This window comes from Bufo bufo, chromosome 3 (assembly GCF_905171765.1).
Source record: "Bufo bufo chromosome 3, aBufBuf1.1, whole genome shotgun sequence".
NCBI lineage: Eukaryota > Metazoa > Chordata > Amphibia > Anura > Bufonidae > Bufo > Bufo bufo.
This window is the reverse complement of record NC_053391.1, coordinates 313,456,525-313,600,703: the sequence shown is the minus strand read 5'-3', so window position 1 is coordinate 313,600,703 and position 144,179 is coordinate 313,456,525. Positions and strand designations below refer to the sequence as shown.

Genomic DNA, 144,179 nt, shown 5'->3' with positions numbered 1-144,179 from the left:
ATCAGCGGCACATTTACATGGGCAGATTGTCAGCAACGACGGTCATTCCTGATAATTTGGATAATTATTAGCTGGTGTAAATGCAGCTTGTCTTGACCTTGATCCATAATTATTACCAGGATTGCATAAAGTACCATAGTTTTTACATGTTCTTCAATTTTAAAGGGGTTGTTCAAGTGTTTAATACTGATGACCTATCAGGATAGGTCTGCAGTATGTGTTCACTGGGGATCGGACTTCTTGTACCCCACCGATGAGCTGTTTAAAGAGGCTGCGGCTCTCCTCTCTGTACCATGGCCTCCTCCAAAGCACAGCGCCGTCCATTGGAGAGCAGCCATGGTTGATAATGCATCTCAGCCCAATTCACTTGAATGAGTTTGACCTTCACCTCCTAGGCCATGTCACCGATGAACATGACGTTACTGGCATAGGACGAGGCAGCTGTGCTCACTGAGTGCCTCAGTCTCTTCAGACCTCTGATTGGTGGGGGTACCGATCAAATACTGATGACCTATCCTGATAGACCGTTAGTATTAAAACAATCAAACACCCCCTTTAATGCTGTCAGTCAGGGAAGAGAACCAAGTCCTCAAGGCCACGTTCTCAATTGTCAATGCAAATAGGGATGAAGAAAAGTAACATCCTGGCAAGTTCTGCAACTTGGGGAGGTCTATATTAGAACAATTCTCCAAGACTTATTAAAATTCTGGAAAAAAAAATACTGCTTCAGTTTCCCCAAATCGGATCCCTGATGTCACTTTCATTGGTCCCACATCCACAACAGCCAGTCACTGGCCTCAGCAGACTTGTCAGCACTGATGATTGACTGTACCCCACCAATGTCGCGTGACCATTTTTATAATGATAGTCTATGGTGTGGCACTGCAACATGCGACATACTGCGACGCAACAGTCGCAAAAAAGCCATTCGAGGTGGATTTTTCTGAGACTGTCGCAGCATGTCACATGTTGCATTGCGACACCATAGACTATCATTATAAAAATTGTCGCGCGACATTGGTGCGACAAAATGTCACAGTATAGTTGTGCCCTATAAGTTGCGCAACAAATGTCGTCGTGTAGACCTAGCCTAAACCTACAACTGCTATGAGCAGGTGTAGATTTGCACTACAGTTTAACCCTTTCCTGACCGGCTCCCGTAAATTTATGTCAGCTGTCGGGTACTTAAAAATGGCACCCGCTCGCCATTAAATTAGCAGGCACCCGGGACTAATGTATGCGATCGGTGATAACGGTGAGTGCATACATTTAACCCCTCAGATGCCATGTTTAACCACCTCAGCTCCCCTAGCTTAAACCCCCTTAACCACCTCAGCCCCCAGTGCTTAAACACCCTGAAAGACCAGGCCACTTTTTACACTTCTGACCTACACTACTTTCACCGTTTATTGCTCGGTCATGCAACTTACCACCCAAATGAATTTTACCTCCTTTTCTTCTCACTAATAGAGCTTTCATTTGGTGGTATTTCATTGCTGCTGACATTTTTACTTTTTTTGTTATTAATCGAAATTTAACTATTTTTTTGCAAAAAAATGACATTTTTCACTTTCAGTTGTAAAATTTTGCAAAAAAAAACGACATCCATATATAAATTTTGCTCTAAATTTATTGTTCTACATGTCTTTGATAAAAAAAAAATGTTTGGGTAAAAAAAAAATGGTTTGGGTAAAAGTTATAGCGTTTACAAACTATGGTACAAAAATGTGAATTTCCGCTTTTTGAAGCAGATCTGACTTTCTGAGCACCTGTCATGTTTCCTGAGGTTCTACAATGCCCAGACAGTACAAACACCCCACAAATGACCCCATTTCGGAAAGTACACACCCTAAGGTATTCGCTGATGGGCATAGTGAGTTCATGGAACTTTTTATTTTTTGTCACAAGTTAGTGGAAAATGATGATTTTTTATTTTTTTTTCCTTTTCTTACAAAGTCTCATATTCCACTAACTTGTGACAAAAAATAAAAACTTCTATGAACTCACTATGCCCATCATGAAATACCTTGGGGTCTCTTCTTTCCAAAATGGGGTCACTTGTGGGGTGGTTATACTGCCCTGGCATTCTAGGGGCCCAAATGTGTGGTAAGGAGTTTGAAATCAAATTCTGTAAAAAATGACCTGTGAAATCCGAAAGGTGCTCTTTGGAAAATGGGCCCCTTTGCCCACCTAGGCTGCAAAAAAGTGTCACACATCTGGTATCTCCTTACTCAGGAGAAGGTGGGGAATGTGTTTTTGGGTGTCATTTTATATATACCCATGCTGGGTGAGAGAAATATCTTGGTCAAATGCCAACTTTGTATAAAAAAATTGGAAAAGTTGTCTTTTGCCAAGATATTTCTCTCACCCAGCATGGGTATATGTAAAATGACACCCCAAAACACATTCCCCAACTTCTCCTGAGTACGGAGATACCAGATGTGTGACACTTTTTTGCAGCCTAGGTGGGCAAAGGGGCCCATATTCCAAAGAGCACCTTTCGGATTTCACAGGTCATTCTTTACAGAATTTGATTTCAAACTCCTTACCACACATTTGGGCCCCTAGAATGCCAGGGCAGTATAACTACCCCACAAGTGACCCCATTTTGGAAAGAAGACACCCCAAGGTATTCCGTGAGGGGCATGGCAAGTTCCTAGAATTTTTTATTTTTTGTCACAAGTTAGTGGAAAATGATGATTTTTTTTTTTTTTTTTTTTCATACAAAGTCTCATATTCCACTAACTTGTGACAAAAAATAAAAACTTCCATGAACTCACTATGCCCATCAGCGAATACCTTGGGGTCTCTTCTTTCCAAAATGGGGTCACTTGTGGGGTAGTTATACTGCCCTGGCATTCTAGGGGCCCAAATGTGTGGTAAGGAGTTTGAAATCAAATTCTCTAAAAAATGACCTGTGAAATCCGAAAGGTGCTCTTTGGAATATGGGCCCCTTTGCCCACCTAGACTGCAAAAAAGTGTCACACATCTGGTATCTCCGTACTCAGGAGAAGTTGAGGAATGTGTTTTGGGGTGTCTTTTTACATATACCCATGCTGGGTGAGATAAATATCTTGGTCAAATGCCAACTTTGTATAAAAAAATGGGAAAAGTTGTCTTTTGCCAAGATATTTCTCTCACCCAGCATGGGTATATGTAAAATGACACCCCAAAACACATTCCCCAACTTCTCCTGAGTACGGAGATACCAGATGTGTGACACTTTTTTGCAGCCTAGGTGGGCAAAGGGGCCCATATTCCAAAGAGCACCTTTCGGATTTCACAGGTCATTTTTTACAGAATTTGATTTCAAACTCCTTACCACACATTTGGGCCCCTAGAATGCCAGGGCAGTATAACTACCCCACAAGTGACCCCATTTTGGAAAGAAGAGACCCCAAGGTATTCGCTGATGGGCATAGTGAGTTTATGGAAGTTTTTATTTTTTGTCACAAGTTAGTGGAATATGAGACTTTGTATGAAAAAAAAAAAAAAAAAAATCAGCATTTTCCACTAACTTGTGACAAAAAATAAAAAATTCTAGGAACTCGCCATGCCCCTCACGGAATACCTTGGGGTGTCTTCTTTCCAAAATGGGGTCACTTGTGGGGTAGTTATACTGCCCTGGCATTTTCCAGGGGCCCTAATGTGTGGTAAGTAGGTAAATGACCTGTGAAATCCTAAAGGTGCTCTTTGGAATATGGGCCCCTTTGCCCACCTAGGCTGCAAAAAAGTGTCACACATGTGGTATCGCCGTATTCAGGAGAAGTTGGGGAATGTGTTTTGGGGTGTCATTTTACATATACCCTTGCTGGGTGAGAGAAATATCTTGACAAAAGACAACTTTTCCCATTTTTTTATACAAAGTTGGCATTTGACCAAGATATTTCTCTCACCCAGCATGGGTATATGTAAAATGACACCCCAAAACACATTCCCCAACTTCTCCTGAGTACGGCGATACCAGATGTGTGACACTTTTTTGCAGCCTAGATGCGCAATGGTGCCCAAATTCCTTTTAGGAGGGCATTTTTAGACATTTGGATACCAGACTTCTTCTCACGCTTTGGGGCCCCTAGAATGCCAGGGCAGTATAAATACCCCACATGTGACCCCATTTTGGAAAGAAGACACCCCAAGGTATTCAATGAGGGGCATGGCGAGTTCATAGAATTTTTTTTTTTTTGGCACAAGTTAGCGGAAATTGATATTTTTAATTTTTTTCTCACAAAGTCTCCCGTTCCGCTAACTTGGGACAAAAATTTCAATCTTTCATGGACTCAATATGCCCCTCACGGAATACCTGGGGGTGTCTTCTTTCCGAAATGGGGTCACATGTGGGGTATTTATACTGCCCTGGCATTCTAGGGGCCCTAAAGCGTGAGAAGAAGTCTGGAATATAAATGTCTAAAAAATTTTACGCATTTGGATTCCGTGAGGGGCATGGTGAGTTCATGTGAGATTTTATTTTTTGACACAAGTTAGTGGAATATGAGACTTTGTAAGAAAAAAAAAAAATAATTCCGCTAACTTGGGCCAAAAAAATGTCTGAATGGAGCCTTACAGAGGGGTGATAAATGACAGGGGGGGTGATCAATGACAGGGGGGGTGATCAATGACAGGGGGGTGATCAATGACAGGGGGGTGATCAATGACAGGGGGGTGATCAGGGAGTCTATATGGGGTGATAACCACAGTCATTGATCACGCCCGTGTAAGGCTTCATTCAGACGTCCGGATGCGTTTTGCGGATCCGATCCATCTATCAGTGGATCCGTAAAAATCATGCGGACATCTGAATGGAGCTCTACAGGGGGGTAATCAATGACAGGGGGGTGATCAGGGAGTCTATATGGGGTGATCACCACAGTCATTGATCATGCCCCTGTAAGGCTTCATTCAGACGTCCGGATGCGTTTTGCGGATCCGATCCATCTATCAGTGGATCCGTAAAAATCATGCGGACGTCTGAATGGAGCTTTACAGGGGGGTAATCAATGACAGGGGGGTGATCAGGGAGTCTATATGGGGTGATCACCACAGTCATTGATCACGCCCCTGTAAGGCTTCATTCAGACGTCCGGATGCGTTTTGCGGATCCGATCCATCTATCAGTGCATCCGTAAAAATCATGCGGACATCTGAATGGAGCTTTACAGGGGGTTGATCAATGACAGGGGGGTGATCAGGGAGTCTATATGGGGTGATCACCACAGTCATTGATCACGCCCCTGTAAGGCTTCATTCAGACGTCCGGATGCGTTTTGCGGATCCGATCCATCTATCAGTGCATCCGTAAAAATCATGCGGACATCTGAATGGAGCTTTACAGGGGGTTGATCAATGACAGGGGTGTAATCAATGACAGGGGGGTGATCAGGGAGTCTATATGGGGTGATAACCACAGTCATTGATCATGCCCCTGTAAGGCTTCATTCAGACGTCCGTATGCGTTTTGCGGATCCGATCCATCTATCAGTGCATCCGTAAAAATCATGCGGACATCTGAATGGAGCTTTACAGGGGGGTGATCAATGACAGGGGGGTAATCAATGACAGGGGGGTGATCAGGGAGTCTATATGGGGTGATCACCACAGTCATTGATCATGCCCCTGTAAGGCTTCATTCAGACGTCCGGATGCGTTTTGCGGATCCGATCCATCTATCAGTGCATCCGTAAAAATCATGCGGACATCTGAATGGAGCTTTACAGGGGGGTGATCAATGACAGGGGTGTAATCAATGACAGGGGGGTGATCAGGGAGTCTATATGGGGTGATCACCACAGTCATTGATCATGCCCCTGTAAGGCTTTATTCAGACGTCCGGATGCGTTTTGCGGATCCGATCCATCTATCAGTGCATCCGTAAAAATCATGCGGACATCTGAATGGAGCTTTACAGGGGGGTGATCAATGACAGGGGTGTAATCAATGACAGGGGGGTGATCAGGGAGTCTATATGGGGTGATCACCACAGTCATTGATCATGCCCCTGTAAGGCTTCATTCAGACGTCCGGATGCGTTTTGCGGATCCGATCCATCTATCAGTGGATCCGTAAAAATCATGCGGACGTCTGAATGGAGCTTTACAGGGGGGTGATCAATGACAGGGGGGTAATCAATGACAGGGGGGTGATCAGGGAGTCTATATGGGGTGATCAGGGGTGATCAGGGGCTAATAAGGGGTTAATAAGTGACGGGGGGGGGGGGGTAGTGTAGTGTAGTGGTGCTTGGTGCTACTTTACTGAGCTACCTGTGTCCTCTGGTGGTCGATCCAAACAAAGGGGACCACCAGAGGACCAGGTAGCAGGTATATTAGACGCTGTTATCAAAACAGCGTCTAATATACCTGTTAGGGGTTAAAAAAAACACATCTCCAGCCTGCCAGCGAACGATCGCCGCTGGCAGGCTGGAGATCAACTCTCTTACCTTCCGTTCCTGTGAGCGCGCGCGCCTGTGTGCGCGCGTTCACAGGAAATCTCGCGTCTCGCGAGAGGACGCGCCGGCGCGTCCAGGAGGAATAAATCAACCACCTCCAGGACGCGTCTGTGCGTACAGCGGTCCGGAGGTGGTTAATGACCAGACCACTTTGTACAATTCTGCACTGCACTACTTTCACGGTTTATTGCTCGGTCATGCAACTTACCACCCAAATGAATTTTACCTCCTTTTCTTCTCACTAATAGAGCTTTCATTTGGTGGTATTTCATTGCTGCTGACATTTTTACTTTTTTTATATAAATTTTTTTTATTTTCACTTTCTGTTGTAAATTTTTTCAAATAAAACTACATTTCTATATACATTTTTCTCTAAATTTATTGTTCTACATGTCTTTGATAAAAAAAAAAATGCAATAAGTGTATATTTATTGGTTTGGGTAAAAGTTATAGCGTTTACAATCTATGGTGCAAAAAAAATTTTGACTTTGACTTTCTGAGCACCTGTCATGTTTCCTGAGGTTCTACAATGCCCAGACAGTAGAAACACCCCACAAATGACCCCATTTCGGAAAGTAGACACCCTAAGGCAGCGATGGCGAACCTATGGCACGGGTGCCAGAGGCGGCACTCAGAGACCTTTCTGTGGGCACCCGCACCCTGGAAAAAGTCTATGGTGTACCATTATGCCTTGGAGTTTTCCTGCCATTCATCAGCGCAGGGCGCACTATGAACAGCACAGGCAGCGCACTGGATGTAGGCAGGCTATTATAGCTAAATGATAAAGTAGATGGAAAATATACTAGATTGGACTGTAATATTCAGGTTAAATTGCCGTGTTGGCACTTTGTGTTAAGTGGGTTTTGGATTGCACTTTGGGTACTCGGTCTCTAAAAGGTTCACCATCACTGCCCTTATTAGGCTACTTTCACATTAGCGTTTTTCTTTTCCGGCATAGAGTTCCGTCCTAGGGGCTCTATACCGGAAAAGAACTGATCAGGCATATCCCCATGCATTCTGAATGGAGAGCAATGAGAGAGAGAAAAATACCGGATCCGTTTTGCCTGATGACACCGGAAAAACTGATCCTGTATTGCAATGCATTTTTCTGACTGATCAGACATTTTTCAGACTGATCAGGATCCTGATCAGTCTGAAAAATGCCTGATCAGTCAGAAAAAATGACATCCGTTTGCATACAGTTTGCCTGATCAGGCAGTCAGTTCAGGCAACGGAACTGCCTGCCGGAATCAAACAACGCAAGTGTGAAAGTACCCTAAGGTATTTGCTTAGGTATTTTTTTTTTTTTTTCACAAGTTAGCGGAAAAAGATATATATATTTTTTTTCTTACTAAGTCTCATATTCCACTAACTTGTGACAAAAAATACAATTTTACATGAACTCGCCATGCCCCTCACGAAATACCTTGGGGTGTCTTCTTTCCTAAATGGGGTCACTTGTGGGGTATTTATACTGCCCTGGCATTTTAGGGGACCTAAAGCGTGAGAAGTAGTTTGGAATCCAAATGCGTAAAAAATGCCCTGTGAAATCGTAAAGGTACTCATTGGAATTTGGGCCCCTTTGCGCACCTTGGATGCAAAAAAGTGTCACACATGTGGTATCGCCGTACTCAGGAGAAGTAGGGCAATGTGTTTTGGGGGGTATTTTTACATATACCCATGCTGGGTGAGATAAATATCTCTGTAAAAGACAACTTTTCCCATTTTTTTATACAAAGTTGTCATTTTACAGAGATATTTCTCTCACCCAGCATAAGTTTATGTAAAAATACACCCCAAAACACATTGCCCTACTTCTCCTGAGTACGGCGATACCACATGTGTGACACTTTTTTGCAGCCTAGGTGCACAAAGGGGCCCAAATTCCAATGAGTATCTTTAGGATTTCACAGGGCATTTTTTACGCATTTAGGGCCCCTAAAATGCCAGGGCAGTATAAATACCCCACATGTGACACCATGTTGGAAAGAAGACATCCCAAGGTATTCCGTGAGGGGCATGGCGAGTTCATAGAAGATTTTTTTTTTTTGGCACAAGTTAGCGGAAATTTTTTTATTTTATTTTTTTCTCACAAAGTCTCCCTTTCCGCTAACTTGTGACAAAAAGTTCAATTTTTCATGGACTCAATATGCCCCTCAGCGAATACCTTGAGGTGTCTTCTTTCCAAAATGCGGTCATTTGTGGGGTGTTTGTACTGCCCTGGCATTTGAGGGTCTCCGCAATCATTACATGTATGGCCAGCATTAGGAGTTTCTGCTATTCTCCTTAGGCCTCATGCACACAACCGTTGTTTGGGTCCGCATCCGAGCCGCCGTTTTGGCGGCTCAGATGCGGACTTATTCATTTCAATGGGGCCACAAAAGATGCGGACAGTACTCCGCCAAAAAAATATAACATGTCCTATTCTTGTCCGCGCTTTGCGGACAAGAATAGGCATTTATATTGCCGGCACCCGTTCCGCAAATTGCGGAAGTCAACACGGGCGCCTTCCGTTTTTTGCGCATCCGCGGTTTGCGGACCGCAAAAAACGGCACAGTCGTGTGCATGAGGCCTTATATTGAGCATACGGGTAATGAGATTTTTTTTTTTCATTCAGCCTTTGGGCTGAAAGAAAAAATGAGCGGCACAGATTTCTTCATTCGCATCAATCAATGTGGATGAAAAAATCTGCAAAAAAAAAAAAGCTGCGATCGCTAATAAAGATCCAAAAAGCTCAAAAGTGATCTTTATAACGATTTTACGGTGTTTTTGCAGTGATCAGAAAAAAAAAACATTTATGTCACTGCGGTGGGCCGGACTGAAAGGGCTTCTGTCAGCCCACTAAACCGTTTTTTTTTTTTTTGTTTAATAATAATCCCTACACTGCGATATCTGCATACATAAGTAAAATAATAATTTTCGTTCAGTAGAATTTGATAAAACGCTATTTTTATAATATGTAAATTACCTTGCTACCAGCAAGTAGGGCGGTTACTTGCTGGTAGCAGCCGCATCCTCCGATCCTAATGACGCCCCCTCCGCATTGTGATTGACAGGGCCAGGGAACGGAATCGTTCTCTGCTGGCCCTGCCTGTTTTCATTCAATATCTGGCGCCTGCGCCGCGGCCGTACCTATCTTCAGTCTGCGCAGGGGCACTGAGAGGCGGCCACTCACTCGGCTGCTCCATCCTCAATGCGCCTGCGCCGATGACGTCACATCTACACCCGGCGCAGGCGCATTGAGGAGCGAGCGGCATAGTGAGTGGCCGCCTCTCAGTGCGCCTGCACAGATTGAAGATAGGTACGGCCGCGGCGCAGGCGCCAGATATTGAATGAAAACAGGCAGGGCCAGCAGAGAATGATTCCGTTCCCTGGCCCTGTCAATCACAATGCGGAGGGGGCGTCATTAGGATCGGAGGATGCGGCTGCTACCAGCAAGTAGCCGCACTACTTGCTGGTAGCAAGGTAATTTACATATTATAAAAATAGCGTTTTATCAAATTCTACTGAACGAAAATTATTATTTTACTTATGTATGCAGAGATCGCAGTGTAGGGATTATTATTAAGCAAAAAAAAAAAAAACGGTTTAGTGGGCTGACAGAAGCCCTTGAACGCAAGTGTGCGCACAAGATCAGGCCTGATCTGGCGAACACTGCGTTTTTTGTAGAGCCTAAGGTGACCCTAATGTACTGATATAGATCTGATTGCGATCAGTCTTGATCACTTACAGATACTATATAGTAATAGTGCTGATTAGCGACAGTGATGACGCTAATCAGTGACTGCAGTGCGGTGGGCGCTAACTACAAGTGGCTAACTAACTGGCGGTGATAAGAGACCCTTAGGCCCCATTCACACGTCCGCAATTCTGTTCTGCATTTTGCGGAACAGAAATGGCACGGTCGTGTGCATGAGGTCTTATATTGAGCATACGGGTAATGAGATTTTTTTTTTTTTCATTCAGCCTTTGGGCTGAAAGAAAAAATGAGCGGCACAGATTTCTTCATTCGCATCGATCAATGTGGATGAAAAAATCTCTGCCAAAAAATGTGCAAAAAAAAAAAGCTGCGATCGCTAATAAAGATCCAAAAAGCTCAAAAGTGATCTTTATAGCGCCGCAACGATTTTACTGTGTTTTTGCAGTGATCAGAAAAAAAAAACATTTCTGTCACTGCGGTGGGGCGGACTGAACGCAAGTGTGCGCACAAGATCAGGCCTGATCGGGCGAACACTGCGTTTTTTGTAGAGCCTAAGGGGACCCTAATGTACTGATATACAGTACAGACCAAAAGTTTGGAAACACCTTCTCATTCAAAGAGTTTTCTTTATTTTCATGACTATGAAGGCATCAAAACTATGAATTAACACATGTGGAATTATATACATAACAAACAAATGTGAAACAACTGAAAATATGTCATATTCTAGGTTCTTCAGAGTAGCCACCTTTTGCTTTGATTACTGCTTTGCACACTCTTGGCATTCTCTTGATGAGCTTCAAGAGGTAGTCCCCTGAAATGGTCTTCCAACAGTCTTGAAGGAGTTCCCAGAGATGCTTAGCACTTGTTGGCCCTTTTGCCTTCACTCTGCGGTCCAGCTCACCCCAAACCATCTCGATTGGGTTCAGGTCCGGTGACTGTGGAGGCCAGGTCATCTGGCTCAGCACCCCATCACTCTCCTTCATGGTCAAATGGCCCTTACTTTCAAAGTTTTCCCAATTTTTCGGCTGACTGACTGACCTTCATTTCTTAAAGTAATGATGGCCACTCGTTTTTCTTTACTTAGCTGCTTTTTTTCTTGCCATAATACAAATTCTAACAATCTATTCAGTAGGACTATCAGCTGTGTATCCACCTGACTTCTCCTCAATGCAACTGATGGTCCCAACCCCATTTATAAGGCAAGAAATCCCACTTATTAAACCTGACAGGGCACACCTGTGAAGTGAAAACCATTTCAGGGGACTACCTCTTGAAGCTCATCAAGAGAATGCCAAGAGTGTGCAAAGCAGTAATCAAAGCAAAAGGTGGCTACTTTGAAGAACCTAGAATATGACATATTTTCAGTTGTTTCACACTTGTTTGTTATGTATATAATTCCACATGTGTTAATTCATAGTTTTGATGCCTTCAGTGTGAATCTACAATTTTCATAGTCATGAAAATAAAGAAAACTCTTTGAATGAGAAGGTGTGTCCAAACTTTTGGTCTGTACTGTAGATCTGATTGCGATCAGTCTTGATCACTTACAGATACTATATAGTAATAGTGCTGATTAGCGACAGTGATGACGCTAATCAGTGACTGCGGTGCGGTGGGCGCTAACTACCTAACAAGTGGCTAACTAACTGGCGGTGATAAGGGACCCTTAGGCCCCATTCACACGTCCGCAATTCTGTTCCGCATTTTGCGGAACGGAATTGCGGACCCATTCATTTCTATGGGGACAGACTTTGTCCCGCTCGGATCCGGAATTGCGGATCTGCACTTCTGGGTCCGCACTTCCGTTCCGCAAAAATAGGCATTTTCTATATAGTTCTGGCAATGTGCGGATCCGCAAAATGCGGAAAACACATTGCCGGTGTCCGTGTTTTGCAGATCCGTGGATCCGCGGATCCGCAAAACACATACGGACGTCTGAATGGAGACTTACAGGGGGGTGATCAATGACAGGGGGGTGATCAGGGAGTCTATATGGGGTGATCAAGGGTTAATAAGGGGTTAATAAGTGACAGGGGGGGGGGGTGTAGTGTGGTTCTTGGTGCTACTTACAGAGCTGCCTGTGTCCTCTGGTGGTCGATCCAAGCGGCTCCTGCAAGAGGCTCCTGCACATTAGGCTCCTGCACATTAGTTCCTAGGGAGAGCCTGCCTGTGTCAGGGCTCCATAGGAACATAGTATAATCCCCATAGGCTGAAAAAAGCTAATCTAATGATTGCTTGTTATAGTACCCTATGGGAACTATTACAAAGTGTAAAAAATAAAGAAAAAATGTTTTTAAAAAATAAAAGAATTCAAATCACACCCTTTCCCAAAAATCGAAATAAAATACATAAACAATAAAAAAATAAACATCATGGGTGTCGTCATGTGCAAAAACGCCTGTACTATTAAAATATAAAAATATTTATCCTATATGGCAAACAGTGAAATGGAAAAAAAAAGTCAAAATGGCCGATTCCCCGTTTTTGGCCACTTCACCTCCCATTAAAAAGTGAATGAAAAGTCATACACACCTCAAAATATATCAATCAATTATGGGGGTCAGAATCTGGCGAAGCAAAGAAAAAATTAGTTTTTTCCAAAGTTTTTTTTTTTTCAGTATTAAAATGCAGGAAAAACTATACATATGTGGTATTGTTGTAATTTTACTGACCCAGAGAATGAATGTAACAGGTCAGTTTTATCACATAGGAAACACTGTAAAAACAAAACCCATAAAACTGTGGTGGAATTGTATTTATTTTTTTTATAATTCCACCCCATTTGGAATTTTTCCCCCGCTTTCCACTACATTGTACACAACCATAAATGCTGCCATTAGAAACTACTACTTGTCCCGCAAAAAACAAGCCTTCATACGGCTATGTGAATGAAAAAATAAAAAAGCTATGGCTTTGGGAAAGCCGGAAGTAAAAAATTAAAGGAAAAAAACACGCCAAAATGTGTGACAATGCAAAACTGGAGTTAATCATTTAATAAACTCATCCCCTAGAGCAGTGGTGGCGAACATATGGCATGGGTTCCAGAGGCGGTACTCGGAGCCCCCTCTGTGGGCACCCGCACCCTGGAAAAAGTCTATGGTGTACCAATATGCCTTAGACTTTTCCTGCCATTCATCAGCACAGGACGCGCTATGAACAGCACAGGCAGTGCACTGAATGTAGGCAGGCTATTATAGCTAAATGATAAAGTAAATGGAAAAAATACTATATTGCAAGGGTGGCCAACCCGCGGCTCGCGAGCCGCATGCGGCTCCTTGTAACTTCATTTGCGGCTCCTCCTCTCTGCAGCGCTCTGTCTACATATGCTAATTATTTACAAATGGCCACTAAGACCAATGATTGTCTCTTGGTTGACACGTGTTATTAGCTTTAGTAACTAAAAATTAACATTTATTGTTTATAATTAAAATTGTTTTCTAGAACTAACAAGGTTAAAACTATCTGCCTTATCTGCACTGCCGCTAATAAATTGGAATATACTGTGAGTTGGGCTAGGACTTCACTATGGACTGCCTGGCTCACTTCCTTATATCTGCACAGAATCCACCATGCTCTGTTTAGTGCACACTGTTAATATCACAGTGCGCTGCTCTCGGATTTGTGATGCCTGCCTGTCACTCACTATTCGCTAAGTAATATAGTTGCTAAACTTATGCTGTCGCAGTGCATTAGCTGGCTAAAAAGTAACATCAGTCACAGAGTGACGACAAACCACATGATTGAAGGGGAATTTGTGAAAAGTTACCTTAGTGACGCCATTGCAATCTTGTCTCCAGAAGATGAACGTTTGAAACGAATGGTATCAGATCTCCAATTGTCATGACATACAGTCAAACAGAGAATATCAGACATTAACAGTGCAGTTGAAACACAACTGTACTCTGACCTTGAGAAATGCCAATATTTCATTATTGCACTGGATGAGTCTACTGATAAGACAAGCCTCAGTTGGCCATGTTTGTATGGTCTGTATCAGACAACTGTACAATAAAAGAAAAGCTACTTGATATTGTCCCGTTACTAGACAGAACTCGTGGCATCGATATGAAAGAGACCCTGATGACTGTAGTTGAAAGGGCAAATTTGCCATTATCAAAACTCACAGCCATAACCACAGATGGAGCACCGTCTATGATAGGATCTGTGAATAGCCTTGTCGGGCTATGTAAATGTGATGACCGATTTCCAGAATTTTGTACATTTCATTGCACCATTCATCAGGAGCAGCGGGTGTCTAAAAAGCTAAATTTAGACCACGTCATGATGCCTGTTCTGGAAATTGTCAATTTCGTTCGTACTCATGCGCTTAATCACAGTTCAGAAATCTCATTGCAGATCTTCATAAGAACCTTCCAAGTGATTTGCCACTTCACTGCTCTGTAAGGTGGCTTTCAAGAGGTAAGGTGATATCTCATTTTTTGGAACTTTTGAGTCAGGTAAAGTTGTTACCCCCTTTGAGTCAGGTAAAGTTGAGGCCCCCTAGAAATGGAAGATGGGTTACTGCAGGTTCTGGTAGACTGAGAGTTGTGGATAGAAGACAAGTCCCACAGTCTGTGGCTCTCCATAATTCATTTGCAGCACTTTCAAAGTGCAAGAGCAACATGGAGGATGGCTCAGGCACAGTGGGTGAGGAACAATCATCTCCCATGCCTAAAGTATGCAAGACTGCAGCCAAAGACAAAAAGGAGAAGGTGAGGACTGATAGTAAGCAGCTGTTGGTGGGCGATTCTATCATAGGAGGTGTGAAGTTTGAGGAAAATGGTTTTGTGAGATGTCTCCCTGGTGCTACCGCTAGCAGGGATAGACGACGTATCCTTAATATTGTTAGGCAAGCAAAGCAGGAAAGGGAGGTGGATGTTATTGTCCATCTTGGGACAAATGATCTGTCTTGCAATGAGGTTTCAAAGGTGAAGGAAGCTTTTCACACACTTGGAAATGATATACGGGAGGTTGCATCAACTGTTTCATTCTCTGCAGTTTTGCCTGTGCATAACCTTCAGCATGACAGGAAGATGCGCATTAAAGGGAATCTGTCACCTCCCCTATCCCAAAATCGGATTTTAAAGCAGTCATGCAGCACAGCTTACCTTGAATCGGCTGTGCTCTTCTATCTTGTAATCCGTCCAGTAGTTTATGAGAAAAACGACTTTTATGATTATGTAAATTAGCCCTGAAGGTGCCCAGAGGGGCGTTTTATTCCCCTTAGTGTGCCCAGTAACGCCCCTCTTACAGTGCCCAAAACGCCTTCCTTCCGACTGCCTATCCGCCCACAGCCTCTCATCCCTCTCCTCCCCCTCCCTCACGGCCGAACGAACTCTCGCGCAGGCGCAGTACCCACTGAGGGCTGCGCCAGTGCGATCTGCAGGAGACTGAGGGCAGGAGCTTCATCCTCGTCACTGGGCATGCGCCGAGCCCAGTGACGTCCGATGCTCGCTCTTCCCTCAGTCGGCCTGGGAGGAAACGCAGAGGATTGCCGATCGGCTGCTGCACCCTGCGTTTTCTCCAGCCTGCCTGCCTGCCAGCGATTTCTTTCCCCACCCTCCCTCCTGGAAACAACTCATTATTACTGGACTCGGCACATGCCCAGTGACGAGGATGAAGCTCCTGCCCTCAGTCTCCTGCAGATCGCACTGGCACAGCCCTCAGTGGGTACTGCGCCTGCGCGAGAGTTCGTTCGGCCGTGGGGGAGGAGAGGGATGAGAGGCTGTGGGCGGATAGGCAGTCGGAAGGAAGGCGTTTTGGGCACTGTAAGAGGGGCGTTACTGGGCACACTAAGGGGAATAAAACGCCCCTCTGGGCACCTTCAGGGCTAATTTACATAATCATAAAAGTCGTTTTTCTCATAAACTACTGGACGGATTACAAGATAGAAGAGCACAGCCGATTCAAGGTAAGCTGTGCTGCATGACTGCTTTAAAATCCGATTTTGGGTTAGGGGAGGTGACAGATTCCCTTTAAGGAATTCAATGTATTTCTAATGTAATTATAAAAATAAAAAAAAACGAGGATGACAGGTAAATTTATAAGATTAGGCAGAGAGAGGCCAAACAAGTTATAAGAGCTTCTAAAGCACAGGCAGAAGAGAAATTAGCTCAGTCAGTGAAAAAAGGTGATAAGACATTCTTCAGATACATAAATGAAAAAAGGAAACTAAAACAAGGAATTAACAAATGAAAAACAAAAGAAGGAAGGTATATGGAAAAGGACCTCAGTTAGGAAGGAAGACTAATGCATCTTTTGATGCATGTGTCTTTACAGAGGAAGAGGTTCTAAGGCTACTTTCACACTTGTGTTAGGAGCGGATCCGTCTGGTGTCTGCACAGACGGATCCGCTCCTATAATGCAAACGCTTGCATCCGTTCAGAACGGATCCGTTTGCATAACTGTTTATTTCAGATCTGATTTTTCACTTTGGAAAACTCAGATCCGACAGTATATTATAAACACAGAAGCGTTCCCATGGTGATGGGGACGCTTCAAGTTAGAATATACTGAGAACTGTGTACATGACTGCCCCCTGCTGCCTGGAAGATGCTGCCAGGCAGCAGGGGGCAGACCCCCCCCTCCTGTATTTAACTTATTGGTGGCCAGTGCGGGCCCCCCCTCCCTCCCCAGTATTAATTGTAACCAGTGCGGCCCCCCTCCCTCTATATTCATCGGTGGCCAGTGCGGATTCCGAGTATTAAATATGACCAGTGCGGCCTCCCCCTCCCTCCCTCCCCAGTATTAAATATGACCAGTGCGGCCTCCCCCTCCCTCTTTATTCATTAGTGGCCCAGCCAGTGCGGATTCCAAGTATTGTGACCAGTGCGGCCTCCCCTCCCCCCCCCCCCCCTAAAATTAAAATCCCCCCCCCATCATTGGTGGTAGCGGAGAGTAACGATCGGAGTCCCAGTTTAAATCGCTGGGGCTCCGATCGGTTACCATGGCAGCCAAGACGCTATTGCAGTCTTGGCTGCCATGGTTACTTAGCAACAAATAGAAGCGTTATACTTACCTGAAGAGCTGCGATGTCTGTGTCCGGCCGGGAGCTCCTCCTACTGGTAAATGAAAGGTCTGTGCGGCGCATTGCGACCTTTCACTTACCAGTAGGAGGAGCTCCCGGCCAGACACAGACATCGCAGCTCTTCAGGTAAGTATAATGCTTCTATTTGTTGCTAAGTAACCATGGCAGCCAAGACTGAAATAGCGTCTTGGCTGCCATGGTAACCGATCGGAGCCCCAGCGATTTAAACTGGGACTCCGATCGGTACTCTCCGCTGCCACCAATGATGGGGGGGGGGGTGATTTTAATTAGGGGGGGGGGAGAGGGGAGGCCGCACTGGTCACAATACTTGGAATCCGCACTGGCCGGGCCACCAATGAATATAGAGGGAGGCCGCACTGGTCATATTTAATACTGGGGAGGGAGGGAGGGGGAGGCCGCACTGGTCATATTTAATACTGGGGAGGGAGGGAGGGAGGGAGGGGGAGGCCGCACTGGTCATATTTAAAGAGGACCTTTCACCTGGAAAAACTATGTGAACTAAGTATGCTAACAGGGAGAGCGGCGCCCAGGGATCTCACTGCACTTACTATTATCCCTGGGCGCCGCTCCATTCTCCCGGTAAAGACTCCGGTATCTTCACTCTGTAAGTTATAGTAGGCGGTGTCTGCCCTTGTCCTGTGGGCGTCTCCCCCTCCTAGGCTGTAGCGCTGGCCAATCGCAGCGCACAGCTCACAGCCTTGGAGAAAAAAACCTCCCAGGTTGTGAGCTGTGCGCTGCGATTGGCAAGCGCTGCAGCCTAGGAGAAGGAGACGCCCACAGAATAAGGGCAGACACCGCCTACTATAACTTACTGAGTGACGATACCAGAGTCTATACCGGGAGAACGGAGCGGCGCCCAGGGATAATAGTAAGTGCAGTGAGATCCCCGAGCGCCGCTCTCCATGGCAGCATACTTAGTTCAAAATGTTTTTCCAGGTGAAAGGTCCTCTTTAATACTGGGAATCCGCACTGGCCACCGATGAATATAGAGGGAGGGGGGCCGCACTGGTTACAATTAATACTGGGGAGGGAGGGGGGGCCCGCACTGGCCACCAATAAGTTAAATACAGGAGGGGGGGGTCTGCCCCCTGCTGCCTGGCAGCATCTGCCAGGCAGCAGGGGGCAGTCATGTACACAGTTCTCAGTATATTCTAACTTGAAGTGTCCCCATCACCATGGGAACGCTTCTGTGTTTAGAATATACTGTCGGATCTGAGTTTCACAATGTAACTCAAATCCGATGGTATATTCTAACATAGAGGCGTTCCCATGGTGATGGGGACGCTTCAAGTTAAAATATACTATCGGATTGGAGAAAACTCCGATCTGATGGTATATTAATAGGGACTCCTGACTTTACATTGAAAGTCAATGGGGGACGGATCCGTTTGAAATTGCACCATATTGTGTCAACGTCAAACGGATCCGTCCCCATTGACTTGCATTGTAAGTCTGGACGGATCCGTTTGGCTCCGCACGGCCAAGCGGACACGAAAACGCTGCAAGCTGAGTTCGGGTGTCCGCCTGCTGAGCGGAGCGGAGGCCAAACGGTGCCAAACTGATGCATTCTGAGCGGATCCGCATCCACTCAGAATGCATTGGGGCAGTACGGATCCGTTCGGGGCCGCTTGTGAGAGCCTTCAAACGGAACTCACAAGCGGAGCCCCGAACGCTAGTGTGAAAGTAGCCTAAGTCAGCTGTCTAAAATTAATACAAATAAGTCACAGGGGCCTGATGGGATACACCCAAAGCTATTAAAACAGCTTAGCGGTGAACTAGCAAAACCATTAACAAATTTATTTAACCAATCACTGGTAACAGGCATCCTCCCAGAAGATTGGAAATTAGCAAATGTTGTGCCCATTCACAAGAAAGGTAATAGGGAGGAATTGGGCAACTACAGGCCAGTAAGCCTGACATCAATAGTGGGGAAATTAATGGAAACCATACTTAAGGAGAGGATTGTGGAACATCTAAAATCCCATGGATTGAAAGATGAAAAACAGCATGGGTTTACTAAAGGGTGATCATGTCAAACTAATCTTATTGATTTTTTTGATTGGGTGACTAAAATAATAGATGGAGGAGGTGCAGTAGACATCGCTTATCTAGACTTTAGTAAGGCTTTTGATACTGTCCCACATAGAAGGCTAATCAATACATTAGAGTCTTTGGGCTTGGACTCCCATATTGTTGAATGGATTAGGCAGTGGCTGAGGGACAGACAACAGAGGGTTGTAGTCAATAGAGTATATTCCGACCATGGTCTTGTTACCAGTGGGGTACCTCAGGGATCTGTTCTGGGACCCATATTGTTTAATATCTTTATCAGCAAAATTGCAGAAGGCCTCGATGGTAAGGTGTGTCTTTTTGCTGATGACACAAAGATTTGTAACAGGGTTGATGTTCCTGGAGGGATACACCGAATGGAAAAGGATTTAGGAAAACTAGAGGAATGGTCAAAAATCTGGCAACTAAAATTTAATGTTGATAAGTGCAAGATAATACACCTGGGGCGTAAAAACCCAAGAGCAGAATATAAAATCAGTGATACAGTCCTAACCTCAGTATCTGAGGAAACGGATTTAGGGGTCATTATTTCAGAAGACTTAAAGGTAGGCAGACAATGTCATAGAGCAGCAGGAAATGCTAGCAGAATGCTTGGGTGTATAGGGAGAGGCATTACCAGTAGAAAGAGGTAGGTGCTCATGCCGCTCTATAGAGCACTAGTGAGACCTCATTTGGAGTATTGTGCTCAGTACTGGAGACCATATCTCCAGAATGATATTGATACTTTGGAGAGAGTTCAGAGAAGAGCTACTAAACTGGTACATGGATTGCAGGATAAAACTTACCAGGAAAGATTAAAGGACCTTAACATGTATAGCTTGGAAGAAAGGCGAGACAGAGGGGATATGATAGAAACTTTTAAATACATAATGGGAATCAACAAGGTAAAAGAGGAGAGAATATTTAAAAGAAGAAAAACTGCTACAAGAGGACCTAGTTTTAAATTAGAGGGGCAAAGATTTAAAAGTAATAATAGGAAGTATTACTTTACTGAGAGAGTAGTGGATGCATGGAATAGCCTTCCTGCAGAAGTGGTAGCTGCAAATACAGTGAAGGAGTTTAAGCATGCATGGGATAGACATAAGGTCATCCTTCATATAAGATAGGGCCAAGGGCTATTCATAGTATTTAGTATATTGGGCAGACTAGATGGGCCAAATGGTTCTTATCTGCCGACACATTCTAGGTTTCTATGTTTCTATGTTTCTGGAAGTAAAACACAAAGACTATCCTGTGCTCTCTGATTTCCGGTGGATTTTGGATCTGGCATTTCTGGTGGACATGCTGCACCACCTGGATAGACTCAACCTTGGGCTCCAAGGGAAATTAAAGATGCTGCCCGATCTAGTGCAAACAGTTTTTGCATTTGTTAACAAGCTCAAGCTTTTTAAAATTCATCTGAGAAAGGGAGAACAAACACATTTCCCCTCTGTGGCAAATGCAAGTGCCCAAGCTGCTGAGATCCTAAAAAGGAGAACTTCTTACTATGTAGAACTTCTTGAAAACGTACAACAGACCTTTGAGGACAGATTCCACGATCTACAACTGAAGAGGCCACAAATTACATTCCTCGTTAACCCTTTTGCTGCTGATTCAGATTGTTTGAAACCACCGCTGGTGACAGATGAAGCAATAACTCAAATTGAGATGATTGAACTTTTGGAAGATGACCGACTCAGGTCAATTCTGAGTGAGGGAACCCTGGAGCTTTGGAAAATCGTGCCTATGGAGAAGTATCCCAATGTAAAACGAACTGCACTGAAGCTTCTGTCAATGTTTGGCTCAACCTATGTTTGTGAATCAGTTTTTTCCACCCTGAAACATGTGAAATCAAAGCATAGCTCTGTTCTTACTGACACACATTAAAGAATTGCTTCGAGTAGCAACGACTGAATACCAGCCAGATTTGAAGCACATTGTGAAAAACAAAGATTGCCAGAAGTCTCACTAAAACTGTCTATACTACAGGTAGGAAAGGTGGTTTAAATACACTTTAAAATGTTTGAAAACTCAATTGCAGTAATACTGTCTTGTGCACGCATATTTGTGTAAATGTGTGGCTCCTGGCAGTCATAGTTTTTTTTTCTGGCTCTTTATGTCTGTAACGTTGGCCACCCCTGCTATATTGGTATTCAGGTTAAATTGCTGCGTTGGCACTTTGCAATAAATAGGTGGGTTTTGGGTTACAGTTTGGGCACTCGGTCTGTAAAAGGTTCACCATCACTGTATTATATCCAAAAAGTTGGAAGGTATGGATATACTATATTGGTATTCAGGTTAAATTGCCGTGTTGGCACTTTGCGATAAATAGGTGGGTTTTGGGTTGCAGCTCGGGCACTCGATCTCTAAAAGGTTCTCCATTAGAGATGAGCAAATTTCAGGTTATGAAATTCATTCACGCTTCGTTTACTGGTAAAAGATGAATTGCATTATGGATTCTGTTACCACGGACCATAACGCAATTCTATGACAGAATGCATAACGGAATGCCTTTAGAGGCATTCCGTTATTCATTCCGTCATAATAGAAGTCTACGGCCTGCATAACAGATCCGTCAGGTTTCTGTTATGCTGGAGTCCTCTCCTGCATAACGGAAACGGAACGGATCCGTTATGCAGCCCATAGACTTCTATTATGACAGAATGAATAACGGAATGGAATGAATTAACCTGAATACCAACGGCATTCCATTATGCATTCTGTCATAGAATTGCGTTATGGTACAGTAAACCAAGCGTGAACGAATTTCAAAATATGAAATTCGCTCATTTCTATTCACCATCACTGCCCTAGAGTGGGATATCGCACCTTAAAAGGGTTGTCCGCTTTCCAATACTGATGATCTATCCTCGGGATAGGTCATCAGTATCACATCGCAGCATTCTCCTCACTGTTTACCTTGTCGCTGTCTGTATTGCAGCGGCGAGCAGTGTAATTACAGCTCCTCCATCCCAAACAATTGAATAGGAGGGAGTGAATGCCGACAGTGGGCAGGTAAACAGTGAAGAGAAAGCAGCGCTCATATTCCTAATGTATGGAAGTTATATTGTCAGCTCCAAAGTGATATGAGTGACTACAATCTATGGAAAGAATTTCTGAATTTGCAGGCACTTTAAAATTTTAAGCAAAAAAATTCTTTGTATATTTTTGATATTTGTATCATTACAAAATGGAGCCATGCCCATAAAAAGCTAATAAACAGAAACAATAAAAGGGAAAGGGAAAAAGACAAAATGCAAAGAATGGCACTATATACAGTACAGACCAAAAGTTTGGACACACCTTCTCATTCAAAGAGTTTTCTTTATTTTCATGACTATGAAGGCATCAAAACTATGAATTAACATACAGTGGGATGCTAAAGTTTGGGCAACCTTGTTAATCGTCATGATTTTCCTGTATAAATCGTTGGTTGTTACGATAAAAAATGTCAGTTAAATATATCATATAGAATTGCTTCAAATAGACAAATGTTTTGCCAGACTAAAGTATCTAGTTGCTATAGAGCTCACCCATGAAAAAGGGCTTATGAGGACGTCAGTGAATATGCTATAATCATTTCCCATTTTACTGATTCCTTTCAATTGTACTGCACTACAATTGGCAAAAAAAGAATTCTGAAAATTCATAAAAACTGAAAATAAAAGTTGCCTCAAAGGATATGCCCCAGATATATGTAAACTGTTTGACTATATAGATACATACACACCCAGTCTAAAAAAAAAAATACACCGTACAGTTTACCATTTTTGAAGGCTAGCACTGCAGTCAACTACACTTCTCAATATAATAGAAAGTTAATATGGACTGATGAATAACTGCCTAAAAATACCAAAAAACTGACATTCTATTGTATATTGGTCAAATATGTCACTGATGTTGTGTAATCAGGGTTTGAGTCCACTAATTACATGATTTTGGTTAGTCTATCTATCTTCTATAGCCAAATACAAGAAAATAGAGGCAGCACTCCAGAGTAAAGTAAAATGGGTGGTGGATCCATTTACCCACCCCTTGTCAAGTAAACTAATGGAACTACCTACAGCCTATGGTCAACGAGGGATTGCATTTGACAGTGCTATATATATTCACCAGCATATGCTACATTTTATGAAATTAGTGGAGTTTATTCATATTTCTTTAATCCGTACAGAAATTAATTTATCTTAGCCGTGATTAGTGAAGCTTAATATAAAAACAATTAAAATATAAAATATTTATAAAAATATACATACAATAAAATATACACTTTAGATACTGAAAAATAATCATACATTTAAAATAGATAGATACTGCAGAATAAATATTTCAATTACTTTTAAATTAAAAACATGATTTTATATTCATAACAAACAGAAAAAAAACATTGATAACTATCATAAAGTCATACTGGTAATTCACAACCGTGGAAAAAGAAAGCATTACCTGCCCATTCTCCCATTGTTTGAAGAAAAGATGGGGGCAATACACCCCAAAGGCGTGGAAACAGGTACTTTGAAAATCCAAAACATTTCAGTATAAATTGAAAACATAAAATAAGTCCCAGCGCACTCAAAAACTGTTGAAGAAGCAGCTCCATGCCAGCAGATTCCTGAATAAATGTAGTGCACTGCCTCACTCTGGTACTTGCTCCTTAGTAACTTGCAAGAGAAGTTATGCTTAACAATTGCTAGGGAGAGGTTTAAAGTCACATGTATTCCAAGAGTCATAGTTATGTTTACTCATTCTCTCCTCCTATTTTGAGTTTTATACTAAGTTTTGATGACTTGCTATAAGGACGGGTTGTATATATTTGTTTTGTTTTCTATATCTATATCTCTTAATACATATACAGTCAATTGAAAAAAAAAAAAAAAAAAAAAAAAAAATATATCATATAGGAGACGCACACAGTGATATTTGAGAAGTGAAATGAAGTTTATTGGATTTACAGAAAGTGTGCTATAATTGTTTAAACAAAATTAGGCAGGTGCATAAATTTGGGCACTGTTGTCATTTTATTGATTCCAAAACCTTTAGAACTAATTATTGGAACTCAAATTGGCTTGGTCAGCTCAGTGACCCCTGACCTACATACACAGGTGAATCCAATTATGAGAAAGAGTATTTAAGGGGGTCAATTGTAAGTTTCCCTCCTCTTTTAATTTTCTCTAAAGAGTAGCAACATGGGGGTCTCAAAACAACTCTCAAATGACCTGAAGACAAAGATTGTTCACCGTCATGGTTTAGGGGAAGGATACAGAAAGCTGTCTCAGAGATTTCAGCTGTCTGTTTCCACAGTTAGGAACATATTGAGGAAATGGAAGACCACAGGCTCAGTTCAAGTTAAGTCTTGAAGTGGCAGACCAAGAAAAATCTCGGATAGACAGAAGCGACGAATGGTGAGAACAGTCAGAGTCAACCCACAGACCAGCACCAAAGACCTAGAACATCATCTTGCTGCAGATGGAGTCACTGTGCATCGTTCAACCATTCGGCGCACTTTACACAAGGAGATGCTGTATGTGAGAGTGATGCAGAGGAAGCCTTTTCTCCGCCCACAGCACAAAAAGTGCCGCTTGAGGTGGGCTAAAGCACATTTGGACAAGCCAGCTTCATTTTGGAATAAGGTGCTGTGGACTGATGAAACTAAAATTGAGTTATTTGGCCATAACAAGGGGCGTTATGCATGGAGGAAAAAGAAAAACAGCATTCCAAGAAAAACACCTGCTACCTACAGTAAAATATGGTGGTGGTTCCATCATGCTGTGGGGCTGTGTGGCCAGTGCAGGGACTGGGAATCTTGTCAAAGTTGAGGGACGCATGGATTCCACTCAGTATCAGCAGATTCTGGAGACCAATGTCCAGGAAACAGTGACAAAGCTGAAGCTGCTCCGGGGCTGGATCTTTCAACAAGACAACGACCCTAAACACTGCTCAAAATCCACTAAGGCATTTATGCAGAGGAACAAGTACAACGTTCTGGAATGGCCATCTCAGTCCCCAGACCTGAATATAATTGAAAATCTGTGGTGTGACTTAAAGAGAGCTGTCCATGCTCGGAAGCCATCAAACCTGAATGAACTAAAGATGTTTTGTAAAGAGGAATGGTCCAAAATACCTTCAAACAGAATCCGGACTCTCATTGGAACCTACAGGAAGCGTTTAGAGCAGGGGTGGGGAACCTCCGGCCCGAGGGCCGTATGCGGCCCACGGTATCATTTCATGTGGCCCCCGGCCCCCTGCCAGAACATAATGTGAAAATGCTTATGACCCCTTCCATTATGGAAGCGGTCATTAGCATACGGGAGGCACAGGAATGTGAGAACAGCACTGCACTTGCTGTCCTCACCTTCCCAAGTCTTCTTTCAGCCCAACACTGTGTCCTGACACATCCAGCGTCAGGACGCAGTGCACGTAGACGTGCACTATGACCTGACGCTGTGCGGTGTGAGGTGACAATATAGTGCGGCAGGAAGAAGAACAGGGAGGGTAAGTGAATCTGCCAAGAGGCAGCGCCGTACGGAGCTGGAGAGGTAAGTTTATTTGTTTATCTTAAATACAGTATCTGATCTGATGTCTGATTGGGGCTGATCTGAGGCTAAAGGAGGGTGGGGAGGGTCTGATGGGGGTCTGATCTGAGGCTTGGGAGGGTCTGATCTGAGGCTGGGGGTGTCTGATCTGAGGCTGGGGTTTGATAGGGGTCTGATCTGAGACTAGGGGGGCTGATGGGGGCTGATCTGAGGCTGGGGAGGGTCTGATGGGGGCTGATCTGAAGCTAGGGAGGGTATTATGAAGGTCTGATCTGAGGCTGGGGGGTCTTATAGGGGCTGATCTGACCCTGGGGGGTCTGATGGGGGCTGATCTGAGGCTGGGCGTCTGATCCGGGTCTGGTCTGAGGCTGGGGGTCTGATGGGAGTCTGATCTGAAGCTAGGAAGGGTCTGATTGGGGTCTAATCTGAGGCTTAGAGGTCTGATGGGAGTCTGATCTGAGGCTGATGTAGGCCTGGGGGGTCTGATAGGAGGCTGATTTCAGGCTGATGGAGGTGGGGGCAGATATTTTGCTGAGAAAGGGACAAAGGCAGGGACAGTTGCGAAGAAAGAGGCAGGGAGAGTGAAAGCTGGGTGAACCCCTCTCTGGACCCCCTGGGTTTAGCTTCCTGCCATTAATGTCAAATAAGTAACATTCTGAACTTAAAAATTAGACTGCTATGTGTGGTCAATATGGCGCCTGTATTGTATGTAATATACTGTATATATATAGTGCAGGCGCTATTTTGTGCTGCAAAAATACAGCCCTCTAGATTATTTTAATTGAAGTGCAATTTCTGTAACTTATCCCTAAGTCAATTATATGTTTGACCAAATACAGCAGTAAAAAATTTTTATTGAGAATTTTGTATGGCCCCCGAATGATGTTACAAATATCCAAATGGCCCTTGGCAGCAAAATGGTTCCCCACCGCTGGTTTAGAGGCTGTAATTTCTGCAAAAGGAGGATCTACTAAATATTGATTTTATTTCTTTTTTGTGGTGCCCAAATTTATGCACCTGCCTAAATTTGTTTAAACAATTATAGCACAATTTCTGTAAATCCAATAAACTTAATTTCACTTCTCAAATATCACTGTGTGTGTCTCCTATATGATATATTTAACTGACATTTTTTATCGTATATACAGGAAAATCATGACGATTAACAAGGTTGCCCAAACTTTCGCATCCCACTGTATGTGGAATTATATACATAACAAGCAAGTGTGAAACAACTGAAAATATGTCATATTCTAGGTTCTTCAAAGTAGCCACCTTTTGCTTTGATTACTGCTTTGCACACTCTTGGCATTCTCTTGATGAGCTTCAAGAGGTAGTCCCCTGAAATGGTCTTCCAACAGTCTTGAAGGAGTTCCCAGAGATGCTTAGCACTTGTTGGCCCTTTTGCCTTCACTCTGCGGTCCAGCTCACCCCAAACCATCTCGATCGGGTTCAGGTCCGGTGACTGTGGAGGCCAGGTCATCCTGCGCAGCACCCCATCACTCTCCTTCATGGTCAAATAGCCCTTACTTTCAAAGTTTTCCCAATTTTTTGTCTGACTGACTGACCTTCATTTCTTAAAGTAATGATGGCCACTCGTTTTTCTTTACTTAGCTGCTTTTTTCTTGCCATAATGCAAATTCTAACAGTCTATTCAGTAGGACTATCAGCTGTGTATCCACCTGACTTCTCCTCAACGCAACTGCTAGTCCCAACCCCATTTATAATGCAAGAAATCCCACTTATTAAACCTGACAGGGCACACCTGTGAAGTCAAAACCATTTCAGGGGACTACCTCTTGAAGCTCATCAAGAGACTGCCAAGAGTGTGCAAAGCAGTAATCAAAGCAAAAGGTGGCTACTTTGAAGAACCTAGAATATGACATATTTTCAGTTGTTTCACACTTGTTTGTTATGTATATAATTCCACATGTGTTAATTCATAGTTTTGATGCCTTCATAGTCATGAAAATAAAGAAAACTCTTTGAATGAGAAGGTGTGTCCAAACTTTCGTCTGTACTGTAGATAAAAATGAGTTTCTGTCTGTCTAGACGTCTGTCTATCTGTCTGGACGTTCTTTAGGCACGACCAAACGACTAGACCGATCTTCACCAGGTGTCTGGGAAGGTTTCAGCTCTCTAGGACGTACCGTTCCTGAGATATTCCCCAAAAATTACCTGCATTAGCCAATACAAGCCTGAAAGTCTTTCTCTTCAAATTAGAACTGCCATACACACAGTTTTACTCCAGGTTTCCATAACAACCCAGCCATTTTTCTTTACTGCTTAAAGGGGCAGGCACTGTGGAGGTCACTGTTTTTAAAGGGGCGGGCACAGTGGAGGTCACTGTTATTAAAGGGGCGGGTGCTATGAAGGTCCCTGTTAAAGGGGTGGGCACTGTGAAAGTCACTGTTAAAGGGGCGGTCACTGAAAGTTACTGTTAAAGGGGCGGTCACTGTGAAAGTCACTGTTAAAGGGGCAGTCACTATGAAAGTCACTGTTAAAGGGGCGGTCACTGTGAAAGTCACTGTTAAAGGGGTGGGCACTGTGAAAGTCACTGTTTAAGGGGCGGCCACTGTGAAAGTCACTGTTAAAGGGGCGGTCACTGTGAAAATCACTGTTAAAGGGCCGGTCACTGTGAAAGTCACTGTTAAAGGGGCGGTCACTGTGAAAGTTACTGTTAAAGGGGCGGTCACTGTGAAAGTCACTGTTAACCCCTTAAGGACTCAGCCCTATTTCACCTTAAGGACCTGGCCATTTTTTGCAAATCTGACCAGTGTCACTTTAAGAGCTGATAACTTTATTTCACAAATTTTTTATTTGAAAATTAGAGCATACAACATCTTCCATAGTGTTATATTACCGTACATTACAGTATTATTTGCTCATCACATTACAAGTTTTCAGGATAAAAGATATCGTATGAAAAGCCTTCATTTACAATAAAGAAGAAAACAAGGCCGTGAAAGACGACCAACAAACAAACAATAATAAACACTGCACCACAGTTAAAATCAAGCAATATAATTGAGGTATACATCTTTTATACTTGTAGATTTGGCAAAGATGGGTAATGTTTAGATATATAAGACGCCCAGTCACGCCACCTGACACTGACACTTGATAACCGGCAAAGTTGTTTTGCAATCAGTAGTTCCATGCCGTAATTATAGTGAACTTTAGCAATGATTTCTGGTATGGTTGGGATATCCCTACTCTTCCACCTTTTGGCTATCGCCACTCTTGTTACTGTTAGTATATGAAAAGCAATAGTGAGGTCCTTCAAATCTAAACATTCCAGCCCCAAGGAGAGCAGTGCTATTTCCGGGGATGCGGGAAGTGTCTTCCCTATTACAGCACCTATGAGTGACAATATGTTGGACCAGAAACGGTTGACAGCAGGGCAAGTCCACCAGATGTGCATTAAATTGCCAACTGCTGATAGGCATCGCCAGCAAACGTTTGAGGTGGTTGGATATATGATGGATAGGCGATAAGGAGTATAATACCACCTATAAAGGAGCTTCCTTGAGGCCTCTAGGTGGTCGACACACTTTGAGGTTTTAGAACTCAGGGAGAAAACAAAGGCCCAATGTGCTGGTGCAAAAGTTTTATTTAAATCTTTCTCTCATTTAGTCTGGAACGGGAATTTTGATATAGTAACTGAGAGCTGCAACCCCCTATAGGCCTCAGAAATACCTCCCTTCCGTAATCTGGGGTTTTGGAAATATGCAGTATACATAGAGGAATGAGCAGTGTGTGCAATGTTCTGGGATGCTAGGAGATGGCGTAGTTGGAGGTACTTGTAAAAATCAGACCACTGGATTTGGTACTTCTCTCTTAATTCTGTGAATGATATAAGGACCCCATTAGCTAAAATTCGGGACACTGAAAGGATTCCCTTAGATTCCCATTGTGAGAAATCAGTATCCGGCAAACAGGCGCTGAAAGCTGACAACGGAGCATCCGTAATCCTGAGTGGAAGGACTTTTGGGATAAGTGGACACTTGGTCCATAGTGACATTCCAGCTTGACTAGTGATAGATATAGATCGAGGAGGCGTTTTGGAGAGTACTCCTTGCCAAAGTAAGTGCTGCAATGAGGGTGCACGAGTTAAGCTAGTTTCCATTTGTACCCATTTCTTCGCGGTATCATTAATCCACCAGCTTTTGAGCTGGTCAAGCACAGTAGCTTGGTAATATGTAAGAAGGCATGGACATCCCAGTCCCCCCAGTTTAACAGGTTTGTATAGGATATCGGCCGCTACTCTCGCCCTTTGCTTTTTCCATATGAATTGTAATATAAGGGTTTGGAGTGAGGCAATATATCTGCGGGGTACAATAACAGGCAAGTTCCGAAATAAGTACAAGATCTTTGGCAAAAGAAACATTTTGGACGCAGCAACTCGGCCCATCCAGGAAAGAGGGTAATGCGAATAGGTCACTATATCATTTTTAATTTGAGCAGTGATAGCGTTGTAATTAACAGACTGGAGGTTACTTAGGGGGAATGTGAGGGTTATACCTAAGTAAGGAATACTTCCTTCGGCCCATTTGAAGGGGAATTTAGCTGAGATGGCCCTTTTGGTATCTAGCGAGAGCCACATTCCTAGTATAAGCGATTTATGAGAATTAATTTTATAGTAGCTCACCTGACTAAACTGATCAATGATATCTGAGACAGCTGCTAATGATGTTAAGGGGTCTTTAATTGAAATAATGACATCGTCCGCGAACAAGCCTATTTTGTGTTCTGTTTCACCAATAGTAATGCCTTTAATGACTGGGGATAATCTGATTTGATGAGCCAGAGGCTCCATCATTAGTGCAAATAGGAGGGGGGAAAGGGGGCACCCCTGTCTTGTGCCATTAGTGATCCCAAAGGATGCGGAAAGGGCTCCTGAGGAGTATACTCTGGCCGAGGGCTTGGAATATAGCACTAAAATGGAGGATAGAAGCCTTGGTGGAAAACCGAATTTGTCCAGCACCACTTCAAGGTAGCCCCAGTGGATCCGGTCGAACGCCTTCTCGGCATCCAATGATAGAAGCAGAGAAGGCGCCCGACGTTCAGCCACTACCGACATAATATTTAAAAACCTGCGGGTGCCATCCACTGTCTGTCGGTCTTTGACAAACCCGACTTGATCAGCGTCAATTAACGTTGGGAGAATTTTTGTCAAGCGGGTCGCGATCACCTTAGCATAGATTTTTAGGTCCGCGTTAAGAAGTGATATTGGCCTAAAATTAGAGGGAACATCTGGGGACTTCCCAGGCTTCGGCAGGGTGACTATTAATGCGTTTAGCATTTCTTCAGGTAGAGAGCCTGAGGATGCGGCATTATTAAATAACCTTGTTAGGTAAGGAACTAGTAGATCTTTATGGGCCTTGTAAAATTCATTGGTGAGACCATCCGGCCCGGGTGACTTGCCAGTTTTCAGGGTTTTAATTGCTGCAGAGATTTCCTCTGGAGAAAAAACAGAGGATGTGTTTAGCTTTTGACTGTCTGTCAATGAGGGTAAATTTAGGTGGTCTAAAAATGTTTGTATAGAGGGCAGAGAAGGCTGAGGCGTGGATGTGTCAGTTGAAAGATTATACAATGCCGCATAGTACTTAGCAAACTCATCAGCAATGCCCTGCGGATCAAACACCCTGGACCCATCAGCGCAAGATAAGTAAGGAATTCTATTTTTGGCACTGCGCGACTTCAATTGTTTAGAAGTGCTGATAACTTTAAAACGCTTTGACTTACCCAGGCCGTTCTGAGATTGTTTTTTCGTCACATATTGTACTTCATGACACTGCTCAAATTGGGTCAAAAAAGTGAATTTTTTTGCATAAAAAATACCAAATTTACCAAAAATTTGGAAAAATTAGCAAGTTTCAAAGTTTCAGTTTCTCTACTTCTGTAATACATAGTAATACCCCCCAAAATTGTGATGACTTTACATTCCCCATATGTCTACTTCATGTTTGTATCATTTTGGGAATAATATTTTATTTTTGGGGATGTTACATAGTTTTGAAGTTTAGAAGCAAATTTAGAAATTTTCCAAATCCCACTCTTTATGGAACAGTTCAGGTTTGAAGTCACTTTGTGAGGCTTACATAATAGAAACCATCCAAAAATGACCACATTCTAGAAACTACACCCCTCAGGGTATTCAAAACTGTTTTTACAAACTTTGTTAACCCTTTAGGTCTTCCACAAGACTTCATGGCAAATGATTTTTTAGAAAATCTTCCAATATAATCAATTTTGTTCAGGAAAAAAACAAGGGTTAACTGCCAAACAAAACTCAATATGGGTTTCCCTGATTCTGTAGTTTGCAGAAACACCCCATATGTGGTCATAAATTACTGTTTGGCCAAACGGGAGGACATAGAAGGAGGGGAACGCCATATGGTTTTTGCAAGGCAGATTTTGCAGGACTGGTTTTGTTTATACCATGTCCCATTTGAAGCCCCCCGTTGCACCCCTAGAATAGAACTTTCAAAAAAGTGACTCCATCTAAGAAAGTACACCTCTCAAGGTATTCAAAACTGGGTTTACAAACTTTGTTAACCCTTTAGGTGTTCCACAAGAGTTAATGGCAGATGGAAAAACAATTTAGAAATTTCTATTTTTTGGAAAATTTTCCATTTTAACCCTTGTGGATGACGGACACTTATGGGGAGATCTGTGGATGACGGACACACACTTATGGGGGGATCTGTGGATGACGGACACATACTTATGGGGGGATCTGTGGATGATGGACACTTATGGAGGGGATCTGTGGACACTTATGGGGGGGATCTGTGGATGACGGACACACACTTATGGGGGGATCTGTGGATGACGGACACACACTTATGGGGGGATCTGTGGATGACGGACACACACTTATGGGGGGATCTGTGGATGACGGACACTTATGCGGGATCTGTGGATGACGGACACTTATGGGGGGATCTGTGGATGACGGACACACACTTATGGGGGGATCTGTGGATGATGGACACTTATGGGGGGATCTGTGGATGACGGACACACACTTATGGGGGGATCTGTGGATGACGGACACTTATGGGGAGATCTGTGGATGACGGACACTTATGGGGAGGATCTGTGGCTGGCACTGTTACAGGGGGATCTGTGGCTGGCACTTTTATATATGTGCCATCCACAGACCCCTCCCACCCCATAACAGTGCCATCCACAGTGCCCCCCCCAGCCCATAACAGTGCCATCCACAGACCCCCCCCAGCCCATAACAGTGCCATCCACAGACCCCCCCCCCCCATAACAGTGCCATTCACAAACCCCCCCCCCCCATTGCCGCTCCTCCCCAGTTATAGAATGTGTAAAATTAATAATGATTCTATTCATGAGGCCCCCTCTGTAGTAGAACATTCAATATATCCATCCTACTCACAGGGCTGTTATCGTAATGCAGGCCGGCCGGGCAGACGAGCGGCAGCGTCACTGACTGACGTCACGTGCCTGCGCCGCCTGCTTCATTCATAAAGTATGCCGGGCAGGCACGTGACGTCAGTCAGTGACGCTGCCGCTCCTCTGCCCGGCCGGCCTGGATTACGATAACAGCCCTGTGAGTAGGATGGATATATTGAATGTTCTACTACAGAGGGGCCCTCATGAATAGAATCATTATTAATTTTACACATTCTATAACTGGGGAGGAGCGGTGGGACGGGGCTATAGTACAGTGACCGCACCGCCCCACCGCTATTGCCGGCCCCCAGCTCCAGGCCCTGAACGAGCCCCCCCTTACGGAGCCTGGCGCCCCCCCTGGGGGGCGCGCCCCACTATTTGAGAAGCACTGGGTTAAATGTTATTTTTATAGAGACAATTTTTACGGACGCGACGATGCCCAATATGTATGGCTCTCAAACTTTGGAGACACTAAGCAGGCATCCTCAAACTGCGGCCCTCCAGATGTTGTAAAACTACAATTCCCACCATGCCCTGCTGATGGCTGTAGGTTGTCTGGGCATGCTGGGAGTTATAGTTTTACAACATCTGGAGGGCCGAAGTTTGAGGATGCCTGCACTAAAACTAATATTTTTTGGGGGAAAAAAATTGTTTCCGTGTCTCTGAAGTCTGAGAGCCATAGTTTTTTATGTTCTCTAGGGGACTGTTGGGGATTATAAAAATTTAGTACTCCATGGACGTGTGATACTCCCTGAAGCAATCGATAACGCAGAGGCCCGGATGATCGGGGCAAGTGTCACATTGAGTGGTGGTGTCCGTCCGTATCCCCCTCTTGTGACACACTCTGCATCTTTTTTGGGTTCGTCCCTTCTTTCCAGTATGGGGGACCACACCTGGAAAATGTTGGCCAGGGACGATCCGGGCGCCTCCAATTCCAGAGGTACTCCGGCCTGCTCTTTCCCGGTCTGAAAAAATCAGGCCTTTGAGGACTGCCTCATAGAATTGGAGGAATGTCCCTGTGCTGCCAGTGCTTCGGGATAGTACAAAAGAGTTGTACAAGGCAACCTGTACCAAGTAGACCGCAACTTTTTTGTACCATGCCTGGGTTTTGCGCATGGCATTATATGGCTTGAGGACTTGATCAGAGAGATTAACTCCTCCCATATACCGATTGTAGTCGACGATACAATCGGGCTTGAGGACCGTTGCCGCGGTACCTCGCACAGGGACTGGGGTGGTGCTGTTACTGTGGATTGTGGACAGCATAAGGACATCCCTCTTGTCCTTATACCTGACCAGCAACAGGTTTCCACTAGTAAGGGCACGGGTCTCACCCCTGGGGATAGGTACCTGGTCCCACAAGCGAACGTGGATCTGGCGGCAAGGGACCTGAACAAGGGAATGCTAGTATAAAAGTTATCCACGTACAAGTGGTAACTTTTATCTAGCAGTGGGTACATAAGGTCCCACACGAGTTTCCCGCTAACACCCATAGTGGGGGGACATTCTGGGGGTTGAATACGGGAATCTCGCCCCTCGTACACACGAAATTTGTAAGTGTACCCTGAGGTACTCTCACAAATTTTGTATAGCTTCACGCCATACCTCGCCCGCTTAATGGGAATGTATTGGCGGATACTGAGTCTCCCCTTGAACGCAACGAGAGACTCATCAACCGCGACCTCCCTTCCAGGTACGTAGGCCTGCTCAAATTTGAGGGGGGGAACAAGTGGCAGGGGGGGTCTAGGGTCTCAAAGCAAAAAAACAATAAGTTTTAGATAATTTTTTATTTTATTTTTTCCTAACTAACTTTTCCCTTCTATCCCTGCCTAACGGTGCCTCTCCCTCACTGACCCTAACCTACCTGGAGGGTGATGGGTGCAGGAGGGTGATGGATTCCGATTAGGGGGGACTCAGGAGCGTGGTGAGGACGGTGCTGCAGGCTGCTCGTACAGAACAGGAAGAGGATGGGAGAGAGGAGCGCAGGAAGTTTGAATCTCGCGCCTCTCTCCCCTGCACCAATCAGCACCCTGGACAGTGGCCATCAGCACCATGGCCAGCACCGCCTCTCCAAATCTTCGTACTGCGATTGGTGGTGTGTAATCACGCCACCGATCGCAGTCTTTTTCCGGTTCATCGGATCACCGGAGACCCGAATGGACCGGAAACGCACCAAACCGCAGGTCTGAATTGACCTGCGGTTTTCTGCGTTCGCCGATACGGGGGGGGGGGGGGGTCACATGACCCCCCCTGGCGTTGTGACAGGATGCCGGCTGAATGATTTCAGCCGGCATCCTGTACCGATTAACCCCCACGGCGCCGCAATCGCATTTTAAAGCCATGACGTACCGGTACGTCATGGGTCCTTAAGGACTCGGGAAACATGCCATACCGGTACGTCATGCGTCCCTAAGGGGTTAAAGGGGCGGTTACTGTGAAAGTCACTGTTAAAGGGGCAGTCACTGAAAGTCACTGTTAAAGGGGCGGTCAATGTGAAAGTCACTGTTAAAGGGGCGGTCACTGTGAAAATCACAGTTAAAGGGGCGTCCACCGTTAATGTGTCGGCCACTGTGAAAGTCACTGTTAAAGGGGTGGTCATTGTTAAACGGGCGGCCACTGTGAAAGTTACTGTTAAAGCGGCGATCACTCTGAAAGTCACTGTTAAAGCGGAGTCACTGTTAAAGGGGCAGTCACTGTAAAAGTCACTGTTAAAGGGGCAGTCACTGTGAAAGTCACTGTTAAAGGGGCGGTCACTGTGAAAGTCATTTTTAAAGGGGCGGGCACTGTGGAGGTCTCTGTTAAAGGGGCGGGCACTGCGGAGGTCACTGTTAAAGGGGCAGACACTGTTAAAGGGGCTGGCACTGTGAAGGTCATTGTTAAAGGGGCGGCAACTGTGGAGGTCAATGTCAAAGGGGCGGCCACTGTGAAAGTCACTGTTAAAGGGGCGGTCACTGTGAAAGTCACTGTTAAAGGGGCAGTCACTGTTAAAGGGCAGGTCACTGTGAAAGTCACTGTTAAAGGGGGCGGCCACTGTGAAAGTCACTGTTAAAGGGGCGTCCACTGTGAAAGTCACGGTTAAAGGGGCGGTCACTGTGAAAGTCACTGTTAAAGGGGTGGTCACTGTGAAAATCACTGTTAAAGGGGCGGTCACTGTGAAAGTCACTGTTAAAGTGGCGGTCACTGTTAAAGGGACTGTCACTGTAAAAGTCACTGTTAAAGTGGCGGTCACTGTGAAAGTCACTGTTAAAGGGGCGGTCACTGTGAAAGTAATTTTTAAAGGGGCGGGCACTGTGGAAGTCTCTGTTAAAGGGGCGGGCACTGTGGAAGTCACTGTTAAAGGGGCGGGCACTGTGGAGGTCACTGTTAAAGGGGCAGGCACTGTTAAAGGGGCGGGCACTGTGAAGGTCATTGTTAAAGGGGCAGCCACTGTGGAGGTCATTGTCAAAGGGGCGGCCACTGTGGAGGTCAATTTTAAAGGGGCGGGCACTGTGGGGGTCATTGTTAAAGGGGCGGGTACTGTAGAGTTTACTGTTATGGGGGAAACTGTCGATATCTTTTTACGTCACACGGAAACATAAAATTAAATAGATGAAATATACAGTTGTGTTCAAAATTATTCAACCCCCACTAAAATTTAGTGTTTTGGTTAGTTTGACATTGATTTTGATCATTTCAGTCATCTTGTTTACAATTAAATCAAAGAGGCACTTGTAAGTCAGACAAATATAACATAACATTTATAATGAAATAACCACAAATGTCTTTTCTGTGCTCACATCATTATCAGTTTTATTTAACCCCCAAGTGACATTCAATCTTAGTACTTAGTATAATATCCTTTTCCAGTTATAACAGCTTTTAAACGTGAAGCATAGCTTGACACAAGTGTCTTGCAGCGATCTACGGGTATCTTCGCCCATTCTTCATGGGCAAAAGCCTCCAGTTCAGTCACATTCTTAGGCTTGCGCGCTGCAACTGCTTTCTTTAAGTCCCACCAGAGGTTCTCAATCGGATTTAAGTCTGGTGACTGCGATGGCCACTTCAAAATGTTCCAGCCTTTAATCTGCAACCATGCTCTAGTGGACTTGGAGGTATGCTTGGGATCATTGTCCTGTTGAAAGGTCCAACGTCTCCCAAGCCTCAGGTTTTTGACGACTGCATCACATTTTCATCCAATATCCCCTGGTACTGAAGAGAATTCATGGTACCTTGCACATGCTGAAGCTTCCCTGTACCTGTAGAAGCAAAACAGCCCCAAAGCATAATTGACCCCCCACCATGCTTCACAGTAGGCAAGGTGTTCTTTTCTTCATAGGCCTTGTTCTTCCTCCTCCAAACATAGCGTTGATCCATGGGCCCAAACAGTTCTAATTTTGTTTCATCAGTCCACAGAACACTTTTGTGGTTTGTCCACATGACTTTTGGCATACTGCAGTCGACTCTTCTTATTCTTTGGAGACAGCAAGGGGGTGCGCCTGGGAGTTCTGGCATGGAGGCCTTCATTACGCAGTGTGCGCCTTATTGTCTGAGCTCAAACTTCAGTACCCACATCTGACAAATCTTTTTTCAGCTCCTCAGCAGTCACACGGGGACTTTTCTCCACTTTGCGCTTCAGGTAGCGCACAGCAGTCGAAGTCAGCATCTTCTTTCTGCCATGACCAGGTAGCGTTTCAACAGTGCCCTTTGCCTTGAATTTGCAAATGATGCTTCCTATGGTGTCTCTTGGTATGTTTAACATCTTTGCAATCTTCTTATAGCCATTGCCCTTCCTGTGAAGAGAAATCACCTCTTCTCTTGTCTTCCTGGACCATTCTCTTGACTTCACCATGTTTGTAAACACACCAGTAAATGTCTAGAAGGAGCTGAGTATCACAGTCCTTTTAAATCTGCCTAATTGGTGCTTATTATGCTTGATTGCTGCTCCTTGACATCCACAGCTGTTTTCAATACCTGATCGAAAACACTTGAATGAACCTCTGTTCTTAAGAGTGGTAGTCTTTAAGGGGTTGAATAAATGTGTCAATGAAGAAATCACAAAAAACCCATTTAATACTGTATTACAAAAACAATTGATGTCATTTTAGTTGCATTTGGTTCTTTAAAAAGTCCTTGTAAGATTTCATTCTGAACACAATTACAAATGTACACTAAATTCCCTAAAACCCTTTACAGCATTGGGGGTTGAATAATTTTGAACACAACTGTACCCGTGCGAAGCCGAGTCCTTCTGCTAGTTTATCTATACAGTGGATATAAAAAGTCTACACACCCCTGTTAAAATGTCAGGTTTCTGTGATGTAAACAAATTAGACAAAGATAAACCATTTCAGAACTTTTTCCACCTTTAATGTGACCTATAAATTGTACAACTCGATTGAAAAACAAATCTTTTAGGTAGATGGAAGAAAAAATATAAAAACTAAAATAATATGGTTGCATAAGTGTGCACACCCTTAAACTAATACTTTGTTGAAGCACCTTTTGATTTTATTACAGCACTCAGTCTTTTTGGGTATGAGTCTATCAGCATGGCACATTTTGATTTGGCAAGATTTGGCCACACTTCTTTGCAAAAACACTCCAAATCTGTCAGATTCCAAAACGTTAATCTTCTTCTGGTGAAGTCATTCCTTTGTTGATTTGGATGTATGCTTTGGGTCGTTGTCATGCTGAAAGATGAAGTTCCTCTTCATGTTCAGCTTTCTACAGAAGCCTGAAGGTTTTGTGCCAATATTGACTGGTATTTGGAACTGTTCATAATTCCCTCTAGCTTAACTAAGGCCCCAGTTCTAGCTGAAGAAAAACAGCCCCAAAGCATGATGCTGCCACCACCATGCTTCACTGTGGGTATGGTGTTCTTTTGGTGATGTGCAGTGTTGTTTTTGCGCCAAACATATCTTTTGGAATTATGGCCAAAAAGTTCAACCTTGGTTTCATCAGACCATAACACCTTTTGGGAGACTTCAGATGTGTTTTTGCAAAATGTAGCCTGGCTTGGATGTCTTTCTTCGTAAGAAAAGGCTTTAGTTTTGACACTCTACCCAATAGCCCAGACATATGAAGAATACGGGAGATTGTTGTCACATGTACCACACAGCCAGTACTTGCCAGATATTCCTGCAGCTCCTTTAATGTTGATGTAGGTCTCTTGGTAGCCTCCCAGACCAGTTTTCTTTTCTTTTCATCAATTTTGGAGGGATGTCCAGTTCTTGGTAATGTCACTGTTGTGCCATGTTTTCTCCACTTAATGATGACTGTCTTCACTGTGTTCCATGGTATATCTAATGCCTTGGAAATTATTTTGTACCCTTCTCCTGACTGATACCTTTTAACAATGAGATCCCTCTGATGCTTTGGAAGCTCTCTGTGGACCATGGCTTTTGCTGTGGGATGCGACTAAGAAAATTTCAGGAAAGACCAACTAGAGCAGCTGTACTTTATTTAGGGTTAATCAGAGGCACTTTAAATGATGGCAGGTGTATGCTGACTCCTATTTAACATGATTTTAAATGTGATTGCTTAATTATGAACACAGCTACATCTCCAGTTATAAGCAACCACATTATTTTAGTTTTTATTTGTTTTCTTCCCTCCACCTAAAAGATTTCAGTTTATTTTTCAATTGAGTGGTACAGTTTATAGGTCACATTAAAGGTGGAAAAAGTTCTGAAATGATTTATCTTTTTCTCATTTTTTGCATAACAGAAACCTGACATTTTAACAGGGGTGTGTAGACTTTTTATATCCACTGCATATATCTCTTATATACAAACCGGATTCCAAAAAAGTTGGGACACTATACAAATCGTAAATAAAAACTGAATGCAATGATGTGGAGGTGCCAACTTCTAATATTTTATTCAGAATAGAACATAAATCACTGAACAAAAGTTTAAACTGAGAAAATGTACCATTTTAAAGGAAAAATATGTTGAATCAGAATTTCATGGTGTCAACAAATCCCCAAAAAGTTGGGACAAGGCCATTTTCACCACTGTGTGGCATCTCCCCTTCTTCTTACAACACTCAACAGACGTCTGGGGACCGAGGAGACCAGTTTCTCAAGTTTAGAAATAGGAATGCTCTCCCATTCTTGTCTAATACAGGCCTCTAACTATTCAATCATCTTGGGCCTTCTTTGTTGCACCTTCCTCTTTATGATGCGCCAAATGTTCTCTATAGGTGAAAGATCTGGACTGCAGACTGGCCATTTCAGTACCCGGTTCCTTCTCCTACGCAGCCATGATGTTGTGATTGATGCAGAATGTGGTCTGGCATTATCTTGTTGAAAAATGCAGGGTCTTCCCTGAAAGAGATGACGTCTGGATGGGAGCATATGTTGTTCTAGAACCTGAATATATTTTTCTGCATTGATGGTGCCTTTCCAGACATGCAAGCTGCTCATGCCACACGCACTCATGCAACCCCATACCATCAGAGATGCAGGCTTCTGAACTGAGCGTTGATAACAACTTGGGTTGTCATTGTCCTCTTTGGTCCGGATGACATGGCGTCCCAGATTTCCAAAAAGAACTTCGAATCGTGACTCGTCTGATCACAGAACAGTCTTCCATTTTGCCACACTCCATTTTAAATGATCCCTGGCCCAGTGAAAACGCCTGAGCTTGTGGATCTTGCTTAGAAATGGCTTCTTCTTTGCACTGTAGAGTTTCAGCTGGCAACGGCGGATGGCACGGTGGAATGTGTTCACTGACAATGGTTTCTGGAAGTATTCCTGAGCCCATTCTGTGATTTCCTTTACAGTAGCATTCCTGTTTGTGGTGCAGTGTCGTTTAAGGGCCCGGAGATCACGGGCATCCAGTATGGTTTTACGGCCTTGACCCTTACGCACAGAGATTGTTCCAGATTCTCTGAATCTTCGGATGATGCTATGCACAGTTGATGATGATAGATGCAAAGTCTTTGCAATTTTTCGCTGGGTAACACCTTTCTGATATTGCTCCACTATCTTTCTGCGCAACATTGTGGGAATTGGTGATCCTCTACCCATCTTGGCTTCTGAGAGACACTGTGTCACGGCTGAGGATGGGGAAAACCCTCAGCCGTGCGATGACAGAGGATGGTAGTCACGTCTTGGCCAGAACCACAGAACTAGGGAGCAGGTCACCTCCTATTGCCTCCCTAATCTGACCCTAACTCCTAGCGACATCACCCGACCTTGAAGGTAGGAGGACTCATGCTCTGGAACCTCGAGTCCCTACTAGCCCTCCGTCGGTCCCTACGCTAGGAGCTGGGTAGACTACCTGTTCCTCCTGGACATGGAGAAATAGGAGTCTAAAGATGGCCAAACTATAAAGACAGGGAAAACGGAAACAGGCATATGGCAATGGCAGGTAAGTGCAACTAGTACTAACACCTACCTGCCACAGAGACAGGGCCTGGGACCCAAGTATCAGTGCTGCTGTCCACAAACACAAACGACAGAGCACACACACCACACAGGACACCAGGAGACCATACGCTGCAAAGAATAGACATGACACACAAACACATCCTCATAAGATCGTGTATAAACAATACATAACAATTTGTTTATGACCACAAGGGTGGCCCCCACTGGCAGATGGAAATACCAGGAGGGTTTCTCCAGCAAAGCATGGCTGAAGAACCCCTCAGCTTCAGATCTCCAAAGAGGCTTTATAGCCCAAAGTGGCCACACCCACACAGACACACACAGAAGAGGGAATTAACCCTTCCAATACTAACAGGGAGTGAAACCACTTAAAGGGGAAGTGTCACAGTGCACACCAGACATACAAAGTGCATAACATACACACACACACCTAACAGAGAGGTTGCTAGGTGCAACCGCATGCACATTGCCGCAAGCTGCCTAGCACCAGCTCAGGCAGCTCTACTGCGACAATACCCAACTACTTGTTGCCCGCGGCAACCACAAGTGAGGCTACACACTAGCGGCCCTCACCTGTGGTTGAACAACTAAACCAGACCGCAGGCAACCGCATGCGGTAAAGGAGTCAAGACCATGACCATGGCCGTGACACACTGCCACTCTGAGAAGCTCTTTTTATACCCAATCATGTTGCCAATTGACCTAATTAGTGTTAATTGGTCTTCCAGCTCTTCGTTATGCTCAAATTTACTTTTTCCAGCCTCTTATTGCTACTTGTCCCAACTTTTTGGGGATTTGTTGACACCGTGAAATTTTGAATCAACGTATTTTTCCTTTAAAATGATACATTTACTCGGATTAAACGTTTGATCTGTCATCTACGTTCTATTACAAATAAAATATTGACATTTGCCATCTCCACATCATTGCATTCAGTTTTTATTCACAATTTGTTTAGTGTCCCAACTTTTTTGGAATCCGGTTTGTATATAAAAATGAGTTTCTGTCTGTCTAGACGTCTGTCTGGACGTTCTTTATGCACGACCAAACGACTAGACCGATCATCACCAAATTTGGCACACAGGTACATCAGGTGTCCGGGAAGGTTTTAGACTGGGTCTCAGCTCTCTAGGACTTACCGTTCCTGAGATATACCCAAAAAATGACCTGCATTAGCCAATAGAAGCCAGCAAGCCTTTCATTTAAACCCGAACTGCCATTTACACGGTCACATGTCCCTTATTTGCCAATAGAAGCTCGCAGGTCCTACTCCTAGTTGCCATAACAACTGATCACAGGTTTTAGCAGTTTGCAGGTCCTTAAAGAGTCAGTCATATGACGTATGACGGCACAACTACACTGCTACATGCATGGGGGCAGGGGCCACTATTAAACGGACGGGCACTGTGGAGGTCACTGTTAAAGGTGCAGGCACCTTGGAGGTCACTGTTAAAGGGGCGGGCACTGTGGAAGTCACTTTTAAAGGGGTGAGTACTGTGGAGATCAGTGTTAAAGGGGTGGCCACTATAAAAGTCACTGTTGAAGGGGTGGTAAATGTTAAAGGGGCGGGCACTGTGGAGGTCACTGTTAAAGGGGCAGGCATTGTGGAGGCCACTGTTAAAGGGGCGAACACTGTGGAGGTAACTATTAAAGGGACGGGCACTGTTAAAGGGGTGGGCACTGTGGAAGTCACTGTTAAAGAGGCAGACACTGTGGAGGTCACTGTTAAAGGAGCGGACACTGTGGAGGTCACTGTTAAAGGGGCAGACACTGTTAAAGGGGCGGGCAATGTGGAGGTCGCTGGTAAAGGGGCGGGCACTGTGGAGGTCATGTTAAAGGGGCAGGCAGTGCAAAATCACTGTTAAAGAGGCGGGCACTGTGGAAGTCACTGTTAAAGGGACGGGCACTGTGGAAGTCACTGTTAAAGGGGAGGGTACTGTGGAGGTCACTGCTAAAGGGGCGGCCATTATGAAGGTCACTGTTGAAGGGGTGGTAAATGTTAAAGGGGCGGGCACTGTGGAGGTCAGTGTTAAATCGGCAGACACTGTTAAAGGGGGGGAACTGTGGAGGTCACTGTTAAAGATGCGGTCAATGATAAAGGGGCGGGCACTGTGGAGGTCACTGTTAACCCCTTAAGGACATAGGACGTACCGGTACGCCCTATTTCCCGAGTCCTTAAGGACACAGGACGTACCGGTACGTCCTGACTTAAAATCGGCATTCCGGCGCCGCGGGGGTTAATCGGAACGGGATGCCGGCTGAAATCATTCAGCCGGCATTCCGTAACAATGCAGGGGGAGGTCATTTGACCCCCCCGTATCGACGATCGCAGAAAACCAATTCAGACCTGCGGTTTTCTGCGTTTCCGGTCCATTCGGGTGTCCTGTGACCCGATGAACCGGAAAAAGACTGCGATCGGTGGCGTAATTTTACACCACCTATCGCAGTCCGAGGATTTGGAGAGGCGGTGCTGGCCCTGGTGCTGATGCCTGCTGTCCAGGGTGCTGATTGGTGCAGGGGAGAGAGGCGCGATATTCAAACTTCCTGCGCTCCTCTCTCCCCTCCTCTTCCTGTCCAGCACCCTGACCGTGCAGCATCGTCCAGAACGAGCTCCTGTGTCCCCCTAATCGCCATCCATCACCCTCCTGCACCCATCGCCACCCAGGTAGGTTAGGGTCAGTGAGGGAGAGGCACCGTTAGGCAGGGAAAGAAGGGAAAAGTTAGAAAAAAATAAAAAAAAAGTTCGTTTATTTCAAAACTTTTTTGGATCCATCCATCAGACCCCAGACCCCCCCCTGCCACTTGCCCCCCCCACTAGCCCCCCACCCCGCACCAGCCCCCCACCCCCCACCAGCCCCCCTTCCCCTCACCACCACTTTTTTTTTTTTCTTTTTCTGCGTGCGCTGACTGGCCGCCACTTTTTAGCGTCCGTCCACTGTTAGCGCATCGCCCACCCCACCACCGCACCACCCCACCGACCGCTGATCAGCGTTGTACCGCTGATCAGCAAATTTGAACTTTTTTTTCCTAACACTTTCTTTTTTTGCCTTTTTTAGTACGTGAACACCCGTTGCCCCCACACACACGCACATATAATAAAGGTTTCCACACACGCACACCTACACGCACACACACCCATGGCCCGCCGGATGTTCTCGGCCGAGGAGGCATACGCCCAGATTGCCTCCGACACTGAGAGCCCCAGTGAGGATGAGGATGACCCCACATTCCTTTTATCATCCGCATCCTCCTCATCATCATCTGATGACAATGAGCCACCAAGGCGACGGAGACGCCGCCAGGCGGAGCCAGGGGCCCCACATGCTAGGGATCCTGTGGCCCACCCTAGTGCGAGCCGCCCTGGGGTTCGTACTGGTTTCCCGGCCCACCAAATAAGTCCACTGGAGCCCCCTGCCGATGAACTTAGTTGGTGTCCCCCAGTGGACTTTGAGCCTGAGATTCCGGATTTTGCTGGCAATCCTGGAATCCAGATTCCCACAGTGGGGTTTACTGAAATTGACTATTTTAGTTTTTTTTTCAGTAACCCACTGGTGAATTTGATGGTGGAGCAGACGAATCTGTACGCCCAACAGTTCGTCGCTCAAAACCCAGGCTCATTTTTGGCTAGACCCGGTGGCTGGACGCCCGTCAGTGCAGCCGAGATGAGGACATTTTGGGGCCTCGTGCTGCATATGGGTCTAGTCCAAAAACCCAGTGTCAGGCAATATTGTGGAGTGGGGACGTCCTATACCAGACCCCACTGTACAGTATGGTCATGACACGCTCCCGGTTTGAGGCCGTCCGGAAATGTCTGCATTATTCCGATAATGCAGCATGTCCACCCCGAGGTGATCCTGCCTATGACCGGCTGTATAAGATACGCCATGCGCAAAACCCGGGCATGGTACAAAAAAGTTGCGGTCTACTTGGTGCAGGTTGCCATGTACAACTCTTTTGTACTATCCCGAAGCACTGGCAGCACAGGGACATTCCTCCAATTCTATGAGGCAGTCCTCAAGGCCCTGATCTTTTCGGACCGGGAAAGAGCAGGCCGGAGTACCTCTGGAATTGGAGGCGCCCGGATCGTCCCTGGCCAACACTTTCCAGGTGTGGTCCCCCATACTGGAAAGAAGGGACGAACCCAAAAAAAAGTGCAGAGTGTGTCACAAGAGGGGGATACGGAAGGACACCACCACTCAGTGTGACACGTGCCCCGATCATCCGGGCCTCTGCATTATCGATTGCTTCAGGGAGTATCACACTTCCATGGAGTACTAAATTTTTATAATCCCCAACAGTCCACTAGAGAACATAAAAAACTATGTCTCTCAGACTTTGGAGACACAGAAACAATTTTTCTTTCCCCAAAAAATATTAGTTTTAGTGCAGGCATCCTCAAACTGCGACCCTCCAGATGTTGTAAAACTATAACTCCCAGCATGCCCAGACAACCTACAGCCATCAGCAGGGCATGGTGGGAATTGTAGTTTTACAACATCTGGAGGGCCGCAGTTTTAGGATGCCTGCTTAGTGTCTCCAAAGACTGAGAGACATACATATTGGGCATCGTCGCGTGCGTAAAAGTCGTCGCTATAAAAATTACTTTTGACCAAACGCCTCGGATGAACGGTGTTAAAAATATAAAATAAAAACGGTGCCAAAACACCCATTTTTGGGCAAAATTTCAATTTGAATCCATTTTGCCGGTAATAAAGCAAGGGTTAACAGCCAAACAAAACTAAATATTTATTGCCCCGATTCTGTAGTTTGCAGAAACACCCCATATGTGGTCGTAAATGGCTATATAGCCGCACGGCAGGGCATTGAACGAAGGGAACTCCATATGGTTTCTGGAAGGCAGATTTTGATGGACAGTTTTTTTTTTTACACCATGTCCCATTAGAAGCCCCCCCTGATGTAGCCTAGACTAGAAACTCCAAAAAAGTGACCCCATCTAAGAAACTACACCCCTCAAGGTATTCAAAAGTTACTTTTCAAACTATGTTAACCCTTTAGGTGTTCCACAAAACTAAATAGCGAATGTAGAAACAATTTTAGAATTTAATTTTTTTGTTACATTGCCTCAAAAAGAGTAATATAGAGCAACCAAAAATCAAATTTACCCCTAAAATAGTCCCAAAACAACAACCACCTTATCCCGTAGTTTCCTAGATGGGGTCACTTTTATGGAGTTTCTACTCTAGGGGTGCATCAGGGGGCTTGAAAGGGTACATGGTGTAAATAAACCAGTCCAGCAAAATCTGCCTTCCAAAAACCATATGACGTTCCCCTTCTTCTATGTCCTGCCGTTTAGCCAAATAGTAGTTTACGACCACATATGGGGTGTTTTTGCAAACTACAGAATCAGGGCAACCCATTTTGAGTGTTGTTTGGCAGTTAACTATTGTTTTACTCCTGGAAAAAATTGATTATATTGGAAAATTTTCCAAAAAATAGAAATTTCAAAATTGTTTCTCCATCTGCCATTAACTCTTGTGGAACACCTAAAGGGTTAACAAAGTTTGTAAACCCAGTTTTGAATACCTTGAGGGGTGTACTTTCTTAGATGGAGTCACTTTTTTGAAATTTCTATTGTAGGGGTGCAACAGGGGGCTTCAAATGGGACATGGTATAAACAAAACCAGTCCTGCCAAATCTGCCTTCCAAAACCCATATGGTGTTCCCCTCCTTCTATGTGCTACCGTTCGGCCAAACAGTAGTTTACGACCACATATGGGGTGTTTTTGCAAACTACAGAATCAGGGCAACCCATTTTGAGTGTTGTTTGGCAGTTAACCCTTGTTTTACTCCTGGAAAAAATTGATTATATTGGAAAATTTTCCAAAAAATAGAAATTTCAAAATTGTTTCTCCATCTGCCATTAACTCTTGTGGAACACCTAAAGGGTTAACAAAGTTTGTAAACCCAGTTTTGAATACCTTGAGGGGTGTACTTTCTTAGATGGAGTCACTTTTTTGAAATTTCTATTCTAGGGGTGCAACAGGGGGCTTCAAATGGGACATGGTATAAACAAAACCAGTCCTGCCAAATCTGCCTTCCAAAACCCATATGGTGTTCCCCTCCTTCTATGTGCTACCGTTCGGCCAAACAGTAGTTTACGACCACATATGGGGTGTTTTTGCAAACTACAGAATCAGGGCAACCCATTTTGAGTGTTGTTTGGCAGTTAACCCTTGTTTTACTCCTGGAAAAAATTGATTATATTGGAAAATTTTCCAAAAAATAGAAATTTCAAAATTGTTTCTCCATCTGCCATTAATTCTTGTGGAAGACCTAAAGGGTTAATAAAGTTTGAAAAAACAGTTTTGAATACCTTGAGGGGTGTAGTTTCTAGAATGGGGTCATTTTTGGGAGGTTTCTATTATCTAAGCCTCACAAAGTGACTTCAAACCTGAACTGGTCCATAAAAAGTGGGATTTTGAAGATTTCTGAAAATATCAAAATTTGCTTCTAAACTTCTAAGCCTTGTAACATCCCCAAAAAATAAAATATCATTCCCAAAATGCTACAAACATGAAGTAGACATATGGGGAATGTAAAGTCATCACAATTTTTTGGGGTATTACTATGTATTACAGAAGTAGAGAAACTGAAACTTTGAAATTTGCTAATTTTTCAAAAATTTTGGTAAAAATTGTATTTTTTTATGCAAAAAAATTAACTTTTGTGACCCAATTTTAGCAGTGACATGAAGTACAATATGTGACGAAAAAACAATCTCAGAACGGCCTGGGTAAGTCAAAGCGTTTAAAAGTTATGAGCACTTAAAGTGACACTGGTCAGATTTGCAAAAAATGGCCTGGTCCTTAAGGTGAAAATGAGCCCGGTCCTTAAGGGGTTAAAGGGGCAGGCACTGTGGAGGTCAATGTTAAAGGGGCGGCCACTGTGGAGGTCAATGTTAAAGGGGCGGCCACTATGGAGGTCAGTGTTAAAGGGGCGGGAACTGTGGAGATGATTGTTAAAAGGGCGGGTACTGTGGAGGTCATTATTAAAGGGGCGGGTACTGTAGAGGTCACTGTTATGGAGGAAACTGTTGATATCTTTTTACGACACACGGAAACATGAAATGAAATAGATGAAATATACCCATGCGAAGCCGGGTTCTACTGCTAGTATATTATATATATAGACATATACACTCATGAGTCAAATTACTATGACCATCAGCTAATATCTGGAGTACCCACTATATGCTGTATGAACAGCAGCTAGACGGGGGTGACTCAATAAGCTCCTGGTAGGTTGTCACAGGTATCTGGAACCATTCTGACTGTAGTGCATCCTACAGCTGCTGGAGGGTGCATGGGGAGGATCCATAGAGCGAACACAATGGTCGAGGTGGTCCCACAGAAGATCAATTTGGTTCAATTCTGGGAAATTAGGGGGCCAGGGTAGCTGTGTTATATATTGCATTGTCTAACCGGTCTTCCTCTGCCCTCTTCCCATGTACCATCAAACCGGATTTCATCCAAATTCTGGGAGTCTGGTTTGGGAAGGGAGGCACAGTCCACATGTCTTGGGAAAAACATTTAACACATATTGTGGATTACGTTTTTTTTTTTTTAATCATGCGGATTCTCATGCAGAAAAACCGTAGAGTAATACAGTACAAGCAAAGTGTAGAAGGTTAGACAAATCTCATGTACATTTCCCTTTCTCGTTCCATGAGGAAATTGACCTGCAGCATGTCAATTACATTTGCGATTTTGGTGCGGATTTTACCCTTTTTGATGGAAGAGTGAGATCTGTGGGGAAAAAAAACGCATCAGTTCCTCACCAAAAACTGCAAGTAACACATGTGGCTTTTGTGTGGGCACGCACAGAAATCTGCATGGAAATATGAGATACGGGTACCCTTAAAGTGCATTTACACAATGCAGACAAACTGCCTTTTTTGCTGAGATTTTGCAAAACTTGCAGTATGAGTACATCCCTACAACCACACATATTTCCCCAACTCTACAGGGTATCACGTAGCACTGAGCTCACCTCCACTTAGTTAAGAGGATACACATATACATCTAGTACTCTTACTGTGTACACTGATGAGCAAAAGGGTAACCATGTTTTAAACTTTTGACTTTCAGACTCTATATTTCACCATCCACTACAGCTTCGAACCTGAGACTACCATCATTTTATAGACAATCATCTTGGCTGTCTCATACATAAAATGGACCTGCTGTTATTTAGCATATGATTAGTTATGCAGATTCTTGTCATGTAACTGCATTGTTACTGTTTTGCTCTTGGTGGTGGAACAATCTTTTTCTTCTTGTATACTACAAATTGCAACCTGTTCTCACATTCCCTAATAGCTGAGTGTGTTATTAGGTTGGTTCCCAAGTGAAAGGTCACTGGTTATGACGGAGCAGCCATGAAGAAGATTTCCCAAGAAAAGAGAAACAGCATCATCCAGCTCATCGATAGTGGCATCTCGACCAAGAAAATTGCCAAACTGCTTCATGTGAGTGCCATGACAGTTGGAAAAATATGAAATGAAGTCCGTCCATCCATTCCAAAGCCAAGAGGAGAATGTCCAGGCAAAATTTTAGAGTCAACAAGTCACGAGGTCTATCAGTTCTGGTGCGACAAACATGGCGGTGGAGGTGGCTCATAGATCACAAAGGTCCATGAAAACATCGTACGAGTCGCATTGCACAAGTCAGAAATGGTGGCCCGAAAAAAGATGAAGAAGCCTTGGCTTCAATATCATCATAAAAAGCATCGGCTCAAGTCTGCAAAAAAGTATGAACAGTGGACAGTAGAAAATTGGAAACGGGTGATATGGTACAATGAGATGAAAGTCAATAGACTGGGCTCTGATGGGTGCAAATGAGTCTGGAAGAAACAAGAGAAAAGGGGGCTAATGGAAGGAACAGTCAAGTTTGGTGGAGGAAGCCTGATGATATAGAGTTGTTTCACAGCCAAAGGCATTGGATATCTGACCAGGATTAATGGTGGGCTCAATGCCAAGCTATATGTGAGTATCCTACAAGATGAGTTACTTTGTACACTTGAGTACTATGGGTATGAAAAGGATGACATTGTGTTCAAGCAGGACAACAACCTGAAGCAAATGTCGAGATTGGCGAAGAAATGCTTTGATAACAGTGAAGTAGAGGAGCTGGATTGGCCCCCAGTCCCCAGACCTCAACCCAATTGAACACTTGTGGGTAGAGTTGAAGAAAAAGATGTATTCTTACCCAAGTGAGTCTACCAGTATGCATCAACATTGGGAACATGTAAAAGAGACCTGGGAACAGATTTAGGTCGAGACATGCTTGAATCCGATTGAGAGTATGCCCACAAGGATTCAGGCAGTGTTGAAAGCCAAAGGTGGATTTACAAACTACTGCTAAAATAATTTAAATTTAGAATTTTAGGAGCAAAACAGTAATAATGCAGTTACATGACAAGAATCTACATAACTATTCATATGCTAAATATTTGCAAGTCCAATGTATGTATGAGATAGCCATCTTTTGTACAGACAATAAACAATGACACCGCTCTGTAGGACTCGGAGGGCGGTTTCCCATGATGCTTTGCTATTTTCATATCCATGAATCGTTACTAAATGCAGCAATTTTACCCATTTTACAGGTAGTAATAAGCTCACCGCCGGCGCAGTCAGGTGCACATTGGAAGCCCCAGTCGCACACACTATTGTGCTGCAGGCAGGTTTAGTTGCCATAAGTTAGACGGGGACATGGTAGAGTCTGGCCTCTAGGAGGCGGGCTGTTCAGGTAAAAAGGGCTTGTGCTATGTATGGCACATCACTGTTCCCTGCACAGGGGATGGTGGTGCGGAATCGACATCAAGAGATTTTGAAGGCATAATTTTTGTGACCAGGACTGCCTGTGATCGTTGCTCTGGGCGTCCTCACCTACCTGTTAATAACAGACAGTACAGGAGCAGTGGTTGTCTCTGCTTTCTAGAAGCATTGCTAGTACACTGCTGGGGTGACCTACCCACATTCTAGGAATGTGTGTGGCTATCTCTCCACTCACTTCTATGGGAGATCTGAAAATAGCTAAGCCAGCATGATCAGCTAGTTTCCAGAGTCCCACACAAGTGAACGGAGAGTGCACCACACGTGGGCAGCCGCCTCTACTTTCACTGCTATGGGACTGCTGCAAATGGCACTGGCTCCGCTATTTTTGGAGCTCCAACAGTGGTGAATAGAGGTGCTCTGCTTTGCTTCAGGGGGCTGTTCTGGAGATCGGAGCAGGTCCCAGAGGTGGGCCTCACACCTGTCTGATATTGGTGACATATTCTATCAATATGCCACCAAAGTCTCAGGCCTCTTTCACACTTGCGTTGTCCGGATCCGGCGTGTACTCCACTTGCCGAAATTACACGCCGGATCCGGAAAAACGCAAGTGTACTGAAAGCATTTGAAGACGGAGCCGTCTTCAAAATGCTTTCAGTGTTACTATGGCAGCCAGGACGCTATTAAAGTCCTGGTTGCCATAGTGGGAGCGGGGAGTGGTATACTTACAGTCCGTGCGGCTCCCGGGGCGCTCCAGAATGACGTCAGAGCGCCCCATGCACATGGATGACGTGTCCATGTGATCACGTGATCCATGCGCTTGGGGCGCCCTGACGTCACTCTGGAGCGCCCCGGGAGCCGCACGGACGGTAAGTATGCTGCTCCCCGCTACACTTTACCATGGCTGCCAGGACTTTAGCGTCCCGGCAGCCATGGTAACCATTCAGAAAAAGCTAAACGTCGGGTCCGGCAATGTGCCGAAACGACGTTTAGCTTAAGGCCGGATCCGGATCAATGCCTTTCAATGGGCATTAATTCCAGATCCGGCCTTGCGGCAAGTGTTCAGGATTTTTGGCCGGAGCAAAAAGCGCAGCATGCTGCGGTATTTTCTCCGGCCAAAAAACGTTACGTTCCGGAACTGAAGACATCCTGATGCATCCTGAACGGATTTCACTCCATTCAGAATGCATTAGGATAAAACTGATCAGGATTCTTCCGGCATAGAGCCCCGACGACGGAACTCTATGCCGGAAGAAAAGAACGCAGGTGTGAAAGAGCTCTCAGATGGGAATACCTCTTTAACCCATTAATCATCAGACGTTCATTTCTGATTTATTGCATGTGGGTTTAAAGGGGTGTTTAACATTGATAGGTCATCAATGTCAGATTGGCTGGGGTCCAACTCCTGGCACCCTCACTGATCAGCTGTTTGAGGGGGTCGTGGCACTCTGTTGAGTGCCTCAGCCTCCTCGCAGCTTACCATGCACACCATCCATAGCAGGGATGCCCAACCTGCGGCCCTCCAGCTGTTATAAAACTACAACTCCCAGTATGCTTGGACAGCCTACACCTATTAGGGCATGCTGGGAAATTGTAGTTTTGCAACAGCTGGAGGGCTGCAGGTTGAGCATCTCTGGTATATACAGAGGGCTGTCCTTGGTGTTGTAGCTCAGTCCCATTCGCTTGAATATGACTGAGCTGTGCTTAGGCCATGTGACTGATGAGCATGATGTTTATGGCCTAGAAAGAGGCTGCAGCACTCACCACAGCACTGCTGCCTCTTCAAATAGCTGATCAGTGGGGGTGTTGGGTGTCAGATCCTCGCTATCTGGTATTGATTACCTATCCTGATGATAGGCCATCAAAATCTAAGACAACCCCTTTAATATTGTTGACCTATTCTGTGGACTCCTCAGACCCCCCCCAATCAGCTGTTTGAAAAGGCTGTGATGCTCTGTAAGTAGCTATTGATGGCGACGAGTGAAGCGAGCTCCAGATCATAGATCCAAAGTCACTTCACTCAAAACTTCATTTGAATACTGTACTCAGATCTGTCCTCGTACAGTATTCAAATGTATGAGCTCCGGCGAGAGAGACTTTGGTGAATAACTTTGGCATTCGATATTTAAAAGTGAAAACCATTTTAAAACAGGAACAGTCTCGGCTGGTACCTCGATGCTGAAGCCGACTTCGGAACCATGCTTTAAAATGTTTTTTTAAGTTGGAAAATCAAATCCCGAAGTTATTCATCTAAGTCCCGTGAGACTTCGGTACTAATGAATTTCCCATAAGTTTTAATGTTGTATGGAGACAAATCTCTTTACGGCATTAAAACGAAGTTTGGAGTGAATTGATTTCGGATGTTGGATCCAAAGCTCGATTCGCTCATCCCTAATGGCCACTGTGGCGAAAATAACCTCGCCACTGGGTTTTGGAGGGGCTTGTTTGTCAGCCTCTTGCCTCAGCATTATGGCCCATATACTAACTTTGAAGGAGAAGACAGACCGGCCGCACAGCCTAAATCTGTGGAACTGTTTTGGGCAGGAAAGCCATGCTTGCAGTCGGCCAAATGTGACTTCCATGGAATTTGGGAACCTCTGCTCGGATCTGGGTAATTTTTGGATATGTTGTTCACCCAGATCAGAGCTATCCATGGATGTATAAATGATGGGGATATGTGGGGTTTTGAAGTGTTTTCTGTGTTTTGGGGAAAAATGTGTGTTTTCTGCCTGTGAGTGATTAAGTTAGCCCATTATGTTTGGTAATTGTATCACAGGCAGAGCCCATTGTGTTTTGGTAATTGTATTTTGTTGATTGCGTCAAAGACAATGCCTATTCTGTTATTGAGTGCGTCACAGACACACGGAAACATGAAATGAAATTGATTAAATATACCCATGCGAAGCCGGGTCCTACTGCTAGTATATTATAATCTGGAGTACCCACCATATGCTGTATGAACAGCAGCTAGACGGGAGTGACTCAATAAGCTCCTGGTAGGTTGTCACAGGTATCTGGAACCATTCTGACTGTAGTGCATCCTACAGCTGCTGGAGGGTGCATAGGGAGGATCCATAGAGCGAACACAATGGTCGAGGTGGTCCCACAGAAGATCAATTTGGTTCAATTCTGGGAAATTAGGGGGCCAGGGTAGCTGTGTTATATGTTGCATTGTCTAACCGGTCTTCCTCTGCCCTCTTCCCATGTACCATCAAACCGGATTTCATCCAAATTCTGGGAGTCTGGTTTGGGAAGGGAGGCACAGTCCACATGTCTTGGGAAAAACATTTAACACATATTGTGGATTACTTTCGTTTTTTTTAAACATGCAGATTCTCATGCAGAAAAACCGTAGAGTAATACAGTACAAGCAAAGTGTAGAAGGTTAGACAAATCTCATGTACATTTCCCTTTCTCGTTCCATGAGAAAATTGACCTGCAGCATGTCAATTGCATTTGCGATTTTGGTGCGGATTTTACCCTTTTTGATGGAAGAGTGAGATCTGTGGGGAAAAAAAACTCATCAGTTCCTCACCAAAAACTGCAAGTAACACATGTGGCTTTTGTGTGGGCACGCACAGAAATCTGCATGGAAATATGAGATACGGGTACCCTTAAAGTGCATTTACACAATGCAGACAAACTGCCTTTTTTGCTGAGATTTTGCAAAACTTGCAGTATGAGTACATCCCTACAACCACACATATTTCCCCAACTCTACAGGGTATCACGTAGCACTGAGCTACCTCCACTTAGTTAAGAGGATACAGATATACATCTAGTAATCTTACTGTGTACACTGACGAGCAAAAGGGTAACCATGTTTTAAACTTTTGACTTTCAGACTCCATATTTCACCATCCACTACAGCTTCGAACCTGAGACTACCATCATTTTATAGACAATCATCTTGGCTGTCTCATACATAAAATGGACCTGCTGTTATTTAGCATATGATTAGTTATGCAGATTCTTGCCATGTAACTGCATTGTTACTGTTTTGCTCTTGGTGGTGGAACAATCTTTTTCTTCTTGTATACTACAAATTACAACCTGTTCTCACATTCCCTAATAGCTCAGTGTGTTATTAGGTTGGTTCCCAAGTGAAAGGTCACTGGTTATGAAGGAGCAGCCATGCAGAAGATTTCCCAAGAAAAGAGAAACAGCATCATCCAGCTCATCGATAGTGGCATCTCGACCAAGAAAATTGCCAAACTGCTTCATGTGAGTGCCATGACAGTTGGAAAAATATGAAATGAAGTCCGTCCATCCATTCCAAAGCCAAGATGAGGATGTCCAGGCAAAATTTTAGAGTCAACAAGTCGGCTCATCACGAGGTCTATCAGTTCTGATGCGACAAACATGGCGGTGGAGGTGGCTCATAGATCACAAAGGTCCATGAAAACATCGTACGAGTCGCATTGCACAAGTCAGAAATGGTGGCCCAAAAAAAGATGAAGAAGCCTTGGCTTCAATAGCATCATAAGAAGCATCGGCTCAAGTTTGCAAAAAAGTATGAACAGTGGACAGTAGAAAATTGGAAACGGGTGATATGGTACAATGAGATGAAAGTCAATAGACTGGGCTCTGATGGGTGCAAATGAGTCTGGAAGAAACAAGAGAAAAGGGGGCTAATGGAAGGAACAGTCAAGTTTGGTGGAGGAAGCCTGATGATATAGAGTTGTTTCACAGCCAAAGGCATTGGATATCTGACCAGGATTAATGGTGGGCTCAATGCCAAGCTATATGTGAGTATCCTACAAGATGAGTTACTTTGTACACTTGAGTACTATGGGTATGAAAAGGATGACATTGTGTTCCAGCAGGACAACAACCTGAAGCATATGTCGAGATTGGCGAAGAAATGGTTTGATAACAGTGAAGTAGAGGAGCTGGATTGGCCCCCAGTCCCCAGACCTCAACCCAATTGAACACTTGTGGGTAGAGTTGAAGAAAAAAGCTGTATTCTTACCCAAGTGAGTCTACCAGTATGCATCAACATTGGGAACATGTAAAAGAGACCTGGGAACAGATTTAGGTCGAGACATGCTTGAATCCGATTGAGAGCATGCCCACAAGGATTCAGGCAGTGTTGAAAGCCAAAGGTGGATTTACAAACTACTGCTAAAATAATTTAAATTTAGAATTTTAGGAGCAAAACAGTAATAATGCAGTTACATGACAAGAATCTACATAACTATTCATATGCTAAATATTTGCAAGTCCAATGTATGTATGAGATAGCCATCTTTTGTACAGACAATAAACAATGACACCGCTCTGTAGGACTCGGAGGGCGGTTTCCCATGATGCTTTGCTATTTGCATATCCATGAATCGTTACTAAATGCAGCAATTTTACCCATTTTACAGGTAGTAATAAGCTCACTGCCGCCGCAGTCAGGTGCACATTGGAAGCCCCAGTCGCACACACGATTGTGCTGCAGGCAGGTTTAGTTGCCATAAGTTAGACGGGGACATGGTAGAGTCTGGCCTCTAGGAGGCGGGCTGTTCAGGTAAAAAGGGCTTGTGCTATGTATGGCACATCACTGTTCCCTGCACAGGGGATGGAGATGCGGAATCGACATCAAGAGATTTCGAAGGCATAATTTTTGTGACCAGGACTGCCTGTGATCGTTGCTCTGGGCGTCCTCACCTACCTGTTAATAACAGACAATACAGGAGCAGTGGTTGTCTCTGCTTTCTAGAAGTATTGGTGGTACACTGCTGGGGTGACCTACCCACATTCTAGGAATGTGTGTGGCTATCTCTCCACTCACTGCTATGGGAGATCTGAAAATAGCTTAGCCAGCATGATCAGCTAGTTTCCAGAGTCCCACACAAGTGAACGGAGAGTGCACCACACGTGGGCAGCCGCCTCTACCTTCACTGCTATGGGACTGCTGCAAATGGCACTGGCTCCGCTATTTTTGGAGCTCCAACAGTGGTGAATAGAGGTGCTCTGCTTTGCTTCAGGGGGCTGTTCTGGAGATCGGAGCAGGTCCCAGAGGTGGGCCTCACACCTGTCTGATATTGGTGACATATTCTATCAATATGCCACCAAAGTCTCAGATGGGAATACCTCTTTAACCCATTATTCATCAGACGTTCATTTCTGATTTATTGCATGTGGGTTTAAAGGGGTGTTTAACATTGATAGGTCATCAATGTCAGATTGGCTGGGGTCCAACTCCTGGCACCTTCACTGATCAGCTGTTTGAGGGGGTCGTGGCACTCTGTTGAGTGCCTCAGCCTCCTCGCAGCTTACCATGCACACCATCCATAGCAGGGATGCCCAACCTGCGGCCCTCCAGCTGTTATAAAACTAAAACTCCCAGTATGCTTGGACAGCCTACACCTATTAGGGCATGCTGGGAAATTGTAGTTTTGCAACAGCTGGAGGGCTGCAGGTTGAGCATCTCTGGTATATACAGAGGGCTGTCCAATTCACTAAGCTGTGCTTAGGCCATGTGACTGATGAGCATGATGTTTATGGCCTAGAAAGAGGCTGCAGCACTCACCACAGCACTGCTGCCTCTTCAAATAGCTGATCAGTGGGGGTGTTGGGTGTCAGATCCTCGCTATCTGGTATTGATTACCGATCCTGATGATAGGCCATCAGAATCTAAGACAACCCCTTTAATATTGTTGACCTATTCTGTGGACTCCTCAGACCCCCTCCCCCATCAGCTGTTTGAAAAGGCTGTGATGCTCTGTAAGTAGATATTGATGGCGACGAGTGATGAGTGAAGCGAGCTCCAGATCATAGATCCAAAGTCACTTCACTCAAAACTTCATTTGAATACTGTACTCAGATCCGTCTTCGTACAGTATTCAAATGTATGAGCTCCGGCGAGAGAGACTTTGGTGAATAACTTTGGCATTCGATTTTTAAAAGTGAAAACCATTTTAAAACAGGAACAGTCCCGGCTGGTACCTCGATACTGAAGCCGACTTCGGAACCATGTTTTAAAATGTTTTTTTAACCCCTTAAGGACCGGGCTCATTTTCACCTTAAGGACCAGGCCATTTTTTGCAAATCTGACCAGTGTCACTTTAAGTGCTCATAACTTTAAAACGCTTTGACTTATCCAGGCCATTCTGAGATTGTTTTTTCGTCACATATTGTACTTCATGACACTGGTAAAATGAAGTCAAAAAATTTTTTTTTTGCACAAAAAAATACCTAATTTACCAAAAATTTGAAAAAAATTAGCAAATTTCAAAGTTTCAGTTTCTCTACTTCTGTAATACATAGTAATACCCCAAAAAATTGTGATGACTTTACATTCCCCATATGTCTACTTCATGTTTGAATTGTTTTGAGAATGATATTTTATTTTTTGGGGATGTTATAAGGCTTAGAAGTTTAGAAGCAAATCTTGAAATTTTTCAGAAATTTACAAAAACTCAATTTTTAGCGACCAGTTCAGGTCTGAAGTCACTTTGCGAGGCTTACATAATAGAAACCACCCAAAAATGACCCCATCTAAGAAACTACACCCCTCAAGGTATTCAAAACTGATTTTTCATACATTGTTAACCCTTTAGGTGTTGCACAAGAGTTATTGGCAAATGGGGAGGAAATTTGAGAATTTCATATTTTTGTCAAATTTTTCATTTTAACCCATTTTTTCCACTAACAAAGCAAGGGTTAACAGCCAAACAAGATTGTATCTTTATTGCCCTGACTCTGCCGTTTACAGAAACACCCAATATGTGGCCATAAACTACTGTACGGCCACACAGCGGGGCGTAGAGTGAAAGGTGCGCCGTTTGGTTTTTGGAAGGCTGATTTTTATAAACTGGTTTTTTGACACCATGTCCCATTTGAAGCCCCCTGATGCACCCCTAGAGGAGAAACTCCCTAAAAGTGACCCCATCTAAGAAACTACACCCCTCAAGGTATTCAAAACTGATTTTACATACGTCGTTAACCCTTTAGGTGTTGCACAAGAGTTATTGGCAAATGGGGATGAAATTTGAGAATTTCATTTTTTTGCCTAATTTTCAATTTTAACCCATTTTTTCCACTAACAAAGCAAGGGTTAACAGCCAAACAAGATTGTATCTTTATTGCCCTGACTCTGCCATTTACAGAAACACCCCATATGTGGCCGTAAACTACTGTACGGCCACACAGCGGGGCGTAGAGTGAAAGGTGCGCCGTTTGGTTTTTGGAAGCCAGATTTTGCTGGACTGGTTTTTTGACACCATGTCCCATTTGAAGCCCCCCTGATGCACCCCTAGAGTAGAAACTCCATAAAAGTGACCCCATCTAAGAAACTACACCCCTCAAGGTATTCAAAACTGATTTTACAAACTTTGTTAACCCTTTAGGTGTTGCACAAGATTTAATGGAAAATAGAGACACAATTTCAAAATTTCACATTTTTGGCAGATTTTCCATTTTAATTTTTTTTTCCAGTTACAAAGCAAGGGTTAACAGCCAAACAAAACTCAATATTTATGGCCCTTATTCTGTAGTTTACAGAAACACCCCATATGTGGTCGTAAACCGCTGTACGGGCACACGGCAGGGTGCAGAAGGAAAGGAATGCCATACGGTTTCTGGAAGGCAGATTTTGCTGGACTGTTTTTTTTGACACCATGTCCCATTTGAAGACCCCCTGATGCACCCCTAGAGTAGAAACTCCAAAAAAGTGACTCCATTTTAGAAACTACGGGATAGGGTGGCAGTATTCTTGGTACTAGTTTAGGGTACATATGATTTTTGGTTGCTCTATATTACACTTTTTGTGCAGCAAGGTAACAAGAAATAGCTTTTTTGGCACGTTTTTTTTTTTTTGTTATTTACAACATTCATCTGACAGGTTAGATCATGGGGTAATTTTATAGAGCAGGTTGTCACGGACGCGGCGATACCTAATATGTATACATTATTTTTTATTTATGTAAGTTTTATACAATAACTTCATTTTTAAAACCAAAAAAATGTTTTAGTGTCTCCATATTCTAAGAGCCATAGTTTTTTCAGTTTTTGGGCGATTATCTTGAGTAGGGTCTCATTTTTTGCGGGATGAGATGACGGTTTGATTGGCACTATTTTGGGGTGCATATGACTTTTTGATCGCTTGCTATTACACTTTTTGTGACGTAAGATGGCAAAAAATGGCTTTTTTTAGACTGTTTTTATTTTTATTTTTTTACGGTGGTCATCTGAGGGGTTAGGTCATGTGATATTTTTATAGAGCCGGTCGATACGGACGCGGCGATACCTAATATGTATACTTTTTTTTTATTTATGTAAGTTTTACAGAATGAGTTCATTTTTGAAAAAAAAAAAATCATGTTTTAGTGTCTCCATAGTCTAAGAGCCATAGTTTTTTCAGCTTTTGGGCGATTATCTTGAGTAGGGTCTCATTTTTTGCGGGATGAGATGACGGTTTGATTGGTACTATTTTGGCGTACATGCGACTTTTTTGATCACTTTTATTACCTTTTTTGGAAAGTAAGGTGGGCAAAATTTCAATTTTCTCATAGTTTTTATTTTTTTATTTTTATGGCGTTCACCGTGCGGGGAAAGTAACATGACCATTTTATAGATCAGGTCGTTACGGACGCGGCGATACCTAATATGTGTAGTTTATTTTATTTTTTTAATTTTTATTCAGTGATAAATGTTTTTTTTTTATCTTAACTTTTTTCACTTTTTTTTACATTTTTTTGACCCAGACCCACTTGGTTCTTGAAGATCCAGTGGGTCTGGTGTCTGTATAATACAGTACAGAACAATATATATTGTTCTGTACTGTATTTTACTTACACTGAACAGATCTATGCTTTCAGCACAGATCTGTTCAGCACCATGGACAGCAGGACGCCTGAGCAGGCGTCCTGTTGCCATGGGAACCCTCCCCGTCTGCTCAGAACTTCGCAGACGGGGAAGGGTAAGCACAGGGCTGAGGGGGGCTCTCTGGGGGCTCTCTCCCTCTCCATCGGGGGGCTGCAAAGGCACAGCAGCCCCCCGATGGAGAGGGAGGGAGCTCCCTGACCGATGACAGTTAACTTTTTCCATACAGCGGTCCGTACGGACCGCGGTATGGAAAGGGTTAAACGGCTGACATCTTCACACATGTCAGCCGTTTATACCAGGGTGCCAGCAATGTGCTGGCACCCTGGTACAACCACTAGAAGCCAACGATCGTTCATGGGGAGGCGGGCGGGGGATCGCGATCCCGCCTGCCGCACCGCCCGCCTCCCGCACCGCCCCCACCGCATGCGACACCCCCCCCCCCGCACCACCCTCCGGCATAAAATCGTGCAGGGGTGCAGGGGGGGGTGAAAAATATTTATTTTAGCCACGCTAAAGTTTCTGATCGCCGCGGTCAGGGACCGCGGCGATCAGAAACTGCAAAAAGCGCAGCAAACCGCAGGTCTGAATTGACCTGCGGTTTGCTGCGATCGCCGATACGGGGGGGTCAAATGACCCCCCCTGGCGTTGTCACAGGATGCCGGCTGAAGGATTTCAGCCGAAATCCCGTTCCAATTAACCCCTGGGGCGCCGGAATACAGATTTTAAGTCAGGACGTACCGGTACGTCCTGGGTCCTTAAGGACTCGGGAAATAGGGCGTACCGGTACGTCCTAGGTCCTTAAGGGGTTAAGTTGGAAAATCAAATCCCGAAGTTATTTATCTAAGTCCCGTGAGACTTCGGTACTAATGAATTTTCCATAAGTTTTAATGTTGTATGGAGACAAATCTCTTTACGGCATTAAAACGAAGTTTGGAGTGAATTGATTTCAGATGTTGGATCCAAAGCTCGATTCGCTCATCCCTAATGGCCACTGTGGCGAAAATAACCTCGCCACTGGGTTTTGGAGGGGCTTGTTTGTCAGCCTCTTGCCTCAGGATTATGGCCCATATACTAACTTTGAAGGAGAAGACAGACCGGCCGCACAGCCTAAATCTGTGGAACTGTTTTGGGCAGGAAAGCCATGCTTGCAGTCGGCCAAATGTGACTTCCATGGAATTTGGGAACCCCTGCTCGGATCTGGGTAATTTTTGGATATGTTGTTCACCCAGATCAGAGCTATCCATGGATGTATAAATGATGGGGATATGTGGGGTTTTGAAGTGTTTTCTGTGTTTTGGGGAAAAATGTGTGTTTTCTGCCTGTGAGTGATTAAGTTAGCCCATTATGTTTGGTAATTGTATCACAGGCAGAGCCCATTGTGTTTTGGTAATTGTATTTTGTTGATTGCGTCAAAGACAATGCCTATTCTGTTATTGAGTGCGTCACAGACAATGCCATTGTGTTTGTTGAATGTATAGTTTTGGATTGGCTGCTATGTTATGTCCTCAGTTCCCAACCAGGTCCACGAGGGTGGTACCCTTGTTGGAAAATGTGTATATAAGTCAATGCTGGTGTGTTCAATAAAGAGTTCCTGTTTTACCCTTCATCATGTTGAGGCTGGTGTTTGGGTAACTGATCGACACTGGGGATTGCTATACGCTGTAGATTTGCTATACTCCTCTGGCTATAACTACTATCTCTTGTAAGAGAGTTACTCCTCCTGAGGACGCAGAACGGCGAAACGTACGTCGAGGAGCTCACACACACCTGACTCTTACTGGTATGACTTGAATTTATCTCTGGCTACTCCTTTGGGATATTTGTATGTACCTCACTCTGTCATTGTGCATGTTAATTGAGGAAAAGGGTAGATACTGACTCCATGCTGAGCAATTCATAGTGAGCGCTTGGCTCTCATCAGGCTCAGCATATTACAAGTTATCAGTACCCTTCCCCCCTCTTGGCAGAGTGTTTTACCACTGATGTTTTACTCCTTGCTAGAGTTACATTGACATTGAGTATAGGTGGTGTTTTGTATTGGATACACTCACTATATGCTTATTTATTATCATGATGTACAATATGTTATATGTGTCTTATTATGTCTAAACTGTGATTATTTTGAATAAAGGATATAACAATTTTTTTTAAAAAATTCAAGGGACGTGTAGTTACTCATTCAATGTGGTTAAGATCTGTTCTTGTTCATCGTTCCTGCTCTCTGGATTTAGGAGAGGTTCACCCACTGGAAGCTGAAGCCCGGTCTTGGGTCCAGCGTGGGTGGAGGACGGTGAGACCCCAACCAAGCTGCGGCGGTTCGTGGGGTCTGTGGTGGTTCTGGTGTCAAGTTGAGTGCTTGGAGCCCTCGGGAAGCACTAGGAGCATCCATCAACGGAGGGGTGCCAGGAGAACCGTTACAGCAACCATAGAGGTACAGCTTCTGGGGGGGGGGGGGGGGTTGTGCTGCAGGGACGTTATTCTGTGCTGCATTATGGTATTGCCCCACCTTCTGTCAGTGTGTGCTAAGCTGCCAGGAGGCTGAGCCACCAGCTGATCAGTGAGGGTGCCAGGAGTTGGACCCCAACCAATCTGACATTGATGACCTATCAATGTTAAACACCCCTTTAAACCCACATGCAATAAATCAGAAATGAACGTCTGATAATTAATGGGTTAAAGAGGTATTCCCATCTGAGACTTTGGTGGCATATTGATAGAATATGTCACCAATATCAGACAGGTGTGAGGCCCACCTCTGGGACCTGCTCCGATCTCCAGAACAGCCCCCTGAAGCAAAGCAGAGCACCTCTATTCACCACTGTTGGAGCTCCAAAAATAGCGGAGCCAGTGCCATTTGCAGCAGTCCCATAGCAGTGACGGTAGAGGCGGCTGCCCACGTGTGGTGCACTCTCCGTTCACTTGTGTGGGACTCTGGAAACTAGCTGATCATGCTGGCTTAGCTATTTTCAGATCTCCCATAGAAGTGAGTGGAGAGATAGCCACACACATTCCTAGAATGTGGGTAGGTCACCCCAGCAGTGTACTAGCAATGCTTCTAGAAAGCAGAGACAACCACTGCTCCTGTACTGTCTGTTATTAACAGGTAGGTGAGGACGCCCAGAGCAACGATCACAGGCAGTCCTGGTCACAAAAATTATGCTTTCGAAATCTCTTGATGTCGATTCCGCACCACCATCCCCTATGCAGGGAACAGTGATGTGCCATACATAGCACAAGCCCTTTTTACCTGAACAGCCCGCCTCCTAGAGGCCAGACTCTACCATGTCCCCGTCTAACTTATGGCAACTAAACCTGCCTGCAGCACAATAGTGTGTGCGACTGGGGCTTCCAATGTGCACCTGACTGCGCCGGCGGTGAGCTTATTACTACCTGTAAAATGGGTAAAATTGCTGCATTTAGTAACGATTCATGGATATGCAAATAGCAAAGCATCATGGGAAACCGCCCTCCGAGTCCTACAGAGCGGTGTCATTGTTTATTGCCTGTACAACAAATGGCTGTACGTGCATCTGGCGTCCTCACCGCAGGACGACGGCAGGAACGTGAACATGTTATATGCAGATTACGTGTATCGGGCTTGTGTGCGTCCAAATGATTCAAAGTGCATATAAAGTTATCGGAGGGAGAAAAAAAAAAAAAAAAGGGCGGGTTCTCATTTAGTAAACAACACGCATGTGCGGAGAGGCGACTCGAGCGCGTGACGTACTTCCGGTCGGTGAGAAAGCGGAGGAGGTGAGAATGCGGTTTCTGTACTGTGTTTATGTGTCACGAATCCCTGTGATAATTCGCGCTTCTCACTAGTAGCCCGCTCGCTCTGATAGTTTACAGCAGCGCAGTACGTGGTGGATGCTGAGGGTAGTGGTCCCGCTGCGCTGTGTTACATAAGTACCGCTGGACGGTGAGATATTGGTGGCCCCAGCGACGTTTGTGAAAGGAATAAAGTTGCTGTTCTGAGAGAAAATGGCGCCTGTGGTCCTGTAGTTTAGAGCTCCATATGCCGCTGCGGTAGCGGGCAGCAAAGTAAAGCTGGAATCCCATGTCCTGTTCTCAGCCAGGGCAGACGTAATGCTCGGTTATAGGACCCCAGCACATAACCTGGAGATGGCGTGATGTTCGTGTCAGTCACTAAAGAGTGGAGATCAGCGGCGGACGTGCTCCTAGTATAACGCTCACAACTTGTGTTATTGTCCACAGGAGGCCGGTGACCATGACCTGTGTGCTCAGCGGTCCCACCGCCGTGTGCGATGTCATTACAGAGCTAGAGGCTCAGCTGGCCGTAAGTAAGACGCGTGTGAGCATGAGCCCTGTGTAGTGATACCTGGTATCTCTATGCTAAAGCCTTATTAACTACCGCAGTGCCGTCCTGTGTGGTTACTAAACATGGTGTCATGAGACGTACCTACCTCAAGCCTCACGCACACGACCGTCTTTTGGGGCCGCATCACACACAAGGTGGGGGCACATGGTGTCATGAGACGTAACTTCCCCAGGCCTCACGCACACGACCGTGGTTTGGGGCCGCATCCGAGCCGTATTATGTTTCCTGCCCGCATCACACACAAGATGGGGGCACATGGTGTCATGAGACGTACCTACCTCAGGCCTCACACACACGACCGTGGTTTGGGGCCGTATTATGTTTCCTGCCCGTATCACACACAAGGTGGGGGCACATGGTGTCATGAGACGTACCTTCCCCAGGCCTCACGCACACGACCGTGGTTTGGGGCCGCATCCGAGCCGTATTATGTTTCCTGCCCGCATCACACACAAGGTGGGGGCACATGGTGTCATGAGACGTACCTTCCCCAGGCCTCACGCACACGACCGTTGTTTGGGGCCGCATCCGAGCCGTATTATGTTTCCTGCCCGCATCACACACAAGGTTGGGGCACATGGTCATGAGATGTACCTACCTCAGGCCTCACGCACACGACCGTGGTTTGGGGCCGCATCACACACAAGGTGGGGGCACATGGTGTCATGAGACGTACCTACCTCAGGCCTCACGCACACGACCGTGGTTTGGGGCCGCATCCGTGATGGACAAGGATAGGACTGCTGTATTGAGGGATGTACGGTCCGTTCCTGATGCTGTGTGGACCTCATTGGTTCTGGTACGGGGTAGCCTTCATCTCAATCCTATGACTGTACTGTAGGTGGACGTATCGTACATGGACATCCACCGGAGCCCATATAAAACAGACATCATGTTGGATAGAATGTGGCTTTGTTCACACTGGAAGGTCCGCTCTGTCAGTTGAATCATAATCTTCCTGCCTTGAAGCTGATAAATCAGTGACCTGATGGATCCCACTATGAGACAGTGGGATCAGTTACATAATGGATCCTTAGGGTCACCTGGGGCTGCGCTGCTCAGAAAACGTAGGTCACATTTCATCATTTGTTGGAAAATCTTTCAGACTCGGAGTGATTTTTATGGAGGATAAGACTACTTTCACACTCGTGTTTTGGGCTGATCCGTCATGGATCTGCAAAAACGGATCAGTTGTAATAATGCAACTGCATACATCCGTCATAAACATAGCTGTAACATAGACAAGATTGATCTGTCCCCATTGACTTACATTGTGTGTCAGGGCGGATCCGTCTTACTCCGCATCCCTGGACGGACAGAAAAACACTGCAAGCAGCGTTTTGGTGTCCGCCTCCAGAGCGGATTGGAGGCAAACATGCATTCTGAGCGATCCGCTTTTCCATACAGAATGCATTAAGGCAAAACTGATTCGTTTTGGACTGCTTGTGAGAGCCCTGAACGGATCTCACAAACAAACCAAAACGCCAGTGTGAAAGTAGCCTACGCCAGACGTTTGTACGCCTCTGTCCCAAAGAGTTGAGTGGAGTAGCACCACACAGGCCGGTCCGCTGTCCACATTCAAATGATTGGCAGGGGCACCAGTGGTCGGATCCCCGTCGATCAGACACTTATCTTCTTTGGATAGGGGATACGTTTTTGCAGTTATACCATGAGCTAGAGCTTACATCTTGGACTCATGTTTGAGATGATATTCATTGGTTTAGGGCTCATGCACATGACCGTATGTATTTTGCGGTCCGCAAACGGATCCTCAAAAAACACAGATGACGTCCGTGTACATTCCGTATTTTGCGGAACGGAACAGCTGGTCCCTAATAGAACAGTCTTATCCTTGTCCATAATGCGGACAATAATAGGACATGTTCTATTTTTTGGCAGAACAGACATATGGAAATGGAATGCACACAAAGTAACTTCTGGGTTGTTGTTTTTTTTATCTTTTGCGGACTCACTGAAATGAATGGTTCTGTATACGGTCCGCAAAAAGCCAGAATGGACACGGAAAGAAAACACCTTTGTGTGCATGAGCCCTCGGGACGCAGCGCTTGTTTGCAGTTGTGTAGCAGCACGACCGATTCTCCATCCTTTGCTTTGTATGTGAAGATCCGTACATGTAGACATTAGTGGTATGTATGAACCTTGACCTGCTTTCACATACAGCAGATTTTGTCGCAGAAATTTCCGTACCTGAAAATGGCTCCCAATCATCTGAGTGGTGTGGGTTTGGCAGGAAGCACATGGATTTCTGTAAGTCCTATTAAGATGAATGGAACTGGTTTTCACTTGCCGCAAAATCTGCCGTGTGTGAAGACCCCTTTATGTGCCTCAGGTGCCGCTTGGCCCATACTTCTAGCCACATACATGACTCTCATACTTGTTTTACAAGGCAGTGTATGTAAGGGCCAGGTGTCTACTTTCAAGAAATGTATGGGTACCCATACAAGAGTATCTGTTATTTTACACTTTCCCAGTAGGTAAGATTCTGAAGGACAGCTAACCCTTTATTAGCCAGAGGGTTGAACTGCTGCATAAGGCCCAATCTGAGCCTGGTAGCGGTCACAGGCCCTTTGTGGTGCCTTTTCACATGAGCTATGAGCTCTCATTCCTAAAAGGAAACCTGATTAGTGTTGAGCGAACTTGGGTTTTAAGTTCAGGCGTCTAAAGTTTGGGTTATCGAAGTATCCCGTTATGGATTCTGCTACCATGGACCATAACGGAATTTAGAATCCATAACGCAATTCTTCGATAACCCAAACTTTAGACGCTGAACTTAAAGCACACGTTCGCTCAACACTAATTATGATGTTACATTACCCTAGGAAATTGCTGATGATTTTCTAAATATGTAGTAAATTCAAAAAAAGGGATCCGCTCACCTCTATTCTCTCAGGATAGGTGCTCCAAACCAAAATTTGAGTCACCCCTCAAAATTTGAAATGTATAGTAAAAAGAAGATGGAATGGTCACTCTTAAATGGAAATATAGGACACTTTATTGAGCATATATCATGGAATTGTGTGCAATAAAATTACAATAAAATGTTAAAACTATGTTTTGATCAATAATATGTTACAAGATGAAACAAAAAGCAGTGTTGAATGAGTGCTGGTGGCTCCAAATAAGCCCCTCTCTATCATTCGCATTCAGACTTGTTAAGTCCCAGGTGCGATAGTTCTATCTAATTTGCAGAGGTAGGTTGGTGCAAACAGCATTCACTCAGCTAAAAATCCATATAATAGCAAAATACATCAGATATAAAAATACATCAGATATAAAAATCATCAGGTATATAATCCTATAAACAATTAAAAAGAAATATCACACTCTTTGGGATCCGTAAATGTCTAGATTTTTGTTATTCACTTGTGTTTGAACACAATCTATTGAAACGTCTGTATCAAAAGGCTGCTACAAACTGGTTAAATAATGTCAGTTTTCCTGCTGCTGTCTGTTGCAATCTGCTGTTTGTTTGGCTTGATTGTAGCAGAAAATCCTTACTTGAATAACCAGCAGTGGTTCATTTAATTATTTATGGTACTTCTTAGTGTGATACCCACTACTGTGGGCTTACCTTCACCCGCGCCGTCGGTCAAAAAGGGACTTACTGTTGAGCTCTTACTCCGTTGAATCTGCCGGCGTCCCGGCTATGGAGCTGCTCGCGTCCCACGTGTCTCTCACAGGTGATGTTAGAATCCAGTCCAAAGTGAGGATCACAGACCTTTCTTTGCCGGCGCTATTGGATGACGTATCGCAGTCTTTTAAGATAGATGGATTTCTTTTCTTTGTAGTGCATATATATATATTTATTGTTTTAAATGGATTTTATTTTGTTTTTAAATGTATTGTACAAATAAATGATAATGGCAAATATGGGAAGAATGAGAACCCACACTGAATATTATAAGTATTATAGGCAATATATATCAGGATAAGACCCATTGAAACCAGAATGAAAATACTGGAATGGAATTTAAAAACTCCAGACCACCTTTTGAAAATATAATTCCAAATCCAGCTCGGATCTTTTGAAGAACCATCATCGGGTATAAATTACCTTGATTTAAGGAATGGGGGTATGCCACTGAGGAAGGGGAAGCGTCTCCCCGAAACGCGTCTGGCGTCAAGCAAACTTGGTTTAAGATCCCCACTTTCCGATTCAACCCAGTGCACTACAAAGAAAAGAAATCCATCTATCTTAAAAGACTGCGATACGTCATCCAATAGCGCCGGCAAAGAAAGGTCTGTGATCCTCACTTTGGACTGGATTCTAACATCACCTGTGAGAGACACGTGGGACGCGAGCAGCTCCATAGCCGGGACGCCGGCAGATTCAACGGAGTAAGAGCTCAACAGTAAGTCCCTTTTTGACCGACGGCGCGGGTGAAGGTAAGCCCACAGTAGTGGGTATCACACTAAGAAGTACCATAAATAATTAAATGAACCACTGCTGGTTATTCAAGTAAGGATTTTCTGCTACAATCAAGCCAAACAAACAGCAGATTGCAACAGACAGCAGCAGGAAAACTGACATTATTTAACCAGTTTGTAGCAGCCTTTTGATACAGACGTTTCAATAGATTGTGTTCAAACACAAGTGAATAACAAAAATCTAGACATTTACGGATCCCAAAGAGTGTGATATTTCTTTTTAATTGTTTATAGGATTATATACCTGATGATTTTTATATCTGATGTATTTTTATATCTGATGTATTTTGCTATTATATGGATTTTTAGCTGAGTGAATGCTGTTTGCACCAACCTACCTCTGCAAATTAGATAGAACTATCGCACCTGGGACTTAACAAGTCTGAATGCGAATGATAGAGAGGGGCTTATTTGGAGTCACCAGCACTCATTCAACACTGCTTTTTGTTTCATCTTGTAACATATTATTGATCAAAACATAGTTTTAACATTTTATTGTAATTTTATTGCACACAATTCCATGATATATGCTCAATAAAGTGTCCTATATTTCCATATAAGAATGACCATTCCATCTTCTTTTTACTACTGATTTTCTAAATATAATCAGTTTTTCTCCGGTCTTTCAAGTTCTTTCCTGTAATCCCTAATACATTAGAAACTGTATAAAATAGTTTCTTTTTCTCACTGGGTGTAGATTAAGGATCTGTATGATGAAGGCATGTTTCGCCAGGCATCAGCACCATATTGGGTGAACATTGGGGCAGCGCTGGGGTTCTAGGTTTCGAATCTGACCAAGGACAACATCTGCATGGAGTTTGTATGTCCTCCCTGGGTTTCCTCCAGGTACTCCGGTTTCCTCCCACACTTCACAGACATACTGATAGGGCCTTAAATTGTGAGCTTCTCTGAGGACAGCAAGTAAGCGCTGCAGAATATGTGGAGTCATGCAGGCCCCAAGCTACCTTCTGTTTGTGTATAACAATGTTCACCCCTTTTAATTACATCACAGCTTCTTGGGCCTGGGCCCCATACACCAAAGCAGCGTGCAGACGTATCCCGGCTGGGTGAGTTAAGAGGGAAGGCGCTCCAGATTATGAACCAATTCGGAGCACCGACGCTCATCAACCTGTCCAGCTTTTCCTCTCCCACCACCATGTCTGCCCCTGCCACTGTGAAGCAGGAACCAGTCATGGCCAACAGTACTCCAAGCAACAAAGTACCTGGAGCAGCGGCAGGAGGAGGACGTGCAAGTCCAGATGCTAACCAGGTGAGGCTGGAATCCTCGGCTATTCTTTACATATTATTTTATGTAATAACTGTGCTGCTGCCTTTATCTGGATAGTGTGTGGGTTTATTGAGCTCCAGTTTAACCTCCTAACAGCCACAATAAAATTGGAAAAACCCTCTTAAAATTTTTATTGTAGATTTTTATATATATTTCTGAAGTAAATATTGTTGGGACACAATTGCATTTTTAACCCCTTAGTGGCACGACTAATTTTAGAATTATGGACCAGTAATAATTCCCCCCTCTGTGTTCCAGCAGTGATAACTTTTAAATTTTTTCTTCTAAAAATGTTTCTTGATTTTGCATGATGAGTTGTAGTTTTTTTAAGGAAGTCTTTTGGGGTACATATAGTTTATTAAGTAACTTAAATTTTTTTTACGAGGAAAAGATAAAAAAAAACAGCAATTTTAACCAGGGTGGATAAAAATCAATGATTTAAAAAAAAGAAAAGATTTTTTTTGATTAAAAATTATTATTTTTTTTATATAAAATGCTTTTTGAGGAAAATACAGTACAGACCAAAAGTTTGGACACACCTTCTCATTCAAAGAGTTTTCTTTATTTTCATGACTATGAAGGCATCAAAACTATGAATTAACACATGTGGAATTATATACATAACAAACAAGTGTGAAACAACTGAAAATATGTCATATTCTAGGTTCTTCAAAGTAGCCACCTTTTGCTTTGATTACTGCTTTGCACACTCTTGGCATTCTCTTGATGAGCTTCAAGAGTTAGTCCCCTGAAATGGTCTTCCAACTGTCTTGAAGGAGTTTCCAGAGATGCTTAGCACTTGTTGGCTATTTTGCCTTCACTTTGCGGTCCAGCTCACCCCAAACCATCTCGATTGGGTTCAGGTCCGGTGACTGTGGAGGCCAGGTCATCTGGCGCAGCACCCAATCACTCTCCTTCATGGTCAAATAGTCCTTACTTTCAAAGTTTTCCCAATTTTTCGGCTGACTGACTGACCTTCATTTCTTAAAGTAATGATGGCCACTCGTTTTTCTTTACTTAGCTGCTTTTTTCTTGCCATAATACAAATTCTAACAGTCTATTCAGTAGGACTATCAGCTGTGTATCCACCTGACTTCTCCTCAATGCAACTGATGGTCCCAACGCCATTTATAAGGCAAGAAATCCCACTTATTAAACCTGACAGGGCACACCTGTGAAGTGAAAACCATTTCAGGGGACTACCTCTTGAAGCTCATCAAGAGAATGCCAAGAGTGTGCAAAGCAGTAATCAAAGCAAAAGGTGGCTACTTTGAAGAACCTAGAATATGACATATTTTCAGTTGTTTCACACTTGTTTGTTATGTATATAATTCCACATGTGTTAATTCATAGTTTTGATGCCTTAAGTGTGAATCTACAATTTTCATAGTCATGAAAATAAAGAAAAATCTTTGAAAGAGAAGGTGTGTCCAAACCCTGATTTTAACATTATTTTGTGGAATTTATTTACAATGTTTACTGTGTGGTATAAGTAACATGATAACTTTTTATTCTTTGGGTCAGTACAAATATGATAATGCCAAATATCTATCTATCTCTTTTAGGGCTCATGCACACGAACGTATTTTCTTTCAGTGTCTGTTCCGTGTTTTTTTTTTTGTGGACCGTATGCGGAACTATTCACTTAAACAGGTCTGCAAAAAAAAAAACAGAAGTTACTCCTTGTGCATTCCATTTCCGCATGTCCGTATTTTCGTTCTGAAAAAAAGAAATACATGTCCTATTATTGTCCGCTATACGGACAAGGATAGTACTGTTCTGTGAAGGGCCAGCTGTTTTGTTCCGCAAAATACGGAATGCAAACGGATGTCATCCATGTTTTTTGCGAATCGCAAAATACATACGGTCGTGTGCATGAGCCCTTATATGTCCTCCTGCAGGCTGTAAGTTTCCCAATTGCACCCCTCCCCCTTCAGACTGAAGGGGAGAAGAGAATGCTTAAGCTTCTGACATCTCTGGATTGATAGCAGCTAGAGATATGGGTATTCCAAACTCTCATTCAAGACCAGAATCACAGCTGTTCTCCACTACATGGGAAGATATCGCTGTTAGAAATGGGATGGCAGTGAACGCAGCTGAAAGTGAAAGTAAAAGCAGGTTTCATGGCTCTCATTCCTGAGTTGATTTCTAACAGCTATATCTCCTGATGTAGTGAAGATAATGCTGTGATACTGGTCTTAAAGCACTGTTAAGTGTTTTTTTTTTTTTTACCCAAAAATGCTTTGTGTGCAGAATTATTTGTCTTTTTAAGTGTTTTCGTGTGTTTGAGTACAAGTCCTTTTTTTTTTTTTTGCATGCTTTGCGTTCTTATTCAGGAAAGTATGCACTCCCTCTAGTAGCAGTATGCAACACACATTGGCAGTTAAATTTTTTTCAAGCTGTGCAGAAAAAGAAAAAAAAAACATAGGATGTTTATGGCACCGAAAGTCTGAAAATGAGGCAACAAAAATGCCACAGTCAGAGCGTGCTGTGATTTAAAAAAAATGCCATTGACTAAAAAAAATGCCACCACAAAAAAAATTATAAGATTACATTTGTGCTGAATTTAATATTATATTATTTAATATACCATGTAACATCTGGAGCTGGTGTGTTTTGCCTAAAATGCAGCAAAAAAATAAGTCAAAAGACGACCCTTATAAGCAGTAGTTGCTCGGCTGCATGGCCACTAATACTCCATACACTACAGCTGGCAAACGGGACAGTAGATGCAGGTCTCGTAGATGGGACCCGCATCTATTGGACTTTTATAGTATATCCAGTGGATGTGCCATAAAGTCCAAGATGGACATACCCCTTTCAGAGTATGTTCACAAGGCAAAACACACAGTGTATTTTGATTCATAAGAAGCAAATTTTATGCACTGTAATACACTCCAAAACCACTTGGAAACAGCTTCCTGTTGTTTTCAATGATAAATATGCATCATGGTTCACACAGGCAGATATTTTTGTGTTATTTCATGTCAGTTCTTTTTAAAGTGTTTTAGACGCTAAGTTTTCTGAAATACACTTAAATATGCTTGTTTCTACTATAAAATGTCAAAAAATATTAAAATAAGGCCTCCTGCACACGACCGTTGTGTGCACCCGTGGCCGTTGTGCCGTTTTCCGTTTTTTTTCGCGGACCCATTGACTTTCAATGGGTCCGTGGAAAAAACGGAAAATGCACCGTTTTGCAGCCGCATCCGTGATCCGTGTTTCATGGCCGTGAAAAAAATATGACCTGTCCTATTTTTTTCACGGCCAACGGTTCACGGACCCATTCAAGTCAATGGGTCCGTGAAAGAACACGGATGCACACAAGATTGGCATCCGTGTCCGTAGGTTACTTTTTATACAGACGGATCCGAAGATCCGTCTGCATAAAGCTTTTTCAAAGCTGAGTTTTCACTTCGTGAAAACTCAGAACCGACAGTATATTCTAACACAGAAGCGTTCCCATGGTGATGGGGACGCTTCTAGTTAGAATACACTACAAACTGTGTACAAGACTGCCCCCTGCTGCCTGGCAGCACCCGATCTCTTACAGGGGGCCGTGATCAGCACAATTAACCCCTTCAGGTGCGGCACCTGAAAGGGTAAATTGTACTATCTTTTCCCCTTGTCAGAGATCAGGGCTGCCAGGCAGCAGGGGGCAGACCCCCCCCCCCTCCCCAGTTTGAATATCATTGATGGCCAGTGCGGCCCCCCCCCCCCCCCCCCTCTATTGTAATTATTCGTTGGTGGCACAGTGTGCGCCCCCCCCCCCCCCCTCCCTCCCTCTATTGTAATAATTCGTTGGTGGCACAGTGTGCGCCCCCCATCGGCCCCCCCTCCCTCTATAGCATTAACAACATTGGTGGCCAGTGTGCGGCCTCCCATCTCCCCCTTCCCCCCATCATCATTGGTGGCAGCGGAGTTCCGATCGGAGTCCCAGTTTAATCGCTGGGGCTCCGATCGGTAACCATGGCAACCAGGACGCTACTACAGTCCTGGTTGCCATGGTTACATAGCAATAGTACAGTAGTAGAAGATTCATACTTACCGGCTGCTGCGATGTTCGTGTCCGGCCGGGAGCTCCACCTACTGGTAAGTGACAGCCTCAGGTCTGTGCGGCGCATTGCTAAATGAACTGTCACTTACCAGTAGGAGGAGCTCCCGGCCGGACACGAACATCGCCTCTCCCAGGTAAGTATGAATCTTTGCTAGTGACCCGCTGCCACCAATGATCGGGGGGGGGAGATGGGAGGCCGCACACTGGCCACCAATGTTGTTAATGCTATAGAGGGAGGGAGGGGGGGCGATGGGGGGGCGCACACTGTGCCACCAACGATTTATTACAATAGAGGGAGGAAGGGGGGGCGGGGGGGCGCACACTGTGCCACCAACGATTTATTACAATAGAGGGAGGAAGGGGGGGGGGCCGCACACTGTGCCACCAACGATTTATTACAATAGATATTCAAACTGGGGAGGGTGGGGGGGGCTGCCCCCTGCTGCCTGGCAGCCCTGATCTCTTGCAGGGGGATATGATAGTACAATTAACCCCTTCAGGTGCGGCACTTGAGGGGTTAATTGTGCTGATCACGGCCCCCTGTAACAGATCGGATGCTGCTAGGCAGCAGGGGGCAGTCATGTACACAGTTTGTAGTATATTCTAACTAGAAGCGTCCCCATCACCATGGGAACGCCTCTGTGTTAGAATATACTGTCGGAAATGAGGTTTCACGATCTAATTCATATCCGACAGTATATTCTAACATAGGGGCGTTCCCATGGTGATGGGGACGCTTCAAGTTAAAATATACCATCGGATTGGAGAAAACTCCGATCCGATGGTATAAAAGGGACTCCAGACTTTACATTGAAAGTCAATAGGGACGGATCCGTTTGAAATGGCACCATATTGTGTCAACGTCAAACGGATCCGTCCCCATTGACTTGCATTGTAATTCAGGACGGATCCGTTTGGCTCCGCACAGCCAGGCGGACACCAAAACGACTTTTTTTTCATGTCCGTGGACCCTCCAAAAATCAAGGAAGACCCACGGACGAAAAAACGGTCACGGAAAAACGGGACCCGTTTTTGCGGACCGCAAAAAAATACGTTTGTGTGCAGGAGGCCTAAGGGTGAGTTGTCATCACCATTTAGTTTTCCAGATTTCTGAGTCGTCAGAATACAAAAAACAGATCCTTTATTTTGAGCATCAGTTATGCTTTGTTATAAGTTTGTGTCACTTCTGTCATGCCGTACTTTTTCTCTTGACAAAATGCATCAGTTTGTGTCACTTCAGTTAATCTAAAGAACAGAAAGCTAAACAGTGATGTGAACTCAGCCTAAGTCATGCTCATACCCTTTCTTCTCTGCGCGCTAGTCCTCCTCACTAGTGTTTGTTTTCCTGGCTGCAGCGGTGAAGTCACCGCTGCAGACAATCAGCCGTATGCAGGACGTGACCGCTGAGGTCAGTGATTGGCTGCACGGTAACCTGACATAGACAGAACGTCATCGCTGTAGTTCTTTGGTATTGTATTATATGGTTTGGATGTTTTATACGTAGGAACCAGTGCTGCTTTATTTTATTCATTGCTGTAGCCAAGTAGATGATACCATATGGCGCATGGCATTGGAATCTCTTGCTGTGTGAACATAGCCTAACTATTCCTAAGCCAGAGGTTGAATGATTGGTTAGGCCTCATTCACATTTGTGTATTGAGGTGGAAATCTTTTCAATATTTTCTCTGTGTGTGTTCCATTTAGACTTTGAAATACTGAATACAATACTGCAGTGTGGAAGTGACCCTATCCAGTCTACCCATTAGAGCAGGGATGGCCAACCTGAGGCTCTCCAGCTGTTGCAAAACTACAACTCCCACCATGCAATGCTGTAGGCTAATAGCTGTAGGCAGTGTTGGCATGCTGGGAGTTTTAGTTTTGCAACAGCTGGAGAGCCTCATGTTGGCCATCCCTGCATTAGAGCCACTGAAATGACACATTTGTGAGAGATGTCACAAGCCAAATAATCATTGTAAAAGTAGATCCTGGGACATGGGGTTGTATATGTTTTATATATCAAATACAGGGGGTAAAACAACATCGCTCAGGATACTCCATAACAGTGGAGAGCAGACTTCTACAGGATGAGTGAGCTGGAACAGATTTCATATGAAAGGATTGTCTAGATTTTCTAAAATTTCTTTGTTATATGTTAGGTTCTTACCAAAAAGAAGCTTCATGATCTGGTGAGAGAAGTGGATCCAAATGAGCAGTTAGATGAGGATGTGGAAGAGGTGAGGAAAAGCATACATGAATACAGAAAATATGGCTAAACCTCCTTCATTACACTTTGTGTTATAAGACCATATCTGTTGCTACAGATGCTCCTTCAGATCGCAGATGATTTCATTGAAAGCGTGGTATCCGCAGCCTGCCAGCTGGCCCGACACAGGAAATCCAACACACTTGAAGTTAAAGATGTTCAGCTGCATTTAGGTAAGTCTCCCTTATTCTAAAGGTCCTCTTACATGGACCAGTATTTCAGGCAAGTATCTAGAATGAACCAAACATTCCTGATAATTGCCTGTCCATAATTGAAGATGAGGGCTGCATTTTTCTGCAGAAATCACTTCCACTGAATGGGGACAAGCGATCGCTACAGTGATCTCTTGTCCCCATAGAAAATCATTGTTCCCAGGCAGCAGGTCACTGTTTAGACATCTGCTGCCCAGAAATTACTATTTTAGGTACACAAAGCTATTATTGGGAATGCGCTTTTAAAAGGACCTTTACATTCCAACTTTTTATTTTATTTGAACTTCTATCTACTTCTACCAAGCAAAAAGATAGTCATACTTTACATGAAATGGAAGGAAGATGAGATCTTCGTACTTTTCATGGTAATCATTCTAAGTGCACTTGCTCTCAGATGCAAGGTTACAGGCACATTTTTGGCAATTGCTTATTCCACTTTTTTGGAGTTTCTACTCTAGGGGTGCATCAGGGAGGCTTCAAATGGGACATGGTGTCAAAAAAAAAAGTCCAGCAAAATCTGGCTTCCAAAAACCATACGGCGCACTTTTCCCTCTACGCCCTACTGTGTTACCGTACAGTAGTTTACGGCCACATATGGGGTTTTTCTGCAAACTACAGAATCGGGGCAATAAATATATCATTTTGTTTGGCTGTTAACCCTTGCTTTGTTACTGGAAAAAATGGATTAAAATGTAAAATTTGCCCAAAAAATCTACATTCTGAAATTTTATCACCATTTGCCATTAACTCTTGTGGAACACCTAAAGGGTTAACGACGTTTGTAAAATCAGTTTTGAATACCTTGAGGGGTGTAGTTTCTAGAATGGGGTCATTTGTGGGTGGTTTCTATTATGTGAGCCTCACAAAGTGACTTCAGACCTGAACTGGTCCCTAAAAAGTTTTTTTTTTTTTTTTTTAAACTTCTAAGCCTTGTAACATCCCCAAAAAATAAAATGGCATTCCCAAATTGATCCAAACATGAAGTAGACATATGGGGAATGTAAAGTAATAACTATTTTTGTAGGTATTACTATGTATTATAGAAGTAGAGAAATTGAAACTTGGAAATTTGCAATTTTTTTACAAATTTTTGGTAAATTTTGGTATTTTTTTTATAAATAAAAATGAATTTTTTTTACTTCATTTTACCAGTGTCATGAAGTACAATATGTGACGAAAAAACTATCTCTGAATGGCCTGGATAAGTAAAAGCGTTTTAAAGTTATCACCACTTAGAGTGACACTGGTCAGATTTGCAAAAAATGGCCTGGTCCTTAAGGTGAAATAAGGCTGTGTCCTTAAGGGGTTAAGGGAGCAATGGAAAGGGACAGAGGACATTAATGAAAGCTGTAAGGGTCCATTAACACATCCGCAATTTTTTCCCAGAACCGTTCCAGATTTTCCAGCCCCATTCATTTTCAATGGGGCCGGAAAGGATGCTATGTGCTGTCCGCATCCGCATTTCCGAATCCGCACTTCCGGATCTGCAATTCCGTTCCCGGAAAAAAATAGAACATGTCCTATTCTTGTCCGCAATTGCGGACAGGAAAAGGCATTTTCTATTATAGTGCCGGCAATGTGCGGTCCGCGAAATGCGGAACGCACATTGCTGGTGTCGCGATTTGCGGACCGCAAAACCATTACGGACGTGTGAATGGACCCTTATTATAAGTTAATTACAGATCTTTTGACAATCATTGACAGACTAACTCAGGTATACATGCCTAGCTCTAATAAACTAGCAAATAAAAAAAATATGACAGTTATACTTTAAGTACAGTGAGCGTAGGCAGTGGGATCACACCAAGGCAAAACGGTAAGTCTAAAATACATGTACCACATTGATATAGTATACAATATACTTAGATAGCTAAGTATAGTATCAAGAAAACGACACCCCTGGATAAGTAAGATAGAATAGACACACGTTAGTACTTGCTCATACTCAGTGACAGGAATGGAGTTCATCAGGGGCTCAGGGTGATATTGATGGGGTACAATCAAAAACCTGATATAGCAGATGCCACAACAATGATATATTGATATCCTGACAGAACAACAATAAACTGTGGATGATCTAAACCAAAGATGTCTTTATCATTGATTATATTTTTTGGAAATTAATGTGTTCAATTGTTCAAAAAACACAATAGCATTCAAAATTTCTAAATTAATTTATCTGAAGAAGCCAAGATGAAGGTAGATATTGTGGAGCTGCCCCTGCATGGTGGTGGACGCAGACCCTCTGTGTGGCGTCCGGTCACAACTAGGTGGCATGGTAGGAGCGTAAGAATCATAGTTGTGATCTACAAGCAGCATCGCAAGTGTAACTGGCAATGTCTTTTGTGCATTTTTTTTATTTTTATTGTAATTTGGTGGAATAGAACTATATTTGGTAACTCATTTATGCAATAAGTGACAATAACAATGTCCCTTCTATCCCAGAGAGACAATGGAATATGTGGATTCCTGGATTTGGATCAGAAGAAATCAGGCCCTATAAAAAGGCGTGTACAACTGAGGCTCACAAACAGGTAAAGTAACTGACCTGCCATCATTCTGAACTTCTTCTTTTCTATGGCATTCTTTAGATTTCTATCTTTAATGGGGAAGGTTCACCCTTAACGCATAATGCCGTACATGTACGGCATTATGCGCAGGGAACTGTATGGAGAGGGCTGCTCCATACGTGGAGGGTGCTGGCTGAATAATACAGTAGACACCTGGCACAGAGATCGAGAACGGCTATGATGACTTAAGTAATAAGCCAAAATAAACGATACAAATTTTTTATCACCGTAATCCTATTGAGCTGCAGAATGAGGATGTCATGTCATTTTTAGCTTACAGAGTGCCATAATGTGAACACCAAAAAAAAAAAAAACACTGCAGAATTTATTTTATTTTTTTCAGTTTTACTCCACAAGACATGGTAAATTAAATGGTGCCATTAAAAATGCGTCTTGTCCCGCAAAAAAATAATTGGACTGCCTGGTCATTTAGTCCATGTGGCATTGAAGTCTTTTGTTCAACTAGCGCATCGCATCCGCACGGAATACTCGCCCGTGTGAAAGGGGCCTAAAGGGGCTGCACCTTCATTCACAGGATCAGCTGGTGCCCTAGAGGTTGTAATCTTATTAGAAAGTGATGACATGCCATCACTACATGAAATGGGAACCCCCTTTAAAAGAAATTTTCCAGTAATAATTACTTTTTATCTAACGCCTGCAGCCTGCCTCAGTAAACATAAGATTCATACTTGCCTGCTCTCAACCGCTCCAGTCCTCTGCGTTGCCTCCACTGTGTCCATTTTCGGGTTCCCATAGTGTTAACATCTGGTGCAGCATGGAGAGATCACATGATCCACTGAAGTCAATCACTGGCTTCAGCGTTGACGTGCTGCTTGTCGCTGAATCTAGTTATTTGAAACGCGGACACAGAGGAGAATTGGAGCAGGTAAGCATGAATCTTCTGTTTACGGAGACTGTGGGCATTAGATAAAAAGTAATTATTTCCACATTACCCTTTTTAGCGTTCTTTGTAGGGGGTCATAAGTTAGAAAAACATGGCTTTCTTCCAGGAACACAGGCAACTTGTTTGTAACACATGCTGCCAGCAGATTGCACTGCATTTTCATGATGACCGTTTCCCTTTTCATATCAGAAACAGCCCATGGACAAGATGTGAATATATTGTTAAACTACTATTGGCCGTTCAGTACGTTAATCCATGTTTTCCTTGTCTCCTGCAGAGAATGGCTTTAATAAAGAAAACACAGAAGAAATAGACCTCCCGGCTGCTATACCCACACTCCTTGTTTGACTCGTCCATCCTGCAGGAACTAGTGCAGGCACCACCTCTTCAGAGAAGAGCCTAATTTTGGAGATGAATCCCCACACCTAGTGATGTGGACTTGGCTTTATATTAGTCCTGCATTATAAAACCCTCTGGCAGGGAACGTTAAACTGTCATTACCTTTTGTATATATAAAAGACAGGAACTTGTTTGATTAAAGATTATTAATGTTATTCTGACAGGTCTTTGTCTTGCTTTAGTATGGAAGAAGATCTTGAGGTGTTTTGTGTTTCTCACTTGTTGTTCAGCATGTACATCCATTTTTTTTCTGTGGCATCTCCTCCACTACTGAGCAGCCGTGCTCCTCCGCAGCTTGTTTCTCCTGCCTCACAGCTCCCAATAGTTCTCTGCACAGCAGTGAGAGAGCCGCAGAAACATTGCTGCCAGTTCGTGCAGAAGTCTCTAAGTATGGTGTTTTTATGGAGTGGGCTAAACTCTGTGCCTCTTCCTGGGATACATTTCTCTGCTCACGCATATCGCTCTTAGTTCCAAGTAGTAAGAAGAGAAGGGGTTGAGGCTGAGCTCGCTCGGTTACCTCCATGTGCCAGTTTTTGATGCTCTCAAAAGTTTTATGTGCAGTGAGGTCAAACAGAAGAATAACACAAGCAGCATTTCTGTAATAAGAACGCGTCACTGCCCTAGGAACAAGAAACAGAAAGATTACTGGAGAGCACAGAGCAGGGACATATACTGTGGTATGGCTGTTTGAGTATAGTGCCTGCTAGTCCTGACAATAGGCCACAACCTCTCATTTGGAGTAGTGTATTAGGGTGCTGCATGTTGCAAATCCTTTTCTTTGCAATACAGAACTGCATATATACTTTCCCAGATAGAATTATTTTTCATGAACCCCAGTTTTGGCACTTTAGGAATTAATGTGTTACAGCAGAAAGCCACACTGCAAAAACTGCACGTAAAAAGAGTGTAGATACAGGAGGATTTCCTTTGTCATTTGCAATTCGCTACTAATGTATTTCCTGGAATTGCTTCAATGGGAAACCATTCTACAGCTTCCCCAGTTCAAGTAATTGGGGAAGAAAGTGGGATTACAGGTGTCCATAGACATAAAAGCAGAGTCAGCCAAACCTGAGGATTTTGGTGGGCTTTCTTACGTTTATTGTGTTGTCCCATTTTCAATATCATGTGATTCTTTTGTTTGTAAGGCCTCCTGCACACGACCGTTGTGTGCACCCGTGGCCGTTGTGCCGTTTTCCTTTTTTTTTCGCGGACCCATTGACTTTCAATGGGTCCGTGGAAAAAAACGGAAAATGCACCGTTTTGCAGCCGCATCCGTGATCCGTGTTTCCTGGCCGTGAAAAAAATATGACCTGTCCTATTTTTTTCACGGCCAACGGTTCACGGACCCATTCAAGTCAATGGGTCCGTGAAAGAACACGGATGCACACAAGATTGGCATCCGTGTCCGTGATCCGTGGCCGTAGGTTAGTTTTTATACAGACGGATCCGAAGATCCGTCTGCATAAAGCTTTTTCAAAGCTGAGTTTTCACTTCGTGAAAACTCAGAACCGACAGTATATTCTAACACAGAAGCGTTCCCATGGTGATGGGGACGCTTCTAGTTAGAATACACTACAAACTGTGTACAAGACTGCTGCCTGGCAGCACCCGATCTCTTACAGGGGGCCGTGATCAGCACAATTAACCCCTTCAGGTGCGGCCCCTGAAAGGGTTAATTGTACTATCATATCCCCCTGTAAGAGATCAGGGCTGCCAGGCAGCAGACCCCCCCCCCCCCCTCCCCAGTTTGAATATCATTGATGGCCAGTGCGGCCTCCCCCCCCCCCCCTCTATTGTAATAATAGGTTGGTGGCACAGTGTGCGCTCCCTCCCTCTATTGTAATAATTCGTTGGTGGCACAGTGTGCGCCCCCCATCGGCCCCCCCTCCCTCTATAGCATTAACAACATTGGTGGCCAGTGTGCGGCCTCCCATCTTCCCCCCCCCCCCCATCATTGGTGGCAGCGGAGTTCCGATCGGAGTCCCAGTTTAATCGCTGGGGCTCCGATCGGTAACCATGGCAACCAGGACGCTACTACAGTCCTGGTTGCCATGGTTACTTAGCAATAGTACAATAGTAGAAGATTCATACTTACCTGCTGCTGCGATTTTAGTGTCCGGCCGGGAGCTCCTCCTACTGGTAAGTGACAGCCTCAGGTCTGTGCGGCGCATTGCTAAATGAACTGTCACTTACCAGTAGGAGGAGCTCCCGGCCGGACACGAACATCGCAGCTCCCAGGTAAGTATGAATCTCTTACTATTGTACTATTGCTAGTAACCCGCTGCCACCAATGATCGGGGGGGGGGAGATGGGAGGCCGCACACTGGCCACCAATGTTGTTAATGCTATAGAGGGAGGGGGGGCCGATGGGGGGCGCACACTGTGCCACCAACGATTTATTACAATAGAGGGAGGAAGGGGGGGGGGGGGCGCACACTGTGCCACCAACGATTTATTACAATAGAGGGAGGAAGGGGGGGGGGGGCGCACACTGTGCCACCAACGATTTATTACAATAGAGGGAGGAAGGGGGGGGGGGCCACACTGTGCCACCAACGATTTATTACAATAGAGGGAGGAAGGGGGGGGGCGCACCCTGTGCCACCAACGATTTATTACAATAGAGGGAGGAAGGGGGGGGGGGGCCACACTGGCCACCAATGATATTCAAACTGGGGAGGGGGGGGGGGTCTGCCCCCTGCTGCCTGGCAGCCCTGATCTCTTACAGGGGGATATGATAGTACAATTAACCCCTTCAGGTGCGGCACTTGAGGGGTTAATTGTGCTGATCACGGCCCCCTGTAAGAGATCGGATGCTGCTAGGCAGCAGGGGGCAGTCTTGTACACAGTTTGTAGTATATTCTAACTAGAAGCGTCCCCATCACCATGGGAACGCCTCTGTGTTAGAATATACTGTCGGAAATGAGGTTTCACGATCTAACTCATATCCGACAGTATATTCTAACATAGAGGCGTTCCCATGGTGATGGGGACGCTTCAAGTTAAAATATACCATCGGATTGGAGAAAACTCCCATCCTATGGTATATTAACTCCTGACTTTACATTGAAAGTCAATGGGGACGGATCCGTTTGAAATGGCACCATATTGTGTCAACGTCAAACGGATCCGTCCCCATTGACTTGCATTGTAATTCAGGACGGATCCGTTTGGCTCCACACGGCCAGGCGGACACCAAAACTACTTTTTTTTTCATGTCCGTGGATCCTCCAAAAATCAAGGAAGACCCACGGACGAAAAAACGGTCACAGATCACGGAAAAACGGGACCCGTTTTTGCAGACCGCAAAAAAATACGTTCGTGTGCAGGAGGCCTTAGGGAGATAAGCCGGTGCCAAGCAGTGGCTTCCCTCCCTTGGCCTATTAAAGGGGTTGCTCAGGGTTAGAAAGACATGGCTGCTTTCTTCCAAAAACAGCACCTCAACTGTCCACAGGTTGTGTGTTATTGCAGCAGTGACCCATTGACTCCAAAGGAGTTAAGCTGCAATACCATGAACAACCCATGGACAGGGGTGACGCTGTTTTTGGAAGAAAGCAGCCATGTAATCCTAAATACCCCTTTTAAGAACACAAGCACAATTGGCCAAACCAAGTGTGAATTGGGGAACCAGGAGGAATAGCTGTCGCACTACTGGTAGCCATTGAAGGTGTATGGCTAATGTAACACACAGTGCCTGCTGCAATTGATTACCACATCAGCCAAAACTTCTAGTACTTTAGAACTGCAGTACTGTATTTGTCAGTGAAGCCCAAATGGCTGTGTATATTCCCTATACAAAAAAGCTAAAATATGTAACATATATGCTAAATTATCCTTCCTGCAACTATTCTGCATTGTTAGAATTGTCCCCATCACTCCCATACACTGATTATTATATAAGGAGTTATTCAACTTTGTTAATAGCAGGGCTGGCATCACAGCAAAGTGGGCACCATAGATTGACAGCATATTTTGCAAGAGCGGCATCAAGTACTATGATGTATTTACCACCTACAATTATTGCAGGAAACAAGAGATTAAATTGCTGCATAATGTACATATCACTGGGGAAACCTTAGTAATGTGCTGCAAAGCATGATGTAAATGCAGAAAAAGAAAATGCGTTTAAGGGTCCATTCACACGTCCGTAGTGTATTGCGGACCCCCATAGAACTGCCTATTCTTGTCCGCACACCCAGACAAATCAGTGCAGTTAATTCCAATCTTGACTTCATCTTTAACTCTAAGGATACCTGAGGTTTTTTCGTTTTCATTTTTCTTCCCTATTTTCCTTGAGCCATAACTTTTTTTATATTTCTGTGTGTAGAGATAAAATTGGGAGAGTAGAGCGCCACATGTGCATTAAATGCTTCCTTATTGTGTTAAAAAGCTTACGAGTCTGCTTACCAGATATTGTTGTGAACAACAACTGTAGATCACTTTGCTGGTTATTTGGTGTCCCGACCAGCATGCGGTTGTCTTGGGCTGCGGTCCTCTGTGTGTGCTCAAGGCAGGTGGCAGATGAAGAGAAATAACCTTTAAAAAATGTCGTTGCGGACCCCTTTGGCGCTGCCTAGACCTTGATTAAATGAACTTCACAATTGAAGTGTCTGGTATTAAGAAATATTTTATTATACAGTATAGTCAACGCGTTTCTGGGGCAGGATTACCCCCTTCGTCAGAACTATTTACAGTATGACAGGCTACACAAGGTTTACCACCCACTTATGCGGCGCCACCCTGCACCCCCAGAGGAATAAACATGCATCCTAACAGATGGACTGCAAATTGCGATCTACATTATGTTGTATTTTAAATCTATATATGTAACCAATGTTCTGTATATGCTATATATGTTTATCTATTCACTTATCCCCGCCCCTTCCCGTTAAGCCTCGCCAGCCCGCCAAAAAACGGGCTTTTAAATCTTGTGTAGCCTGTCATACTGTAAATATTCCTGATGAAGGCGATAATCCTGCCCCAGAAACGCGTTAACTATACTGTATAATAAAAGATCTCTTAATACCAGACACTTCAATTGTGAAGATCATTCAATCAAGGTCTAGGCAGCGCCAAAGGGGTCCGCAAAGACGTTTTTTAAAGGTTATTTTTTATATTTCTGGTCACATAGCTGTATGAGGACTCATTTTTTGCAGGACAGGTTGTACTTTCTAATGCCACCATTAATTATGGCATAAAATGTAGTGGGAAGTGGTAAAAAATTCCAAATGGGATGGAATTTGAAAAAAAAAAAAACACAATTCCTCCACAGTTTTACGGTATTTGTTCGCACAGCGTTTCGTTTACGGCAAAACTGAATAGTGTAAAAATCACCATATTCTGACCCCCCCATAACTTTTTTTTTTATACTTACGTCTACTGAGGCTGTTTAGGGGCTATTTTTGCTTAACAATCTGTAATTTTTATTGATACCATTTTGGAGTGTACGTGACTTTTTGATCACATTTTATTACATTATTTGGGGTAAGAAAAGCAATGAAGAAAAAATCGGCCATTTTTACCCTTTTTTCCGTATTGGATTTTTTTTTTTCATTTTAATAGTATGGCTGTTTTCGGTTGCAGTGATACCCATGATGTTTATATTTATTGTTATTTAGGTATTTAATTTTTAATTATACAGAAAGTGGGGGTGATTTAAACATTTATATATTTTTTTTAAACATTTTATTATTATTTTTTTGTGATGATTTTGTGGCTCATATATGAGCCTATAAATTATGGGCATTGGTAGGAAGCCCAGAAGCGCGAGCTTAAAGATTTTTGCAGATTTAGGTGCTATGAACTCACTTGGTCATGGCATCTAAAGCATTTAATTACCGCGACCGGCATTATTGCCGATCACGGTAATTAGCCGCAGGTCTCTGCTGTTTGAAACAGCAGAGATCTGCCGGCCATGGCGCCCGCTGCATGTGCGATGCGGTGCAATGTTTACACATCTCTCCAGCGCCATACATGTACGGTGCTGGTAGTGAACGGGTTAAAAGGAACTTTGAACATGGTGCCTGAGCTGCTGTTGTAGAGCAGGAGAAGCTGAGCAGATTGATCTATAGTTTTATGGAGAAAGATTCAGTATAACTTGTAATTTATATATTTAAATTCCTGCTCATTCTGGGCCTTGACGTGAAGGAGGCAGTCCTATCAGTGATTGACAGTCTTCCTCTATGACTATGTATACAGGGATAGCTGTCAATCACTGATAGGCCCACCTCCTGGACTTCAAGGACCAGAATGAGCAGGAATTTAGATGAATGAAATACAAGTATACATGCTAAGGGCTGTTTCACACGAGCGGATGCCGTGCGTGGCATCCGCTCCGTGAAAGAGTGCCAAGACCCGATGCAGACTGCAGAGGCACGGAGCATTAACATGACTGATAATGCTCCGTGCCTCTCTGTGATCTCTTAGTAATCTCTGTGATCTCTTAGTAATCTCTGTGATCTCTTAGTAATCTCTGTGATCTCTTAGAAATCTCTGTGATTTCGTAGTAAAGAGATCACAGAGAGGCACGGAGCATTATCAGTCATGTTAATGCTCCGTGCCTCTGCAGTCTGCATCGGGTCTTGGCACTCTTTCACGGAGCGGATGCCACCACGGCATCCGCTCGTGTTTAACAGCCCTAAGGCTACTTTCTCACTTGTGGCAGAGTGATCCGGCAAAACGTATGCCAATTGATGGCATTAGTAAGACTGATCAGGATCCTGATTGAAATGGCGGATCCGGCATTTATTTTTTTCACCTTTTTTTTTGGGTCTGCGCAGACTGGAAGGACGGATCCGGCATTCCGGTATTTGGCACTAATACATTCCGATGGAAAAAAAAATGCATTCAGGCAAGTCTTCAGTTTTTTTCGCCACAGATAAAACCGTAGCATGCTACGGTTTTCTCTTTTGCCTGATCAGTCAAAATGACTGAACGGAAGACATCCTTATGCATCCTGAACGGATTACTCTCCATTTAGAATGCATGGGGATATAACTGATCAGTTCTTTTCCGGTATAGAGCCCTTTTGACGGAACTCAGAGCCGGAAAAGAAAAACGCTAGTGTGAAAGTACCCTAAGGCCCTGATTTATCATACCTGCACTCCAGAATTCTGGTGACAAAAAGTTGCAAAAATAGGGCTTTTGCGACTTTTTGCATTTTAACACCACTCACTCCAGTTCTGTAATGTGGGTGTGGGTAGCTATGTTAAGGAGTTTCACTCCAGATTTATCACTGAGACTTTTATTTTTAAGTCGCAATCTCACTCCAGGAGGAGGGTGGAGTAGGAAAACTGGAGTAGCTTTTCTAGATAAGAGTTAGGCCTCTTTCACACGAGCGTGGCGGATTGGCTCCGGATGCTTTCAGGGTGCGTTCAGTGAAACTTGCACCATTTTGCAAGCAAGTTCAGTCAGTTTTGTCTGCGATTGCGTTCAGTGGTTCATTTTTTTTCCCGTGCGGGTGCAATGCGCTTTGATGCGTTTTTCACGCGTGTGATAAAAAACTGAAGGTTTACAAACAACATCTCTGAGCAACCATCAGTGAAAAACGCATTTGCAACGCAGAACTGATGCGTGAAGAAAAACGCTCATGTACACAGACCCATTGAAATGAACGGGTCAGGATTCAGTGCAGGTGCTATGCGTTCACGTCACGCATTGCACCCGCGTGGAAAAATCACTCGTGTGAAAGGGGCCTTAGGTCTAAGGGTTCATGCACATGAACGTATTTTCTTTCTGTGTCCATTCCATTTTTTTGCTGACCGTATGCAGAACCATTGATTTCAATGGGTCCGCAAAAAAAAAACGGAAGTTACTCCGTGTGCATTCCATTTCCGTATGTCCGTTCCACAAAAAAATAGAAGATGTCTTATCATTGTCCGCATTACAGACAAGGATAGGACTGTTCTATTATGGGCCAACTGTTCTGTTCCGCAAAATACGGAATGCACACAGATGTCATCTGTATCTTTTGCGTACTGCAAAATACATAAGGTCATATGCATGAGCCCTAAGGGTAAGTCAAATTTATCAAGTAATATGAGACATTGATAAATGTGGCATAAAGTAAGCCGGTGCAGACTCAAGCAAAACTGACTTTTCACATAAAACTATACATATATCTGCTCATCTCCTGCTCCCAGGGCTGGGACAAGGCCATTTGGTGCCCAGGGCGAAGATGGCAAACTGCGCCCCCCCCCCCCCCCCGGCATACTGGTGGCAATTGATCAGGCAAACTGGCAGCACGCTGGCGGCAATTGATGGGCACAGTGGGGCAAACTGGCAACAATTGATGGGCACAGTGCCTGTGTTTGATGGGCACAGTGGCTGTGTTTGAGGGGCAGAGTGGCTGCGTTTAATGGGTACAGTGGCTGCGTTTAATGGGTACAGTGGCTGCGTTTGATGGGTACAGTGGCTGCGTTTGATGAGCAGAGTGGCTGCGTTTGATCGGCACAGTGGCTGCGTTTGATGGGCAAAGTGGCGAAAATTGACGAGTGGCACAGTGGCTGCGTGTGTTGGCACAGTGGCTGCGTGTGATGGCACAGTGGCTGCATGTGATGGCACAGGGGCTGCATGTGATGGCACAGGGGCTGCATGTGATGGCACAGTGGCGACAATTGATGGCACAGTGGCTGAGTGTGTTGGCACAGTGGCTGCATGTGATGGCACAGTGGCTGCGTTAGGTGGCACAGTGGCTGCATGATGGGCATAGTGGCGACAATTGATGGCACAGTGGCTACGGTTGGTGGGCACAGAGTGGCTGCATGTGATGGCACAGTGAAGCTGCAATTAATGTTTGTTTTTTTTTTTACAGAAAAGGCAAGCTTAAAATAACACAAAATCATTTCTTTAACCACCTCAGCCCCCATAGCTTAAACACCCTGAAAGACCAGGCCACTTTTTACACTTCTGACCTACACTACTTTCACCGTTTATTGCTCGGTCATGCAACTTACCACCCAAATGAATTTTACCTCCTTTCTTCTCACTAATAGAGCTTTCATTTGGTGGTATTTCATTGCTGCTGACATTTTTACTTTTTTTGTTATTAATCGAAATTTAACGATTTTTTTGCAAAAAAATGACATTTTCACTTTCAGTTGTAAAATTTTGCAAAAAAAACGACATCCATATATAAATTTTGCTCTAAATTTATTGTTCTACATGTCTTTGATTAAAAAAAAATGTTTGGGTAAAAAAAAAATGGTTTGGGTAAAAGTTATAGCGTTTACAAACTATGGTACAAAAATGTGAATTTCCGCTTTTTGAAGCAGCTCTGACTTTCTGAGCACCTGTCATGTTTCCTGAGGTCCTACAATGCCCAGACAGTACAAACACCCCACAAATGACCCCATTTCGGAAAGTACACACCCTAAGGTATTCACTGATGGGCATAGTGAGTTCATAGAACTTTTTATTTTTTGTCACAAGTTAGCGGAAAATGATGATTTTTTTCTTTTTTTTTTTTTTTCTTACAAAGTCTCATATTCCACTAACTTGTGACAAAAAATAAAAACTTCCATGAACTCACTATGCCCATCAGCGAATACCCTGGGGTCTCTTCTTTCCAAAATGGGGTCACTTGTGGGGTAGTTATACTGCCCTGGCATTCTAGGGGCCCAAATGTGTGGTAAGGAGTTTGAAATCAAATTCTGTAAAAAATGACGAGTGAAATCCGAAAGGTGCTCTTTGGAATGTGGGCCCCTTTGCCCACCTAGGCTGCAAAAAAGTGTCACACATCTGGTATCTCCGTACTCAGGAGAAGTTGGGGAATGTGTTTTGGGGTGTCATTTTACATATACCCATGCTGGGTGAGATAAATATCTTGGTCAAATGCCAACTTTGTATAAAAAAATGGGAAAAGTTGTCTTTTGCCAAGATATTTCTCTCACCCAGCATGGGTATATGTAAAATGACACCCCAAAACACATTCCCCACCTTCTCCTGAGTACGGAGATACCAGATGTGTGACACTTTTTTGCAGCCTAGGTGGGCAAAGGGGCCCATATTCCAAAGAGCACCTTTCGGATTTCACTCATCATTTTTTACAGAATTTGATTTCAAACTCCTTACCACACATTTGGGCCCCTAGAATGCCAGGGCAGTATAACTACCCCACAAGTGACCCCATTTTGGAAAGAAGAGACCCCAGGGTATTCGCTGATCGGCATAGTGAGTTCATGGAAGTTTTTATTTTTTGTCACAAGTTAGTGGAATATGAGACTTTGTATGAAAAAAAAAAAAAAAAAAAATCATCATTTTCCACTAACTTGTGACAAAAAATAAAAAATTCTAGGAACTCGCCATGCCCCTCACGGAATACCTTGGGGTGTCTTCTTTCCAAAATGGGGTCACTTGTGGGGTAGTTATACTGCCCTGGCATTTTCCAGGGGCCCTAATGTGTGGTAAGTAGGTAAATGACCAGTGAAATCCGAAAGGTGCTCTTTGGAATGTGGGCCCCTTTGCCCACCTAGGCTGCAAAAAAGTGTCACACATCTGGTATCGCCGTATTCAGGAGACGTTGGGGAATGTGTTTTGGGGTGTCTTTTTACATATACCCATGCTGGGTGAGATAAATATCTTGGTCAAATGCCAACTTTGTATAAAAAAATGGGAAAAGTTGTCTTTTGCCAAGATATTTCTCTCACCCAGCATGGGTATATGTAAAATGACACCCCAAAACACATTCCCCACCTTCTCCTGAGTACGGAGATACCAGATGTGTGACACTTTTTTGCAGCCTAGATGCGCAAAGGGGCCCAAATTCCTTTTAGGAGGGCATTTTTAGACATTTGGATACCAGACTTCTTCTCACGCTTTGGGGCCCCTAGAATGCCAGGGCAGTATAAATACCCCACATGTGACCCCATTTTGGAAAGAAGACACCCCAAGGTATTCAATGAGGGGCATGGCGAGTTCATAGAAATTTATTTTTTTTGGCACAAGTTAGCGGAAATTGATATTTTTTATTTTTTTCTCACAAAGTCTCCCGTTCCGCTAACTTGGGACAAAAATTTCAATCTTTCATGGACTCAATATGCCCCTCACGGAATACCTGGGGGTGTCTTCTTTCCGAAATGGGGTCACATGTGGGGTATTTATACTGCCCTGGCATTCTAGGGGCCCTAAAGCGTGAGAAGAAGTCTGGAATATAAATGTCTAAAAAATTTTACGCATTTGGATTCCGTGAGGGGTATGGTGAGTTCATGTGAGATTTTATTTTTTTGTCACAAGTTAGTGGAATATGTGACTTTGTAAGAAAAAAAAAAAAATTCCGCTAACTTGGGCCAAAAAAAAGACTGAATGCAGCCTTACAGAGGGGTGATCAATGACAGGGGGGTGATCAATGACAGGGGGGTGATCAATGACAGGGGGGGTGATCAATGACAGGGGGGGTGATCAATGACAGGGGGGTGATCAGGGAGTCTATATGGGGTGATCACCCAACTGTCATTGATCACCCCCCTGTAAGGCTGCATTCAGACGTCCGTATGATTTTTACGGATCCGATCAGTCTATCAGTGGATCCGTAAAAATCATGCGGACATCTGAATGGAGCTTTACAGGGGGGTGATCAATGACAGAGGGGTAATCAATGACAGGGGGGTGATCAGGGAGTCTATATGGGGTGATCACCACAGTCATTGATCACTCCCCTGTAAGGCTGCATTCAGACGTCCGTATGATTTTTACGGATCCGATCAGTCTATCAGTGGATCCGTAAAAATCATGCGGACATCTGAATGGAGCTTTACAGGGGGGTGATCAATGACAGAGGGGTAATCAATGACAGGGGGGTGATCAGGGAGTCTATATGGGGTGATCACCTCCGTCATTGATCACTCCCCTGTAAGGCTGCATTCAGACGTCCGTATGATTTTTACGGATCCGATCAGTCTATCAGTGGATCCGTAAAAATCATGCGGACATCTGAATGGAGCTTTACAGGGGGGTGATCAATGACAGAGGGGTAATCAATGACAGGGGGGTGATCAGGGAGTCTATATGGGGTGATCACCACAGTCATTGATCACTCCCCTGTAAGGCTGCATTCAGACGTCCGTATGATTTTTACGGATCCGATCAGTCTATCAGTGGATCCGTAAAAATCATGCGGACATCTGAATGGAGCTTTACAGGGGGGTGATCAATGACAGGGGGGTAATCAATGACAGGGGGGTGATCAGGGAGTCTATATGGGGTGATCACCACAGTCATTGATCACTCCCCTGTAAGGCTCCATTCAGACGTCCGTATGATTTTTACGGATCCGATCAGTCTATCAGTGGATCCGTAAAAATCATGCGGACATCTGAATGGAGCTTTACAGGGGGTTGATCAATGACAGAGGGGTAATCAATGACAGGGGGGTGATCAGGGAGTCTATATGGGGTGATCACCACAGTCATTGATCACTCCCCTGTAAGGCTGCATTCAGACGTCCGTATGATTTTTACGGATCCGATCAGTCTATCAGTGGATCCGTAAAAATCATGCGGACATCTGAATGGAGCTTTACAGGGGGGTGATAAATGACAGGGGGGTAATCAATGACAGGGGGGTGATCAGGGAGTCTATATGGGGTGATCAGGGGTGATCAAGGGCTAATAAGGGGTTAATAAGTGACGGGGGGGGGGGTGTAGTGTAGTGGTGCTTGGTGCAACATATTACTGAGCTGCCTGTGTCCTCTGGTGGTCGATCCAAACAAAGGGGACCACCAGAGGACCAGGTAGCAGGTATATTAGACGCTGTTATCAAAACAGCGTCTAATATACCTGTTAGGGGTTAAAAAAATCACATCTCCAGCCTGCCAGCGAACGATCGCCGCTGGCAGGCTGGAGATCCACTCGCTTACCTTCCGATCCTGTGAACGCGCGCGCCTGTGTGCGCGCGTTCACAGGAAATCTCGCGTCTCGCGAGAGGACGCACCGGCGCGTCCACCCAGAACAACAGGACCGCCGCAAAGACGCAATCCTGCGTACGGCGGTCCTGAGGAGGTTAAACTGCTTTTTTTTATTAAAAAAATTATGATCATCTCAGTCCAATCCCCCCCCCCCTCTCCGGGGGGGGGGGATTGGACTGAGATGACCATAATTTTTTTAATAAAAAAATTAGTTTGTTATTTGTATTACATTATTTTCTTACTTTTTACAGTCTGTGTGTGAGTAGCAGCTAGTGAAGGCAGGCTCCTCGTGGCTTGTTCTTCACGCTCCGACACAGCTCCCTGTAGGCTGCGCGAGTCCTCCCTCTCTCACCTCACACCTCGCCTCCGGCGTGAGCCGCGTGACGTCACACGGCGCACGCCGGTGGTATCAACCAAATGAATCCTCCATGGGGGGGGGGGCGAGGAAACGCAGAGGAGGAAAGGGAGCCCGAGCCAGGAGCGCAGTCGGCACAAAATTCATAGGGGGAGAGAAGGAGCAGCGCTGACATGGCTGGTGAGGACGGTGTAGGTGCAGTGGCGTCTCTAGCTTTCAAATTTTGGGGGGGCACACTGGGGGCCAGGACAAAAGTAGGGGGGCAGCTATAACAATGATACATTTACACAAGTACGCTTAGAAATGCTACAATACTTTACCCAATACCTAAAACCGCAACAGGGAAGAAAAGTCCAGCTGTCTGGGGATGACACTTTTATAGAGAGGGGGATCTGTGGATGACACTGCTATGGGGGGGATCTGTGGATGCCACATACCGTATATAGCATCTTATGCTATATGTGTCATCCCCAGATCCACCCCATGACAGTGTCATCCCCATTTCCCCCTCCATAACAGTCTCATCCACAGATCTCCCTCCCTATAACAGTGTCATCCACAGATCTCCCTCCCTATAACAGTGTCATCCACAGATCTCCCTCCCCGCCTCTCACAGGAGTGTACATATATAAAAAAAAGCATATTTCACATGAACACTTACAGTTACTTGGCTTGGCCCTTGGGGATCTCGGACGCCACTTCAACACTTTGGCCGGGGGCTCGGCGGAGCTGATGTTGTGTTTTATCCTAATGAGAAAGATTTCATAATAAGGATTTGGAGAAGGGGCAGAGGGATAGCAGAGCAGGGAGAGGCTGGTGCTGCTACTAGGGGGTCATACCATGGGGGAGTAATAAAACCCACCATAATGCCCCCCAGTAGAAAGAATTCTCTTTATAATGTGCAAAACATACCCCTTTGTAATGCCCCCAGTTGAGCTAATGTCCCCCATAATGTGCCAGTATAAAATACCCCTATATAGTGCCCCAGTAAATGGCTCCATAGTGCTCCTCTCCCCCCTTCCTGCTAGTGCCCCCCATAATGTACCAGTATAAAATGCCCCATATATCGTGCCCCAGTAGATGCCCTCAGTGTCCCCCATAATTTGCAAGTATAAAATACCCCTTCTTAGTGCCCCCCGTAGATGACTCCATAGTACTCCTCTCTCCCCTTCTCCATAGTACCCACCATAATGTGTCCCAGTATAAAATGCTACTGTACAGAGCCCCCCATATAAAACACCCCTTCTTTGTGGCCTCAGTAGATGCCCCTATAGTGCCCACCAATAATGTGCCAGTAATAAGTGCCCTCAATAACGTGCCACTGCCAGTAACAAGAGCCCCCCAATGTGCCAGTAACAAGAGCCCCATCACGTGCCAGTAATAAGCCCCCCATCACGTGCCAGTAATAAGCCCCCCATCACGTGCCAGTAATAAGCCCCCCATCACGTGCCAGTAATAGGCCCCCCCATTACGTGCCAGTAATAAGCCCCCCCATTACGTGCCAGTAATAAGCCCCCCATTACGTGCCAGTAATAAGCCCCCCATTACGTGTCAGTAATAAGCCCCCCCATTACGTGCCAGCAATAAGCCCCCCATTACGTGCTTGTAATAAGCCCCCCATTACGTGCCAGTATTAAGCCCCCCCATCACTTGCCAGTATTAAGCCCCCCATCATGTGCCAGTATTAAGTCCCCCCATCATCATGTGCCAGTATTAAGCCCCCCCATCATCATGTGCCAGTATTAAGCCCCCCCATCATGTGCCAGTATTAAGCCCCCCCATTGTAATAAGCCCCCCCATTGTAATAAGCCCCCCATTGTAATAAGCCCCCTCATTGTAATAAGCCCCCCTCATTGTAATAAGCCCCCCTCATTGTAATAAGCCCCCCTCATTGTAATAAGCCCCCCCATTGTAATAACCCCCCCCATTGTAATAAGCCCCCTCCATTGTAATAAGCCCCCTCATTGTAATAATCCCCCCATTGTAATAAGCCCCCCCATTGTAATAAGCCCCCTCATTGTAATAAGCCCCCCCCATTGTAATAAGCCCCCCCATTGTAATAAGTCCCCCCACTGTAATAAGCCCCCCTCATTGTAATAAGCCCCCCCATTGTAATAAGTCCCCCCACTGTAATAAGCCCCCCTCATTGTAATAAGCCCCCCCCCCCCATTGTAAAAAGCCCCCCCCCCCCCCCCCAATGCCAGTAACACTATTGTAAAAAAAAAAAACAACAGAAAAAAACACTTATACTTACCTCAGTGTCAGCGATGCGATGCAGACTCTTCCTGTGTCCCGCGCTGTAAGGCTCGGGCGGTGCGATGACGTCATCGCCCCGCCTTCGCCGGCCTCTGATAGGCTGCCGGCCTAGTGCCTGCAGCCTATCAGAGGAAGGGGAAGGGACACGCCTCTCCCTCCCCTGCACCTCCGCTGGCACAGGCAGATTACTAAGGAGATGAGCGCAATGGAAGCGCTCATCTCCCTGTGCCCGGCGGCGGCGGCTCACTTGGGGGGGCATTTTAGTTGGGGGGGCACAGCACTTCACCTGCGCCCCCCTCCTGTCCGCAAATGGTAGCGCCCAGGGCACCCGCTCCTTCGGCCCCTGCCTTGTACCGGCCCTGCCTGCTCCATAACATGCTGTCTGCAGATTACTTTGCATTTTCAAGGTGACAGCTTCCCTTTAAAGCCGCAGGCCACATACTGGTAAAAAATTTGAAATGGTTGTTTTCTGCATCCTATAACTATAACAGCACATGCAGATGATCCAATTATTATTGGGTATGAACACTTGTTCCAGATGATTGGTAAGAGCAACAAACAAATAAATGTCCCATTAGGTGATCCAAACAACATTCCTATAATAGAAAAATAAAAATCTTTGTAGCCAGCTATACACTGTACGGTATATTTAGGAATATCTACATTTTACTTCCAAACTTCAGGTAGTCACAGCGAGCTTCTTTAAGGGGCATCTGTTGGCAAATTTGTATCTATGAAACTGGCTGACCTGTTATATGTGCACTTGGCAGCTGAAGACATCTGTGTTGGTCTCATGTTCATATGTGTCCACATTGCTGAGAACAATGATTGACATTACACCTAGAGGCTCTGCTCTCTGCACTTTGACAGGGCCATGCAGTGGAAACATCATAATTCCTGGACCTGTCAACCAAACTGGAGAGGGCACGACAGTTGCAGAGAGAACAGAGCTTCTAGGTGTAATGGCAATGCCCCGTTGCTCCTAAAGGCTCATTTGCATATATTAAACAAATTTTTCCATCATTTTATAGACAATCATCTTGGCTATACAAAGAAATAAAATACAATGCAACAGCACTCTGCAAACCAAATAAAGTTCCACATGCATGCTGGGTCCATTTAGATTTTTATAATTTTTGGTGCCAAAATGGTCTCTATTAAATCCAGAAAATGCAGGTACCAACATGCATGCCAAGCCCACTCCATACCTCTCCTGGTGCCAGATGGCCTCCAATGAATGCAATGAACTCTATATCTCTCCTGGTGCCAGACGGCTTTGAATGAATGCAGGGAGAGCAGGCTACAGCTTTATACTTACACTAATTAAAATCAGCCTATAGAGCAGACAGGCTGGTCAGGAGTGCACGACTGAGGTGTCAGCCACACCTCTGGTTCAAACTGCAAAGAAAAAAAGGGGTCAGTGAGCACATCCCAATGTGCAGGTGCTCGCCCCATGGCTAGAAAAAAATAAATAAATACAATGCAACAGCACTCTGCAAACCAAATAAAGTACAACAAAGTATTCTGATGCTAATGCTATGCTTATTAAGTAAATTTGAGATTCTTGGCAAATACATTTTGTACAAAATATTTTGGGCCCATCTGCCACACGTCAAGGAGATTTCTGTTAAACGGGAACCTAACACTAAATACTACCTGTTATGTGCCATAATGGCCACCATAAAATTCAGGAAGTGTAGGTTCTACATCACATGCCGAGTCCACTCCATACCTCTCCTGGTGTCAGATGGCATTGGGATGTGCTGACTGGCCCCTTTTTTCCTTGCAATCATCTTAGCTATCTCATGCATAAATTGGACTTGCAACTATTTAACATATGATTAGTGTTGCAGATCCTTGTCATGTAACTGTTACTGTTTTGCTCCTAAAATTCTAAATTTTAATTTTCATTATTTTGTTAGTACTTTGTTAATCCACCTTTGCTTTCAACACTGCCTGAATCCTGGGCATGCTCTGGATCAGATTCACGCATGTGACAACTGAAATCTGTTCCCAGGTCTCTTATACTCGTTCATGGTGCACTTTTTCAACTCTACCCACAAGTGTTCAATTGGGTTAAGGTCTGGAGACTGTGGGGGCCAATCCAGCTCCTCTACATTGTCATTAAACAATTTCTTTGCCAATCTCGATGTATGCTTCAGAACCAGGGCCGTCTTTAATATTGATTGGACCCTGGGCAAAAATTTACTTGGGCCCCCTGGATTCCGCCTTCCCACACCTTAGCAGGCAATCACGCCCTCCACCACAACACACACACAAAAAAAACATAAATCTGGTAGAGTACAGTGAATGACTGTAAATACTTCCAGTTCTGAAGACTCCAGCGGCTCAGGATCAGTGCTCTGAGCAGCTGGGCTCAGGCTGCTCTGCAGGAAGGAGACCAGGGCTCGGCTCACCCTAGTGTTACAGTGCACCCCAGCACCCCACAGTATGCAGTATAGCACCCTAAAGTATACAGCAACCCACAGTATGCAGTATAGCACCCTATAGTATACAGCACCACACAGTATGCAGTATAGCACCCCACACTATACAGTACCCCACAGTATATAGTAGAGCAGTATAGCAGCCCACAGTATACAGTAGAGCAGTATAGCACCTCACCGTATACAGCACCCCACACTATACAGCCCCCCACACTATACAGTACAGCAGTATAGCCCCGCACAGTATACAGCCCCCCACAGTATACAGTACAGCAGTATAGCACTCCACAATACACAGCACCCACAGTATACAGCCCCCACACTATACAGTACAGCAGTATAGCACTCCACAATATACAGCACCCACAGTATACAGTCCCCCACAGTATACAGCCCCCCACAGTATACAGGCCCCCACAGTATATTAGCATAACAGCCCCTGTCACCTTTTTCTGATGTAATCTTCACAAAAAAAGCTCCACAGTTAAGGCAAACTTCTCCTGCAACACTCCTGGTAGAAAGGACCTTGATGACCTCATAGCCATGTGACCAGTAATATTGCTAGGTTACTGGTCACATGGTGATGATGTCATCTAAGGTCCTAGAGAATCACAGCTCTCGCAGTACGCTGCCTGGAGTGCCGGCAGGCATGGCATGGCAGCACCCCCTGTGTAGCTGACTGCCTGACACCCGGGGCAGTGGCTAGCAGGGCTCAAGAGGCAGCTGCCTTGGGCCCCCCAGGAGCAACTGGGCCCGGGGCAGCTGCCCCTTGTTAAAGACGGCCCTGTTCAGAACACTATGTCGTCCTTTTCATACCAATAGTACATATATATATATATACACATAGTACAAGGTAACTCGTCTTGTAGGATACTCACATATAGCTCACCATTGAGACAATCATCGATCCTGGTCAAATATCCAATGTCTTTGGCTGTGAAACAACCCCATATCATCAGGCTTCCTCCACCAAACTTGACAGTTCCTTCAATTTCTCGATCTGTTAGCCCCCTTTCCCCATGTTTCTTCCAGACCCATTTGCACCCATCAGAGCCCAGTCTATTGACTTTCATCTCATCGCTCCAAATCACCCGTTTCTAATCTTCTACTGTCCACTGTTTGTACTTTTTTGCAAACTCGAGTCAATGCTTCTTATGAAGATAATTAAGTAGAGGCTTCTTCAGCTTTTTGGGGCCACCATTCAAGGCTTGTGTAATTCGTGTCACATGCTGCTTGCCTTGTTGTCTGCGATATCACTATTATGAAGCATACAAGCCACCTCCACTGCAGTGTTTGTCGCACCAGAACTGATAGACCTTGTGATGAGCTGATTTGTTGACTGATATTTAGCTGGACGTCCACCTCTTGGCTTTAGAATGGATGGATGGACTTCATTTCCTATTCTTCCAACTGTCATGGCACTCGCATGATGCAGTCTCTTCACCTTTTTTCGGGCCACCATTCTAGACTTGTGCAATGCGCGTCGCACGGTGCTTGGATGGACGTCTGTGATCTCACTATTACGAATAGCAGGAGCCACCTCCACTGCCGTGTTTGTCTGGACGTCCACCTCTTGGCTTTGGAATGGATGGACGAACTTTATTTAATATTTTTCCAACTGTAATGGCACTCACATGAAGCAGTTTGGCAATTTTCTTGGCCAAGATACCGCTATTGATGAGCTGGATGATACTGTTTCTCTCTTTTTTTTTTTTTTTTTTAAACAAATCTCTTTTTATTAAGGTTTTGCATATTTTAGAAGCACATACCATCTTATAACTCTCGGTATAACAAAGTATAAAATAAAGTAAATTAAATAAATTAAAGCAAATAAAATAATAAATAAAGTAGGATAAATACACCATGGGAGATGGAGGGGGGGGGTTAGGGTAATAACTTGGTGAACAAAAACATAGACAATAACAAACGGTCATGGACAGTTCTTTTCTTCAAAGTGTTGGCATAGAACAAGAGAGATCAGCGATATAGTTGAGGTTTGAATTGAGGCCTGAGCGGTTGAGGTGGCCGAGGTGATATTAGCGAGGTGAATCCTAGCACCTCTAGATACCGTTTCTCTTTTATTGGAAAAATCGTCTTCATGGCTGCTCCTGGATTTGAACCAGTGACCTTTATCTTCGGCATCAACCTAATAACACACTGAGCCATTAGGGAATGTGAGAACAGGTTGTAATTTGTAGTATACAAGAAGAAAAAGATTGTTCCACCACCAGGAGCAAAACAGTAACAATGCAGTTACATGACAAGAATCTGCATAACTAATCATATGCTAAAACGTTCCAAGTCCAATATATGTATGAGACAGCCAAGATAATTGTCTATAAAATGATGTTCAAAACATTTTTACCCATTTGCTCATCAGTGTAATTAACAAGGGTGTAGCTATGGGAGCAGGAGCCTGAGGGGGCCCAAAGACCCTTGAGGTCAATTTTTGCCTCAGGCAGCACAAAGGCTATGTGTTTCCCTGACACTGGCCACAAAGCACTGACAGAAGGGGGCCCAAGCTGAACTTATGCACCAGGGCCCATGAGCCTTTAGCTACGACCCTGGTAATTAATCTAACTAGATTATCATAAATGTGGTGTACCACAATTTATTAGTGACAGTTGCAGTTATATCAAAAGGCTCATATATTCATATTGTTTGAAAGTGATTTAGAGTTTTTGCTATAGTAGCTTGCCAGTTACATGTCAGTGCAGCTCAATATTGTAACAGCGGCTGCTGTGCGCCGCTGTTCCTCTGCTTACCACCACGGTCCCAGGCGCATTGCTCAGCGGTGATCTGTGGCCAGAGCTTCCCATTCACCGCTGATGCTCTGGGCTCTGTTTGTGTAGGTGCTGTGGTTCTGAGGATCCTCTCCACAGTTTCATCTCAGCCCTGGCCCCAGCAGGCTTGCTGCTGTTTTTTTGCAGCCCTTCCTTAAGGGCTGCCACGCGTCAGTTCCTGGGTTTTATGGGTTAGGTCATGTGACCAGATGCCTCAGTGTCAAGGTCCTTGTGCTCCTGGTAACGACTCTGCCTGCCTGACTACACCTGTACTTCTGGTACCTTTCTCAGGTACCTCCTGGTCCGCCTGGACCAGCTGCCTCGTGTACCTGTCCTCAAGAGGTAGCGACCTGGTGCTCCCCTTGGGAAAGTCTATCCCCACCATCAGGGGTACTGTGAAGAATCGAGGGGTTCACTTAGACAACGCCCTTAGAGGAGGTAGGACAGGTGACACAGTGGGTTCACACCCGCTGGTTCATGACAAATATATCAGGCTATTTTCACACCTCCAGTGTGAATTCTGGGAGACCGCAGCATGCAGTGGTTTGTCTTCTGCCAATTCTCTGCATTGTCTGCCGGAATGCGGCCAGATGCCTGCCGGACCCAATATGGGACTGGTGGACCTTCTGTCTGCATCCAGCAGTGCTGAAATCACACTGGAGGTGTGAAACTTGCCTTAGAATATCATCGAAAACTTAATATATTTCAGTAATTCAGGTCAAAAAGTGAAAATCATTTTATAGATTCATTACAGACACTGATCTATTTCAAGTGTTTATTTATTTTAATGTTGATGATTATTGCTTACAGATAATAGTCCTAAAAATCAGAATATTATAAAATGCAAATTAAATTTTTTTTTTTAAAACAGAAATGTTGGTCTTCTGAAAAGTACGTATTTTATTTTTATTTGGGACAACCCTGGGTAAGGTTATTTAACTATACTATTTACAGATGCCCAACTAGGCAGTAGAACCTGTCTTGACCCAGGTACAAATTAATACTTCACTTTTATTATAATTCGCTAAAAATTAAACTGTACTGAACATGTGTGCAATTATATTCTTTAATTGAAATAGGACAAGACCAAAAAATTATAAATTAAAAACACAATGCACCTCTGCACTGTAAGTGGCATGCAGTGCACGGTGAAAGTGTGAGAGATGTGCACTATCTCCCACCTTGTGTGGTTATGCACAATTTGCTACTGGTGACTACACCGAGAAATTGACACTACCACAGCACCATGTGTGGCTCAATTGTAACAAACAGTATAGTTGTAATGACAACTTTATGAACTAGTAGGGGAGTAGTGATTAATCCCTCTACACACACAGGGCTTTGCTGATAGGAGGAGGCAGCAACGTTGGAAACCGTTACAGCCAACTCAGTGACCAGCAAATAGTCGCCCTGTTAGTTTAACAGTGAGACCGACACAACACCATCAATGTCTGGCCGCTAGGTGCTGATACAGTGGAGAGGCGCAGAGCAATTTAAAATCTACAGCTGTCCCCCGACATGTTTCGCCAGTCTTCTGGCTTCTTCAGGGGCAATGGACAGCAATGAGTGGCCGCAGCCACCTGGAGGTTTAAATAGTATGTATGTAGATATTGACACAATGAACAGCCTATCCAGCGCACCGCTCGTGACCGGAGCGGGACCAATGAGAGCCGTGTACTAGAAATCAGCCAGGGGAGAGCCTGCAACGTCACCTCACTGACATCGTCAGCGGTGACGTGTTGCGTCCACAGCGGCTGCGCAGAGGGCAAGAACAATCCCATCGAGGCCGACGCCCACTTACGTCACCAAAAGGCCTCGTCATCCACTACTACCATACTGGATGGCCCGCGCATGCCCACAGGACTCCCCAGTCAGCAGCCACTGCGCATGTACTGCGCATCTCAAAGTGCGCACGAACTTGCATATCGGTAGATGGTAACCCGCCTGCGCAAGTGAGTAAAGCGCAGGAACTTTGGAATAAGTCCCATAGTGAGTGAACCGACAGTATCCATTACCGCTGGGCACGGCAGGGTCCATTGCTAGACGGTCGACACTCAAAGGGTGGCTGCTATCCAGTTGTATTAAAACAACAGGATCAATTTAGCGTCTAGAGCTGAAAGGCTTATTGATAATGCTACAGTTAAGGGCATATTTCTGCCACTATTCTCAGCCAAGCAAACTAAAGCTGACATAAAGCCATGGCACCTAATCCTTAGCTCATGCGTTGCATAATGATTGATTATGTGACTTTTACCCTAATAGCTGTAAATATGTTATATTATAGAGCAATTACTACTTAAAACCTAGGACAAACCTTGTCCTTACAGGTGGATGGGGTACACCCACAAAATTCCTGGGCTTGAAACAAACCACTATCATAAACATTGGCAAATATACATATATGCAAATAAATATTTTGGGATAGAACACAACCGGGAAATTTCAAAAATTCTCCTTTTTTGTTTTTTATTTTTTATTGTCATCAAAGGAATGCAGTGAAAGCAAATCCTTCATTGAGCCCTTTGGGACTCAAACTATCAAGTCGGTATATCCACCTGGTTTCTTCCTGCAAGAGGATAGAATCCAGGTCACCTTTCCTGGCACCCAGGTTTTTTTTACAAATACCCCAAAATTTTAGTGCCTTATAGTTGCCTCCATGATAGGCTCTGACATGCCTAGAGACCGAAGTATCTGCTTTAGTGTTAATGCTGCTAATGTGCTGACAGATCCTTCTCCTGAACTCCTGTGATGTCTTTCCAACATACATCTTGGGACACGGACATTGGATAGCATAGACAATGCCCTTGGTCTTGCAATTGATATATTGTCTTATCTGATATTCTTTGCTATCTACAGGGTTCGTGAAGGATCGACATTTTTGGACAAGAGGACAAAAGACACAGTCCCCACAAGGGTAAGTACCCACTACATTAGACTTTAGCCAGGTAGTTTTAGGCAAAACGGGAGGAAGGTAACTATGGACCAAAAGATCCTTCAGATTCCTACCTCGACGGTAGGTCACGCTTGGATTCTGTGTGATAACAGATCTTAGGTCGTTATCAGCCCACAGAACATGCCAGTGCTTTTTAAGTATACGGAAGATGTAATCATTCCGGGCGTCATAGGTGCCAATGCACCTAACCAATTTAGGTTTAGGATCTTTAGGTCCAGACTTTAGCAACTCACTCCTATCAGTGTTCTTGGCTCTAGCAAAGGCCTTATGCAGGACCTTTTTAGGATATCCCCTAGCTCGAAAACGGTCATATAGAATATTACATTCTTTGGTAAAGGCAGCCTCATCAGAGCAGTTCCTGCGGGCCCTGATGTATTGACCCACAGGAATACCTTTCTTCAGCGGTTTTGGATGATAGCTGCCCCACTGTAACAAATTATTTGTAGCAGTGGGCTTGCGGTGAATTTCGGACTGGATGTGGCCATCAGGGTCCAGGGTAAGTCTGAGGTCCAGAAAAGTGATAGTGCTGTCGTGTATCTCAGAAGTGAAAACCATACCTATAGTGTTGTGATTAAGTGCTGAAACAAAATTGTGAAACTTATCAGTGGGGCCATCCCATAATATTAGTACATCATCAATGTACCTGCCCCAAAAAAGTATGTGTTGAGTGAACTCGAAATAATCAGGTGTAAAAACAATAGTGTCCTCCCACCATCCTAAAAATAAATTTGCATAATTAGGTGCACACTTACTTCCCATTGCGGTCCCAACCTTTTGCAAATAGAATTGGCCGTCAAATAGGAAGTAGTTGTGTGTGAGTAGAAAGTTAAGGAGGTTCAAAAGAAACTCATTGTGTGCGTGAAACTGAATACTTTTAGTGGAAAGGTAAGAAGAAACAGCCTGGATCCCTAAGTCATGTCTGATATTGGTATATAGTCCTTCAACATCAAGGCTAGCTAGTTTCGTGTCTGGGGAGACCTGAATATCCTGGAGCCTGATGACCACATCCTTTGTGTCCTTAATATACGAGGGTAAACTCGGTACAAAAGGTGCTATAAACAGGTCGACATATTCACTGATGTTCTCAGTCAGGCTATTGTTACCGGATATAATAGGTCTTCCTGGTACTGGTCGTCTCTGTTTATGCACCTTGGGGATAGCGTAGATAGTTGCAATAGTGGGGTGCACCTTAAGGAGATACCTAAATTCCTCTTTTGAAATCAGATTAGCCTCTTTTGCTACAGAAAGTATTGTTTTAAGTTCTCCTAGAAACCTATCAGTTGGATTATGATCCAATCTGTGGTAGGTATCCGTCTGTTTGACCAAGGCATTAACCATTTGTTTGTAATCCAATTTGTCCATTAGGACAACATTTCCACCTTTGTCCGAGGGCTTTATTACTAGTTCGTCATTTAAGCTAAGTTCCTCTAGAGCCCGTCGCTCATCTAGATCAAGGTTGGACTGGGTGATTGCTGATCGAGTGCTCAAGGATTTTAGATCACCTGTCACTAGTTGGACAAAGGTTTCAATGTTGCCATACTGGGCAAATGGAGGTGTGAATTTAGATCTTGGTCTCAAGGATGACAGCGGTGCTTCTACTATATCCTGGGCATTCTCATTCAGGGTGTCCAATGATTCAAGGGTGGCCAAAGCAGCTCTTTCTCTGGCCTGCATCTGCTGAAAATCTCTAGACTGCTGATTAAAGGTTTTATGAAGAGCCAGCTTTCTGGCAAAAAGGTTGATATCCTTTACCCAGTTAAAACACTGGAAATCTGGTGTAGGTGTAAAGGATAAACCTTTTTTAAGTACTTGAAGGTGGCCAGATCCCAACTGAAAACTTGAGAGGTTAATCACTCTAAGTGGATCATCTACGTCCTCACATTGTAAGCCCACTTCTCCCTGTCTCTCAGGGATGGACCCTGACCTAAAAAAGAGGGGAGACTCATAGATGCTGTTGTCGGTGGCATTGTAGTAGATGGAGTACAAGATGCACCAGATAACCCAGGAGGAAAGGATTGTCCTTGCTGCAGTGTATTGATTGCTGGTACTGAGGTTAGAGGGGGTATGGCGGTATTTAATACAGGGTTGTACCCCTGTGTACCCTGCCATATTTGCCCCGTTTGTGTAGCGGAACCTGCCTGCTGGGCAGGTCCCTTCCTTTGATTGGGCTGTCCTCTACCTCGATATTTGCGCTTAGGCCCCCCTGGGTTTCTGGCTGGACGAGATTCAGTTTCAGACCAATCTGATTCAGAAAAGTCTGATTGTGAAGCACTTGGCTTGTTGCTATTATATCTTTTGGCTTGGTTATTCCCAAAATTTGATCTATAACGATAGATCTGGCCAGTGTCAAAGTCCCTCTTGTCTCGAATATATTTATTGTGTTTCCTCTCTTTTATTTCAGTTTGGAATGATTCAATATGTTTTTGTAGCTGCAGCTCTTGTGTAGCAAACTCCGGATTATACCTAAAATTCTGAATTTGAGCGATCTCTTGCTCCAACTGTTTTGCCGTATTAATCAGTGAGAGTTTTTCATAATCTAACAGATATTGCTGCATTCGCAGAGAATTCTCTGTTAATAGCTGTTGCCAACCCCTGATAAAGATGGCATCATCCTGGTGTGAGTGTGGAATGATGTTGACTCGCATTCCCCTAAACACCAGTCCCTGTTGCTGATAGGTATCTAAACTAGCAACCTCCCACTGGGCCCTGACATGCTGTTTATAGGTTTTGTATATCTCTTTGAATGCCACCTGTATGTCAGTGGTGTTAATAGGGAGACATCCGGTAGAAAAAACTTGTGCTGCCTCTGTAATATTAAAGCCAGATGGTGGTGCATTAGAAAGGAAACCTGCCATATGGCTAAAGCAAGGAGAAATAACTTGTCGTGGAGAAGATTAGAAAGATACCCGTGTGTGGGTGAAGTAAGTCCCCACAGAAAAGGCTGTTGAGCCTATTAATAATATACGTATTTTATTTTTATTTGGGACAACCCTGGGTAAGGTTATTTAACTATACTATTTACAGATGCCCAACTAGGCAGTAGAACCTGTCTTGACCCAGGTACAAATTAATACTTCACTTTTATTATAATTCGCTAAAAATTAAACTGTACTGAACATGTGTGCAATTATATTCTTTAATTGAAATAGGACAAGACCAAAAAATTATAAATTAAAAACACAATGCACCTCTGCACTGTAAGTGGCATGCAGTGCACGGTGAGAGTGTGAGAGATGTGCACTATCTCCCACCTTGTGTGGTTATGCACAATTTGCTACTGGTGACTACACCGAGAAATTGACACTACCACAGCACCATGTGTGGCTCAATTGTAACAAACAGTATAGTTGTAATGACAACTTTATGAACTAGTAGGGGAGTAGTGATTAATCCCTCTACACACACAGGGCTTTGCTGATAGGAGGAGGCAGCAACGTTGGAAACCGTTACAGCCAACTCAGTGACCAGCAAATAGTCGCCCTGTTAGTTTAACAGTGAGACCGACACAACACCATCAATGTCTGGCCGCTAGGTGCTGATACAGTGGAGAGGCGCAGAGCAATTTAAAATCTACAGCTGTCCCCCGACATGTTTCGCCAGGCTTCTGGCTTCTTCAGGGGCAATGGACAGCAATGAGTGGCCGCAGCCACCTGGAGGTTTAAATAGTATGTATGTAGATATTGACACAATGAACAGCCTATCCAGCGCACCGCTCGTGACCGGAGCGGGACCAATGAGAGCCGTGTACTAGAAATCAGCCAGGGGAGAGCCTGCAACGTCACCTCACTGACATCGTCAGCGGTGACGTGTTGCGTCCACAGCGGCTGCGCAGAGGGCAAGAACAATCCCATCGAGGCCGACGCCCACTTACGTCACCAAAAGGCCTCGTCATCCACTACTACCATACTGGATGGCCCGCGCATGCCCACAGGACTCCCCAGTCAGCAGCCACTGCGCATGTACTGCGCATCTCAAAGTGCGCACGAACTTGCATATCGGTAGATGGTAACCCGCCTGCGCAAGTGAGTAAAGCGCAGGAACTTTGGAATAAGTCCCATAGTGAGTGAACCGACAGTATCCATTACCGCTGGGCACGGCAGGGTCCATTGCTAGACGGTCGACACTCAAAGGGTGGCTGCTATCCAGTTGTATTAAAACAACAGGATCAATTTAGCGTCTAGAGCTGAAAGGCTTATTGATAATGCTACAGTTAAGGGCATATTTCTGCCACTATTCTCAGCCAAGCAAACTAAAGCTGACATAAAGCCATGGCACCTAATCCTTAGCTCATGCGTTGCATAATGATTGATTATGTGACTTTTACCCTAATAGCTGTAAATATGTTATATTATAGAGCAATTACTACTTAAAACCTAGGACAAACCTTGTCCTTACAGGTGGATGGGGTACACCCACAAAATTCCTGGGCTTGAAACAAACCACTATCATAAACATTGGCAAATATACATATATGCAAATAAATATTTTGGGATAGAACACAACCGGGAAATTTCAAAAATTCTCCTTTTTTGTTTTTTATTTTTTATTGTCATCAAAGGAATGCAGTGAAAGCAAATCCTTCATTGAGCCCTTTGGGACTCAAACTATCAAGTCGGTATATCCACCTGGTTTCTTCCTGCAAGAGGATAGAATCCAGGTCACCTTTCCTGGCACCCAGGTTTTTTTTACAAATACCCCAAAATTTTAGTGCCTTATAGTTGTCCTCTTGTCCAAAAATGTCGATCCTTCACGAACCCTGTAGATAGCAAAGAATATCAGATAAGACAATATATCAATTGCAAGACCAAGGGCATTGTCTATGCTATCCAATGTCCGTGTCCCAAGATGTATGTTGGAAAGACATCACAGGAGTTCAGGAGAAGGATCTGTCAGCACATTAGCAGCATTAACACTAAAGCAGATACTTCGGTCTCTAGGCATGTCAGAGCCTATCATGGAGGCAACTATAAGGCACTAAAATTTTGGGGTATTTGTAAAAAAAAACCTGGGTGCCAGGAAAGGTGACCTGGATTCTATCCTCTTGCAGGAAGAAACCAGGTGGATATACCGACTTGATAGTTTGAGTCCCAAAGGGCTCAATGAAGGATTTGCTTTCACTGCATTCCTTTGATGACAATAAAAAATAAAAAACAAAAAAGGAGAATTTTTGAAATTTCCCGGTTGTGTTCTATCCCAAAATATTTATTTGCATATATGTATATTTGCCAATGTTTATGATAGTGGTTTGTTTCAAGCCCAGGAATTTTGTGGGTGTACCCCATCCACCTGTAAGGACAAGGTTTGTCCTAGGTTTTAAGTAGTAATTGCTCTATAATATAACATATTTACAGCTATTAGGGTAAAAGTCACATAATCAATCATTATGCAACGCATGAGCTAAGGATTAGGTGCCATGGCTTTATGTCAGCTTTAGTTTGCTTGGCTGAGAATAGTGGCAGAAATATGCCCTTAACTGTAGCATTATCAATAAGCCTTTCAGCTCTAGACGCTAAATTGATCCTGTTGTTTTAATACAACTGGATAGCAGCCACCCTTTGAGTGTCGACCGTCTAGCAATGGACCCTGCCGTGCCCAGCGGTAATGGATACTGTCGGTTCACTCACTATGGGACTTATTCCAAAGTTCCTGCGCTTTACTCACTTGCGCAGGCGGGTTACCATCTACCGATATGCAAGTTCGTGCGCACTTTGAGATGCGCAGTACATGCGCAGTGGCTGCTGACTGGGGAGTCCTGTGGGCATGCGCGGGCCATCCAGTATGGTAGTAGTGGATGACGAGGCCTTTTGGTGACGTAAGTGGGCGTCGGCCTCGATGGGATTGTTCTTGCCCTCTGCGCAGCCGCTGTGGACGCAACACGTCACCGCTGACGATGTCAGTGAGGTGACGTTGCAGGCTCTCCCCTGGCTGATTTCTAGTACACGGCTCTCATTGGTCCCGCTCCGGTCACGAGCGGTGCGCTGGATAGGCTGTTCATTGTGTCAATATCTACATACATACTATTTAAACCTCCAGGTGGCTGCGGCCACTCATTGCTGTCCATTGCCCCTGAAGAAGCCAGAAGACTGGCGAAACATGTCGGGGGACAGCTGTAGATTTTAAATTGCTCTGCGCCTCTCCACTGTATCAGCACCTAGCGGCCAGACATTGATGGTGTTGTGTCGGTCTCACTGTTAAACTAACAGGGCGACTATTTGCTGGTCACTGAGTTGGCTGTAACGGTTTCCAACGTTGCTGCCTCCTCCTATCAGCAAAGCCCTGTGTGTGTAGAGGGATTAATCACTACTCCCCTACTAGTTCATAAAGTTGTCATTACAACTATACTGTTTGTTACAATTGAGCCACACATGGTGCTGTGGTAGTGTCAATTTCTCGGTGTAGTCACCAGTAGCAAATTGTGCATAACCACACAAGGTGGGAGATAGTGCACATCTCTCACACTTTCACCGTGCACTGCATGCCACTTACAGTGCAGAGGTGCATTGTGTTTTTAATTTATAATTTTTTGGTCTTGTCCTATTTCAATTAAAGAATATAATTGCACACATGTTCAGTACAGTTTAATTTTTAGCGAATTATAATAAAAGTGAAGTATTAATTTGTACCTGGGTCAAGACAGGTTCTACTGCCTAGTTGGGCATCTGTAAATAGTATCTTCTGAAAAGTATGTACAGTATATGCACTCAATACTTGGGCAGGGTTCCTGCTGCATGAATTACAATGCGGCATGGCGGCAGTGGCGTCGCCAGGGGGGGCCACGGCCCCCCCTACATCACGCTGTGCCCCCCCAACTAAAATGCCCCCCCAAGTGAGCCGCCGCAGTAGGGCACAGGGAGATGAGCGCTTCCATTGCGCTCATCTCCATAGTCATCTGCCTCTGCTGTGGCAGGGGAGGGAGAGGCGTGTCCCTTCCTCTGATAGGATGCAGGCCTAGTGCCTGCAGCCTATCAGAGGCCGGCGCAGGCGGCGCAATGACGTCATCGTGCCGCCTGAGCCATACAGCGCGGGACACAGGCCGGAAGAGGCCTGCATCGCATCGCATCGCTGCCAAGGAGGTAAGTATAACAGTTTTTTTTTACAATAGTTTTACAGGCACATTAGGGGGGCTCTTGTTACTGGCACATGGGGGGCTTATTACTGGCACATTGGGGGGGCTTATTACTGGCACATGATGGGGGGGCTTATTACTGACACATGATGGGGGGGCTTATTACTGGCACGTGATGGGGGGGCTTATTACTGGCACGTGATGGGGGGCTTATTACTGGCACGTGATGGGGGGCTTATTACTGGCACGTGATGGGCGGGGGCTTATTACTGGCACGTGATGGGCGGGGGCTTATTACTGGCACGTGATGGGCGGGGGCTTATTACTGGCACGTGATGGGCGGGGGCTTATTACTGGCACATGATGGGCGGGGGCTTATTACTGGCACATGATGGGCGGGGGCTTATTACTGGCACATGATGGTGGGCTTATTACTGGCATATGATGGGGGGGCTTATTACTGGCACATGATGGGGGGCTCTTGTTACTGGAACATGGGGGGCTCTTATTACTGGCATGTGATGGGGGCTGGGCTTTTATTACTGGCACATTGGGGGGCTCTTGTTACTGGCATGTTATTGGGGGAACTTATTACTGGCACGTTATTGGGGGCACTTATTACTGGCACATGATGGGGGGGCTTTTTACTGGCACATGATGGGGGGCTTATTACTGGCACATGATGGGGGGGATTATTACTGGCACATGATGGGGGGATTATTACTGGCACATGATGGGGGGGCTTATTACTGGCACATGATGGGGGGGCTTATTACTGGCACATGATGGGGGGGCTTATTACTGGCACATGATGGGGGGGCTTATTACTGGCACGTGATGGGGGGGCTTATTACTGGCACGTGATGGGGGGGCTTATTACTGGCACGTGATGGGGGCGCTTATTACTGGCACGTGATGGGGGCTTATTACTGGCACGTGATGGGGGCTTATTACTGGCACGTGATGGGGGGCTTATTACTGGCACGTGATGGGGGGCTTATTACTGGCAAGTGATGGGCGGGGGGCTTATTACTGGCACATGATGGGCGGGGGCTTATTACTGGCACAACATCAGCTCTGCCGAGCCCCCGGACAAAGTGTTGAAGTGGCGTCCGAGACCCCCAAGGGCCAAGCCAAGTAATTGTAAGTTTTCATGTGAAATATGTTTATGTTATACACATATAGCATACACTGTGCCACACAATGTACAGTATACCTCTACACTGTGCCACACAATGTACAGTATACCTCTACACTGTGTAGTCTGTTCTATAAGCACCCTTGTTCTGTGGCGGCGGACAGAAAATAATCTGGAAGTGCCCCTCCCGAGACCAGGCTCTGGATCTGCCACTGGTCTGGACCGCTCACAGGAGTGTATGTCACGACTGTGACTGATCCAGACAGGTCTGGGAGGAGAAGGTCGCAGCGACTTGCTACTCGCGATAGCTTGTGAGTTTGCTCCGTGGTTCAGGGTATGTCATCTGGGTTTTGCCTTGTGAACCTTTTTGTCCTGACTGGGAGTTTGTAGGCATCCTTCTCAGGTGAGTCCTGTCTGCCACTCCCAGCTACTATATTAGTTTCACTTTCACTTGCAGTCATTGCCAGATATAGTCCTTACTTCCAGTGCTACTCTGACCTTGGAAGGAGATCGTTTGATGGTGTTGCTGTGGAGCTCTTGTCCGGCGTGGACTGTCGTGTTTGGGATCGCCTTCTCTGCTCGTGACTGGATAAGTCTATCTCTGCTGTTGTTTGTTTGTTGCTGTCTTCCCCTGTTGTTTTCCTAGACGTGAGTGATGGTGACTAGCGCTCCCATCGGCCTTTGTCCAGTCTTGTTAGGGCGACTGAGGGTTTAGGTATCCTGCTCGCCGCACGGGTTCACACCCCGTCTAGGGTATCAGGGCAGACAGGTGCCAGCTTAGGGTTAGTCAGGGGTGGCCATTCTATTTCCCATCCGTAGATAAGGGTCCCCCTTCCCCTCCGTCTGGTGCGACACGACTGCTGCTGGGATAGCGGTCGTGACAGTGTACATTTCTTCTAAACTGTAATCTGTATCCTCTGACCTGCAGAAATCAGCACTCGCTCGGTAACAACTAACAGGCAGTGCCTGTAGGCTGTAGCCTGGCCCTGTTACCGAAGCTAGCCGAGTGTTGTAAGGTTAAGGTACTCGTAGAGATGAGCGGCTGCTTAATCCTGATTTAAAGTTAAAGTTACTGCAGGATATGGATTACAGTTTAGAAATGTCAAATGTACACTCCTGTGAGTGGCGGGGAGGGGGATCTGTGGATGACACTGTTATAGGGAGGAGGATCTGTGGATGACACTGTTATAGGGAGGGGGATCTGTGGATGACACTGTTATGGAGGGGGAAATAGGGATGACACTGTCATGGGGTGGATCTGTGGATGACACATATAGCATAAGATGCTATATACGGTATGTGTCATCCACAAATCCCCCCCATAGCAGCAGGGGCGTACATAGAAATCATTGGGCCCCATAGCAAGAATCTTAATGGGGCCCCACTAACTCCGTCCACTGGCCCATCCCACCACCTGCCCTGGCTTCTCCCCTGCCATACCCCCAGCAGTTGCAGCCGTGTAGACATTAGGAGCTACTTTCACACTTGCGTTTCTATTTTCCGGTATTGAGATCCGTCATAGGGTCTCAATACCGGGAAAAAACCCGCTTTTGATTGTCCCCATTCATTGTCTCAGGGCACTGTCCACTATAAGCAGCACACAGGCACAGCTCATTGGGGGTGCTATGGTGGTGCTGGCATAATAGTATACCAGTGACACCATAGCCCCCCTTGCCTTATGAACTGTCAGAACCTCCTAATGCATACCTCAGCTGCTGCAGAACATATAAAGCTTCGTTCACATCTGTGTTGGGGCCTCATTCGTGGATCAGGTCATAAATGCTGGACACAATTTTATAGCCTGGAAGATGGAAACCTGACAGATCTCATCATAGTCAGCGGGATCCGTCAGGTGTTGTCGTCCATGAAGTGCCAGATCCGGAACTGCAGTGATTTTCGTTGTTGTGCTCCTATGACGGCAGAACAGCGACCGTCACCAGCACAGAAGTGAACAAGTAATACACACCTCAGCTGCTGCAGAACATTATAATAGTGACAAGGGAACTACAAGTCTCATCATCACCAGATTATTATTGGAAATTAGGGAGCAACACAGGGAGAGGTGAAAGTGGAGAGAACTACAATTTCCAGCATGTCCAGGCTGTTATGATCAGATACAAGTAGATATTACACAGAGTATAAGGCCGGGTTCATATCACCGTTTAGTTTTCAGTTCTTCTGATCCGTCAGATAAACAGAAAAATAAAGGAAAAAAAATGATCCTGTATTTCAAGCATCAGTTCTGCACATTTGGCATCCGTTTATGCCATTTCTGTCAGAGATCCGTTATTTTAGACAGAAAAAAGTCCTGCATGCAAAACGGAAAACTAAACTGTGATGAGAATCCAGCCTAAGAAAAGAGAACTACAACTCTCAGCATGTCCAGATTATAGGACATCATCTAGTTGTACCAGGTAAGAGCTTTAAAAAGAAATAACTATAACCCCCAGTATGGCCAGACTTATTATGGGTCATCAGTTTACATTCCAAAGAGGGGGTATAAGAGAAGAGAACTACAACTCCCAGCATTACCAGCCTGTACTAGGGCATACGTTTAAATTACATTGAGAAACATATAATACGACAAAACTACAACTCCCAGCTTTTCTAGGATGTTATGTTATCCCAGAACACCACTTACCTCTCCTTCAGGCACCACACAGAAGCTCCGCCCCCTCACAGTGATATGCCACAGGTCTTTCACCAGTCCTCTGCACTGGTCACATGATGATGACATCACCAAAGGTCCTTTAGAATTCTGCTGCTCTGCTATTCATTGGCTTCCTGCACTGGTCACATGGTTGATGACATCACCAAAGGTCCTTCTCCACCTCTTACTTTCTCAGGTAGCCATACAAGTGTAATTAGTGGGCGGGGCCTATCCTCCACTGCGGGCCCTCTTCCCCCAGGGGCCCCATAGCAGCTGCGTGGTCTGCCTCTATTGGAGGTACGCCACTGCATAGCAGTGTTATCCACAGATCCCCCTCCCTATAATAGTGTCATCCACAGGCAACTAGGACATGTTGAAATCTGATTGTTTTTTTTTTTTAAAACCACAGACAGCAGGACTTTTCTTCCCTGTTGTGGTTTTAGGTATTGGGTAAAGTATCAAAGCATTTCTAAGCGTACTTGTGTAAATGTATCGTTGTTATAGCTGCCCCCCCCCCCCTACTTTTATCCTGGCCCCCAGTGTGCCCCCCCAAAATTTGAAAGCTAGAGACGCCACTACATGGAGGTATTCAGCCTGCCACTGCTGAGGTGTTATGGAAGCCCAGGTTGCTTTGATAGCAGCCTTCAGCTCGTCTGAATTGTTGGGTCTGGTGTCTCTCATCTTTCTCTTGACAATACCCTATAGATTATCTATGGGGTTTAGGTCAGGCGAATTTGCTGGCCAATCAAGCACAGTAATACCATGGTTATTAAACCAGGTATTGGTACTTTTGGCAGCGTGGAGGGTGCAAAGTCCTGCTGGAAAATGAAATCAGCATCTCCATAAAGCTTGTTGGCAAAGGGAGGCATGAAGGGCTCTAAACACAGTGGACGGGGGGCGTGGCCAAGCTGCCGAGGGAGATGGACGCATAAACCAGAGCTCCCGCTCCTACACTGCGACTACCACAGCAAAAGCCCTTCAAAGTGCTTCTTTTCTCTAAAACAGAACGTCTGCCAGACACTGGTAAAGACCCCCATGATGACGAGGGGTAAAAGAGCGTCTAAAGCGCAGGGAAAGCTGGAATTTTTCATCAGCAAAGACCGGAGCCAAGATGGCGCCGACGGGGAGACCTCCTCCATGGCCCCGAACACGAGCAGCAGTGGAGGTGTCAAGACATCATCTCCAAGACAAGCGGAGGAGAGGGATAAGATTCACCGGAGCTCAGAGAAAGTTGTTGCCTCCACAACATCGACTTCTCCCTCCCCCTGTTCAACCTCTTCTCAGGTCAGTTGGCCTAGTTCAGGCGCGGGATCCCCGCTTGCAGTAAATGCCTCTCAGGCCTCACCGTCGGCTAGTCCAGAGAAGCGGAGGCCAAGGGTCCAGGAGTCCGGTCAGTCAAGTCACAATACAGCGGACACCCTGGAGGAGATAGACTCTCCTTACACAGTGGAGGCTTTGCAATCCTTCCCCACAAATGACTTACCCGCCTCCAGCAGCTTAATGAAGCAAATGCTGTTAGCATTCAATAATTCCATGACCGCACATATGTCGAATCTAATATCGCCATTGCAGGCCACAGTTACAGATCTGGGCAATAGAACGCTGCATGTGGAAGAAAAAATGGGGGAGTTTGCCACTTCACATAACAACCTGATCGACGAGCATGAAGCACTTGCTGCTGAAGCATCATACCTTAAAGCTAAAGTTGCGGATCTTGAAGACAGATCCCGCAGAAATAACCTTAAACTACGGGGGATCCCAGAAAATGTTGCCCCAGCGGATCTGTCCGAGTATATAAAGTGCCTATTGAAATTGCTTATACCCACTTGCTCAGACCGAGATTTGATTATTGATAGAGCACATAGGGTTGCCAGGCCTAAACATCTTCCAGAAGGTACCCCCAGAGATGTCCTTGCTAGGATCCATTTTTATCACATAAAAGAAAGTGCACTAGCGAATGCTAGGAAGAGAGACTGCATGCCGGATCCTTACCAATCTGTTCAGCTCTTTGCGGACTTATCAGCGGCCACCTTGCAGCTCCGTCGCACGCTTTTCCCCATAACATCCGCTTTGCGGGCTCACTCTATAGCATACCGCTGGGGATTTCCAGTCAAACTGCTAATCCGGAAGGACGACTCCGTTATGGTGGTCAAATCGGTGGAAGAAGGGAAGAAATTGTTATCTACATGGAACATCCAGACGGATCCTTCTCATGATTTGCCACCTCGAAACAAGATCTGAACTGAGGAGGAATGGCAGTTGGTGGAGGGCAGGCGTAAGAAGAAAAACCGCTGAAGGACTTGCCGATATACTGCTTCTGAAGTTGTAGGAGTGGATGAGTATTCACTTCCCCATATTGGCTGACTATGTTTTCCCCAACATATTTGAGAGGCGATTACACCTGCCTCTAACCTATAAGCCCGACCGCCCGAGTTTAAGGGCGACTCAGGCTCGGTTAGCCTTGTTAATCTTATGTTTAGTGTTTTCCTGTTCTTTTTCTTTTACTTCCCCAGGGTATCCATGCTTGAGTAGTGAAATGCCAGATGGTGATATGTGTTTTGCATATGTGGTGGTGAGAGGAGGTTCCTCTATCCTGAAATATCCGTATAGGCTCTTAATAATGCAATATTTCCATTACAATGGTACTTTAAATTAGGTTCCCTTAATGTTAGAGGCCTAATCAGCCCATTTAAGCGCCGCATGCTATGGAAAGAGGCCCTTGATCTTAATTGCGACATTTTCTGTGCGCAAGAGACGCATATACTAGAGAAAGATGCTCACAGGCTCAAGCACAATAGCTTCCCAGTGATCTTGCAAGCACACGATACGAAAAAAAAGAGGGGGGGGTTCTCCTAGCCTTTAAAAACACGGTAGCTCATACAGAAGTCTCCATCTTAGATCAAAGAGGTAGATACATCATCCATATCTGCTACCTAAATAATGTACTATATACAGTGGTGGGCTTATATGCCCCAAACAAGAAACAGTACAGGTTCCTACAAAAACTACTCAATAAGGTTAACGCCATACAGAAAGGTAGGGTCATTATATGCGGGGATTTCAACACTGTTCCTGACCTTTCCCTTGACACCACTACCTCCACCAGGAGTGTCTCTGCAAACCTCGCCCAATTATTGCTACACAACTCCCTTTATGACATATGGCATATTCTACATGCCTCAGAAAGGGACTATACCTACTTCTCGCCCTCCCACCGTTCTTACTCCTGCATAGACCTGATCCTAGTAGATGGTAGATCCATCGGCCAGATACAAAAAGCGAATATCGGGTTAATTACATGGTCTAACCACGCAACAACTACTCTGGAAATTAAGGAACAGTTCCAATATCCCCCTAGTCAGCTTTGGAGAGTGAATGATTTCATTCTAACTCATTCCCAATACACAAAGGAGATCACTAAAGAACTAGAAGAGTATTTCCTCTTTAATTCAGCCTCGGTTTCTGACCCCTCAATGGTGTGGCTCGCGCATAAAGCGTACATAAGAGGAGTCTTGATAAAACTAGGCCACATTGACAAAAAGCAGAGGGAGAAAACCCAGAGGGATCTACTATCCCAAATAGAACAGTCAGAAAAAGCTAATAAAGCTGCTCCAAACGTGAATACATCACACACCTTGAGGTCCCTCAGACTGAAATTAAGGGAACTCTTATTACACTCCTACGAACATGCCCTGAAGAAAACTAAAGCTAGGTACTACTCCCAAGCTAACAAGGCAGGAAGATTACTCGCAAACAGGATAAAAGCAAGAGCCTCTAAATCCCGCATAGCCTTTTTATGGAACTCCGCCAAATCCCAAAAAATATATGACCCTAAACATATTGCCAATCGATTTATGGAATTTTACTCCCACCTATATAATCTGGAGCAGGACCCCCTTATCATCCCTCCTTCTCCCACTGACATGGATACATTTCTGGATTCACTGTCCCTACCCACTCTCGCCACGGAGAGTATAAACTCTCTCACTTCTCCCATAACAGCAGAAGAAATCCTCCGTATAATCCGCCATCTCCCGAGCCATAAAAGCCCAGGACCTGATGGCTTATCTAACATGTATTATAAATTGTATGCCCCAATGTTAATTCCCCACCTTCAGGCCTCCCTGTCTCGTGCTGCATCAGATGGAAGGATGCCAAAAGAAATGTTAGAAGCAATCATAGTGACCTTGCCAAAACCGGGAAAAGACCCAGATACCCCACAAAATTTCCGCCCAATATCACTCTTAAATGTGGACCTCAAAATATACGCGAAATTGATAGCGAATAGGCTAGCCCCTATTATTCCGACCCTAATTAACCCAGACCAAGTGGGCTTTGTGCAAAAAAGGCAAATCACTGACAACTCAAGGAGAGTCCAAAATTTATAGATTACGCGAACAGATCTGCTAAACCAGCGCTCTTCATTACCCTGGATGCCGAGAAGGCATTCGACCGGGTCAATTGGTCGTTTGTCTTCTCGTGCTCGAGAAAATGGGCTTTCCACACCAGATGATGAGAGCCATCAGGGCACTATACAAAGATCCCTCAGCAAAGGTCTTAGCTAATGGTACCCTATCGGACTCTTTCACTGTCTAACGGCACGAGACAGGGATGTCCTCTTTCCCCACTTATTTTCATTTTATCCATAGAGCCTTTAGCTCAGGCGATACGGAGGTCCCCAGAGATAACGGGCATCCAAATAGGAGATAGACAACACCGTATCTCATTGTATGCGGACGACATCATACTTACACTCACTAATCCTGATCCGTCATTATTGTCGGCGATGAATATAATACGTGAGTTTGGTGCCCTGTCTTACTATAAGATTAATGAGACTAAGTCACAAGTCCTCCCACTGGGATTACCTTCAGATGAGCTAATTCGCCTGCAGGAAAAGTTTCCCCTAGACTCGAGATCAGATGACATCTTATATTTAGGAATCCGTCTTTGCTCTACCCCTCACAACCTTTATAAAGCTAACTTTTCCTAGTTAATACCAACACTTCAATCTGAACTTAACAATATAGCGAAAACAGAGCTATCGTGGATCGGGCGAATCACTGCATTCCAACAGCACATCCTCCCAAAAATGTTATATCTTTTTCGGACCATCCCCATCCTTATCCCAAACACCTTCTTTAAGCTTTCCAATAAAATGCTTAACAATTTTGTATGGCATAAGGGACCACCAAGAATTGCTAGGGGCATAATGAATAGACACAAGAAGAAAGGCGGTCTTAGCCTACCGAACATCTCTGACTATTATATAGCCTCCAGAATCAACCGGCGTGGTGGGTGGGTGAGGAGTCTATAAACTGGGTTCACATAGAACAGTCCCAAGCTCCCTCACACAACCTTAAAGCCTTACTATTAGCATGCATCAGCAAGAAATCTCCTATCCCGACTCAATCATTTTTCGTCTCATCATCACTAGTCATGTGGAAATCATATGCAGCCAAAGCGGCAAATAATCAGGTGTCATTTTCACACTTAGCCCCAATAGATTATTTATCTCTGCTCAATCCTGATCTGCAATTGGCAGCATGGAAGGAGAGTGGAATACTTTCTGTGGGTGAGTTGTTGATAAACTCAAAGATCAAACCTTTTGCGGACTTACAACAGTCCCATGGCATTCCGAGTGGAGAAATATTTAAGTATCTGAGAATCAAACACATCCTTAACGATACTCCTATGACTATTGGAAACGGGGTCTTACAAATGTTGAAGCATTGGAACCTTCCCAACTCATCATCTTCAGGAATCAAGGCTATATATTCCCTTCTAGGAAACAAACTTTCCTTCATCAAAACAGCCCCATTCATAGCCTGGGAGAAAGAAATAGGTCAATCCTATACTCTCGCCAATGGTCTACTGCCATTGGAGTCGCCTTGTCCCACTTGCACAGTGCTACCCATTTTGAATCATATATGAAAACGGTGTTGAGATAGTACTATACTCCTCTCAGACTTAGGCAAATTTACCCGGGGGTTTCCCATACCTGCTGGAGAGGATGCGGCGGGAAGGGGTCCTTGTTTCATATCCTTTGGGACTGCCCCAACCTTAAAGAATTATGGGCCCAAATCTTCCAAACAGTTTCTTTTTCTACTAAAACCCTAATTTTGCCTGATCCTGCTCTAGCCCTATTATTTTTAAAGTTAAACGAGATCCCCAGAGAGGCAAGAGTGATAAGCTTACACATTTTCTTAGCTACAAAATTACGCATAGTGACCTACTGGAAAAGCAGGCGAATACCGTCCCTTTCTGAAATAATAGAATCAGTGGCCACTACTTCGGTATACGAAAAAATGATGGCATATAAGGACGCTAAGATTCACAAGTATGAGATAGAATGGGCAAAATGGGATATTATACAGGCTCGTTCTGGAACTCCATCCTGATCCCTGACCTATTCCATATTTTTCGGGCCACTCTTGTGGGTCAAACCATCCTAATGTGAGTCAAATCACCCTTATTCAGGTTATATCGCAATGACTGGTGCAATGTAATGTGATAATGTACTTTTATGGTATGTTGTGTCTTATGGATATTCTCATCCTACTCGGATACCCTAATCCCTTCTTTCCTCCCCCCCCCCCCTCTGTTCCACACCCTCCTTTATCCCTTGTTTATGTATCATTTGATTTATGATGTAAAACAGAGATGTATGGCGAAAATATATGCTTCTGTATTACCTTTTCCTGAAAATAATAATAAAAACCATTGACAAGTAAACACAGTGGACCAACAACAGCAGACGACACGGCTCCCCAAACTATCATGGACTATGATAGCAACCTGGATTGTGGGACTCTCCACTTTTCATCCAGACTCGGGGACCTTGATTTCCAAATGAAATGCAAAACTTGCTGTCATCTTGAATGGCCTTTTCTTGACAATCCTTTCAAGGCTGCAGTTATCCCTGTTGCTTGTGCATCTTTTTGTATGCTTGGACACAGTGCTTTGTGAACAGCCAGCTTCTTTAGCTCCTGCATAGCGGAAACAGGACGGTTCCATTTTGCAGCCCATAGACTTCTATTATGATGGAATGATAATGGAATGCTTCTAAAGGCATTCCGTTATGCATTCCGTCATAGAATTGCGTTATGGTCCGAGGCAACGGAATCCATAACGCAATTCTGCTTTTACCACCAAACGAAGCGTGAATGAATTTCATAACATGAAATTCACTCATCCTAGCCATAATCATCAACGTTGAAAGAAATAAAAGTTTGAAATAGATCACTCTGTATGGAATGAATCTATATATATGATTTTCATTTTTTGAACTGAATTACTGGAATACATGATATTCGATGATATTCTAATTTATCGAGATGCCCCAGAAAGAAGTGCTTGAGTCACAAGCTCCTTCCTTGGTAATAGTGGGGTATGCACTGGTCCCTGCCATTATGCAAGCGCTAAGAAGGGTAGTTAGTCTGGCAAGCACAGCTGTAGGTCAGATGGCAGCTCCTGTTTCCACTTCTTCAACTAGTGCTGTCCCTGAGGTGGGTAGCAATCATGATGCTGACACACGAGTCCCCCTCCAAAGCAGTCTCAAAACGGTGCACCGAATGGCCCGGCAGCCCGCCCAATCAGAAGCTTCCTTACTAATTAACAAAGCTCCTCACTGTACGGAGCTTTGTTATTGGATGTTTCAGGCACCAGCAGTAATGCTGTGTGCAGTGCACTAATTAATAGCAGGGAATGTCTCATGCGTATTAATATGCATGAGATTTTTTTTTTAGAAAGTAAAATTGTCTGTAGAGACATCCATGATATTTGTACAGGCGTTACTGCGACCTTTGCTTGTGACAATCACATAAATTCAGCACTGTTGAATTTTTCGCAGTTGCAATATTACACATGCATGACATTGCATGCACACATTATGCAGCTCCATAGAAATGTATCATTGATCATACTACACTATTTTTATGCATATGTATAACTTATTATTAGGAATCAGTTTTCTGTGCAGGAATTCTTGTCACAGAAAACCTATTCACTGTAATATTTACTGCACCAGAAGGATCAGCCGTTTATTAGGAGAATCTTTGATGGTCATTATTCATCAATTAGGAGTATAAACTAGAGTAAAAAAATGCCCATTAGTCAGAAACCAATCATTTTAGCAGCATATCATAAGGTATCCTTATTGAGTATTGTCTGATCTGTATTCTTTTGTATAGATGGCATATAGAAAAATACTACTAATTATGTAAACAGCATAATATGGCAAAATGTTTTGTTGTCCCATCGTGCAGAGATTAAATTCACCTCACCGGTAACGCTCTTGGCCAGCTGTGTCCCAGAACTGCAGCCTGACTTTCACTCCAGCCTCAGGCTCTTCTATTCGGGAGCAGAAGTCTACACCTACAGTGGGCCCAGTGGTGTCTGTAAACTCGTCCTCTGTGTATCTCCTCAGGAGGGAAGTCTTGCCAACACCAGAGTCCCCCAGTAACAGTACCCGAAATTGAAAGTCCCATGCACATGCCATCCTGGCGGGGAACACTCAGATCTTCAGGAAACAACAGTGTTATCCAGATCCTTCATGTCTATTCCTCCCCTCCCTTTTTTTGTCATGCTTTCTGTAGTTGCTCGCTCAGTTTCAAGTTTCCACTTGCCTATAACATTCCTTTGTCTGTTTCAGCCAAGTCCAGACAGGGGGCCAGGTAGAACATGGTGACTTATTTTCTTTGAGTATCTTATTAACTCTCCCTCGTAAAAGAAATAACACAAATAAAATAAACTACCATACATCCCTCAAGTTACTGGGGCCTCAGGTTACAATATTTTCTACATACAGTACAATAGTCTTTCCTGGGACATTGTAACTTGACTTTCAACATACAAAGCCATAGACAATCCAGATCTGCAGCATGTGATTGACCAGGAGATCCAACCAATCAGAAGGGACATCTCACTGGTGAAGTACCTGTATTACTGAAGCACACACACTGACTGGCTGCCTAGTAGCACCTCTGTAAAGTACAGGTACAGTGCAATACTATATACTGGAGTTAAGATCTGTTGCTCTTTTGGACACCAAGTGAAGATGTCACCATTTTATTTTTGTGGCACACCCGTTCAAACTTACTAATACTGTCTAAGATTCAGACAGTGCAAACTCATAACAGACATGGTGGATGATGCTGGATGATAAATTGTCTAGTCTAATTCTATATCACCTATTAGTTGGCTTACTTGGTGCAAGAATGTTGACACACAACGTTGCACCTTAAGCCAAGCCCCTTGCCAAGGTATATGCATTGAAATGCTAAATCAATCTAAGGGCTCATTCAGATGGCCCTATTTTGCTTTCCGCATCTGATCCAACAATTTTGCAGATTAGATACAGACCCATTCACTTCTATGGGGCCCAAAAAGATGCAGACGGCATCCGTTCCACTCCCTGCAAAACAAATAACACATGTCCTATACTTGTTAGTGAAAATTAGGACATGGGCCCATTGAAGTCTATGGGTCCACAAAAATGCGGAATGCAATCTGTGTTTTTGCAGACATGCTGAACTGAACGCAAAAATTTTTTATATGCATTTTTGTGGATCGCAAAAAACATAAAGCCGTCTGAATGAGTCCTAAGCCAGAGATCTGGCACATTGACTCGGTGGTTGCAGCCACCAAGACAAACATGGTGCATGAATGTTGTGTTTTGGCTGGACAAAAACGGCTTCATGCATCAAAACACGGCACTCATGCTGGAAACTGTCCAGATCCCATTATAGTCAATGGCGTCACCCGGCATCTGGAGCCGGAGAGGTAAGTTTATTTTTTTATTTTATTTGCTCTGAGCATGGGGTTCTGATTAGTGTTGAGCGAGCATGCTCAGCCGAACTGCTGTTCGTCTCGAGCATCACTATGCTCGGTAGATCCGAGTGCTCGGCCAAATACTTTGGGCGCTCGAGTACAATTTAATACAATGAAAGTCAATGGGAGACCCGAGCATCAAACCAGGCAAAATAATTTTTACATGACAAAACTGTATAGAAAGGTTATTGAATATTATGTTAGGACAATCAGAAAACTTTTTGTCACCCTAATGATATTGATCTAGATGTGCAGGCCCACCCAAGCCATCCAACAGATGCAAAATAACTTTGAGGTGGCTGTTATCCGTCTCATGGATAGATTGATTGCTTGCACATACCTGGCTTTTGGCATATAGCCTATGTGTGGTTGTCTTAATGTATGTCGTACATAATAGGAGTCTAAGACGCCTCCAGCTATCCTCTTAATGCTGTTTCCAAACCATTTTGATGGGGTTTCCATCAATATCTAACCTTTTTTTGTGAACCAGACACCCTCTTCTCTTCCGAGCAGGGGTGCCTGGGGTTCTCCTATTGACTTCCACTGTGCTCGGTAGAACACACGAGCATACTGATGTGTTCGGCTAGAGCACACAAGCACTTTGGTGCTCGCTCAACACTAGTTCTGATCTAAGGTCTGGGGGTCATTCACATTGAAGGTCTGATCAGAGGTCTGAATAGGGGGATCTTATTCATATTGGGGCTCATCTGAGGTCTAGGGGTCATTCAAATTGGGAGTCTGATTTGAGGTTTGAATGAGTGGGTCTTAATCATATTGAGGCTCTAATCTAAAGTCTGGGAGGTCAATCACATTGAGGGACTGAATGGTAGGTCTTATTAATTTAGGGCTCTGATCTGAGCTGATTGTGGGTCATTTACATTGGGGTCTGAGTTGAGGTCTGATTAGGGGTCTAATTTGAGGTTTCATTAAAATTAATGTCTGAACTGAGGTATGATTGAGGGTCTTATTAACAATATGGGTATGATTGGGTCTCTGAGCTGAGGTCTGATTAACATTGTGGGTATGATTGGGGCTCTGAGCTGAGGTCCGATTAACATTGTGGGTATGATTGGGGCTCTGAGCTGAGGTCCGATTAACATTAGGGGTCAGATTGGTGGTTTGATCTGAGGTCCAATGAAAATATTTTCTTAAAAACTCTCCTCCTCTAAAACCTAGGTGCGTCTTATAGGACAAAAAATACGATATATTACAAAAAGTAATTATGGCCCATTTAGAATAGGTTAAAATAAATAAAAGGTTAGCTGCTCTAAGTTTTATTTCTTTACTTTTAGAGATAGGTTAATATATACTTGGACACTGACACAATTTTTTTAATTTTTTTTAACCCGTTTACTAAAACATATTCAAGTTATACCGGTAGTTATATAATGGACAAAGTCCAGACTTTTAGCTTTCATTTGATGGTATCCACATTAAAATTGGATTAAGGGTTTAGGAGTTTCAGCTTCTTTACATGTGGCACCCTGTTTTTTAGGCTCCATTCACACGTCTGCAATTTCGTTCCGCATTTTGCGGAACGGAATTGTGGACCCATTCATTTCTATGGGGCAGCACGCACTTCCGTTCCGCAAAAAAATAGAACATGTCCTATTCTTGTCTGCAATTGCGGACAAGAACAGGCATATTCTATTAGTGCTGGCAATGTGCGGTCCGCAAAATGCGGAACGCACATTGCCGCTGTCCGTGTTTTGCGGATCCGTAAAACACATTTCGGACGTGTGAATGGAGCCTAAAGGGACCAAAAGTAATTGGACAATTGACTCAAAGGCTGTTTTCATGGGCAGGTGTGGGCAATTCCTTCATTATTTCATTTTCAATTAAGCACAAGCACATAGAAGGCCTGGAGTTGATTTGAGGTGTGGTGCTTTATGCATTACCATAAAGAGAAGACTGCATGAAAGTAAATACAGAGGGTTCACTGCACGGTGCAAGCCACTCATAAGCCTCAAGAAGGCTAGATTGGACTTTGCTAAAAAAAAAAATCGTAAAAAACCAGCACACTTCTGGAAGAACATTCTTTATACAGATGAAACCAAGATCAACCTCTACAAGAATGATGGAAAGAAAAAAGTATGGCGAAGGCATGGTACAGCTCATGATCCAAAGCATACCACATCCTCTGTAAAACACGGCAGAGGCAGTGTGATGGCTTGGGCATGCATGGCTGCCAGTGGCACTGGGTCCCTAGTGTTGATTGATGATGTGACACAGGACAGAAGCAGCTGGGTGAATTCTGGGGTTTTCAGAGACATAATGTGTGCTCAAATCCAGCCAAACTGATTGGTCGGAGTTTCATAATACAGATGGACAATGACCCAAAACATAAAGCCAAAGCAATCCAGGAGTTTAAAGAAAAGAAGTGGAATATTCTTAAATGGACAAGTCATTCACCTGATCTGAACCCAATAGAGCAGGCATTTTCCTTGTTAAAGACTAAACTTCAGTCAAAGGCCCACAAACAAACAGCAACTGAAAACCGCTGCAGTAAAGGCCTGGCAGGGCATTAAAAAGGAGGAAAAACAGCGTCTGGTGATGACCATGAGCTCAAGACTTCAGGCAGTCATTGCCAACAAAGGGTTTTCAACCAAGTATTAGAAATTAACATTTTATTTACAATTATTTAATTTGTCCAAATACTTTTGAGCCCCTGAAATGAAGGTATTAAGTTTAAAAAAAATGTTTATTCCCATTTCACACAGGCGTATATTCCACGCAGGTGCAATGCGTGACGTGAACGCATTGCAACCGCATTGAATCCTGACCCATTCATTTCAATAGGAATGTGTACATGAGGGTTGTTTTTCACACAGCACTTGTGCATTGAGTGAAAATCGCAACAGGTTCTATATTTTGCGTTTTTCACGCAACGCAGGCCTTATAGAAATTAATGGGGCTGCATGAAAATCGCATAGCATCCGCATGCAAGTGCGGATGCAGTGCGATTTTCACGCATGGTTGCTAGGAGATGATGTTAGTAAATAGGGATGAGCAACCCCGGACCCCATTAAAGTCAATTCACTGTATTATTTTCCATTCTAACATGGTTATAAGGGGAAATAATAGCATTCTTTTTTTTTTTTTTAAATTAGAATATTTTTATTTTTCCCTTTCATCATATAACAAATTCTGAAACAAGACATGACAATAAACAATGTTACAACAGGACATAAACGAAGATATTTCCTGTTTATACACATACATTTGTTACTCGCTTATCCTTAGACATCAGGAATGTATCCCTGTCCTGTTTCTTTTCTCATGTCATACATATACAAAAAGCAAATATAACCCCCCCCCCCCCCCCCATGGTTGTCTTGATGGTTACCGCAAATAGAAAAAAACAAAAACAAAAAGAAGAAATTGATTTCATGATCTCATATCAGGGGTTTCTTTTTTTATAATTTATTTATTTATGGGTACAGGCATATTCATATCTGCGTACCCTCCCACATAAGTTCTTCCATTCTTCGATATTTGGTGGTGTGTCCGCCCCCCACTCTCTAGCCACTACAACCCGCGCCAGCATTAATCCTTTGGCCCATTTCATTTCTATTTCTCTGTCGAGACCTATTTTCCTGATATATCCAAGCACCGCTATAGAGATCTCCAGTGGAGCGGAACACCCAGTCGATCTGGTCAGCTCCCGAAAAACCTGAGTCCAATAATCCTGAATTAGGGGGCAGTACCAGATCAAGTGGGTGAAATCCGCGTTACCCATCTTGCACTTCCAGCATCTAGCGTCCCTTGTTTTATACATCCTACTCAACACCCGTGGGGTGATGTAGGTACGATGGACAATAAAGAACTGTATCAGTTGAAAATTACTCGATACTGTACTTCTTTTTATACTTTTATAGATACATCTACAGTCTAGAGCGTTAGGTTCCAGTTTGAGTGCCCATTTTTGTTCACTATTAAACTTTATCACTCCCCCTAAACCCCTTTTAATTTTTTTGTATATCTGTGATATTGATATTTTGGTCCCCTTATTGAGACAACAAAATTCTGCAAATTCTGATTGTTTGGTGATTAAATACTCTTTATTCTCAGTGGTGTCAAATGCGTGTTTTAACCGAAAGTATCTAAAACGTGTGAGGGTGTCTAGTTTTATGCTAAGCCCTAATTCTTCTAATGTCCTGAGCTTTCCTTTTATCTCAATCTGTGAAATAAACTTAATACCATTTTTTTCCCAAAATACGTAATCATCTAACTGAAACTCGCCTAAGTTTATATTGCCCCATAGAGGGGTAATCTTTAATGAATAATTTATCCCCAATAATTTTTTGACATTCACCCATATCAAGTGCATCATATTACTGATAGGGCACTTCTTACCCTTTAATTTTAATATCCCGGCTTCCAAGACACTAAAAATATTGTATTGGAGACCTACAAACTCACCCACTAGATACTGCCGTAATCTGTCATCCTCTGTCATTAACCATTGTAGCTGGGATGCGTAATAGTAGCCTCTGAAGCAGGGCACAGACAAACCACCATCTTCTTCATCGAGCCATAAATATTTTTGTTTGAGCCTGACCCTTTTTTTCCCCCATATAAAATCATTTATCAATCCTTCCAGTACATTAAAAAGGTGGTCACCTATCCAGACAGGACATGAGGATATAACATAAAGGATCTGCGGCAGCAAAATCATCTTAATAATAGCGATGCGATCTGCCTGTCTTGTCAGTATTTTTTGCCAGATACTTATTTTATTTTTAACCCTTTTGAGCAGAGGGGCAAAATTCAATTCTATATATTCCTGGATCCTCGCACTAATTTTTATTCCAAGATATTCCAGTGCGTCTGTGGGTTTTAATATTTTAACATTAATATCCGTTCTCCTGGTTTCATAACCAATTGGGAGTAGCACCGATTTCATCCAATTCACCCTAAAACCAGAAATTTGGCAAAATTGATTTACAGTTCGCATCAGGTATGGAACCGTCGTCGCCCCCCCTTTCAAGAAAAACAAGACATCATCTGCGTATAAACACATTTTGTCTGAGGCGCCACTACTCCCAAACCCCCTGATGTTATCATCTGATCGCACCTTACATGCTAACGGTTCGATGAATATGGCAAACAATAATGGGGAAAGGGGGCACCCCTGCCTAGTTCCCCTTTGCAATGTTATCGATTCAGATGTCTCTCCATTGATTTTAATCCTTACTTTCGGATGTTGGTAAAGTAGTTGCACCCAACTAATGAATTTTTCCCCCAAATTTAGCTCACGCATTATATTCCAGAGGTATGCCCACTCCACCCTGTCAAACGCTTTTTCTGCGTCCAGTGACAGGATGGAATGGGCGCCCTCTCCGCTCATCTGGATATTAAGGAGGGCCCGGCGGATATTCATTTGAGCCTGACGTTTCGGTATAAACCCCGATTGATCTGGGTGTATTATTTTGCCTATAACTTTTTTTTAGGCGATTTGCCAACAATTTGGCGCATATTTTAAAATCCGTGTTGAGAAGAGAGATGGGGCGATACGAGTCCACCTTACTCTCGTCTTTCCCCTTTTTCCCTATCAGGGTTATTACAGCCTCTGAAAGGGAGGCAGGGAGTTCACCCCTGTCCATAGATTCATTAAGGACCCGCAGGAGTACTGGGAGGATAACCTCCCCATATCTTCTATATATCTCGAAGGGGAGACCATCCAGCCCGGGGCTAGAGTTACCCTTTATCGATTTCAGAGTGTCACGTAATTCCTCCAGTTCTATTGGTCCATTCAAGTGCTCCCTGTCCTCCTCGGAGAGGGTGGGGAGCGAGACCCCCTCCAAAAAGAGTTTTATGTCTCCACCGTCCCCCACTCCCTCCGAGGAGTAGAGGTCCTTGTAATATTTAACAAATTCCTGCTCAATTTCTCCCGGGCTGGATGTTATCACCCCATCTCTCCTCTCAACACACTTAATTCTGCCGTCCCCCCTTTGATTCTGTATAAGGGTGGAAAGCAGTCTACCTGGTTTCCCAGATTCCCTGAAATATCGGCCCCCCTCAAAAAACACCCTTTGTTGTGCCTTATTCTCCAGATAATTATTTAAAGAGATTTTAGACTCTTCTAACTGAGCCGTCGTTTCAGGGGAATTGTTAACCAGGAGATCCTCCTCTAATTTCTTTATTTTATCGCCCAACTCCCTCTCCTTTTTGGCAAATTCAGTTTTTAAGCCCTGAATTCTACCAACGAGGATGCCCCGTAAAAATGCTTTAAATGCATCCCATACATACCCTATTTGTGCAGATCCTAGATTAATTTTCCAGTACTCCGCTATATCAGCGCTAATACTTTCATCTTTATTTATCAGATTTAGCCAATGTGGATTTAGCCGGAACACTCTACATTTTGGTTTAACCGTTGTTTTAAATGTCAGGCAGATTGGGGAGTGGTCTAAAATACTATTAACCTCATACCTCATTTTTGATATCTGCTCTACCAGCTCTGGGCTAGCTAATGCCATATCTATTCTTGACATTATTTTGCTTCCATGACCAAACCAGGAGTACGCTCGCTTGTCAGCATACAAATACCTCCACACATCTATTAACAGCAGTTCTTGTGATATTCTTTTGAGAAGTGTTGGTTGACTTGTCCCATATTTATCATTTGATATCACCGAGTATCTATCTAGAGAACTATTCATAACGCTGTTAAAGTCTCCCATTACCAGTATGGGGCATTTACCTCGCGACTCTGCAAACTCCACTAAGCTATTAATAACACATAGTGAAAATGGTGGGGGTATGTACACAAAGGCTAAAACGCACAATATCCCATTCCACTGGCAGTGGAGGAAAACATATCTGCCCCTATCATCGATCTTCTGATCTAGTGGGAGGTAATCAACTTTGTGGTGGATATATACACTAACTCCACATGAGTAGGTAGAGAAACATGAATGATACTGGTACTTGGCCCATTTCCGCATTAATAAGTATGTCTTATCCTTAGTGTTATGTGTCTCCGTTAATCCCACAATAGCTGGGAGGTGTCTAGTAATAGTATCAAAAACCATAACCCTCTTAACCTTATCCCCCAGTCCTCGTACATTCCATGTTAAAATCCTACTCATGTGTACCTTCCACCTGTGTTTTCATTCTTATGTTCATTAGTAATCCCATCAAGACAACCATCCCACCCGTTACCCATCATCCTACCCTCCCTTTCCCTCCCTCATCCCCCTTCTGGTCGGCGAAATGAAACATCTCCCCTACCTCTTACACTACGCCCATTCCTTCCCCCCCCCCCCCACCCCGCATCTCACAGCCTATATCACAATCATATTCTCTTGGCATCCATCCACTCCACTGCTTCCCCTGGGGAGCCAAAGAAAAAAACTTGGTCGCGATATATTACACGTAGTCTGGTGGGATATATCAAAGAGTATTGAATCTGGGCACCAGCTAACCTCCTCTTTACTTCCCTAAACTCCTGTCTTTTAACCTGTGTCGCTCTTGAATAGTCTGGATATATTTCTATGCTGCTATCGTTATACTCTATTGTCTGCATTTTCCTTTTTGCCCTCATTATTATGTCCCTATCTCTGGAGCTTAAGATTTTGGCTAAAATTGCCCTGGGTGGGCTACCCTTTGGGGGTGGTCTACCCGGGATCCTGTGTGCTCTGTCAACTCTAAACCATTTAGACAGGGTCTTTTTATCAAAACTATCCTCGAGACAATTCTGAATGAACCCTGTTGCATCCTCTCCTTCTACTCCCTCAGGAAATCCCAGTAATCTGATGTTGGATCTTCGGGACCTATCCTCCATTGTGGTCATTCTCTCAAGCAAGTTTTTCCTTTCCCCATCTATAACTTCTACCTTTTTCTTTATTCCCTCAATATCTCTCTTCATTCCCCCTGAGGATATTTGCAACTCTTTAACCTTTTCCCTCACTTTATTCATCTCCTCCTTAATAAGGGAAAGGTCCACCTGAGCAGAGGAGATCTTAATAGTCAGATCCTCCAAGCTCTGATTAGACTGCTGCACTGCCCCCAAAATTTCAGCCAGTTTCATATCCACGGAGTTTATTCTTTCTTCCATCCCTTCACCGCTACCCAACCTCCTATCCAACCCAATACTTTCCTCTGCAACCACAATATCACCTCCTTCTTTCTGACTTTCCTTATTCCCCCTTAATGCACTTCTGCTCTTTGGGTTAGGTGGGGATTTAAGGAATTTTTCTAGGCCAGTTGCTGTACTATTTCCTTTTCCTCCACCTGGCGAGGAGGTACCTACAGACTTTCTGTTATATGTCTTTGGTGGCATTTTGAAAAAAAAAAAAGAAAAGAAAGAAAAAAAAAAAACCTAATAGAAACTGCACCGCAATAAAACTGCACCGCAATAAAACAGAGTAAGCAGAAAGGTTGATAGAGAGAGCAATAAGTATGCAAAGCAGTTAGATAAGTCCAGATCAGTCCAAATCAGTCCAGATCAATCCTCGCAGTTTCCCTGGCCAGTTCAAAAAAAAGAGCATGAGGGAGGAAAAAAGTGGAAGAAAAAAAAAGGATCACAGAGAGAAACCGTTCCAATCTATTTAAGTTAAGCCGCAGCTGATACTGAATAGGGCTATGCTCCTGGGGCAAAGGGAAACTCAGGGGGGTGATATCCTGAAGCCTTTATATTGTTTTCTTGTCCGGGGCTCGAGGCAAAACATTCACCCCTGGGTCCTGTCGAGGAGCAAATACAGGGCTTTTCCCATGGGGCTGCTTTTCTCAGCCAGCTCTACTTCCTCCTCTTCAACCCCCTGTTGGCTATCCACAAACACCAGGGATACACTCTCCCACAGGACACGCTTCAATGGTGGCCACGAACCCCAGGACAGGCTCTGCACCAGTCAGCACCTGCCGATCATCGTTATACAGCAGTGTTATTCAACCATGACAATCCAGTACCAGTCCCAGTCCAGTACATATCCGGTTTAAGGGATTTTAGGCCAACGTTTTTAAGCCAGCGATTTTAAACCAGCGTATTCCAGCAGAGAAAATAATATTTAACATCATGCCGACATCATACCGTCGTCATCTCTCTGCCGGGTAAGGAGTTCCCAGGCGGTCGCGTCTCACACCTCCGGTGGGGAGAGTACCTCCGCATCTCACACCTCCGGTGGGGAGAGTACCTCCGCGTCTCACACCTCCGATGGGCGAATCACACACTTCTGTCCATGCAGGGACATCAAAATTGACCTCAGCGCTTCCCACCCTGCTTATCTCACCGAGTTAGGCTCTAGACGCGTTAGACTCTCGTCTCCACCCTTACTCCGTTCAGGTAAATCACGGCCACCGCCACCGCCGGTATCTCGCCCATTCAGATGTACAGCAGTTAAGCGGCATCCCCGGGAACATTTCATGGAGAGCAGCTCTCACCCAAACGCCGGCGGCGTGCGACACACGAGGAGAGAGGGGGGGGGAGGGAGGGAGCGCGACACGCCCACGTCTTCACGTCATGCCGCTACGGCCCTTGTTCAAATAATAGCATTCTTAATACAGAATGCTTACTAAAATGTCCGTTGAGGAGTTAAAAAATAAACTCACCTCATCCACTTGATCGCGCAGCCGGTATAGTCTTTCTTCTTCCTGCAGGACCTGCGCTGACGTCATCGTGGTGAGCGTGATGACATCAGCGCAGGTCCTGCAGGAAGTAGAAAGAAGAGATACCGGCTGCGCGATCAAAAGGATGAGGTGAGTTTATTTATTTATTTTTTTAACCCCTCAATGGACATTTTAGTAAGCATTCTGTATTAAGAATGCTATTATTTCCCCTTATGACCATGTTAGAAGGGAAAATAATAAAATCTACACAACACCTAACCCAAACCTGAACTTCAGTTAAGAAGTCCGGGTTCGGGTCTGGGTACCACATTCAGTTTTTTTTATCACACGCGTGCATAACGCATTGCACTCGCGTGAAAAAAAAAAAAAAAGAACAACGGAACGCAATCGCAGACAAAACTGACTAAAATTGCGTGCCTACTTGCGCGGGTTTGCCGCAGTGCACCCGCAACGCATCCAGACAAAATCAGTGATGCCCGGTGAAAGAGGCCTTAGTTCCTCACATTTTTATGCAATCATTTTGTTCAAGCCACTGAATTAAAACCGAAAGTCTAAACTTCAACTGCATATGAATTGTGGTAAAGTACAGAACAAAAATTAGAAAAATTTTGTCTCTGTCCAAATATATATATGGACCTAACTGTATATAAAGCCGAGGAGAGCTTATAGGGTTAATCACTGCAGCAGGACTGTTTACACTGGTCTATGTCACCCCTGTGATAAATGTTCTAGCGGTCTGGCTCAGCAGCTCAAGTTCTGCCTTTGTTATTCCCATACTTTTGCCTTTGAGAAATGCTAGCTAGAGTGCACACTGCCGGCTGTATCCCGGCCACACATGCTTCAGGTCCCATTGTCCTGAATAAGGCTAGTTTCACACTAGTGCTAGGCATTCAGGAGGGAAAAACCTGCCGGATCTCTCCGCCATCTGGCATTGCAGCAGTTTTCTTCTGGACGATTCTCTGCATATTTGCTGGGCTGCAGCCAGATATAGTTAATGGGGCCGGACGGAAACGTTCAAGCTTTCGGAAATGTCGGAATGCAGTGAGATTCTGCTGGAACAGCCTGCCGGATCCATAGCATTATTGTGAAACTAGCTTAAAGGGGTTCTGCAGTTTGTTTAAACTGATGATCTATCCTCTGGCCTGTCTCCTGCTTGGAAGAGCTAACAGAATACTTCTCAAGTGTGCCTCTTTAGAATAGACAGTTCCTATTTTTGACCCAAAAAATTTCCGCTCTCTTTATAAATGTCTATCTTTTTGACCTTGGAAATAAATTTGCTTTAATGAGTTTCTTCCACTAACAACATTTATCTCCAAGGAGATAGAGTCAGATCACTGGTGGGAGGGGAGAGCCCTATATTTGAATGGCGTAGTTGATTGTATGCGTGACCACCACTCCTTTCACTTCTATGGGACTGCTAGAAATACTGCAGAGCACTGTTCTCAGCAGCTCCATAGAAGCCAGTGGAGATCACATCACTCCATTCACAGAGGGTAGGTACTCCCCGTTCTTGTGGTCACTGCAGGTCCCTGCAGTCAGATAGCTAGCAACGAGACCTTTCTCACGTATCATTTACTAGATTTACTATTTTGATCCTGAAACTTTTGATCCCAAATTAGGTGAAAAATCAATTTTTTTCATAAAAAATGTTAAACATGCAAATTACACCAAATCAGTATCAATAAGTATCCCTCTTTGCCCAAAATGATGGGAGCTTTGGCTAACAGAGAAACGTATCACAAGCAGTAGGCAGGGGAGAGAGGCTAAAGCTGTATCACATAGGATACACTGCATTATGATTTAAAGGGATATTCCAGTAGTGACAATTTGTCCACTATCCACGGAGTAGGGGATAACTATTGGATCAGTGGGAGTCCTACCACTGGAACTGCACCAATCACAAGAACAGGGACCCTCTAAAATGAACGGAGCAGCAGGTCAGGCATACACACTGTTGCTTCATTAATCTCTACGGGAGCTCGAGCAATAGCCAAGCACTGTACTCTTGCAGAGATGAATGAAGTCGGAGTGTGCTTGCCTGATCTGCCACGGTGTTCATGTTGGGGGCCCCCAAAGGGTACAGGGTCCCTACCACTAGGTCTAATCTAATAGTTATCCCCTTATCCTGTGGATAGGGGATAACTTGTTATAACTGGAATACCCCTTTAATTAAAGACTGGGCCTATTTTCAGTTTTCCATTTTTGATTTTTCCTCCTCATGTTCCAATAGCCATAACTTTTTTTATTTTTCCGTTCACATAGCTATATGAGGGCTTATTTTTGGCGGGAGAGTATGAAATTTTCAATGCCACCATTTAATTTACCATGTCTTGTATTAGAAAATGAAAAAAAAAAAAACTCAGAGTGCGTCACAGCCAGGGAGAAAAAAAAAAAAAGCTCACCTTCTCCCCGGCTGTGACGCTGTCCGCTGTGATTGGATCGCGGCACAGCCAGGGAGAAGGAGACGCCCACTGAGAAACCCTGGTGTCTCCTCCTCCCTGTACCAATGCTCAGTATTGACATACTGAGTGGGAAAACTGTGGGGGGGCACAGCGGGGCGTAGGAGCAATATTGGAAAAAAAACAGGCAGGATGGCAGCATCCCACAAGGAAAGGTATTTATCTAAGCTAAAAAATAAATAAAAAAAAACACAAAAGGACCATGCTGCTCTGTGTGGGCTGGAGTGCTTCTTTAAGAGATCATGTTCTTGACATATGATGTAACCCATATCTGTGGAATTGTGGAGTTAAATTATTTTTTTCTGTATTCTGTACTGCACTAGGGATGAGCGAACCCGAACTGTATAGTTCGGGTTCGTACCGAATTTTGGGGTGTCCGTGACACGGACCCGATCATTTTCGTAAAAGTCCGTGGTTCGGGATTCGGCGCTTTCTTGGCGCTTTTTGAAAGGCTGCAAAGCAGCCAATCAACAAGCGTCATACTACTTGCCCCAAGAGGCCATCACAGCCATGCCTACTATTGGCATGGCTGTGATTGGCCAGTGCAGCATGTGACCCAGCCTCTATATAAGCTTGGGTCACGTAGCGCTGCACGTCACTCTGCTGATACAAGTGTAGGGAGAGGTTGCAGCTGCGACGTTAGGGCGAGATTAGGCAGTGATTAACTCCTCCAAAAGACTTCATTCTGTGATCGATCTGCAGCTGTGGATCATTGAAGTGCTAGTATTGACTTGCTCACTTTTTTGAGGCTGCCCAGAGCGTTTTTAGATCACTTTTTTTCTGGGGTGATCGGCGGCCATTTTGTGACTTGTGGTGCGCCAGCACAAGCTATCACCAAGTGTATTTAACCATCAATAGTGTGGTTATTTTGTGCTATATCCTACATCAGCTGCAGGCTGAGCCTGTGTCACCGAAGTGCATTTAACCATCAACAGTCTGGTTATTTTTTGGCCATATACTACATCTGGTGCAGGCTGAGCCTGTGTCACCCAAGTGCATTTAACCATCAACAGTGTGGTTATTTTTTGGCCATATACTACATCAGGGGCAAGTTGAGCCTGTCACCCAGCGCCTAAAAAATAGACCTGACATTTCTATTCAACCAAATCTGTACTGTTTTAGCTGGTCAAGTTATTTGTAGTGACCGTAAAAGCACACTTTTTGTTCTGGGTTGAAAAACTATTCCCAAATTTGCCACTCTCAAAATAACTAGTTTCTGGTATTTGAGGCCTACTTGAAATCTATCCCAAAAAGGATATCTTACATTGAAGGTACTGATAGTGTCATTCAGAAAAACCTAAGACACACGCTACCGTGCAGATAGAAGTCTGATTGTGTGATTAAACCTTAACCTATCACACAGTGCAAAAAAAAAAAAACAGGTCTCACATTTCTATTCAAGCAAATCTGTACTGTTTTAGTTGGTCAAGTTATTTGTAGCGACCGTAAAAGCACATTTTTTTTTTCTGGGTTGAAAAACTTCCCAAATTTGCCATTCTCAAAATTGTGGTGAACGGGAACAATGAGGAAAACATCTAATAAGGGACGCGGACGTGGACATGGTCGTGGTGGTGTTAGTGGACCCTCTGGTGCTGGGAGAGGACGTGGCCGTTCTGCCACAGCCACACGTCCTAGTGTACCAACTACCTCAGGTCCCAGTAGCCGCCAGAATTTACAGGGATATTTGGTGGGGCCCAATGCCGTTCTAAGGATGGTAAGGCCTGAGCAGGTACAGGCATTAGTCAATTGGGTGGCCGACAGTGCATACAGCAAGTTCACATTATCTCCCACCCAGTCTTCTGCAGAAAGCGCACAGATGGCGCATGAAAACCAAGCCCATCAGTCTGTCACATCACCCCCATGCATATCAGGGAAACTGTCTGAGCCTCAAGTTATGCAGCAGTCTCTTATGCTGTTTGAAGACTCTGCTGCCAGGGTTTCCCAAGGGCATCCACCTAGCTCTTCACCAGGGGTGGAAGAGATAGAATGCACTAACGCACAACCACTTATGTTTCCTGATGATGAGGACATGGGAATACCACCTCAGCACGTCTCTGATGATGACGAAACACAGGTGCCAACTGCTGCGTCTTTCTGCAGTGTGCAGACTGAACAGGAGGTCAGGGGTCAAGACTGGGTGGAAGACGATGCAGGGGACGATGAGGTCCTAGACCCCACATGGAATGAAGGTCGTGCCACTGACTTTCAGAGTTCGGAGGAAGAGGCAGTGGTGAGACCGAGCCAACAGCGTAGCAAAAGAGGGAGCAGTGGGCAAAATCAGAACACCCGCCGCCAAGAGACTCCGCCTGCTACTGACCGCCGCCATCTGGGACCGAGCACCCCAAAGGCAGCTTCAAGGAGTTCCCTGGCATGGCACTTCTTCAAACAATGTGCTGACGACAAGACCCGAGTGGTTTGCACGCTGCGCCATCAGAGCCTGAAGCGAGGCATTAACGTTCTGAACCTTAGCACAACCTGCATGACCAGGCACCTGCATGCAAAGCATGAACTGCAGTGGAGTAAACAGCTTAAAAACAAGGAAGTCACTCAGGCTCCGCCTGCTACCTCTTCTGCTGCTGCCGCCGCGGCCTCTTCTGCTGCTGCAGCCTCTTCCTCCGCCTATGGAGGAACGTTGGCACCTGCCGCCCAGCAAACATGGGATGTACCACCAACACCACCACCTGCGTCACCAAGCATCTCAACCATGTCACATAGCAGCGTTCAGCTCTCCATCTCACAAACATTTGAGAGAAAGCGTAAATTCCCACCTAGCCACCCTCGATCCTTGGCGCTCAATGCCAGCATTTCTAAACTACTGGCCTATGAAATGCTGTCATTTAGGCTGGTGGACACACACAGCTTCAAACAGCTCATGTCACTTGCTGTCCCACAGTATGTTGTTCCCAGCCGCCACTACTTCTCCAAGAGAGCCGTGCCTTCCCTGCACAAACAAGTGTCCGATAAAATCAAGTGTGCACTGCGCAACGCCATCTGTGGCAAGGTCCACCTAACCACAGATACGTGGACCAGTAAGCACGGCCAGGGACGCTATATCTCCCTAACTGCACACTGGGTAAATGTAGTGGCGGCTGGGCCCCAGGCGGAGAGCTGTTTGGCGCACGTCCTTCCGCCGCCAAGGATCGCAGGGCAGCATTCTTTGCCTCCTGTCTCCTCCTACTCAGCTTCCTCCTCCTCTTCTTCCACCTGCTCATCCAGTCAGCCACACACCTTCACCACCAACTTCAGCACAGCACAGGGTAAACGTCAGCAGGCCATTCTGAAACTCATATGTTTGGGGGACAGGCCCCACACCGCACAGGAGTTGTGGCGGGGTATAGAACAACAGACCGACGAGTGGTTGCTGCCGGTGAGCCTCAAGCCCGGCCTGGTGGTGTGCGATAATGGGCGAAATCTCGTTGCAGCTCTGGGACTAGCCGGTTTGACGCACATCCCTTGCCTGGCGCATGTGCTGAATTTGGTGGTGCAGAAGTTCATTCGCAACTACCCCGACATGTCAGAGCTGCTGCATAAAGTGCGGGCCGTCTGTTCGCGCTTCCGGCGTTCACACCCTGCCGCTGCTCGCCTGTCTGCGCTACAGCATAACTTCGGCCTTCCCGCTCACCGCCTCATATGCGACGTACCCACCAGGTGGAACTCCACCTTGCATATGCTGGACAGACTGTGCGAGCAGCAGCAGGCCATAGTGGAGTTTCAGCTGCAGCACGCACGGGTCAGTCGCACTGTGGATCAGACACACTTCACCACCAATGACTGGGCCTCCATGCGAGACCTGTGTGCCCTGTTGCGCTGTTTTGAGTACTCCACCAACATGGCCAGTGGCGATGACGCCGTTATCAGCGTTACAATACCACTTCTATGTCTCCTTGAGAAAACACTTAGGGCGATGATGGAAGAGGAGGTGGCCCAGGAGGAAGAGGGGTCATTTTTAGCACTTTCAGGCCAGTCTCTTCGAAGTGACTCAGAGGGAGGTTTTTTGCAACACCAGAGGCCAGGTACAAATGTGGCCAGACAGGGCCCACTACTGGAGGACGAGGAGGAGGTGGAGGATGAAGCATGTTCACAGCGGGGTGGCACCCAAAGCAGCTCGGGCCCATCACTGGTGCGTGGCTGGGGGGAAACACAGGACGATGACGATACGCCTCCCACAGAGGACAGCTTGTCCTTACCTCTGGGCAGCCTGGCACACATGAGCGACTACATGCTGCAGTGCCTGCGCAACGACAGCAGAGTTGCCCACATTTTAACGTGTGCGGACTACTGGGTTGCCACCCTGCTGGATCCCCGGTACAAAGACAATGTGCCCACCTTACTTCCTACACTGGAGCGTGATAGGAAGATGCGCGAGTACAAGCGCACGTTGGTAGACGCGCTACTGAGAGCATTCCCAAATGTCACAGGGGAACCAGTGGAAGCCCAAGGCGAAGGCAGAGGAGGAGCAAGAGGTCGCCAACGCAGCTGTGTCACGCCCAGCTCCTCTGAGGGCAGGGTTAGCATGGCAGAGATGTGGAAAAGTTTTGTCAACACGCCACAGCTAAGTGCACCACCACCTGATAGTGAAATGTTGCCTCCTGCTAACACGTTCCGTAACATGGTGGAACAGTACCTGTGCACACCCCTCCACGTACTGACTGATGGTTCGGCCCCATTCAACTTCTGGGTCTCCAAATTGTCCACGTGGCCAGAGCTAGCCTTTTATGCCTTGGAGGTGCTGGCCTGCCCGGCGGCCAGCGTTTTGTCTGAACGTGTATTCAGCACGGCAGGGGGCGTCATTACAGACAAACGCAGCCGCCTGTCTACAGCCAATGTGGACAAGCTGACGTTCATAAAAATGAACCAGGCATGGATCCCACAGGACCTGTCCATCCCTTGTGCAGATTAGATATTAACTACCTCCCCTTAACAATATATTATTCTACTCCAGGGCACTTCCTCATTCAATACTATTTTTAATTTCAGTTTACCATTATATTGCGGGGCAACCCAAAGTTGAATGAACCTCTCCTCTGTCTGGGTGCCGGGGCCTAAATGTGTGACAGTGGCCTGTTCCAGTGGTGGGTGACGTGAAGCCTGATTCTCTGCTATGACATGAAGACTGATTCTGTGCTGACATGAAGCCAGATTCTCTGTTACAGGACCTCTCTCCTCTGTCTGGGTGCCGGGGCCTAAATGTGTGACAGTGGCCTGTTCCAGTGGTGGGTGACGTGATGCCTGATTCTCTGCTATGACATGAAGACAGATTCTGTGCTGACATAGGGCCAGATTCTCTGTTACAGGACCTCTCTCCTCTGTCTGGGTGCCGGGGCCTAAATGTGTGACAGTGGCCTGTTCCAGTGGTGGGTGACGTGAAGCCTGATTCTCTGCTATGACATGAAGACAGATTCTGCGCTGACATAAGGCCAGATTCTCTGTTACGGGACCGCTCTCCTCTGCCTGGGTGCCGGGGCCTAAATGTGTGACAGTGGCCTGTTCCAGTGGTGGGTGACGTGAAGCATGATTCTCTGCTATGACATGAAGACAGATTCTGCGCTGACATAAGGCCAGATTCTCTGCTATGGCATGAAGAGACTGATTCTGTGCTGACATGAAGCCAGATTCTTTGCTATGGCATGAAGAGACTGATTCTCTGCTGATGTGAAGCCAGATTCTCTGCTATGGGACCTCTGTCCAATTGATATTGGGTCATTTTTATTTTTTTAATTTTTATTTTAATTCATTTCCCTATTCACATTTGTTTGCAGGGGATTTACCTACATGTTGCTGCCTTTTGCAGCCCTCTAGCTCTTTCCTGGGCTGTTTTACAGCCTTTTTAGTGCCCAAAAGTTCGGGTCCCCATTGACTTCAATGGGGTTCGGGTTCGGGACGAAGTTCGGTTCGGGTTTCGGATCCCGAACATTTCCGTGAAGTTCGGCCGAACTTCTCGAACCCGAACATCCAGGTGTTCGCTCAACTCTATACTGCACCTTACTTTTCTTCAGAAAAAAACTGGACACTGCAGCTTTAAAGGGGTTTTCCACAATAACACCAATAGCTTACAGTAAAACCATCTGTACCCCTCACAGTAGTTTTGTCAACACTG

At 44.7% G+C, this 144,179-nt stretch overlaps 2 protein-coding genes and 3 non-coding genes across 6 annotated transcripts; 3 read left to right on the top strand and 2 right to left on the bottom strand.

Annotated features, from left to right (window-relative positions):
- Positions 1–51,352: 51,352 nt before the first annotated feature.
- Positions 51,353–51,488, top strand: LOC120996848. The gene has a single exon (XR_005777947.1). It is a non-coding gene; the product is annotated as a U11 spliceosomal RNA (small nuclear RNA).
- Positions 51,489–56,893: 5,405 nt separating this feature from the next.
- LOC120996850 lies at positions 56,894–57,029 on the top strand. The gene has a single exon (XR_005777948.1). It is a non-coding gene; the product is annotated as a U11 spliceosomal RNA (small nuclear RNA).
- A 7,272-nt stretch (positions 57,030–64,301) lies between these two features.
- LOC120996847 lies at positions 64,302–64,437 on the bottom strand. Its single transcript, XR_005777946.1, has one exon. It is a non-coding gene; the product is annotated as a U11 spliceosomal RNA (small nuclear RNA).
- A 449-nt stretch (positions 64,438–64,886) lies between these two features.
- Positions 64,887–81,828, top strand: TAF12 (TATA-box binding protein associated factor 12). 2 transcript variants are annotated; one of them, XM_040424285.1, is made up of 7 exons: positions 64,897–64,945; positions 65,408–65,489; positions 70,993–71,250; positions 77,482–77,559; positions 77,647–77,761; positions 80,246–80,334; positions 81,552–81,828. In XM_040424285.1, the coding sequence occupies exons 2-7, from the start codon at positions 65,421–65,423 to the stop codon at positions 81,585–81,587; spliced, it is 645 nt and encodes a 214-aa protein (XP_040280219.1). In that variant the 5' UTR covers positions 64,897–64,945; positions 65,408–65,420; the 3' UTR covers positions 81,588–81,828. The 2 variants fall into 2 exon arrangements, with proteins under 2 accessions (XP_040280220.1, XP_040280219.1); XM_040424286.1 differs by lacking the exon at positions 65,408–65,489 and having other exon boundaries at positions 64,887–64,945.
- Positions 81,829–81,879: 51 nt separating this feature from the next.
- RAB42 (RAB42, member RAS oncogene family) lies at positions 81,880–124,810 on the bottom strand. Its single transcript, XM_040424287.1, has 2 exons — positions 124,508–124,810; positions 81,880–82,293 (listed from the first exon to the last, which is right to left on the bottom strand). Exons 1-2 carry the CDS (start codon positions 124,720–124,722, stop codon positions 81,900–81,902), a joined length of 609 nt encoding a protein of 202 aa, XP_040280221.1. The 5' UTR covers positions 124,723–124,810; the 3' UTR covers positions 81,880–81,899.
- Between the last annotated feature and the right edge of the window lie 19,369 nt (positions 124,811–144,179).

Bases quoted from the DNA above. Each gene is read 5' to 3' on its own strand.
- TAF12 (XM_040424285.1), top strand. From the start codon at position 65,421: ATGACCTGTGTGCTCAGCGGTCCCACCGCCGTGTGCGATGTCATTACA. The intron at 71,251-77,481 runs GTGAGGCTGGAA...GTTATATGTTAG, and splicing joins CAAGTCCAGATGCTAACCAG to GTTCTTACCAAAAAGAAGCT. The intron at 77,560-77,646 runs GTGAGGAAAAGC...CTGTTGCTACAG, and splicing joins TAGATGAGGATGTGGAAGAG to ATGCTCCTTCAGATCGCAGA.
- RAB42 (XM_040424287.1), bottom strand. From the start codon at position 124,722: ATGGCATGTGCATGGGACTTTCAATTTCGGGTACTGTTACTGGGGGAC. The intron at 82,294-124,507 runs GTGAGGTGAATT...TCTTGTTCCTAG, and splicing joins GCTGGCCAAGAGCGTTACCG to GGCAGTGACGCGTTCTTATT.